Here is a 144,179-nt window from a genome sequence, read left to right as displayed (position 1 = left end):
GTAGTTTTCTTCGTTAATTTCATCTATAAATATTCATAAATAGTTAAAACAGTTTGTATTTACCACTAAAAAATGAACTCAAAAAGTTGTTATAGTAATTTCTTATATCATTGTTTTAAATTCGAATAATTGTATAAGGTTAAAATTTTGAATAATAATCCAAGTGGCTATATTTTATTATTAAATGTAGACTATTATCTATTAATCGTTTTATATTTGCTTCTTAATTTTCATACAAAAAAGTGATAAAAAAATTGCATTTTTATAAATAATTTTTAATAAAAATGCATACAATTACCCCATTAAATTTTACAAAATCAAATTTAATATGGTGCTGTGAACTGTGGTATTTTTAAAAATAATTTTTCGTTTGCATTTTTTTTTCAATTTTAATCGTAGTTTTCTTCGTTAATTTCATCTATAAATATTCATAAATAGTTAAAACAGTTTGTATTTACCACTAAAAAATGAACTCAAAAAGTTGTTATAGTAATTTCTTATATCATTGTTTTAAATTCGAATAATTGTATAAGGTTAAAATTTTGAATAATAATCCAAGTGGCTATATTTTATTATTAAATGTAGACTATTATCTATTAATCGTTTTATATTTGCTTCTTAATTTTCATACAAAAAAGTGATAAAAAATTGCATTTTTATAAATAATTTTTAATAAAAATGCATACAATTACCCCATTAAATTTTACAAAATCAAATTTAATATGGTGCTGTGAACTGTGGTATTTTTAAAAATAATTTTTCGTTTGCATTTTTTTTTTCAATTTTAATCGTAGTTTTCTTCGTTAATTTCATCTATAAATATTCATAAATAGTTAAAACAGTTTGTATTTACCACTAAAAAATGAACTCAAAAAGTTGTTATAGTAATTTCTTATATCATTGTTTTAAATTCGAATAATTGTATAAGGTTAAAATTTTGAATAATAATCCAAGTGGCTATATTTTATTATTAAATGTAGACTATTATCTATTAATCGTTTTATATTTGCTTCTTAATTTTCATACAAAAAAGTGATAAAAAATTGCATTTTTATAAATAATTTTTAATAAAAATGCATACAATTACCCCATTAAATTTTACAAAATCAAATTTAATATGGTGCTGTGAACTGTGGTATTTTTAAAAATAATTTTTCGTTTGCATTTTTTTTTTCAATTTTAATCGTAGTTTTCTTCGTTAATTTCATCTATAAATATTCATAAATAGTTAAAACAGTTTGTATTTACCACTAAAAAATGAACTCAAAAAGTTGTTATAGTAATTTCTTATATCATTGTTTTAAATTCGAATAATTGTATAAGGTTAAAATTTTGAATAATAATCCAAGTGGCTATATTTTATTATTAAATGTAGACTATTATCTATTAATCGTTTTATATTTGCTTCTTAATTTTCATACAAAAAAGTGATAAAAAATTGCATTTTTATAAATAATTTTTAATAAAAATGCATACAATTACCCCATTAAATTTTACAAAATCAAATTTAATATGGTGCTGTGAACTGTGGTATTTTTAAAAATAATTTTTCGTTTGCATTTTTTTTTTCAATTTTAATCGTAGTTTTCTTCGTTAATTTCATCTATAAATATTCATAAATAGTTAAAACAGTTTGTATTTACCACTAAAAAATGAACTCAAAAAGTTGTTATAGTAATTTCTTATATCATTGTTTTAAATTCGAATAATTGTATAAGGTTAAAATTTTGAATAATAATCCAAGTGGCTATATTTTATTATTAAATGTAGACTATTATCTATTAATCGTTTTATATTTGCTTCTTAATTTTCATACAAAAAAGTGATAAAAAATTGCATTTTTATAAATAATTTTTAATAAAAATGCATACAATTACCCCATTAAATTTTACAAAATCAAATTTAATATGGTGCTGTGAACTGTGGTATTTTTAAAAATAATTTTTCGTTTGCATTTTTTTTTCAATTTTAATCGTAGTTTTCTTCGTTAATTTCATCTATAAATATTCATAAATAGTTAAAACAGTTTGTATTTACCACTAAAAAATGAACTCAAAAAGTTGTTATAGTAATTTCTTATATCATTGTTTTAAATTCGAATAATTGTATAAGGTTAAAATTTTGAATAATAATCCAAGTGGCTATATTTTATTATTAAATGTAGACTATTATCTATTAATCGTTTTATATTTGCTTCTTAATTTTCATACAAAAAAGTGATAAAAGAATTGCATTTTTATAAATAATTTTTAATAAAAATGCATACAATTACCCCATTAAATTTTACAAAATCAAATTTAATATGGTGCTGTGAACTGTGGTATTTTTAAAAATAATTTTTCGTTTGCATTTTTTTTTTTTCAATTTTAATCGTAGTTTTCTTCGTTAATTTCATCTATAAATATTCATAAATAGTTAAAACAGTTTGTATTTACCACTAAAAAATGAACTCAAAAAGTTGTTACAGTAATTTCTTATATCATTGTTTTAAATTCGAATAATTGTATAAGGTTAAAATTTTGAATAATAATCCAAGTGGCTATATTTTATTATTAAATGTAGACTATTATCTATTAATCGTTTTATATTTGCTTCTTAATTTTCATACAAAAAAGTGATAAAAAATTGCATTTTTATAAATAATTTTTAATAAAAATGCATACAATTACCCCATTAAATTTTACAAAATCAAATTTAATATGGTGCTGTGAACTGTGGTATTTTTAAAAATAATTTTTCGTTTGCATTTTTTTTTTTTCAATTTTAATCGTAGTTTTCTTCGTTAATTTCATCTATAAATATTCATAAATAGTTAAAACAGTTTGTATTTACCACTAAAAAATGAACTCAAAAAGTTGTTATAGTAATTTCTTATATCATTGTTTTAAATTCGAATAATTGTATAAGGTTAAAATTTTGAATAATAATCCAAGTGGCTATATTTTATTATTAAATGTAGACTATTATCTATTAATCGTTTTATATTTGCTTCTTAATTTTCATACAAAAAAGTGATAAAAAATTGCATTTTTATAAATAATTTTTAATAAAAATGCATACAATTACCCCATTAAATTTTACAAAATCAAATTTAATATGGTGCTGTGAACTGTGGTATTTTTAAAAATAATTTTTCGTTTGCATTTTTTTTTTTCAATTTTAATCGTAGTTTTCTTCGTTAATTTCATCTATAAATATTCATAAATAGTTAAAACAGTTTGTATTTACCACTAAAAAATGAACTCAAAAAGTTGTTATAGTAATTTCTTATATCATAGTTTTAAATTCGAATAATTGTATAAGGTTAAAATTTTGAATAATAATCCAAGTGGCTATATTTTATTATTAAATGTAGACTATTATCTATTAATCGTTTTATATTTGCTTCTTAATTTTCATACAAAAAAGTGATAAAAAATTGCATTTTTATAAATAATTTTTAATAAAAATGCATACAATTACCCCATTAAATTTTACAAAATCAAATTTAATATGGTGCTGTGAACTGTGGTATTTTTAAAAATAATTTTTCGTTTGCATTTTTTTTTTCAATTTTAATCGTAGTTTTCTTCGTTAATTTCATCTATAAATATTCATAAATAGTTAAAACAGTTTGTATTTACCACTAAAAAATGAACTCAAAAAGTTGTTATAGTAATTTCTTATATCATTGTTTTAAATTCGAATAATTGTATAAGGTTAAAATTTTGAATAATAATCCAAGTGGCTATATTTTATTATTAAATGTAGATTATTATCTATTAATCGTTTTATGTTTGCTTCTTAATTTTCGTACAAAAAAGTGATAAAAGAATTGCATTTTTATAAATAATTTTTAATAAAAATGCATACAATTACCCCATTAAATTTTACAAACTCGAATTTAATATGGTGCAAAAATTTTAAAAAATTTTCACGTTTAGTTTTGAAAAAATGTATTTTCATATTTTTTTAAATTCAGATAGAGTAATATTTGTTCTAATATCTTTTCTTTTAAATAAATTATGTTTATTTATCTTATTTTTAGTTTACTGCATATGAATACAGTACATAGTTAATGCCTAGTTAATGTACACAGATAGGATTATTTCTATTAACGTGGTTATTTCAGATAGCTTTTGGAAATACATTCATTACAGCTAGGTTTTTTTATTTATTTTTTTTTTAAATATCTATGCATTTTTTAACAAATTTAGATATTAATTTTGTTTTTAATATATCGCATAGTAAAATAAATGGGGTAAATAACTTGATTAAAGAGGCATGTCGAGATATTTTTAAAATCTAATTATGTCACAAAATACATCATTATTCAACATAATTTTTGTGTATAATAGATACTTTGAATAGTGAAGAATAAATTTTAAAAGCAAGAAAATGTGCATACTAAAAATTTTGAGATTCCGCGCTATATAAGTACTTTAACAATGACTCAATGTTAAGTTGGCGAGAAAAAGTTACTTTTTGTTATATTTTGGTTCTAAACCAATCATAAATTAGTTACTCTACTTATCTATCTTTGTTATATGCCGGGGCTCTAATCTAAATTATATGAATCATATTTTCCAGATTGTTGTTATTTTTTATTTTGAGCATCAAAAATCCGAATCCGTCGGCTAAAAAAAAATTATGTTTATTGAAAAAAATTTATGTTTCTGATTTCATAACTTTAAATTTTATCCTCACAAATTTATTAAAATATTTTATATTATAACCGTCGTTGAACAGTCGACCCGATTTTGGGCTTACGACTACTAATGTTCAACTCCGCAGCCTTGTAATTTTAAACCCAATCCAGAAGACAAGAGAACTCTTGGATCAAGTATCGGGAGAAATTTGCCTTCGTGAAGGACGTTTTGATGGAACTAACCATCATTTGCGTTACATGAAGAGGAAAATCACGAAAACCTCCCATGGTTAGCCTCACGGCAATGGGACTCTAACCCATGATCCGTCTACCACTGAGGATATTTTATTTCAGCACTGTAGTCGACGTTAGTCAGGTGCGGAATTCGTATCGATCAGCCATTGCTGAGATTTGAACCCGGTTCAAATCATGGGAAGGCGAACGCTTTGTCCCTTGAACCGACACGGCTTTTTATTAAAATATTAAAGGTTCTAGAACTATTAGGATCGCCGTAAATACGTGAAAATCCACTCAGTAGATCAAAAGTTATTCAGGTGTTATTTCTTTCGTGCTCTGTAGAGAGATATTATTTATGCGCTTAAAAAATGTTTAAATGCATTAATGTTGATAAATTTCTAGAAAAATATAAAAAAATTTAATAAGAAAACTGTTGTAAGTTTTAAAAATATTGCTCTTTAAAGATCGTTGAAAGTTAAGTTTTGCCTTGAATTTAACATATTTTTGTGTAAAAAAAATGTTCCAATTGTTGACAAGACCTTCAATATAAACGAAACAATATTAGTTGCTTGGAATTAAATCTAACTTTTCATTGTAAGTCGCAATATTCAATGATTTAAAAAAAAAAAAAGAAAAAAGATTTTGCTTCAGTCTGCTGCATATAGCACAATATATACCCCTTTTCTTTGTTAGTTAATACTGATTGAAAAAACACCATGAGTCACCATTATTAGTACATTTAACATAAGTTATTGGGTTGTTGTTTTTCTATTTTCTTTTCCATCTATTTTAACATTACGTGTGTTGGTATTTACAAATAAATTCGGAGAAAAAACTAAAATTATTTCCTTCTCGCTACCGATTGCAACTGCAGTTTAACAGGTGCATTGTCTATAATGAAAAATGTCTTTAAACAAAACAAAAGCCTGAAAAACTAGTTACGATATCAAAGAGGAAAATGAACAACGTTCGTATTTCACTGACCGCCAAGGTCAGAAAGCGTCACCAAATGATCGTCCCCGGTCTTTTTTATCATCATTCACTACTAATCATCAATAAAAAAGACTTAAAGACTATATGGTGAAAAAGAAGACTAAACTTGATCTTGGTGTCAGTAGTGCATAAATAGGAGAAACGCTATTCCAACAACTTTCATATTACCTGCCGGTGGCCGCCAGGGTCAAGACCAGTTCTTGTTTTGTTCTTATCTTACTGAAATTTTATTCGAATAACTTCGGATGAACTTGAATGTCCAGACGGAGCTCTTGAAAGCAGCTAATAGATTTTAAGAGTCTTCGTTTTAAGCCAGTTTTGAAAAGTGCTTTGGATTAATTTTAAAGAGTTGCCAAACGATTTTTATTTTGATTTGTTTCATTGAATCAGTTATTTTTATTACCAACGGCAAAATGCGATACTTCTTATTGCTCGTTATTGTGATTCTGTGCTTGGCAGTAAATTCTCGTGCGCAAAGCGACGAAGATGATAAAGATTCTCCCCCCAAAGAGTCCTGGTGGTCTGGCTTCTCCAAACGCGTGAAAAATGTTCTATCCAAATGGCGAGAAGATATCAAATTGCTCTGGGACGAAGTTTTGGCCAAAACAGATGACATGAAAGGATGGACTGTCGAAGTGTTTGATAGTTTGAAGAAGAAATTGAAGGAGTGGGTGGAAACTCGTCCTGAGGTGCCTGATGTTGAAAAGAATGAGATTGAAAACTTCATTCAGAAGCTGAAAATTCCCACCGAAAAACCTGCAGATAAACCCAAACAGATTGATCCATAGACCTGATCTCGAGAATTGCCATAATGATCCGTAGATTTGAAGATCCAGCTAGGTTCTCGAGCTGCTAGACCTTTGTGACTCCAATACGATATCTTGAAATTTGTGTTAATTTATGGTTTTTTGGTATTAGCCTATATTGCCTATATTCCCAGCAAGTTATGAAGTACCGGAATCTAATTTCTGAATCTTCAGTGAAAATAGTGGCTTACTACAAACTGTGGTATCTTTAAAAATAATTTTTCTTTTGCCTCTTTTTTTCTCAGTTTTAATCGTATTTTTCTTTGTTAATTTCAGCGTTTATCATCTGTAAATATCCATAAGTAGTTAAAAACATTTTGTATTTACCACAAAAAGAAAATTGAATTAAAAAAGTTGTTACAGTAATTTCTTACATCATTGTTTAAAAATCGAATTATTGTATAAGTTTTAAAATTTTGAATAATATAATCCGAGTAACTTATTTTATTATTAAATGTACATTATTATTTATTCAGCACTTTATATTTGCTTCTTAATTTTCATACAAAAAAAATAGATTATAAAAACATTGCATTCATGTTTGAAAATAATTTTTTTACAAAAATGCATACAATTACCCCATTAACTATGCGATTAACTGTTTTTATAATATTTTTTGTATAAATGTTTTAGATTTTCTTTTTCAAATTTCAGAACTAGTTAATATTTCTGTTGCAAATCTATTATAGTGATTACTAAATAATAATCATTTAAATAGATTTTACTCACAATTTCGCGATTTGCATAAATTTTCATAAATTTTTATCTGTGAATAGTCTGCAACGTTTCTCTTTTTATAGCAGAATAGAAAAAAATAATCATTGTGTATTTCATAAAATATTGTTTCCATACTCAAACATACTCAGTCTTATTTTCTTTAAATATATATTTAAAGCGTAAAATATTTTATGTATTGCAATATTTATACACAATTTTTTTTTAATAAATTATGAATGTTTTGATATTGATTTGTTTATTTGTCGCACTTTTAGAGCATTTTATAAATGCCTATTTATTTTTTTCTTATAAACAGATAGAAGTAAACAAGAAAACTTATGATAAAAATATTTTTAAGAAAACATTACACAATGGTATTTAAAAATAAAATATATAATAACTAGGAGAAAATACAGTAATAATAATTGACAGTAAGCAACAGTGTACAGTAACTAAGATCGAAATAGAAATAATTCAGAAGTATTTTTTAAAATATATATATATATATATTTACTTATAAACCTTATATTAATATTGGTGTTCATTTAATCTGATTTGTTTATTTATCTCGTTTTAGAACATTTTATAAATGCCTATTTATTTTTTGTTATAAAACAGATAAAAGTAAACAAGTGAAGATTATGATAAAAATATTTAAAAAAAACATTATGCAATGATATTTAAGAATAAAAAATTTAATGACTAGGAGAAAATACAGTAATAATAATTGACAGTAAACAACAGTGTGTAGTAACTAAGACAGAAATAGAAATAATTCAAAAGTATTTTTTTTAAAAAAAATGTACTTTCTTATGAACATTATATTAATATTGGTGTTTATTTAATCTGATTTGTTTATTTATCTCATTTTAGAACATTTTATAAATACCTATTTATTTTTTTCTTATTAACTGATAAAAGTAAACAAGTAAAAATTATAATAAAAATATCAACGAAACATTATTCAATGATATTGAGGAATAAAAAATATAATAACTGGGAGAAATGCAATAATAATTGATAGTAAACAACAGTACGCAATAACTGAGAAAGAAATAGAAATAATTCAAAAGTGTTTTTAAAAAAACATGTATTTACTTATGAACATTATATTGATATTAATTCTTATTGTTTTTTATCAATAGCTAACATAATCCATTAATGCAAATCTGTATATAATGATATTATATACAGATTTGCATTATGATATATACATATGATGAGATATATCCGTATATAATGATATTTTAAAATTATTTCACTGTAGAATAATTAAATATAAAAGTTGTGTTTGTTTTACTTATACAACATGTAAGTTCATATTGTCGTTAAATAGAAACAACAAACGCGTGTTAGAAATAAAAGATAATAATTAAATAATTTCAAAATGAAAAAAATTTCAAAATTGAAACTAAGCAATTTTAAAAAATTTTATGTATTTAATTCGAAAAAAATATTTAATCATTTTAACATAAAATAAGTAAAATCTTCGTTGATAAAAAATTTAAAACAACATTATGGTTTATATTTGTAAATAAAAACATCATTTGTGTAATACTTAAATCTGAAAAACGTAGATATGTGTAGAGCGCTCGAGCACAGCGCTCATTCTCCAAACGACAACTTGTGAATGATGAAAACAGAACATGTTGGAATATTTCCTTTTTATATCAAATTGCTCTTATAAGTATTTATATTTCAGCTATATTTAACAGAAAATAATGTTTGATAATGACTGAAAAAAGGTAAGAACTGTTTTATTTCACCATAGTTGATGGAAAGTATTTCAGCAATATTTAAGAGATATTTCAGCAATATTTAGGAGAAAATAATGTTTGATAATGGTTGAAAAACTGTAAAAATTGTTTATTTCACCATAGTTGATGGAAAATATTTCAGCAATATTTAAGAGATATTTAAGAAATATTTCAGCAATATTTAAGAGTAAATAATGTTTGATTATGACTGAAAAAAGGTAAAAACTATTTTATTTCACCACAGTTGATGAAAAAAATTTAAACTAGCATTACATTAATAGAAATAGGATAATATTCATAGGTAATAAATATATACTACGATAGGATAATATTCACAAATACTTTTCACAATACTTAAATGACAAAAACGTGAAAATTTTTCTGTGTTCAATATTTTTATCTGCATTGTTCTTATTTTTTCTTATTAATGTTCTCAAAAATTTTCCTTCCAGACAGTTTCATGAAGAATTATTTGAGAAATGTCAAAACATTTAATTTCCTGCAACAACAATAGCAATAATTTTGTTCTCATTGTAAAAATCAAACAACGTTAGTAGGTAATTTAAACTAGTATTCTTAGTGTTACAAAGCAATTATTTTTAATATGTTTTGCCATATTTTGTTGAAAATAGTAATTAGAAAGAAAATTCAGGAGGTGAAAAAAGTTCTTTAATATTAACAAGTGTAGCAACATTATAACTTTTTTACCTCTATAACATTTACATATCATTCCTATATACTTTCATATCAGCAATATTCAAATCAATATTTAGTAGGATCTGAAGAAAAATGTCTTTATACAATTATACAGCGAGGCCAGGATTGCCTGGTTGGTAGGACGTTGGGCCCATGTCCAAGAGGTGAGAGTTCGATCCCTACCGGCCGTGTAGTAAATAGTGACTGTTGCTGCACATTAAATCTGTCTGGTCACAAAGTCCTCAATGTTCCCATAACAAATTATACCTCTAGGGGTATTGAATTGGAGATTGATCGTTCACTGGTACAGGTCAACTGGTTCACTGGATTGATCGTTCACTGGTACTATCTGTGGATGAATGAATGGATCCGCCCTGTTAAAGGGCTGTGTCTCTTGACTGTGACTGGAGTCGTATTCTTGATGACATAGATTGCGCCACTGAAAAACAAGAAACGCGCCATCTGCCTCACTTTCGCTTCGTTTCACCAAGCAAGTTTGCTGATATTGGCAATTGGCATTAGAAACAACAACACAATTACATAGCAACGTTAAGAATCTTTTCTCGTTATTAGTAATAAGCAATGTTTATAACTTATTAACATTTCAAAGAAATTTATAATAAATTGAGATAAAATGTTAAAATTTTCTATTTCATTACAGAGCAACTATGTTAATATTAATATTATTTTCACTCTTTAATATTCCGCAATGTTCGTAAACATTATTTTAAGAATATTTAAACTTAAAACAAGTAAAAAAAAATTTTATTTTACGAAACAGATCACGCAAAGATACAATTTCTCCTTTTTTCCCCTTCATTAGCATAACTATTTCTACAAAAAGTACTGTTTTAATTTCAAAATTTTTTAAACATATTTAACAATATTTAAAAATGCGAAATAAAATTTTTTATGTTATTAATAGTTATAGCAATATTAGAGTTCTTTTTCTTTAATAGTCTTTAGTAGAATTTGTAACATTTCCACAGTATTTAAGTAATTTCGATAATCTTAGAAAAAATTCGCTTTTTATGATACTTAACAGCCATGGCAGTGGGAAGATTCATTAAAAAATATCAAACTTTTCTTCATAATAATGAACAATTTTGACATTAAGATTTTTCAGAAAAGTGTTACATTTTATGACACTAAACAGTTACGGCAAAAGTTCTTCGTGTTTCTAAATAGTTATGGCAATCTTAATATTTTTCTTCTTCTCATTAATTCTAAGTATAAGTAAAATAAAAATACGCAAGTATTTTAATTTTAACATTATTTAAAGTAATGCTTGAAAAATTATTTCACTAAGCAGATTTGGCTGAAATATACTACGTTTTTTCTCACATCATTGTAACCACTTACTTTTTTTTAATGTATAAATGAAAATAATCCGAGAAAAGTTAGTCATTTTCAATATCAAACTAAAAAGTTATCGAAATATCATAGTATTTATTTTTTATAACATTATTAACCCTTAAGCTACTTGTTTTTGTGAAAAACAAAAAATAAATAAATGAAAATAAAAATTAACTTATCAGAGATTAGAAATTAATATCTTGAGAGAAAAAAATAACCCCTTTTCCAAACTCTGACCAACCATCCCTAAGTTTGGTCACGGGAATAGAGGAGGGATTAAAATCATCGAAAAATAGTTCACTTGTAAAGTGAGACTGTAATGCATTTGCCTTTCTTTAGTAACTGTGTTATTTTTCATTAAAAAGTTTTCTTTTCTAATAAAATGTTTCTCTTTATAATTTCAATCATTGCCTTGCATCAACATCATTGATTGATTGATCAGAATTTGGTATTTATTAATTGAATATTTATTTTTCGCAAGCAATTGGCATTGTTTTTTTCTGACTACCTTTTTTTGCAAGAATTCTTTACGAAACGACCTATATATCTTCATGGCAATAACAATAGAAAAAATCGTAATTAAGAATAAAAAGATTTTGCAGCCCTTTTTCAATAGGTTTAACTTCTTCTTTCCGATTAACTAGCCTCACGCTGCGCAAACTTAAAATAATCACTTGGATATTGCGCAGTGATGAGCGATTAAAGCGAAACGTAGAAGTTTACCGGACTGAAGGGTTGCAAAATCTCTCTAATTTTCATTTCCCTCCATGATGACCATCCCTAATAACTTTTCTAAGAATCGGTGTTAAAAATGATGTCAAAAACTATACACAGTAGGAGTTGCAAATTAAAGTGTCGATTTCTAAATAATTCGTAAGCTTAAATAATTCACCACTTTATAGTACTTATGTCATGCCATACCTTTTAAAAAGCAAGCAAAAATAGTCAAATATTTGCAAAATTTACTTTGTAGTTATTTACCGTTTTTTTTAATTATCTTGGCGTGTCCGGAGCAGTTGGCATCTCTGAATATAGCCTTTTTCCATGGAACAAAAGCGCAGTATATCAAAATTGTCTACCAAAATAAAAAAAAATTTTCTAAAGTGTGTTTTTTTACGTATAAAAAAAAAAGATTTTTTTTTGGCCGGTTTTCTTCAAAAAATCTGTGCGTTAAGGGATTAAACTGAACATCACTTATGTTTGTCAATTGAAAGTTACAAATCTCCTTTTACTTCTTTGAGTAATTAGCCAATGAAAATACATAACGCTTCTTTTTTACCCCAAAAAAAACTTTTTTTAGAAACATCCTATTAGATCTAATTCCTCTGTGACAACAATGGTTCACATAGCTATGTTTTATGCTTATTCATGTGTTTTAATTCAAAGTTAACTTTTCTTACTGTGCAGAATGCGTGTTTCTTTTTTTTTTAATTCTTTTTTTTAAAGCATCGCTTTGTTAAAATTGGTCAAGTCTTTTTTTCTTTCTTTTAGCTGCGAGTTAACATTTATTTACTGTACTTTAGTGCAGTTAGGACCTCACATAAAAACGTTAGTTTTCGCCCGGATCGCGTAAGTCGTTATATCGAGCGTCGAGTATGTTTACAGTTTCGAAACCATTACTTATATTACAATCGCAATACACGAAATTAAAGAAAAATATACCAATTTTTTTTCCGTTGCAAACGTCCAATGTAATTCTTCTGTTACAAGACAAACACCACGGACTGTTCATCACATCCTATACAAATGCGCTCTTTAATTTCTTGCGGTGTTTTCGCTTTTAAAAGCTCATAAACTGAATCTTTAACCCAATAACGGAGGTAGTATTGACCATGACATTATGAGTAAATCAGTATCACGCGCAATATACTGTTTATGAGTCCCCGATGCCAAAAACACTACAAGAAAGTACTTGTGCAGAACTAGGAACCAATGACAATGAGAAACTACAAAACGTGTAAAGTACACTCGATTACAGATTGTCGAGTACCTAAAATATGTAATGCATCTAACATTTACAATTGAATAAAATCTTGGTATACTTTTCTTTAATTTCGTGAATCACTTATTGTAATATGAGTAATAGTTTTGGAATTAAAAATACGGACATTCATTTGTGCTAAACCTGTTTACCTAAGGCCCTGGATACTTAGATAATCTAAGAGTCTTAGATAATACTAGGTAATCCAGGGCTTTATGTACACCCGGTAACAGAATTAACGAAATAAATCTGTACTGTTGTTGTTTTTTTAGTACTGTTGTTGACGTATGCCTGTTTAGGCAGAGGAGGTGCGATTGTTCTTGTTTTCTAGTGGCGCCATCTATGATCAAGAATTCGACTTCTGCCACAGCATACATTTGTAGGAAGGACTCATTCATTCAAACACAGATCGTAATTTTGATCTAAAGCAGGGAACGATCGATCTCCAATCCAGTACCCCCCAGAGGTATTGGTTTCTTATGGAAACATGGAGGACTTTTGCGACTCGACATATTGTTACAATTGTCCCCAAGACGCCACTTCAGCTTCATTTGTTAAAAACAATGCTAGTTAATTAGCAAAACTAATCTTTTTTTTATTGAAATGTTAATTAAGGTGTCCACTTACATATTCGGTTACTAATTTTTATTTGTTTAAACAAAATTACTTTGTTACGATATAATATTCTGATACCAAAAAAGTACTTGCGTGGCGTGAAAATATCTTTTGTGATGTAACTCTTTCAAAAGTACATAAAAATGGTTGCCATCAGGGGTGTGCATGTAGATTTATTAAATACACCTTGTGCGTCACCTAGGAACCAAATCTAGAACCCGACACTCGAAATTTTTGCTCTGTTACAATCGTACCCTGTTACAATTGACCCCACTCTCCCCTACTATTAAGATCTATTAGTGAACATAAACCATTTATCTAAGTAAACATTTTTTTAAAAATAACATTTAAAATTAAAAAGTATATTGTTATAATAAATCACACAACTGTAATTGAATTATTTTTGCTCACCAAACGGACGGATGTATTTTAAATAAAGTTTTTGCATTTATCACTTTGTGCATGAAGCTGAAAGTTAAGTTCTCAATAATTAAACGAATTTCTTAAACCGCAATTCATAATTATAATTTAATGCAATTTGCACCAAACATGATAATTGTAAAACGGTTAATAAAATCCGACAATTTAAATAACTTAATTTTAAAATGTAACGTAGAATTATGTTAAGATTATAATAATAAAAATACAAAACAATCCTACTTTTCGGGCCAAAAAAAAATGGAAGACTGCGACTCCATCATATGATAATAAAAATTAAGCTTAATCTAACATACACGCGGCAAAATATGCAAATATTAAGTTCTTAAAAATTATACACGAAAACTTAATTATGTTTAAATTAAAGTTTAAACAATGCTAGTAAAAAAATAGAATAAATCCATGTGCAATTAAGCCTCTGATTTAACAGAAAAAATGTCCTTATTTTTTTGTTCATTGCTATCTTCTTTCAATTCATCTTTTTAGGCTTTTTTTTAAGGAACGAGTTAAGAGACGTTTTAAAAAAAAAAAAAGAGTCCCAGCAATTTCCTTAATTTCTTTGTTTACTCTTTAAAAATATAACTTTGATGCAAAATAATCTGAAGATGTTGTAATAAACAGCAGCGGTCGCTGCCGTGCTAGAAGCTAAAAAAGTAATTTAACTTCTTAAACATGTTTCATCTGCGTAACATTATTTTTTATACTAAAAAACATTACATTTCAAGTTAATCGGTTGAATAATTCCTAGCGTTTAACAAAGTAAAGAAAAAAATATATATGTATAATAATTATAATAAAAAGTCGAATTTTTTTTTTAATTTTTTGTTTTTGCGAATTATTTAAACAGTTTACTTCAAAAGTTTTGTTATAGTATAAAAAAAACCCGTAGAAAAAAAAATGGTTAAAAATTTCCTTTTTTTTTTCTTTTATCGAAGAAAATTTTTTTTAAAACAAATGAAGGAAAAAGAAATGCTTAGTCCGGTATTTATTTATATCTGATTTGACAGAAGCCCCTGGTCCAACAGATGTCTTTTTTATATTAACGATTCCTATCTTGAGTTGCAATCAAGTTAAACCATTTTATATAGTTCAACAACCTGCAAAATTTCTAGCATTGTAAGTCCGTTTCATCTTAATTCTTTATAAAATTATGAAATCATGAGTGCCTGCAGCTACAAACAATCCTCGATTTGATTTTCACTTCATTATTTATAATAAGAAGCCGTTCCAAAATATCACATTTTTTTCTCTCAATATTTTTGACCTGAGCCGCGATGGCTCAGGGGATCCTTCCAATGAGGCGAACCGGGCTCGAATCCCAGTCGATACGAATTCCGCATCCGGCTTGAACCGACCACAGTGCTGGCGTGAAATATCCCCAGTGGTAGACGGATCATGGGTTAGAGTCCCCTTGCCGTCAGGCTAACCGTGGGAGGTTCTCGTGGTCTTCCTCTCCATGTAACGCAAATGCGGGTTAGCTCCATCAAAAAGTCCTCCACGAAGGCAAATTTCTCCCAATACTCGATCGAGGAGTTCCGATTTCTGGATTGGGTTCAAAATTACAAGGCTACGGAGTTGAACATCAGTAGTCGTAAACCCATGAAATTGGGTCGGCTGTTCAACGACGGTTATAAAATAAAATAAAATAAAATATTTTTGACCCCTCTTCCCCCTGTCACTAAGTTTCACCTATCTTGTCACATGTGGCATGTCACACTACATTACATGCTTGCAGTCCAGAAACTATGCACTACTGGCCAATTATGAGAAATGTCAATTAAGTGCATAGCAATAATAATGATTACATGTGTACTTTTTTGATGAAAAGATATAGAAACTCATAATATAAAAATAATTGATCAGGATGCGTAGCCAGATTTTTCTACAAAAAATAAGCACCTTTTAAACACTTTTAAAGCACTCAAAAACTATTTTCAAGCACTTTCCAAAGAAAATCATAATTAGGATCTGTGCAGGAATAAAAATTATTTTTTTTCTATCGTTTAAAGTTCTTAATTTATAAACATAAAATCAATAAATTCGAAAACATTTTCAAAAACTTCACATAGTCATGATAAAAATAACTACTTTCTGATAAATATTGCAGAGAAAATTGCAAAAATCATGAGTTTTTTCTAATTTAGAACGACAATCAATCCGTCAAAAAAAATCTCTTTTTTAAAAGATAAAAACTTAAGCACTTTTTACAAACCCCGAATAAAAAAAAAGCACCTTTAAGGGCTTTTAAAAAACGTAAATCAAAAATAAGCATCTTTAAGCAATTTTAAAAACGCTACGCACCCTGTAAATCTGTAAAATTTTAATGTTTGTATTTTAACCAAATGTGTGTTGTCATCATCATTTGTGAACGGTCCCTAAATTAACACTGAAAGCATTTAATTTACTGAAAATTTGTTAATAAATAAATAATAACAATAAGCTTTACAAAAGCATTTCCGTTTCTGTTATGAAAGCAAACCACATGATATAGAGAAAAAAAATCTCACTAACTCTCCCTTTTAGAACTATTTTTTTTATTACGTGAAATGGAAAACAATAGATCCAAAACAAGCGTATAAGATTCGCATTCCCTATCGCCCATCTGTGCTGCGAAGCGAAAATGTTCTTTTCAATGACTGAGAAAAAGGATAACAAATCACACAGAATTGTTTTTCACACCCCAAGTTCGAACAATTGGTTTTTTTCGTAGAACAGTAGCAATTTCCTGCAATTGAAAACAAATGAGCCACCTGTTTCTGAATGCAAATTAACTCAAAGAAACATCCGCTGTTCTTGTGTGTCATTTTGATGTCAGATGATATTCGTTGAAGCTCTTTTTGTTACATTTTAGCCTTCAGTAATGGTTCAAGGTTAATACCTAGTTCTGATTTTTTTTTTTTTTATCAAAATGAAAAAGTATTTCATAGATAATTGCCGAGTATATAAAGAAAATTCGTATGTAAATTATAAATCTTGTTATAAAAATTATGAAATAAAATTACTTATTCTTTTTGAAGTGGGATTTTCAATGAAGTTGTTATCAAATATTATAAAAATTTAAACAAATCAGAATGTAAACGACTGAAAATTAGTTTCCAATTTTTTTCTCCATTTTTTCTTATCACAATAAACTTGAATCGTTGTGGAAATACAAATTAAGGGTAATTTGCACGGTTAAAGATGAATTAATAGATAATTGCTAAAAATATTTTTCTTCTAAAGTTAAGAAGCAATTTATTTAGCTATGTCCATTGTCAAGCTGTATCTATTTTCGTAAATGCGTATTTTGAGATATGTCCAATTTTCGAAAAAACACGATTATTAAACTTAACATTTTCTTAAATACGCATTTTTAACTATGTCCATTTTTCTAAAAAATACGCTTGTTAAGCTGTATCTATTTTTTTAAATACGCATTTTTAACTATGTCCATTTTTCTAAAAAATGCGCTTGTTAAGCTGTATCTATTTTCTTAAATACGCATTTTTAACTATATCCATTTTTCTAAAAAATACTTTTGTTAAGCTGTATCTACTTTTTTTAAATACACATTTTTAGCTATGTCCATTTTTCTAAAACATGCGCTTGTTAAGCTGTATCTAAGCTTATATTTTCTTAAATACGTATTTTTAACTATGTCCATTTTTCTAAAAAATACGCTTGTTAAACTGTATCTATTTTCTTAAATACGCATTTTAACTCAGTCCATTTTTCTAAAAAATACGCTTGTTAAGCTGTATCTATTTTCTTAAATACGCATTTTTAACTATGTCCATTTTTCTAAAAAATACGCTTGTTAAGCTGTATCTATTCTCTTAAATACGCATTTTTAACTATGTCCATTTTTCTAAAAAATACGCTTGTTAAGCTGTACTTATTTTCTTAAATACGTATTTTGAGCTATGTTCATTTTTACATGCACATTTTGGGCTATGTTCATTTTCCTAAATTCATATTTCTAGCTATGCCATTTTTTTTAAACACGCATTTTGAGATTTGTTCAAAATATAATATGCTCACTGACTAATTTATGCAATTTGTTCTTTATTTCCGCTAATTTTATTTCTAAAATTTTTTTTTCTCGTATTTCGCATTAACGCGTTATTCTTTTTTGAGTAAAACGTGACCTTCATTTCTCATCCAATTAATGGAACATAATTTCCTCCTATTTACATGGAACCATTTGAGGAAATTACTCCTAAAAAGTAAATTTCCATTTCTTTACAATCAACTTCCTCCGCTTGAATAAATCTAACAACAATTTACCTCTCAGTAAACAGCAATTAAAAGTTTTGTTCGGCGATTGCAACATATTCATGAAATTTCATGTTATTAGAACGAACAATATGACTCTTTCTTTTTAAGTTTAAGAGGAATTGTAATTGTGTCATAAAAAAAAATAATAGTTTCACCATGTAAATTTATTGGTGGTGTAAAGACTTTTAAACTTTCTCAGAAAAGACTAGTAGCTTGCATCTTAAATTATTTATTCACAAGTTAGAGATGCACAAAACAGACATAAAAACGACACATAACGGACAAAATTTAACCAAGACATTTATCAAAATACCGCCATCATCTTTTTTTTTCTCGACTCCACTCTCTTTGGAAACAAACAGCAACCTAAAAGAAAGTTAGTGTGCCATCTAGTGGCCAGTCTCTTACAGTCTTCCTCCCCTCATGAAAAAACTTTTCTCGAAGGGAAAAGTTTATATTTTTCCTAAGATAAGTTCTTTGCTGGCTTTCGATTAAAAAAATAAACAAATATAGTATAGAAAAATAAGCAAATATAGTATTGAAAAATAAACAATTATAGCATTGAAAAAATAAACAAATACAGTACCAGTTCTATCTGAAAAATTAGCACCTTAAAATTTTTGCAAAGCACTGTACCTATCCCTACTATTCTAGATCAGGAAAGAATTTAAACACACATAATATACAAAATATTGAAACATTTATACAAATACTGGAAATTTAAGAACGACAAAGAAAAAAAAAATTTTTTTTTTTTTTTCATTAAATCTGAGATATTTTATGATGGTATATGATGGTAATGATTTTAAGGGATTCGACTCAAACTATCAGCATTCTGATGTTGTTTTCCCTTACGATGTACAATCTCATAACTAAATGATTGCAGAATTAACGCCCATCTTAAAAGTCTAGGATTTGTTCCAGTGTTTTTTTCCAGCCACACTAAGGGATTATGATCAGTTTGTATAAGAAATTTTTTGTGTCCATCAAGATAACATTTCAATTTTTGCGCAGCAAAAATAATGGCGGCACATTCCCTCTCTGTAGTGCTGTATATTTGTTCTGTGGGTGAAAATTTTTTACTGAGGTACAGGATAGGATGTTCTTCATTTTCTATCATTTGCGAAAGCACAATCCCCAGATTTGAAGCATCGCACTGAATGATGAAAGACTTTGTATAGTCCGGGCTATACAAAACGGGATTGTCACAAAGTCTTTCTTTAAGCTCCTCTAATGCCTTTTGGCAAGAACTATTCCAGTCAATATTTGATTTACGATTTCGGCCCTTGAGTAAATTTGTAAGTGGAGCTGCAATTACAAAAAAGTTTTGAATGTATTTTCTGTAATAGCCAGCTAATCCCAAAAAAGCTCTGACTTGAGACTTGGTAGTGGGTATTGGGAATTCTTTTATGGCTTGGACCTTCAGTTCACCAGGTGTTCTTAGGCCTTGTCCAACTAAATGACCAAGGTACTTTACATAAGCTTGGCCAAATTGGCATTTTGACGGTTTTATGTGCAACTTAGCAGCACTCAACTTGTGGAAAATGTCTTCAAGGTGTTTTAAATGTTCGTCCCAGTTTTGGGAGAATATGGCCACATCATCCAAATAAGGCACTGCATACTCTTCACACCCTTTTAATATACTTGCCATAAGTCGACTAAAATCATATGGTGCGTTTTTCAAACCAAAAGGTAAACGCAATGGCCTGAAAGTTCCGAAATTCGTCACGAATGCAGCATACCTTTGGGCATTTTTACTTAATGGAATTTGCCAGTAACCTCTGGTTAAGTCCAGGACTGAAATATATGTAGCAGCAGATACTTTCTCTATCAGCTCTTCTATATTAGGCAACGGGAAAAATTTTGTGCGGGTGACTTTATTTAATCGCCGATAATCAATGCAAGGTCTTGCTTCTTTGCCATGGGCTTCCACTAATATCAAAGGAGAAGTAAAATCTGACTCTCCTGGTTCAATAACTTTTAGCTTTAGCATCTTTTCTACTTCAGATTTCAAAATTTCAGATTGTCGGGGTGAGAATCTATAGGGTTTGGCACAAATAGATTTGTCACACTCTAGTTCAATGTCGTGTTCAGTCAACGTTGTACATCCAGGCTCATTTGAAAAAATGCTGGAATATTTTCTAATTAATAAACAAAGTTCATCTATCTGATTTTCAGACAATCTAGTATTCGATTGAATATTTTGCCAAATTTCTAATAATTCATTGTCTTTAGATTCTAATTCGAGATGAGGAATTTCCTCGTCTTCTTTGGTTAAGTTGCTTTCAACACACAACAAGTTCACATTTTCTTCTCTCTGAAAGTACGGCTTCAGCATATTTGCATGATACACATGAGTTTTATCATTGTCTGGGTAACGAATGATATAATTGGTTTCCGAGAGTTGTTTAATAATTACGCCTGGTCCAATCCAATTAACAGACAGTTTATTTGGTTTGGATGGAGCGATGATAAGAACTAGATCACCTTCCTTAAACTCTCGCTTTTCCGCATTAATGTCGTACCACAGTTTTTGTTTCTCTTTAACTGCTTGCATATTCTGTATAGCAAGTTCTTGGCAACATTTCATTCTATTCAGAAGTTCAAAAACATACGAGATCACATTGTTTTCTTCGTCACCTTGTTCTGTTAAGTTTTCATAGAGCAATCTCATTGGAGTTCTCAAATTTCGACCATGTACTAGTTCCGATGGACTAAATCCAGTACTATCATGAATAACTGTCCTCAACGCAAATAGAGCATGAGGTAAGACTTTCTCCCAATCTGTTCCAGATTCTAAACAAAGCACTCTAAGAATTCGTTTCAAAGTTCTATGCATCCTTTCAACTGGATTGCTTTGAGGATGTCTTACCGAACTTTTTACAACTCGAACTCCGAATTTGTCCAAAAACTCAGTTGTAAGAACACTCATGAATGATGTTCCCTGATCAGTTTGTAATTCCTTAGGAAAACCAAAACGACTGAAAATTTGTAGTAACGCATCTACAATTGTTGTAGAACACAAATTTGGAGTAGGTATTGCATCAGGATACTTAGATGACATGCATATTACCGTTATGATATATCTGTTCCCCGAAGTACTGATTGGCAAAGGTCCACAAGCGTCAACGTTCAACTTGGTGAATATTTCTGAAATTACAGGGACAATTTTCAACGGCGCTTTTTTCTTATCTCGAGGTTTTCCAACTCGTTGGCAATGGTCACAAGTTTTAACAAACTTTTCTACATCACTAAAACAGTTCGGCCAATAAAAAGTCTTAAATAAAGCATCTTTAGTTTTATTTGCACCTAAATGTGCAACTGTACCTTCATGACAAAACGTTTTTAGTTGTTCACGAAACTTTTCAGGAACGACTAATAGTTTTCTTTCCATTCCGTTTTTGTCTCTTTTCTTATAAAACAGCATGTTTCTCTCTAATACGTATTTGTTTGGTTTGGAAATCGTCTTTTTCGCTTCATCAATGAGAGGTTTCAATTCTTTACTATTATATTGTTCTTTGATAAACGCTTTTGGAGAAGTTTTTATGAGATCTTGCAATGACACTTCCTTAACTACTGGTAGGACTTCTTCAATTTTCTCGTTATCTTCAGATGTGTTCTCATTCAGCTCTTTGTTAAGTTTATCGTCACACTGGATTTGGCTATCATTTTCAACATTTAAAAGTTTTTTCTGAGCTCTAGTTTGTATGGCATTTAACATATGTACTTGTAAATCTTCTTTAACTTTGCACTCTTCAAACAGCATAGCAGTTTTGTTTCCAAGCAGATATCTACCTTGATCTAAGGAATCTCTTAAGACTGCAGCTTTAGTGATTATGTGTCCCATCTCACACTCCAACTCAACTTCTACAAGAGGCAAACATGTCAAATTTTCTTCCAAAGGTGTTCTTAACCAAACCTTTTCATTTGTATACATATGTGGTTTCACATACTTGTTGCAAATTAGATCTAGAGTTGCACCAGTATCTCTCAAAATTTTCATCTCAACTCCATTTACTTTACCTACACTAATGTAACGTGACATCAGTTCATCAATACTTTTGTCAGCTACAACATGCGAAATAGATTCTTGAGTTTTCTTTAACTTATCACATTGAGGTCTAAGATGATTGCTAGAGCCACATTCATAGCAACGAAGGGGTTTTCTCTTTTCAAATTCTCTATCTCTTAGTTTTTCTTGAGATATTTCCGATTTTGTCAACAATTTCGGCTTGAATTCTTTTTTATTCTCGTTAAACTTAGAGTTCCAATTTTGGTTTCTAATATTAGAAAAATTCCTTTTGGGAAAATCTTTCTTTTTAAAACTCTCTCGAATACTTTCAAAGTTGTCCAACTTTTCAGCTAATTCAAATGGAGTGATAAATTTCAGCCAATCTTCTAAGTAATGTTCTCTTATCTCCACAGGTACTCGAAATTTCAATTGCTCAGTTATTATCAGATCTTTAAGCTGCTGCAGGTTCTCAATCTTCAATTCAGTAATCCACTGGGTAAAATAGCTAGACAGTTCTTGTGCATAATTTCGCCAAGATTTGTCCTGGGATTTTTGATGTCTATAAAAACATTGCTTTAATTTTTCACTATTCAGTTTATATCTTTTCAAGATAAGATCTTTTACAAAGTCATAGTTAATAGCATCGTCAGGTTTTTCTCTTGCCAGCATGTTAGATAATTCCCCAGGTAAAACCGCTAACAGATAAGCAACCCAATCCTTCTTTGGTACCTGAGCCATCTCTGCTCTTCTCTCAAAATTTATAAGGTAGAGTCCCATTTCATCGTGCTTTTCATCAAATTTGGGAGTAATCTGAGTAAGAGGAATTCGATGAGAATATTCAACTTTATTTTCTGAATCACTATTTTGAACAGGATCCTTATTCACCAGTCCTAATTTTTTTACTTCCAGTTCATGTAATTGGGCTTCACGCGCCAATCTATCTTCTCTCTCTTCTTGTCTAATTCTTTCTTGTCTATCTATCTCATCTTGTCGAGTTTTCTCTTCTTGTTTTCTGTCCTCAATAATTCTATCTAGAATAATCTTTACTTCATCTTCCTTATAAGCCGGGTTGTTCAAAATTAAATTCTTAATTTCCACTACTTTACTAGAAGAGTCAGCATCCACACCAATTTCTTCACACACTTCTAATAAGTCAATTTTTTTAGCTTTTGCTAAGTAAGCCATGACTTAAGGATTAACAAAATCAGAATGCTTTTAATTTATTTTCTCTTTCTTTCTTTGTATTTTAGATTTAAGAAAATTATGTTATTTATTATTTTAATAAAATAACAATAAGAAAACTAAAACACCGTTCACAACCGAAAGAAAACTTTAAAATGCATTACGAATAACAATTCTAAGATCTATTATTTCAAAAATATAACATGTATTACGCAATAGTAACCAACTAAACATTTTTACGCTAATTTTTCTACCATAAACAATGCAAAATAGTTTCAAAAACACTTTTTACATATTCAACAAATTGCATAAAATTTCACCCTACTTTCGAATTAAAATCGATACGAATCAGTGAATAAACTCTATAATTACATATATAAAGCTTCAATCAATAATAAATTCTCATGTTCACTTAAAAGCTTCAAATATAACCTCATATATATTTTTTTTTACAAAAAAATACAATCTATTTCAAATTTATTTCACTATAAATTGAACTTGGTTTTCAATACTACCAAATAAACAAATGCAATAAACTTTGTGCATAAGTCAACAAAAAATTATATTCCTGTATCATAGAATACTCAAGGATAATTATAGAAATATTAAATACAACATTTAATTATTCTTTTCTTTAACTTACTAAGCAATAATCCTAGCTAAAACCACAATGAACAAAAACAAAATTAAATGTTCTTTTCAAAAAGTAATAAATCTTTCTTTTTTAAACAGATATCCTTACTCAAATCTCATAAATTATTCATGAACTGAAACTTAACTCATGTTGATCTGGAATAAAAATATTACACATACATCTACATTGACGAATAAGTTTACTTTCACTTTCAATATAATTAAACACTATGCTCAACTTCAGTTTTCAAACAAGTTTTAAATCAGAATACACTGAATAAAACAATTTTGTATTTCTTTAAAGCAAACACTTTGTAATTTTTGCTTTTTAAATTAATATTTCATCAAAATTTATGTGTAATAAATGTTTTAGTAGGGATAAGCATGTGCGTTCAAATCAGAATCCAACGTTTAATACAAAATGTGAATTTAGATTTATATGACAGTATTTAAATTACCCAGATTTTAATACAAAAATTGAGTTTTAAAATACTAAGGCACTTTTCAGATAGAAAAAGTACTTACCCCTAAATTGTTTCATTAAGAAGGCACTGACTATTTGTTCGTGCCGAACGCTGCCACCAATTTATTTTTAGTCTGTAAAGACTTTTAAACTTTCTCAGAAAAGACTAGTAGCTTGCATCTTAAATTATTTATTCACAAGTTAGAGATGCACAAAACAGACATAAAAACGACACATAACGGACAAAATTTAACCAAGACATTTATCAAAATACCGCCATCATCTTTTTTTTTCTCGACTCCACTCTCTTTGGAAACAAACAGCAACCTAAAAGAAAGTTAGTGTGCCATCTAGTGGCCAGTCTCTTACAGTGGCATTGACAGGTAATTAATATTTACGTTTCTATTTTCCAGCTTTCATGTGCGTGAGGGTGGTATCTTACAATTAAAATTTCAATCTCTTTACGACTAGCTAAAGCGCTCAGATCTCACCTGAAGATTTGACGCTCGTGATGACGCAAGTTTTAGTTGCCTTTTGACCGCTACAAACAGAATTTCTTTCGATATTCTCTCCAAAAGTAATTTATCGCCTATCAAAGTTTAAATCAGTAATCTTTATTAAATAGATAAAGAACTTAAATTTTATGAATTTATTAAATTTTATAAATTTTATAAATTCATTTAATGCCATAGAAATAACAAAAACTATTCACGCACACCATAAAATATGATTCAATAGAGGATACGACACCAACCAACCAACTTAAATTTTAATTGCAGCTCTGAGTTGGAAGAAAATACAAGTTACAATTGTTTTCTATCCAGTGGATGCGCTATTGTTGTTGGTTTACGACGCACTAGAGCTACACAATGGGCTATTGGCGACGGTCTGGGAAATATCCCTGAGGATGATCCGAAGACATGCCATCACAATTTTGATCCTCAGCAGAGGGAATGGCACCCTTGCTTCGGTAGCTCGACGACCTGCGCGTGAAGTTGAGCACTTTACGGTAGAACAGTTTAACTAGGACTGATGCCGCACACCCTCGGTCCCTTTGCAGGATGATCAAGGTGGTTACCCACCCGCACACTGACTGCATCCAGTGAAGCTTGACTTCGGTGTTCTACTGGGAACCCGTAACTTAACGATAAGACCACTGCAGGACTCCACTGTATGCAAAATCGTCAATAACAGTTCCGTCCACTTTCTGAATAGGTAAAACATTTCAACATTAAGACGAGAATATATTGGTCACGAAAATAGTTGCTCCCCCCTTTCGTCCTGGCCCACAGCGGGCTGTTGTGAGAATGCTTTATTAATATTACTATGCTGAATGACAATACAAGGTGTAGTTGTTTCTCACAGCTATTCAAACAGAATTTGTATCATCATTGCATTGCCTAAAAGAATTTATCATCAATCATAATTTCTATAACTTCCCGAGCAGCTAGAATGTCCAAATTTCAACTGGAACTCTGTTCAATATTCAGTTTTACCCTGAGTGCTACAGGCAGAATTTACACCAACTAGGTTTTGTCGTAAATACAGGGTATCTGCTACATTTTAGATATTCAAATTCATGACTTTTCATGACTAATTCCAAGAATTTTCCATGACTTAACGAAGTTACTATTTTCTCCGACAAAAACGCAACAATAAATTAAAAAAAAGCGTTATAATTAACATTAATTGAATGAAATGATAGGTATAACCAAAACTGCTATACTCTGCATCTTCTTATTTGTAGATTTAAAAAACAGAGTAAAGAAAGAGTTGAAACAATAAAATAGCTGGAAAAAAATACGAAAGCAAATAATTTTTTTCTGCAGAATTATATTCCAACGATACTTTTCTTGTTCATCGGAAAGGAAAGAAATACTCCTGATTTTTCTGTTCTCATTTCGGAATTTAAAAAAATTCGCCAATGACGATTTTGTTTCAACTGGAATTTTAAATTGATAAAATTTTAAAAAAATAAATAATAGAAATTCTTGAATCACAGAAGAGTTTAAAAGATAATTCGCTCTAGAAATGATGTGTTTTCTTTCATTTTTGGAAAGAACACAATGATTTTTAAAGAACATGATAAAATTATTTTATATTCCAATAAAATATGCCTGATTAATGATTTTGTTAGAAATTCAAATCTTTGGAACAGGATGAAATTGGGGGGGGGAGGGATTCCATTTTAAAAATTGGATTTTTCGGAGACACAAATCCATGACTTTTCATGATTTTTTTTTTAAAAATAGTAAAAATCATGGCAATTTATGTCAAATTTTGTTCAATACTGAAATTCATGACTTTCCAGGTGCGAGGATTCCCTGTAAATACAAATTTCGACCATTTTTTGTCATAAAAAACTCAATCACAAAATTTAAACAAAGGAAATAAGAGAACAAAAATTTTAAAAACTTCGTTTATCAAGTAGATTAAAATGAGAAAATTATTTTATTTCAATCCGCACCTGAAGTGGAAAACGTTGGGCGTATCGCTTTCATAATAATTTTAATCGCCACCGAAAATTCCATCCTGATCTTCCGAAAAGTGATGCGCTTAACGTTTTTCGTGTGATCTAAAATAAAATTTCCCCTCGGTCCACTTGAAAAACATATATATATATATTTCTCTTACACGGCGACAAAAAAGAGCCTTATTACAACTCCCCGAATGGCAACGCTAGAAAATCGACCAATGATTGCGGCTGAAAATGTCACATGCCAAATCTAGCTGAGGTGGCTCAACATATAGCTCTTTTAAAAACTGGAAACTAAAATAACCAGAGAGAGCATTCTCACCAAATGTGATCTCTTCCGAAATTCACCCTATCAGCTGCGGCAATCTCATACTATTAAGATAGGCAGAAGTGAGTAGTCTATGTCGATAGATCTCTATTTTAGTATTTTGTCGAAAGCGCTTTTTTTCGCGAATTTATATATTACGAATTTATTTGACGATTTTTGATTTATATCACGAATTTATTTGTTTTATTGTTGTTGTTAGTTATTCATTGAAAAGTGAGTCTCAGTCGTGCTGTTACGCTTTAAGATTTTATACTATAGCACATTTCTAATAGGTTTAACGAATTACATGTCATTTATTTGAATTCAAATTTATTATAATGACTTATTATTTACTAAAAAGATGTAATTTTTAATAAAATAAAAAAAGTTGTTATATGGATTTGAATGGTTGTTTTGAATTCTCAGAATTTTGTGCATTTGCAATGTACCTGAGCTAGTAGCGAGAGAAGCGAGCTTGGTTTGCGAAGCAAACCATATAAGATTGCGTAGCAATTTTCGAGGGTTGGCGAGCAGAGTGAACAGCCCATTAGTAGTTTTTAAATTTGTAATTTTATTTAATTATCCTATATTTTTCTACACATATAGAAATTTGTATTGATAAAAGCAGAGTCAATTACTATTCCAATACTAATTGTTGTGTTTTATCTTCTTCTAGCTTGAAGTATGATCATTCTACCCCCAACTCACTTTATTAAACATGCTGTCTAATCTGGAAATGTTTTTGATTTTCCCTTTACTTTTGGAGAGTAAAGAATTGATATTTCTGTCGACGTATTCGACAGTTACGGTACGAGAACCGCAATGGCTCAGGGGATAGGACTTTCGCCTTCCAATGAGGTGAACTGGGTTCGAATCCCAGGATGGCTGGTTGATATGAATCCGCATCCGGCTTGCACCGACCACAGTGCTGACGTGAAGTACCCTCAGTGTTAGACGGATCATGGATTAGAGTCCCTTTGCCATCGGGCTAACCGTGGGAGGTTCTCGTGGTCTTCCTCTCCATGTAACGCAAAAGGCGGCTTAGTTCCATCAAAAAAGTCCTCCGCGAAGGCAACTTTCTCCCTATACTTGATCCAGGAGTTCTTTGTCTTCTGAATTGGGTTCAAAATTACAAGGCTACGGAGTTGAACATTAGTAGTCGTAAACCCAAAAATTGAGTCGGATGTTCAACGACGGTTATAAAATGAAATAAAAAGTTACGGTACGAGAAAAATCTTAACACAAATGCAAACAATTTTTCCCCCAACAATAATTGAAGGGACACATTCAGTTTTTGACACTTCTTAAAATTTCTCAAGAAATATTTGAGAAATGTCCCATCTCATACTTATCAATGGGATACCTGCAAGTGACGTAGTGTGAGTATATCGATCCTGATTGGTTGCTGAAACGTGGCATTTGTTTACGTTAGCAACTGTTCTTTCCAATCTATTACGAGTAAGTCAGGCCCGTCAAGTATCAATTATTTCAAGTGATACATTCTATAATCCATGACAAAGATTCTTTCTCAACGATTTCAATTCTTTCACTAGATATTTCTTACTTAACACAAAGGCAGGCATCATGAAACCATGCCTGCCTTATATTATTAGTTTGTTTATTACATAAACAAACTAATTATGCATCGAAGTTGCCAGGTACATAAATCAACGATGTATCACTGTTACAATATAATGCCTAAACAAATAATAAATTTGAGAAAGAATTATATTTCAACAAATTCAATGTATGATACGGCGCTATATTTAATTAACTCCACATTAATTAGCATTCTAATTTATGTGTGGAAACTTAACTCAACTTTAACCCTCCATTTTGCTTAATAACGATCAGCTAAAAATGACGTCACATGTGTGGGTATCTGTGAACTTCTTCTCGAAGGGCTGGTACCCCATTAAGTTTAAAGTTTTTAGAAGTTTGAGGAACCAGCATTAGATTACAAGCGAAGAGAAGCGTTTTTTGATCATCCTATGCCAGGAAATATTGAGATAAGCTCAGTAGCTTATATCGATTACTGGTTATTACATGAGTGGTTGGAAAAACTACATTATTTTTGTAGTTTTCTGCAAATATTACTACTATGTTAAAAGTGTAGTTAACTAACTACTGCTACTACTTTTTTTTAAATGTAGTGACTACAAACTACTTTAGAATTTAGTAACTACTTCACTACTTTAAGTAACCGAACTTTGCTGCAGAAATAAATTTACACTTGTATAATTTACACTGCTGGAGATATTAATTTACGTATTATGATCAAATGATTTTGAATAAAAAAAATTACTTATATTAAAACATGAAGAATTATTTGGAAATATTTATTCATGATCTTTGGAATATGTTAATTTACTTTTCAAGTTTTTATGACCTTCTTGACAGCGAATATTTAATTTAAGAGATGCTAGGAAATTATCAAATACTTGCAATTTCGTTGTAATTGTTCAATGCTCTTTTATTTCCTCTATACATCGAAAATATCTTCCCTTCCTTTGAAATATCATCAATGTTATACGATCCTACAGTCCCTGGCCAAATTACTAACCGCACTATAAGATTCTATGTAAAATCTTAATTATCAGGTGATTTATTGTTTTTATGCGACTGAAACTGGCTTGCACTTGCCTTCGTTCGTGTAATGGGTTAACATTGTAATGCAATACGTTAAAAATAAATACAAATAGGAAGTATATAAAAAATCTCCTTAATAAAAACCCATTACATGGATGTTTAAATATAAAAGTATTGCAGATAAACTCTTGCAAAACATGTAATTATTAAAACACTATAGCGTTTCTAATAATTTGGTCTAATTATTATAATATGCTAATGTAATAACTTATATAATAGCTATTCTATATTTATATAATATATCGTGTAATTTATCCAATTGTCGAATTTATATTATATATCCTCTAATTTAACCAATTGATACACTAAAGTAAACAAGTGCAAACTGGTTTCAGTCAAGTGAAAACAGAAAAGCTGTATAGTACCACTCGATAATTAAGATTTTACATAGAATCATAGTAGCACACTACGCTACAAATTACGAAAAAAAAAAGTTCCACTACTTGTAGTGTGCTACTTAATTATAAAAAATTCTTATTCTCATTTAATCGCTTGATTACTGAATAGTAACTTTTTTGTTATTTTTTACTTTCATATTTTATTCCTGTTAAATATAAGGTTATAATAACAAGTTATTGTCTTTTCTCTCTTTGTGCTGAAAGCTTCCAATAGTCTTAAAGAGTTTAAATAAAAGCATAAATCAAATCCAGATGAGACGTCGAAAAAATTTTAAATAAAAACATTGCGCTATACATTTTCGGAAAATTTTCTTCTCATTATATTTGTAAGTTGGCAAAGTTTTTACATAAAATGAAAATTCTTAGTTTTAAATTAATATATCACATATTTTAAATAATGAAATTTTAACAAAAATATTCAATTGTATTCTTTTCTACAGTATATATTTTTTATTTGAAATATTTACACAAATGAGAAAATTCAGGCATTAGTATAATAGCTTTAGGAGAAACTACAAATTATTACAAATTATACTTTACTAATAACTGAAATTGCAAATTAAAATGATTATTAAAATTTTAAAAAGTTAATTGCATTATTTACATGTAACAGCTTAAAATCGAGCAATAACATTTTTTATAATAATAAAAACATTGATGCTTTAAACTTTAATTATTAGTCCTATATCGTTCTAGAATTTCTTACCAAGAATACTTAGTTCATGATGAGGAATTATATAGTTCATAGTCACTTATTGTTTGTAATTTTTCGGGAGTACTCCTTTGTTTTAAACATTACTTCTAATTTTTCCAATATTCATTCCTTTTCCCCAGATTTTTCTTCTTTCCCAAATTTTTCTTCTTCATACCTTTCAATCATGTTCCTCATGTCTTCTTTTTCGGAAGAGGAAGCGCGCATTTGGTCGATGAATTCGAACATTCTAGATTTTGCTGCATCGAACATCTCCCTGGTTACGTCTTGAATGTTTCCCATTTGGCTTTTGAACTCACTCATCATTTGGTTCCACGAATCCTTAATGGAACTCAGCACATTTTTCAGAACACTTTTGATTCTGTCAATCAATCTTTCTTCATCTTCGCAATTCACTGACGAAACACACAGAATCACCAACGACGTCACTAATATGAATTTCATATTTTAGAATTTCTGAATTCCAATTTGCAAACGATAAAAAAAATTAAGAATAACTCAGTTGCGAAAAAGCAGACTATCTTCTGCAAAAATAAAAGTGCAAATATTTAAAAAAAAGCAGACAATATCTTTCTCTAAATTAAACTAGAATCTAAGAGACTTGAAGCACAGAAATGATCAAAATATACCGATCGCGGTGCTATTTTATCGCAAAAAATACTATTTATCAAGTTCTGATTCAAAATAACATATTTTGCATATAAATTGATACACGCAAAATACGTCAGATACTAAAAAGACTTTAAAGTAAACTTTTATTGGGTGGTATTTATGATAACGGTTTTATTAAGAATGGTTGTTGTTTAGGCTAACAAATGATTTTCCTCTTGGCTTTTATTTCACCCAGACATTGAAAAGAATGCTTGTCAAGTTGTCTTTATTCAATGTCTATAGAAGTAAAGTTAGTGCTATCAGCGCACAACATAAAGGTATTCTCTCAGATAGCGTGCGAATGCTTTGTGCAGTTTTTGATTATTGCGCAAAATAGCCCAGCTCTAGGAAACTTTGTCAAGGTCATAGAGTGTGGTATTGAAAATGCACGCACTTACTATTGTTAATCTCGTTTTCCTCTACTATTATTAACTTCTTTCTAAGAATCATAAAAAACTATGAATAATAAGAGCATAAATAATTATAAATTCTATAATCATTATCTAGAGCAGAATGACTTTTCAGCTTCAATTTTGTTTACTCAGCTGATAATTTTTCCAAGAAATTTATGATTGAACACAAAGTTTTTCATTACACTAAATCGTCAATAACACGTTATTTCGAAAAATTTAAACAAAGCTAAAATTGATTAATGGTGCAGTTTTAAAAATTCGAGCTATTGAAAAATTCAAGGGTTTTAACATTGTGCAATTTTTGTTTTATTTAATTTATATTGTCAAATAAATAAAAGAAATTGTTTTATTAAATTAATAAATATTGTTAAATAATTAATATTTAAATAAAAATGTAGCAAAATCCACATATTTCCATCTAAAATTTTTTTATTCAAGACTCTTTTAGCATATGGAAATTTTGTAAACTGAAATTAGTAATCAATTTGACCAAAATAAAAAATTTAAAAAAATTAGTAATTAGTTTAAGTAAAATTAATTTCTTTCACAGCCAATCTTATTATGTCTTCTCTTTCCTGGTTAACACAGTTATGGAATGTCATAAACAATATTTACATCTGAAAATAGCTTTAAAGCAAATTAATATAAAAACTTTAAAAACTGGTTTATAGTTCATAAAATATTAATGAATTATTGTATTTAAAATGATGGAAACATTTAAAATGTTTTTAATAGTTTGAAAGGAAGTCTTTTCTGTGATTTCATTTAGTGGTACAGTGGGCTTTTAAAATGTTCTTATTTATTTATATGCCACAAAACTTGTGTTAGCTATGCATATACAAGATACTTCAGTTTTAAAAGAAAACACAATGAAAAAATGTGGCGATATTTATTAAGGAAAATTTAAGAAAAAAAGTGTTATCCGTAAGGTAATTACAAATTTTTAAAAATAATTTACATTTTTTATAAATTGATCATAAATAAGGCTTATAACAAAAGTTACTTGAAATTATTTCAAAAATATATGTTTACATAGTTAAAAAAATAGTAAAAACTTAGACAAATTCATAACATTTTGTGAAATAGGAGTACTTATTTAAAAAGTTTTGCATTTTAAATTATAAAGTTTGAAACATTTCACTGAAATTTCAATCTATTTTATTTATGAAAAGATGCATTTGAGTAAAAAAATATACATATTGCATATGTAAGTACCTTGAATATGTATAGTTTACACAAAATTAAAATGGATTTCAGAATTGATTGATAGTAAAATATTAAAAACAAAATAGTTCATTTTTGAGATTTTGGAAGTAAACTTCAACAATTTATTAAACTCAACTTTTAATTTGAATGTTAATTTTAACTGTCATGAAATCAACAGAAAAATTACTAAAAAATTCTCACTTATGATTTTTTTTTTTTTAAAAAAAGTCCAAATATTTGTAACATTTTTGGACGCAATTGCAAAATACACTTTTAGAAAAAAAAATCAAAATATAAAATTATGAGATTTCAAAAAAAAAAAAAAAAGAATACTTACAATTGCATTCAAAAATATTTGCTGAATAAATGTCGCATTTTTCTTCTGGATTTTGATAAAATGTACTTTCAAATTGATATTGAAAATAGTATAGGTTACAATTACATAATAAATTGTCAGTATATTATGTTATCGTAAAAACTGTTAGTTTATTACGATAAAATTTAGATATCTTTAATAAAATTTTGATTAAACAAATATTTTAACTAATTTATGTCCCATGAAAATGAATAACTAGTATGTATATGATGTAATTACCTACTCAAAAAATTTTTTTTGTTGTTTAGAAATAAATAAATAAATAAAAATTCTCAGAAATATGTAATTTTTCTTAGTTTTACTTTGATGAATGCCTAAGCAAAATAACTTAATTCCCTTTCCGATGTATAAGTAGCTTATTTTGTAATTTTTTTAAATATGTAAGTGCTTAGTGTTATGGATCTGTCACAAAAGAAAGCAAAAATAAACACAAAATCGTAAGGTGACAAAATTTATTCACAATGACAGACATTTTTATTTGAACATGATTTAAAATGAAATGGAAATTCTTTATTGTATGCAATGCAACATGTCATAAGATTTTTTTTTCTGTACAAGTATGTTTGATCGCAATAAATGAAACTTACTTAAATACTGATTTTTATGTAATTTAAAAAAAAAAAAAAAAATATGAAATATTTATTTACATACAAATCTTAAATAATTGAAAATGAATAACTTATGGGATTGTTACTATATTATTTTGGAGCAATTAGTTAGAAATTGTTAATATTCGGTAATTAGTTATAGATAACTGGCAGTTTGTTATAAGGGCATAGATATAATTAAGAAATATAAAGAAAATACCTTCCCTGACATTAAACTTAAAAGAAAAAAAAAAAACAAGCAAAAATTATATAGCAAATAATTATTCTCTAGCATTTAACAATATAAGTATTACTAATATAGATTCAAAAAACAACTTCATCAAATTATATTTGCTACAAGTATAGACTTTATCTTTTTTACATTATAGTAATATCAACAGAGTTTATGAGTTCTGCTGCATCAATATATTTTTTCTTTTAAAGCTTTCAGTACTGAGCCAGATATATATAATACATAATTATAACACTGACTTAACCCTTGGATGAAAAAGTAAATAAATTTGCTTTTTATATGATACTGCAATTTATATTTGAATTTGTTGAAGAAAATACCAAATTTAGGCCACAAGTTTTTCATTAAAAGAATTAAACATAAGTAGAATTAAAATAAATAACCACAACTGGATTCAACAGACATAAAAAACTGTTAAATAGTATGAAAAAAAGGTTGAACTACACTGAATTTAGCCACAAATAATCTAAGTTTACTACACATTTTGTAACTTCTTGCTCAATTTTAAAATTTTTCAATGGAAAATTTTAAAAAGTAAAAAATTTGTTGCTTAAAAGCACTTGATCAGCACTTAAATAACTGTCATTTCTTATCTTGCCTTTTTATTTTTCACAAAGTAAAAAACAATCGCTCAGGACATTTTTTAAATTAATATGTCTAGAATTAATACCGCAGAAGTTACTATTTTTTAATTTTTACTGTATATTCTATTCATAACATTCAAATCAATAAATTGGAAACTAAAACACATAAAGTATTACAAAATGAACTAGAAATAATACTAGCAAACTTAAATTTATCAGATCTTATAAATGCAAAAGTAGTAATCTTTTGAAGAATATATATTTTTTTAATTTAAATCTCCCATTAGATCAAATTTTAAAATTACAAACTGACTTCAATTTTTTTCACACCCTTACAGAAGGATTATAAAATAATCGAGAATGTACTTCTGTACTTATTTAAGCAAATTTATTTATTAGTTTTTGTACCTAAAATGAAATTAAAAAGCCATTGTTGGAAATAAATAACATTAAAATAAATTTAGTGAATTTATAACTCGATGAACATGAAAGCAGCACAAATCAAAATTTACAGGATAAACAATGTGAATTTTCACAATAAAGTTAGCAATCTCAAATATTCTTTCATATATACAAACACTAATACAGGGTTAAGTCAGCAATATTTCATCGACTCAATCTTGCGCAATCAAGAGATCGTAAATGCATAAATTATGAAAGTTTTTTTTCTCTAAAAACTTTTTTTTTTATCACTTTTATACAAAAGAATAATGTCATATACAGAATATAATATAAACAAATTTCTGCTGACAAACTAACACAGCTCTAGCAGCTATGCCAGCTACAGAACACAATCACAAAAGTCATAAAGCTAAAGACGAAACTAAAGAGCATTTCCCGCTATCTCCATCATGTTTCAAGTATCCATGAAAGATAATTAAATATAAAATACACCGCAGTCAAAAGGCACAAACTTTGTTGTTTTTTGCTCTTTGAGTGGATGTTGATAGCATAAATGTGTCAACTTTGAAGTAAATGTCGCCCAGAATTCTAATGAATAGGGAAAGTATGCAGAATCTAGATTAAGGTATACCAAAAATACAATTTCAATTTGAAATTTAGGGTTATACCCTATAACTGAATATACTCCATGTAAAACAGATAATGCAGTCGACAGAGCTATTAAACTTTTAGAAAACAGGGGAATCGAAAATATTACCTATAATTTTATTTTGGTTGCCAAATAACAAAAAAAAATTACTTTCCAAAATTCTAATTCTGATAGCTTCTTCCTAGTCTGCTGTCATTTTTATAATTTTTAGACGTTTTGTTAATATTTATTTTGGCAGCATTTTAAGGCATCAGAAAGTCTAGATAGTTATTTAAAAAAAACCTGCCTAATTCAATTATATTTTTAAATTTTAGAATCGGCACAAATTACATTGAGTTGGCAATTTTTTTAGCATTGAGTATGCCCGAATCTGTCATCAAAATTTTGGTAAGTATAATAAATTACTTAAGGCATTGTGATCTGCCAATACCTTTTACATAGAGTATAGTTAGCTACTTAAACACAATATTAGGTTTAAAAATGTAAAAGCCAACATCACTCACAGAATATAACCAATAAGTGAAACAAGAAGGGGGTGGTGGATCAGGTGAGATTATGATGACCTCTGCAGTACACATGATTTTGTATGCAATACTTTCTAACATATTTAAATGGCATTATGAATGACCTAAGGGTGCTCTTGGTTGCAAGACTTTAATAAAGAACCACATTTGCAAAGTTGCTTATGCGGAGAAAACCACAACTCTTTCATAAATAAAACTCCATACAGACATTAATATTCTTCAGACCTCTGAGGCGTATTCTCAACATTAGACATTCTCCTTTCTGCGGCAAACGAGTTCTTAGCAAATCCTGCTAAAACAGACACGGCCACTTCGGATGCTTTATCGATATCCAACAATTTGGGGTTGTCGGTTGGGGTACAGTTACCGGTGGGAGGCGTCACAGGCATTGGTGAAATGTCACTTTCGCTCATTGGATTAGAGTCCCCTGATAAATCGTAAAGAGGGATGTCCTCTCTACTGGATTTGAATCTATGACCTCTTCCACCACCTCTGCTCACACAGTTAGGACAAATATAATCTTCACTTTCACTGATTTCATGCACGTCAAGTCCTACACATAAAAGATGAAACCACTGTTCACAACCACCATCACACTGAACCCAATTGACAGCCTCACCTGCACAAAAATTGAACTAAATTACAGAAAGAACACACAAAGCATACATCATTATAAAGAAATATAATATGAAACATCCAAGACCAGGTTTTTTCCCTTTTATACGAGTATGGTAAAACTTTATAAGAAAATGAACATTAACATGTGTAAGGCTACGCGCAAACAACTTTCTTGTTCCTCAATGAAATAGATACCCTACAAGAACAAATTAAAAGAAATGTTATATTCCTCAAGAACAAATTGTTAAGATAAAGCTTCTGCATTCTAATTCCTCATAAATCTATCAATCCTTAACACCCCCTCTGCTGACCCTATGGATGGTGATCTTGAAGTCCTATCTCCCATCCCGTTACGTCCACCATGTAAAAGGGGGCAACGGCAAACGATTTGTAGCTAACAAATTTTCTGGTGGGGTTAAATTTCTTTCAATTTGTTTTTGTGGGGTATCGATTTCATTGAGGAACGAAAAAAGCTGCTTGCACGTAGCCTAAATTATTTTACAAACATTTACACGAAATAAGGCAAACATGTAAAATATTTTCTCGTCTAAAAGAACAGTAACCAACCAATTCATTTATGTATGAGATATTAAATACCAATTGAAAAATATTCAAACAATTAAAACAAAGTATAGAGAAAAATAAAAGGTGGGAATGTAAAAGAATATTTTGTTCCTGAATGTAAATATTCTATAGAAAAAGAAAAAAAATCAGATTTGATTAAATATTGTCAAAAAATTATTTTTCTCTATGGCATTATACATCCAACTAATGTTAATTGGAATTCCTACGTCGAAGAGTTTCTTCTCCAAACCTTGTTATGTTAAATTCTTTTTGCAATAGAAAATTAATTTTTTTGGAAACATCATATTGTAAGCCAACTTTTTTCTATTTAATGCATAATTATTTCTGTCTTACTTTGAAAATGAAAATTATCATTGTTGTATTTCAACTTATAGTCATCTATCATCATACATTATTCTTATGTTTCATAACTCTACTTTCCAGAATAACATTTTAGAATGTATTTTTCTACTTTTTAGAACATATTTAGTTCTGAACTTGTTATCTCAAATTCTTTTTAGCATCCTCAACTATCATTACATACACATTTATTAGTAGTTATTCTTATGTTTCATAACTCTACTTTCCAGAATAACATTTTAGAATGTATTTTTCTACTTTTTAGAACATATTTAGTTCTGAACTTGTTATCTCAAATTCTTTTTAGCATCCTCAACTATCATTACATACACATTTATTAGTAGTTATTCTTATGTTTCATAACTCTACTTTCTGGAATCATATTTTAGAATATATTTTTATACTTTTTAGAACATATTTAATTCTGAACTTGTTATCTCGAATTTTTTTTTTTTAGCATCCCAACTTTGAGATATCGAGAGTATACTGTATATCTAAACAAGACTCTTAGTAGTGTTTTTGAAAATCAGCTGGTTTTAAAATTAAACATCTGAAATAATGGGTACCTTCAAATTAATAAACACATTTTAAATCTACAAGCTCTAAATACTCACCGATTGGTCGTAGACAACTACCAGCAGAACACAAATCATCGGGTTCATTTTCTCTTGGATCTCCTTTACCAGATGGCATTTTTCTTTCCATTCTACCTTTGGGTCTTTTAAGTTTCTTCTGCTTGTCTATACTTTTTCTTACTTTAGATATTTTTGCACTACTACCATCCTTCATTTCCCTTTTCATCTGCATGAGAGCTTCTTTCTTGGCATCCTTCATCTCACTCTTCGATTTGAATTTCTTGTGTTTCAAACCAGATCCTTCACCAGTTGCCATGGCAGCAGCCAGACTCTGTGGCAGAGAGCTGGCAAACAACTTTCCACCCAAACGCAATTTTTTCTTTTTCTGCTTATTATCCTTTAGAGACATTTTGAGTTTGTTTTTACTTTTCACAATCTAAAATTAAAGGAAAAATAGTGAGTTACAAAAATAAGGTTTACAGATGATATAAATATTTATGTATAAATACAGTGTCGTATCATTAAAGCAGCCTAATTTAAATCAGATTACCAAATAATGAGAGCTAATTAATGATTTCTGACATTTTCTACATAAAAGTCATTAATAAGTTACGAGCAACACTTCATGCATATTTTTATGCTTATATTAATGAGGATATTTTTTTTTTTTGTATTTTTGCATACTTCCTAAATCATAGCTGTCTCAGAAGATTAAATATTTTTTAAGTGAATTAAACTTTTTCTCTAAGTTCTTAACTCTTTCCTTTTTTTTTGGAAGAGGAGAGAAAATAAAAATCAATATTCTGAAACACGTGCCTTTTTAAGTGAGTGCTTTACAAATATTTGACTGTAATTACAATAAAAAGCATACCACAAAGATGACAAATTAATAAAGATATTTATAAATAAGTACTCTTCATAAATGCACAATTCTGAGATATCTAAAAGATTCATTTTTATCAGCAATCAAAGTACAGTATGTCACTTATAACATGTTATGAAAAGAATAAAGCTCCATAGTTTTTTCATTTTTTTTTACAGCTGGAATCTGCATTTTCCTTTTCTCAGTTGAGAAATAAAATCAATTCTTTATTATACTAATCACTAAAAAAATTTTTTTTTGCTGAAGCGGATAAGGAATAACCTGCAAAGCATAAAGAAAAAGCAAATAACACATATGGAAAAGAAAATAAGCAAATGACCTGTGTAGCAAAGAGAATGAGCAAATAATATACACAGTAAAAAGAAAAAGCAAATAACATAGCAAAGAGAATGATCAAATAATCAGCATAGCAAAGAGAATGAGCAAATAACATATATAGCAAAGAGCAAGTGCAAATATCCCAGCATCCTACATGCCAAAGAGAATGAGCAAATAACATACATAGCAAAAAGAAAAAGCAAATAACATAGCAAGAGAATGAGCAAATAAGCAGCATAGCAAACTGAATGAGCAAATAAATTGCAGCCCCTCACATTCTAAATAATCATTAAGCAGTAATAAGGTCACCACTCTCCAGACTAGCTTAAATCGGCATATTTTTAAGAGTAATTTATAAACTTATGGTCAGTTAGACACATTAAGAATTGACATATGCAAATAAAGAAACCTTTTCCTGTGGTTAAAATTTTTAACTATTTCATACAAACAAACATCTTCGTTTTAATGAATTCATTATGGATTTAAAAAAAATGCTCTAGACATTAATTATGAATGATTCAAAAAAGTTTATATTCTTAATACTTTAAGATATTCAGTTTAAATAAGATAAATGCCCGTTTAATAACGAGTGGATTTAGTGTTATTTTAATGAACAATTAATAAAAATTATTTATTGAAATAGCACTTTGAGCAAGAATAATAAATGTTGGCGCCAATGAATAAAATTGTATAAGATAAGATAGGTTAGGCAAAACATTTTTAATACTGAAAAATACATTAAGACACACTCACAAGAACATAATAATCAAAGTTTGTGTGATCACTATACTCTTAGAGCATTATAATGCTATTGCTGAAAGAATTATCAGATTTGACACTAAAATTCTCAGAGAAATCAGGGTTTTCAAGTCTTATTTCCAGTTAGCGTGGACATTCTCAATATAAATTATAAAGACAAAGAAAGAAATACTTAAAAATAACAGTGGTACTACCTTGTTGGAGGGAACCTTTCCATACTAAATTTCAAAATCATGGAAACACGAAATTGTTTTTTCTTAAACTAAACTTTGACACTAATTTAGAAGAATAAATTGCTATTAAATAACAAAAAATTATAAGAAGAATCAAAAGTGTAGATCATTTATTAATCTTATCATTGTAGGTAATCTATTATTCTAAAGTTTAGAGATAATAAAATATTTTAGTTAGATATTCATAAAAACAGAAGTTTCTCTAATTAGATACCTTTGACTTTAGAAGATTTCCTTTTCCATCATCAAGTTTTCTTTTTTTAACTTTCTTTTTCTCATGCTTCATACTACCTCCATCCTAAATTTGGAGAGAAATATATTTGTTTTGAATATTTAGCCATAACGAAATAAAGAATTTCTAAATTTCCAAGCATAATAGAAATGCTTTTAAAATTTATAATTTAACCATTTAGAAATATGAATAATCATATTTATTATTACTTCATTTATAGAGTTAAATTTAAAAATAAGGACATTGAAAAAATATAGATAAAAACTGTTAGCTATATTAAAAAAGAACTTTGAGGAACACAATAGTTCAATTTACCATTTTATTAACAAATGAAAAATATTAAAATTATCTTGAAATTTAACGTTGGTAACAAAGATTAAATTCATTCAGATTATACTAGCACATTAAAATAAAACTAATGGTTTGTAAACAATAATGACTCAGATACAAAAACTGACAATAATTTGAATGATAATATAACATAATTTGAAAATTAATCAGTGAACGATTCCCTAAATAAGCCACATAGAAAAATCTAATTTGCTTGCACAGAAACCCAGTTTTTATCAGTCTACTGATTTAAAGCTATATTTGATTAGTTTTTATTTATTTAGAAAAGCTTAATCAGGGTGCGTAGCCAAATCTCTCAACAATAAAATAAGCACCTTTTAAGAACTTTTTAAGCACTCAAAAAATATTTTTAAGCACTATACACATAAATAAAATGCAAAATAACTTTCAAAGACTTTACATGATCATGATAAAATAAATAGTTTCTGACAAAGAACTATTTTCTTGATTATATTTAGCCATTATAAAATGATCAAGAGATTTTTCGGTTCGATATCAGAGGATGGAAAACGAAGCCAGAAATTGAGAGTATCTTGCAAAATGCTACAGAGTTGCACATAACAGTGCAATAATCTCACCGAACTCTGTTCAGTAGACGCACATGCAGATCATCAGACAAGTAATATTCTTAGTTTTTTCAACGGTACGCCAAAATAGTTTGCTGTTGAATGAATTGCGAAAACGTTGAATAGAATAATGTGAAAAGCATAATACGGGGCGAAAATCGATATGGTAAAAAAAAAAAAAAAAACATTCTTATTTTCGAGAAGGGAAAATTAAGCACTTATTAAAAAGATCCAATGAAAAAATACCTTTAAGGGCTCTTAAAAAAAGAAAATTGAAAATAAGTACCTTTAAGCACTTTTTAAAAATGCTACGCACCATGTTAATATAGAAAATTTACCACGCCGTGGTTTTTTACCATGTCATTAAAAATATAACATTTAATAGATAAATGAATGAAAAAAAATTAGATATGCAAGCAATAAAAAAGAAGAAATTCACAAATCCAAGGAAGAATCAATCCCCATTTATTCACTTTTAGCATTTATGATTATTCTCCGCAATAATAATTTAGATCCCTTCCTTTTTCAAAAGAAAAAAATTTCTACAAAGCATTTTTAAGCCAAAAAAAATATTTTTTTCCCCCCAAATTACTTTTTTTTAAAAACTTTTTTCTTAGAATTCTACTTAACGAAAGCTATTATTCGGTTTTTAAGAGGGGTTTGAAACAAAGAAAATACCTCTAGATCAGAGAAGGGAGACATTGAGAAAGTGTCTCGTCCCAGCTTTGTGGCCTGTAAAATTTTCCAGATGTCATGCGTCTCATCCAAGGTCATTTCCAAAAGATCACCTTCCATCATCAATTGCTCCAGTTGAGCTTTAGTTGATTCTGAAAGTTGTAAAACTGGAGATTCCATTTGCCTTGTTACCAAGGGGGATTTTCTTGCATGCTTACGGGGTGGGGTAGCTGAAACAAAATAGAATTCATCAGTCAGCAGAAATTTCAAAAAATTTTCTTTTTATTATTTGATTTTGATTTTATAGCAGTTAAAAAAAAATTTAAACTGACCTAGGTTGTTGAGAAGAAAACACTTAACTTACAATAAATTACAAGAAAATAAAAATTGTATTTCGTTAAAAGAATCTTTTATTATGAATTTTTAATGCGTTTTTACAACGATCTTTTTTATAAATTTCTAACACGAGAGGGATATGTGAAGGATAATAATAATTTCAAAAAAAAAAAAAAAAAAAAAAACATCTTTAAGAACTATACGTAAAAAACAACTTATTTATTAAGTATTTAACGATTTATGTACCATAAATATGATACATTAGTCGAACTATTCCAAGCAACGACTTAGAGAAACATGTGTTATTAATGCAAAATTAGAATGCAAGGTATTTTGTAAAAAAACCTTCTACATAAATTATGACAAGACTTTTAAGAACAATTGAATGATTGTATACAGAAAAACTTACAGTCCTAACTAATTTTTGAAAAAGTTAAAAAAGAAACTATCACCTGCCTCTTTTAAAAGCAAACAACAACAACAACAAAAAACTGAAACAAATTTATTTATAGTACAGTGCTTAAACAATCAACATAATGTTTTTCAGATTTCTTGGGCTGGAAGGACAGATAAAAAATAGTTTTTCTTTTAGGTGTTTCAAAAAGTAGTTAGGAGTAAAGCCGCCTTTTCTGCCCACAATAATTCAAAATCACCAAACTAAAAATTTTTTTAAAAAATACCAACCACACTTCATAAACTTTTCTTCGAGTAATAAACACAGCACTTAAATAATAAATTTACATACATAAAATTGAAGCTTCATTTAACTAGCAAATTGTTCAAGTAATATTTCACATACGGAAATCACATCACACTTTTCAAAATAAAACAATAGTGACGCACAAAATAATAAGAATCAAATAATAAGAATAATAATAAGAATAATAATAAGAATATAAATAATAAGAAAATAATTTGGATTTAAAAACTTTAAATTTATAGCAGTGAGTGTTTGTTAGACAGAAGGAAAGTTATGAGTGTATTTACTTGCAACAGAGAATTTAGAAGAAGAGGAAGATGAGTATGCATGCTCCATTTTATAACTGACAGAAGAAGCATCAGTATCTGATGCATTACTTCCATCACATATGGGATGGAAAGACTCACCAGTCAGGTCAATAGAACCATCAGCTTCCGCTGCTATGGAACCATCATTCTAGAAAATTAAGAAAGAGACAATTAAAACTTTTAAAGCATATTCCCACATAATTTTTAACTGCATAGTAATCTTTTCCCCACTTTTTTTATAAATCATCACTTTCTTTTAAATTGCCTTTGAGTACCAAACATTGAACACATTCCTGGTAGGTAAGTACTTTATGTTTGTCGCACTAGAGCGGCACAATGGGCTATTGACGATGGTCTGTTAAACACACCTGAGGATCATCTAAAGAAAATGCCATCACAAATTTGATCCTCTGCAGAGGGGATGGCTCCTCTGCTTTGACCTCTGAGCGAAGTCGAGTACTTCACAGTAGAACAGTTTAACGAGGACCGATACCGCCCAACTCGGTCCCTACACAGGCTGATCACCCACCTGCTTAATGACCGCAGTCAGTAATGCTGGACTAGGAACAGTGCTGAACACATTTCCTAACTGGACTCCATGACTTACAATATTTTAAATGCTGTTATTCAAGGAGAAAGTTTTGTTCTACAAGAATCTAAGTCTTCTTTTCTTTTTCAAGTTAATTAAATTGCTAATTTTTACATCATAAAATGGAATATCAAGTTGAGATAAATGAGTAGTTCAGAAACCTCATTTTTGCTTTTAAATGAGGTTCTAAGGCTTCAAAAGCTAGTCATGACATTTTTTACTGTGTAAATAGAGGGTGTCATAGCTGAGGAAAAAACGCTAGTGCTAGGATCATAGATGCACCTCATTCTGGCTACATAGGCGAGTTTGATAAAATATGATCAAGCCATCTTTTGGATGAAAATCCACACCGAACAAAAAGAGAATGGACAAAGAAATTGTAATGCTTCCACACTTTTAAAAAAACAGCAGGAATGTAGTTGCCAACCCAATATTCTAATAATAATTTGTTTATCTTATCACATTTGGTATTCTTTATATATTTAATGCAAACATTCTTAAATAAACATTAAAAATAGCATTATAGTTGATAACAAAAAAAAATGAATTTATTAAAAAAACATACTGATAAAATTTCTTGATTTGCAGCAATTCCTGGTACAGCTTCTTCACTCTGATTAGATGAATGCATGAAATCAGGATGTTGCTGTCTCCCTAAAACAAATATTTACATTAGATCAAAAATAAAGACAATATTTTGTTCACAATACAACCAGGGATCTGTCCAGGGCAATTTACTACAATTTGGTTTTCCACTTTACGTGAAACGGTAGTTTCTCAAAATACTTTTAAAAAAGCAAGTTTTAAGATTCTCCTCGTTGCCTCTCAAAATTTTGTTTTTGTATACCCCTAAAAAAACGATAAATATCGGGTTAATTATGCAATTCGATTTGCAATGGAGTCCTCTCACAGATTGTTACTATGATGTAATAGAAGAATTCACTTGGTTTTGGTCAGATTATGCAGTGTGGTAAGCCTACTCGGTCGCTCATGCCATATTATAGCGAGCATTTTTTTCCCCACAAAGTTTTTTTAAAATGAAACGATGAGGCTCTCTCTCTCTCTGTAAACTTTGCAGGAAGTCGAAATTCGAACTATTATCTCAAACATTATTCTACATTTATTCTATCATATATTCAGTAAATCTTTTAGTGCTAGTACTGTTAAATGCATGATGTTATTAAATTCAGGTTGAAATTTAACTATCAACAGTGATTTTTATGGATTTTTAAATTCGGATAGAATTTTAAGCCCAAAATTTCACAATAGCAAAATAGTTTAAATATATGGGGGGAAATATATAAACCTTTACCAGTCATAAATGGTTTTTAATTGCAGTGACAATTTTCTAAAATATTTTCTTACTTTACCATATTTTGTGTGAAGTTTTTAATATAATTTTTAATTTTCACAAATTATGTCTATATTTTAACAAAATAGGTACCTCTTAAAAAAACCCTAGACAGACCCCTGACAACAGAATTAGTCAAATAATAAATGTGTAATGTTTCATCAAAGAGTATTAAATGTTTTTTCAAAAGAATAGTACTTTATTTTTGATTCACTCAAATTGTAAACTTAATTACTTTTATTACTTGGGATGTCATGTCTAAGCAAAGAACACAATTTCAATTAAAATTTAATTTATTTCCCAGAAAACTTCTAAAAAATTTCATCAATGCTATATGATATTCACCATACATCTTCAAAGAATAAAACATAATTCAAATCTCTGACTAAATTGGACATTAAATAATGCTCAATTTTCAACACTTACATTTTCTAATATCATCCATTTTTAAGTCTTTTAACTGGCCGAATGGCCCTTGAGCCATACTTTGCAGTTGTGGTTGCAGGTCTGGATTGTTTGCTGCTTTTCGTATTTCGTCATTTATTATATTTTCAGATCTAGCTTTCTTCTCTTGTTCTGAAATATGTTGTGAAATTTTTGACAATGCATCATAAGCAGCAGCCACCTCATCAATTTTCAGTATCTGTTTTGCTCGATCCTGCAAATTAAAGAAAAATAAATAAGGTGAGAGGGTTTAGGAAACAAACTACATTTTAACACAAATTAATCAAATTTATTTCAAAAAATAATTTTAATTTTGTAATATTACCGAGCTTAACAACAATATTCTTTAAAAAAAAATTCTTTCCAATATTAACTATCTAACTTATAAATTTTAGCATCAATCTTTACATTTTATACAACCAAGTGACAAATCAAATGAAAAAAAAAAAATTACATTCTAACTTTTTTTTTTATCAAATACCATTGTTTTATTGGCATTTTAAAATTTAAAGCATAGAGAAAAGTAAATTCAAGTAAATTTAGTGTAAGCCATTTAGTTTCAAGTGCAGAAAATGTTTTTAAATGTCCCAGGATGGAGTCCTATTGTCTGGGAAGTAAAGCCAAATGGTACACCATCATGCAGTAGGTCACAAAATTCTGGAGTCTTTAACTCAACGGCTCCTTTGGCCAACAACTGGCTGTTTTCAAGAATACTTTACTAATTTAAGCCAAATGTAGACACAAAAGGGAGTTATTCTACCACTGTCAAATGTAAATAGCAAAATTATATAAATCTTTAATTTAAAATGGCACACAGTGTAAGATTTACAAGAGAACGAAATTGTCAAGCAAAATCTTTTTTCTTAATTAATTATAATTAAAACCATTGATAAAACTTAATTAAAATCATCGGTAGTTAAAATTTAAATAAAAAATAATACTGAAAAATGGGCATAGGATTATTTTATTTCCTTCAAACATATCAATTGTTGAGGATCGTTTTCCATATGCATTTTTCTGTTAAATTAAACACCTGATTACAGCCCACCAGTTGTTTTGGGCAATATGAATACAAAGCCAGGGATAAAGTCTATATTCACATGACCACATTTTGAATTTCTTATCTTCATTCATTGAAAACAAAAATTCCAGTCTGTTTAGTAATAAAATTCTTTCCAAATAGAAAAAATATTAATTTTTCCACTTACTGTCTTCTACTACGAAGGGGAAAAAACTGTTTTAAAAGCAAAAAATTTGACATTTTTAAATAAAATATTTTGGCTCCACTTAAATTTATTTTTATATATAGAATTAAGTGGTACACACCATTAAGTGTTAATGACTTTATAGTAATATATCATTTACACAACAACAATATACTGATAGCTGTATTGAAATCCTAATATGACAAAAATGAAGTTAATTTTCACTACAACTAAATATTTAAGACTGAAGTGTTGAATAAAAAATAATCAATGGTAAAAGCAAAACAATGCAAATAACGCATAAATAATGACACAAAATGCATTTTTCACATTGTTTAGCTTGATTCATGGTCAAAGTAAGATATAAACATAAAGTATCTGAGCACACAATCCAAAAGTATCTGCAAGCTCATAATATTTTTAACAATAGAATAATTTTATTAAACGTATGAAATCAGTTAACTATTTAATATTTCTATTTATTCATGACAAAAAAATATCTACATGTTAATAGTTATGCATAAATAGGAAATTTAAGAATTACATTCATATAAAGTAATTATCATATCAAGTAATAATAGTAATTTCGATCAAAACAAAATTTCAATAAAAGATTTCCTACTACTTTTTCATTGTAAAACGATAGATGAGATGAGTTGAGTTGCAAAAACTAGCTGATTGCTAACAAAGTAACAGTTATATCTTTTCTCTTTGGGAGCAGTGTGCAGTGCATACAACTAAACACTGACTTTCTTCTACTTTGCCTGCATCATGATTACATCGTCTGCTTAGTATTTTCGCCCCCTCCCACTGCAAACTTTTATTCTTTGCATGTATGGATGCTTTTTTTAATATTACAATAAATATTTAAAAAAGTATCTGCAAAATTTAAGAATCACCACCAATGTATCCTTGCAATGTATCATGGCGTGCATCGATATTATCTAACTATGTTCATGGGTAGTACAAAGTGCACACTATCTTTTAATTTAGATAATCAATGTGTGTGTCTATATTATCTAACTATGTTCATGGGTAGTACAAAGTGTACACTATCTTTTAATTTGGATAATCAATGTGTGCATCTATATTATCTAATTATGTTCATGGGTAGTACAGAGTATATACTATCTTTTAATTTGGATAATCAATGATGTTTACCTGCCAAGACATTCCTCTTTCAGTGAGACACTGCAGAGCTTCACCTTCAGGTAATCTCACAGACAATTTTTGTAAAGACATCAATAATGGTATTATAATTTCTAAGCGTGGTCTGCGAGATCTCACACACAAAGGACACAAAAACTTGACATCTTTCGGCCCTTGATGAAATGGTGTTGATAACAGTCCACTTTGGTTCAGCTTCCTTCCAATTCCAGATTTAGGTAAAGTAACACAATTTGCTGGTAAGATAAAAAGATGGACTTAAAGTTTGACAATTCCGCAAAACATACTAACAATAACTGCTGATTAAACTTAATTTTGATAGCTATAATCAACTTAAAATTAGATACATTGACAAATAAATACTATAGGAATTAGAGAGGCAAGATATTAGGTATTTATGTAAACAATTTAAATAAAAATTTAGAAATCAAAAACGAAATTCTAAAGCTATGTATTTTAGCAATAACAGCACTTCATCAAGGGACACACGGTCTGCTAACATACAGGAGCCTTTCTGTATGTGTCCCCTGATGAAGTGCTGTTTTTGCTTACATACATATCTTTAGAATTTCGTTTTTGGTTTCTAAATTTTTATTTAAATAAATGGTTTACATGAGACAAATTTGGGTTTAGCACTTTTCCATTTTGACTTATTATTTTAAAGTTTTTTCTTAATACAATTTCATACCTTGATTGTACTTGAATGATTATAGATTTACATTTAATAATGAATCTATTTATTGAAATTTATGAGAAATAGCAGACATTTCAATCAAGGAGAGATTGATAATGTTTAAAATTATTAATAAGTAACATTGATATATACCAGAACATTCTTCTGTATAAATTGATACTCTTTTTTAAAAACTAAGTTTTAAAATGGATGTCTTTCTATTTATTGGGTATATAACTGGACCCATTACAAACATGTTTTTATTTATAGGAATGTATAAAGATTTTGGCAAGTATTAAAATCGAAATTTAGAAATATTTGCAATCTTGTTTCTAAAAAGGAGTTAATATGTATTCAGCTTTTCTAGAAGACAAATCATTTAAGAAACAGTGTGATAAAAGAGAATGTCGAACAATTGCATTAGTGTTAAAAGGGTTAGGAAACTGATAAATAATACAAACATTCATTTGATAAATATCACGAAGTAAAGAACTCATGGCCAATAAGATTAACAGACCTCATATTGCTTTACATAAATAGTATAGTGAGACAGTAATATAGATTTAATTTTAACCATTTAACAGTCAAGTTGGGCAAATTTTTGCATATTCCTGTTTCTCAGTTTAATATAGCAAAACCTTTGAACACTGGTCTAACGTGACCAGTGTCGAGATGTGATCACTATTTGGAGTTGTTCAAAAAATAAATAAATAAAAACAAATTACACACAGTAGAATAAACACACTAAAATACTACTTGAACAATTATTCCTTTATATTTTAAATGTTATTTATCGTATTCTTCCACTGTCATATAGGGTAGTTATTTTTTGTAAGATTATTCCATTTTTATCAACCTCAATAACTTTGTTTCCATGTTTCAATGTAGGGAATTTTCGCTAAGGATAATTTAAATTATTTATTTAAGACGTAGCATTTCATCGTAAATTCTGTTTCACCTACATTGGTATTTAGAAAATTTAAAGTTAAGAGAAAAGTCCATCTGGGTTAGACCCGTGAACTTTTAATTGCTTAAAAATATTCTCAAAACATTGAAGTGCAAACAAATTATGGTAAAATAACTTCACTGTGAAATATTAAGCAATCCTCGATAATTTGTAGGCCTTTTGATATTTTTAAATTTATTTTTTTTTGCATTTGAAACTTTATGGTTCTTTCTAGGTTTACCTGAACTCACTTGTATATTTTAAATTCATAATTTACTTATGATATAATTTAGGTAAAAGAGAATTTGCCATGAAGAGTTTCTTCGTCCAGTATAGTGTCTTTTTAAATTTACCTTCAGGCATCTCTACCAAGTTATTTCTTTCACCTTTCCATGAGTAATTAATTCTTTGCATTACATCTGAATTGTATAAAATACAAGTTTACAATGACAATTCAAGAATTGTCACGCATTGTGAATGCTGGAGTAAAATTCATGCCCACTGCCCACTATTAGACAAAATTGAACTATCAAATTGTAATTAGGATTGGCTTCTGCAAAAAACACTTATAAATTGCTCTTTTACATTTATTTGAATGTGATGACTATTGAAGAAAAATGTGCTTAATAATAATCAATTAAAAATTTATTGCAAGTTAGGGATGAAAAAGTATACTCTAATTAATTAGTATTAAAAGTATACCCTAAAACAAAATTGATATTAGCAACATAACCGATGTTCAGAAATCCCTATATTGTCATGTAAATTCCATGGAAGATTTTCAGTTCTATGAAGATATGATCTTTCCTTGGGGGTCTCCATTGTTTAGACATGAGTCATGGTTAAAATATTTGATTTTAACTGTTTTTTGTTTTAAGGGAAAACATTCAAATTAATAAACTAACTAATTACAAGATGAAGTGAAACGACTAATTAAAGTAAAATGATTTGTGTAACTAAAGAAAATTTAAAATAAATGTTTATACAAACATAGTAAGTCTACTAGCCTAGTGCAGAATAAACAGAAAAAAAAATTAAATTTCTAAGCATTTAAATATGAGAAGACACTTTAAAGAGATGAAGTACACCACTTGAAAAAAAAGAGAAGACCGTTTAATAATTTACCATGAAACCAGTCTTTGCATAATTCACATTGAATCATACTGGCAGAGGAGGATTTATTACAAATACAATAACGTGAGTCGGGACCATCTTCGGTGTGTTTTCTAATATTCTTTGCACGCAACATCAAGATTGATTCTAATTCCTTTCTTTCAGCTTCCTTGAAATTAGCAACCTATAAAGGAGGAGAAAACTACTAAATACTAGGAGGGAAAACTTTTCAGTGACATCTAATTTATATTGTCCTCAAATTTTATTAGACTTTAAAAATAGCAATAATTACGGAATTTAATTAAACTGAACTCTATTTAGAAAGCATTGAACAAATGTCAATATTTCAAAATGAAAAATTAGGAAGAATTTTTGATTGATAAATTATGTGATTAAAATGAAGTGGTACTTAAACTAGAAAATTTCACATAAAATTAAATATATAGAAATATTAATTATAATGTAGGTTGCCCATCTTCATGAGGTATATTTCTATGAATATATTTATTTTAAAATTCATATAAAAAATACAAGTAAAAATTTGCAAATACTACATATATATATATATATATATATATATATATATATATATATATATATATATATATATATATATATATATATATATATCTTTAAAAGCATATTTATTTTTTTAATAGTAATAATATCAAAATTATAAATGATTTAAACACATGTAGTAGTATATTCTAATCTACATTTTTCTCTTTGCAATTTAAAAAAAAATTGCTTTTATTAATTTCATTTTTTAGTTAATTTTCAATATTTTGAAAAACTTAAAAGATACTTAAATTTTCCAGTGGTTAACAAGATAAAGCAAAAATTAGGAAGTCTGAAAATGAGAATAACACAAAAATAACAACATAGGCAAAGCAAATAAATAAAATAATAAACATAAACAATTATTTAAATACTCATACTCCATATTTATTACAGTACTAAAATTTTGAAAGTTATATCTCTTTCAATTGATTAAAAATCGTATCATAACATTAGATAATAAAGATTAGAAAAAAATTTAAATGCTTTTTAAATGAGCAAAATCTATAGCTGTACTTACAAATGCTGATGTATCTCTGGATTCTTCTAACCTTATATCCAAACTCACAGAATCTTCACATATACTATCTTCATTTTCTTTAGCTCTTTTCTTTTTACCTTTTGATGTGAGAGGGGTACCAATATCTTTTCTTGGAGAAAGCACCTAAAAGCAAATTTATTGAAAAATGTACTATTGTTTAGGGTTGCTTTGAAACCATTTTGTTACTTTAAAGATTTCTTTTGGAAAATTAAGTGCAAAAAATCTATTTTTTTCTAATATTAGTTGAACTACATGTGTTTTAAAATCAATTATTTTAGCTTTGTTACTATTCATAATAATCATAACTAATGAATGCAATTATGTGTGACATCGATTTAAATGATCCAATCAAAAATTGTTGGATTTTTTTTAAAAAATTGCTAAGTTTAAAATTATTTTCTTTCATATACATTTAAAATAAACATTTTTAATTTCAGATAAAATTATGAGACACACTGCTTAACACTCTCATCCAAAACAGAAACATATAAACAATGTCGGATTTATGATTTGGATTCTACATTTTTTTAAATAATTAGTATTTTTTAGTTTACAGGGATGAGAGTAGTCAGAGAGTAAAAAAGAGGAAATCCAAGAATATATATAGATATATATATATAAAAATAGCACTTTTTTGTCAAATTTTTGTTTAAACTTGTAATACATATAAATCCCGAATGAGGCTTTTAAATCACGTGAATATGAAACTCTACATCGAACTTAAAAAATGCGAACTTAAAAATTTTAGATCAAGATGCATAATTTTAAAATCGCGCGATATTGCAACCGCAAAAACGAATCACGACATTGGATTTTAAGCTCGCGTAGCTACATAGGGTTTTAAAAGCTCGTAAATACAAATCGCGATATTGGTTTTTTAAATCTTGTAAATAAGAATCGCAATGTACAATATTTAAATGGCCTGAATAAGAATCGCAACGCTCAACTTTTAAATCAGGTAAATACGAAAATCGATGTTTGATAATAAAATCGCGATTTTAAAAATGCAAAAATACAAAACACGATATTAGATTTTTAAATCTCGTAAATCTCGTACGAGTCATAATGTGCGATATTTAAAAAGCGTAAATAAGAATTGCAATGCACAACTTTTAAATCAGGTAAATACGAAAATCGATGATTGATATTAAAATAGCATGAATAAAAATCGAGATATTTGCAGAGTCTGGACTTGGGATTTCTAAAAGGCTTGTTTGAATTGCTTTTTGTTTACACAATAAATAAACATTTACAAGATTAATTGAATGAGCAAATAAATATTTTCACCACAAATCCACCTCTATTTTTTTTTTCGCCTTTTTTGTTTGCTTTCTCTCCAGAGTACAAGAAGCAGCGACGTCTAAATTACGAAAATACGAGCTATCCCGCCGACGGATAAAAAATACGGAAAATCTTATTTTCTGTGCGTGAAATCGGAGAAAATAGCTGAAATAAGTAAACATGCGGAAGGATTAGCAGCTAGGACGTAGTTTGAATTTTCTGTTTTTCTTTGAAAATCGTAAATAAATATAATAATTTGACTTCAAGGACTGAATTTTTTTTAAAAAAAACGGGATATTTATAAATAAATAAAAAATAAAAAAACAAAACTTTTAAAGAATCTGAGTTTTTGATAAAAAGGCTGAAATTCGAGAGACAAAAGCGAAAAAAATCTCATCCCTGTATAAAGATCAACCAGTTTTATCCCAAGGAAATGATTTTTAGAGAAACTTCAGAGGGAGAAATGAGGACTTAAATAACTTCGCTCCGCGGAAAATTTAATTCCTCATAAAATATTTTAACTTGAGCAACAAAAAAAATTTCAGCGGAAATTAGCGGGAAAAATGGAAAAATCTGAGAAAAAGCGGAAATCCGCGAATCCGCGGAAGAATCTCATCCCTGAGTTTACAATAATTTATATTCTTAACTCAGGGATAAAACTTTCTTGTAAAAATATAAAAGCATTTTATCAGTCTAAAATTACTTCACTTCTGTATGTAAACATCATTTAAGTCTGTAAAATTAATGATGCAAAATTATAAATAAACTGATTAATGATGTAAAATTAAGTATAATAAACTGATAAAAGGAGTCACTCCAACGTGAATTTTTATTTATTATTTTTTTACAGTAATAATTTTAAAACTAATTTACATTACACAAAAAAGAATATTATTTGCATATTTAAATTATTTTTTTTTAAAGAAAAAAATCACAGGACGATTTGACATGTTTTTCTTAAAAGCATTCTCCATCTTCCTTTTGCTAAATAACTAGATTTTGTATCAATTTAACTTTGCAGTGTTGTAGAAATTAGAGTGCAATAGAAAATAAATTCAAAGAAGAAAAATTTGATAAAAAAAAGTGATTTTTTTTAAAATTTTTTTATTAATGACTTAAGAATTTCATATAGCTATTTTTTAAAATTATATCACTCCATTTTAAGTATTACATTATAATTGATGACAAGTTTCAAAAAGCTGGTTAATTTTAGCTACACTTAAAGACAAAATGAAACAATTAAAGTTTAAGATAACAATATTTCGGTGATGAAATTCACTTAGGATGAAAATAAAAAGATTGTGTTTTATTTAAAAAAAAAAAAATCCTGATATTTAATTTTATACAATGATTTGAAATAAAATGGGTAAACTACCATCAATACCTATGCTACCATCAATAAAAGATATTCATTTTTTATATTTTGGTCAAAGAAAAAGGTAATTGATAGCAAAATAAACATTCAATCGATGAAGACAAAAATTATAATATGCATGCCTGTTTTTGTGTTTCATATTCACTGATAAAGGACATTTTAATTTTAGTTTATGAAAATATATTTTATTGGTCCCCAGTAAAAAAAAAACAGGTTTAATTTTTCCAGGATTTCACCATGTTAGGCTGAGATAAAGTAACAGTGAACTTATCTTAATACTCAAAAAACTAATTTAAAATATTATTTAATAAACAACATTTTTATCATTATGGTTAAAAAAGATAAAAATTTAATAAAAAATACCTCCACGAGAGAATACTGTGAGTTTTTCTTCATGAATGTTTTAGCCGTTTTCTCCCTCCATGCTTTGGCAGCTTCCACGTGGTTCTCCATTTGATTCAGCTGTTCAAGTCTTACTGGTATAGGTCTACCTTTCGAAACTAAATACTCTAAGACTTCAATATAAGGATAATGCTCTCCACTCTAAAAAATTACATAAATTTATTATAATAAAGTAAACTAATCTAACTTAAAGCAGTCACAATGAAAAAAATTAATTCATAAATTTTTAAGTTTGTAAATTTTCTACTAATAATCTAACTAAAGTAGTAAATGAATAACATAAATTCAGTTTGCACTATTCACATTTTTAGGTGATAATATCCTTCTTATGATAAAATTACAAATTTGTTTTTTTGTAATATATATATTAATATATATATATATATATATATATATATATATATATATATATATATATATATATATATATATATATATATATATATATATATATATATATATAAAGCATTATAGTATTATTAATTTATATTATAATGCTTTTCGAACAAAAAAAATAACAAAAGGTCATAATTAATAATACAGTCGAATCCCACTAAAGTGAACCTGGTTCATTGTGAACATTTTTAGTGGTCCCGTCTCTCCTTAAACTAACCCCCCGAATGAAGAAACAAACCTCTCTATTTTAAGAATCATCTTTTAGCCACTTGTAACCTGATTCTTGTGGAATCCACTTACTCTACAAACCTCTTTTCATTACAAATCACCTTTTGAAATTTTAAAAAAAAAAAGCAGTCAAAGAATTTCACTAGTTTCATAGTTGTTTTCTTAATGTTCTTTTATATCAATATGAGATAAGCAGACTTTTTTTACTCAAAAGCAGTAAAAATTGTGAATTCTGTAGAAAGGAAGGCATTTCCGATTGAGTTAAAATTATCATAAGTTTTAATCTTATTAATAATTATCTTCTTTTGTAACAAAAGTACAATACTGAAGAAAGAAAAAAGACTTTAAAAAAAATGAAGGAAAAAGTGAAATTTTGCAGGTAAATTCAACAGTGAATATATTAGGTTTTTTTTTTCTGCTACAGAAAATGTAGATAAGAAAATTCTGGATTTACTGATTATTAACACAGAAATTAATGGACTCTACTTAAAATTGAATTGCATTCAAGTATTCAACCAGAAATCATTCATTTCTTTCATAGAGTGAGAAATTAAAATCAATTTTTAGTTAAGTAAATATTTTAATTTTTAATTTTTTTATTTAATTAATAAAAAATTTATCAGCAAATTATGTCATACCACAATCATTATTTCCAAGAATATAACTGTCCTATGTTACAAAAATATTTTTCAAAGAATTTGGATATAATGAACCATAGTATATATATACATATGTAGTCAGACCTCGATATAAGGTCATCCGCATATAAGGTCACTTTTCCGAAGTCCTGGCTCACTGAATAGGAATTCTTTGTTACAGGTTATCGGATATATGGTCAAGTTTTAAAAACTGTTATTGCTTATAATGTCATTTTTATCTGAGACAAGTGGAGCTCTTTTCTAACAAAAGCCTATTTAACTTCTTTACAAGGCAATTACTAACTCTCGAGTTCTATGAAAATGTTGCAACCAACGAACAAGCTACAATTTCTGAAATTGTTTCATATTCACAGTGAGGACAATGACAGTGATCCTGAGACTGTAGCTGTAACCCAAGCGGAAGCCTTCAATGCAATAAATGGCATACGAAATTTTTTACAAACTATGAGGGAGCTGAGAAATATTTTGAGAAGTTACAAAATCTAGAAAACATTGTTCGAAAAATGAAACCAAAAATGAGACAGACCTGCATAAATGATTTATTTTAAATAAGGTAAGATGTAATGTATGTATGTACACTTTGAGGAAATTTGTAAACAGCTTTATTTTAAATTAAAATTTTTTAAAAAATCTAACTTTCTTTAATTCTTTACAAATTCTGTTAAAATTTATTGACTTAAATATTTAATTTATGGCCAATTTTCGTTTGTATTACCATTTCTTAAAAATCATAATGTGTACTATTTACGTGCTTAGTTGCGAACTGCTAATAAATCGGTTAAAAGGTCACCCCGCTTATAAGCTCACTTTTGCGATGTCGCTTAGGGTGACCTTATATCGAGGTCTAACTGTGTGAGTACATATATATATATGGAGAAATGTAAGATAAAGAAAAAACCTTAACTTCACTTAAACATCATAAGTTTGTTTACCTGTAAGGCTTGTACCCTTGCAATCCAGTCCTTTGCTTTTCTGACAGCATCAGCCAATTGCATGACATTAGGAAGATGAACTGATATATTTCCTGCTTCCTTAACAACTTGTTCCAGAACTTGTAAGGAGTGTTTAGGCCTAAAAGTAATTTAAATAAAATCATCAATAAAATAAATAAGAATGTCTGCAACACAAATAATAAATTTCATAAAGAAATTCTAATATGAAGAGATTCAAAATAATGTATTAAATAGAACTTCACATAACAATCTTCACATTAACAGGCATTTTATACATGGACGTACACAATGTAATCTCGATATTGCAAGCATTTACTTAATAATGAATAAATGTTAAAACTCTCAAAATGGCTCATTAATGAGATATCCCATAATGGCTTATTAACGACAGTATGTAGTTACATCACAATTATGTAACTGCATACTGTCAATATATCACAATTATGATATTTCTTTTATCAATCAAGTTATATTTCAATAATTTAAGTTAAACTCTTTGGAATTTAACTGCCATATTCATAGCATACTAAAGATTTGCCTGTTTAAGGTTGTTTTTTTCTTCTCCTAAATTGTAAGAATGGTAGTGCTAAAAATATAATTTATTTGAAAAGTTTTAACCAAACAACTAATTATTAAATTACACTCTCAAAATTCAAATTGAGCTAGTAAAATTTGTAAAGAAAAAATATTGTTAAGTTTTTGTCTAAAATCAAAAATATAGCATGCCTTTCACCTATTCTGATTGGTTGAAAGAATGAATTATATTATTCAAATAATATAGTTAAATGGAGAATACAATAATCCTTAATTCATTATTATTAAATTAAGTCTGATTAAATTAAAATCTGTAATTCAAAGGGAAAAAATTTCATCTCGGGCTGTATTTTATTATTGGCACAGAATTAAGACAACTAATATACTTTAGCATGACCTTACCAAAGTGTCTGAAACAAATATGTGATGAAATAAACATGTTTCATAATTATTAATAACTCTAAATGCCATATGATGTAACTTGAATGTTTCCAGAAATGGAAATACAAATTCAGTGCATAATACCATTAAATTAATATCAGACACAAACAATTTTCTAATTGAAAAGCTCAGTGGATGAGGCTTTTAACCCTTTCGCGACGCAAAGCGCGAAAGCGCGCTTACCGCTGAGGCCGGCAGTCTCTCTAGCGTGTGCCTCCCCAGGGCCGGAGAGTTTTTTGATGTTAAGCCTAATTCCATGAAATTGCCGAAATATCAGCGCGTTGTTTAATATTGTTCTGTAGAGTATTTAAGTGACATATGCTTTATATATATTTCTATGGATACTTTATTTACTTAAGTTATTTCTTGTTTAAATGTAATATAAATATTAATAAGTTTAAGTATTTTGCATAATTTCCTCTATTTTCAGCTCAGTTAAAAATTTTCGACGCTTCGACATTCTAACGGTAAAAAGAAAAAAAATTCAAGCCTACAAGATCTAATTATCCACTAAAAACTAATCCGAAAATCGAAAGTAGCGAGAGATAAAAAAAACTCCCTTACTTACTGTAAATAAATATCACGTGCTAATTTAAAGAGCCCTCATAAAACATTCCCCCCCTCCTCTCCATCCCCTAAAAACCACGTGACTGTACTTTCATCTTGAGTAGAAGGTCAAATCTACATGTATCTGAAACCATATGGACATACAATGCCATCTTTTGGAAGAAATTTCATTTTTTAAAACGTTCCGAAACGCTGGCACAAATAAGTGACGGTCGGGGGTGAACGAGAAAACTCTCTGACACGCGGGTGTGTCGGCCGGGAAGTGAGCGCGTTTCTTGCTGTCACATATATGTGACAGTCGGCTCGAAAGGGTTAAGTGACATTTTACTGAATTCAGGTAAATAAGCTTGAAAAAAGGCTAATATGCTTTCAAATAAGCTGATGCTTAAATAAAATATGCCGACAAAAGGAAATAAAGATCTTGCATTGCCTTTATTACTTATCTGCAAGCTCTCCATTGGAAAAAAAAATCTATAAATCTGTAGCCTGATTTTAAATGTTTTAATTGTAGCGTTCACATTTTTGGGTCTAATTTTCTGCCAAAATATAATAATAAATGAATGTTGTAGTTGTAGAATGAGACGCAAAAAATCTTTCTTTTTTAATAAATATAACATAGAACTTATTTTTCACAAAAAATAAACACCTTTTAAGCACTCAATAAATATTTTTAAGCACTATATACATTAACAAAATGCTAATAATTCTTAAAGAATTTACAAGAGCATGATAAAACTAGTTTCTGACAAATAACTCTTTTTCTTGATTATATCAGTCACCATAAAAAGATCGAGAGATTTTTCGGTTCGGTTTCAGAGGGTGGAAAATGAAGCCTGAAATTGAGCAGAGAATTCAGCCTGAAAATGCAGCAGAGTTGCACAAGTGAGAGCTAGAATCTCACCGAACTCAGCTCAGTAGATGCACATGCAGACTCGCAAGTATTTCATCAAACATGTAAAATGATTGGAGTTTTCATAAGCTAGGGACAAACGGTAGGCTGAAACGAATTGTGAAAACTTTGAATAGAACAATGTGAAGAGCACGCTTTTGCATAATATGTGGCAAAAATCAAAATCGTGGAGAAAAACACTCATTTTTTCAAAAAAAGCACCTTTAAGGGCTTTTAAAAAAAAAAGAAAATAAAAATAAGCACCCTTAAGCACTTTTTAAAAACGCTGCGCACTATGATCTAGATATGTAAAAAATAATAAAATGTAAGATGCCTACTTGGCTTGTAGGCACATTTTTGCTTTTTCTTCCCACTTTTCTCCAAAAGTCAGGAGTTCTTGAAGTTCAGCCATTACTTTTTCTACGGTATGGTCAGGAGGTATATTGATTCCCTTATCAAGAAGTTTGCGCAACATATCTAGCGTAACCATCTCTGGGTGTATCAGGGAACCATTTACTTCTTCTAACCACCTCTTCTGGTAAAGCCTCTGCAAAATCAATCAAATTTCAATCATTCAATCAATTCAACCAATCAAATCAAAATTTTAAAAACTCAAAGTTTGCAACAAATCTTGACTATTACAAATTTACAAAACATGCAATGAAAGTAAAACTTAATGAAATAAAAGAACTGTACTAACAGCTTACTAAAGGTTAATATTTATTAGGAGCATGAATGCAGAAAGTTTAAGCTTTAGTGTCTTATGCATGAAAATAAAAATGTGCTAGCTTTCCTAATATAGAATAGAAAACTAGTTTTTCTAGCTTTCAGAATTATGACAAAATTCTTTTTTACAATTTACAATAATTTTTACATTAAAAATGCACACAATAGTTAAAAAGTTAAATTAAGCTCAAAAAGAAAATTTATGGAGTTCTTCAAAACTAAATTCTAAGATATTTTCTCCCTGCTATGATTTAGCTCAGAAATGAAAATTGATTTTATGTTAAGCAGAAATTTTAACTTAAAAGAAAAAAGCTGAAATATAATTATAAAATTTCACACGAAGAAAAAAACACAGAAAGGCCAGCTGCAAATCATTTTATTCTTAAGAAATAATAAAAAAATTTAGGAAAAGGAAGGGACCACTTGCTTGTTTTAGTTGCGGGATCTCGGGAATATCAATATCCAAATTAAGTCCAGCTTCCAAAAACTTTTCTACTTTTTTAGAATCTGTCTTATCATCATTGAGAATTTCTTTTGCTTCAGCTTCAAATGCCACGGCTCTGTCCAGCAGATCCTATTAAAAAATAACAATTATACAATTGATTAATTTTGTAATGTTTCTTCATTATGAGTAATATTCTTAAATTTTCTAACCTAATTAACTTGATAAGCATTCAATATTTTATTGAAACAAACATTTAGCTAAGATAATTGTGTTTGTAAAATATATGGGTCCAGACAATTACAGGGGTTTTTCTGAGAGGTAAATATTTTGTGAAAATTTAAGACATAATTTGTGAAAAATTTTAAATTACATTTAAAAATCAACACAAAAATATGAATTTATCGTTTCTTAAGGGATACAAAAATAAAATTTTAAGAAAAAGTATTTTGTTAAATAACCCTTTTTTCCTAAAGTTGAATTTGTGAAACTACCGTTTGACCTAAAATTGAATTTGGGAAGGTACTGCTAAACGGTAGTAAATTCAGCAAAGACAGACCCCTGAATTAGAACAAAAGATTTTAAATCTAGTCGACATATTGTACAGTTTTCAACTAGGTTGCATGCATAAAAAAGATTTAGCAACAAAAGAAAATGAATAAATCTTAGTAATGTGTATAACAATTTTCTTGGATTGTATAACATCAAAATTATTCATATGTAACATTATTCACTTTCGGAAAAAAATATATATATATATATATATACACACACACACACAAATATTCAAAACAGGATTACATTCAGAACAAGGATAAGCTGTTAACGAATGATTTAAACAACTTAAAATCCTAAACTCTTTCTTAAAACATACTTTTTAAAATTAATTTAAAGTTACAGATATTATGCAAAAAAAATTATTCTACATAATTTTTATTTTATTCAGTTTTTTTTTTATTACAATCACTAAAACTAAAAAAAATTTTATCTTCAATTTGTTATTAATTAAGTATCATAGACAAGGACTGAAAACATGCTTCAGTATCATGAAAAATGCATTACTTTATAAATCACAATTTCCTTGATTAATGAAGATAAATGAATAGGGGGAAAATATACCTTGACCAGATATGCTTCTTTTATTTCACATGCTAAAGTTGAAAGTTGATGATGGAATAACTGTAAATCTTCTAATGTAAGACGAGAGTTAGATTTTGTTTCTCCAACTTGCCTCATTCTATAAAATTCAAAATTATATTAAATTTAATTACTAAAAATACAAAAAAAAGTAAAAGTAAAACAGTAGAAATAAATGTTAAATACAATATTTCAAGTCAAAATTCGTAGAAAGTATTCAGTGTCTCAACAATAAAAGATGGACACATGAAGCATGTAGGTTATATGGGGAACATAATAAAAATTTCATTTGTGATTTTTGTTCTTAAATCTGATCAACTAATTCAATTTACGATAAATTCTAAATATATTTCTTACACACATTGATTTTAAAACCCCTGTATGTATCTCAGTTTAAAAGGGTCATATTATGAATTGTTGCTAAAAATAAATATTTCAGAAATAAAAAAATTTTCCACCATATTCATCTATACACACCAGGTCATAAAAAAACAGCTTTAGCATACTTTCAAAATTGAATTAAATTACTTTCTCAAATATAGTTATTTTTACATAATTAATTTATAGGGTGCGTAGCCAAATCTCTCAACACAAAAATAAGCACCTTTTAGGTACTTTTTAAGCACTCAAAAAATATTTTTAAGCACTATATACATTTACAAAATGCAAAATAATTTTTAAAGACTTTACATGATCATGATAAAACACCTAGTTTTAGACAAAGAACTCTTTTCTTGATTATATTAGCCACCATAAAAAGATTGAGAGATTTTTCGGTTTGATATCTGAGGGTGGAAAATGAAACGAGAAATTGAGAATATCTTGCAAAATGCAACAGAGTTGCCCATGAGAGTGCAATTACACCAAACCCTGCCCTGTAGATGCACGTGCAGATTCGCAAGTATATTAAACGTTTAAATTATTAGCGCTTTCATACGGTATGGATCAAATGTATGCCGAAATAGATTGTGGTTGAATGAATTGTGAAAACATTTAATAGAACAATGCGAAAAGCACGCTTTTGCATAATACATGGCGAAAATCAACACGGTAAAGAAAGAAATTTCAATTTCAAAAAGGAAAATTAAGCAGTTTTTAAAAACACCCAATGAAAAAAAGCAGGGCTTTAACAAAACAAAATTCAAAAATAAGCACCTTTGAGAAGTTTTTGAAAATGCTATGCACCATGATTTATATTGTGGAAGCTAAAGGGCTAATTTGTCAGAAAAATACAAATTTAAGGACGAGGCTTTGTCCAACTTACCTTGAATGAATTCAAAAAGTTTTGCTAGAGTGTGTGCTGCTTTAAACTTTAACATTTAGTATTTAAATTTCAAAGTTTAATGTAACTTAATAAAGTATATGAACTTAATAAGCTAAATAAAGTATTTGAAGTCTTCAAAAAGATTAAATCATACCTCGTTCGCACTTTTCGACTCAAAAGTTGTTGAGCGAGAGCTGCACATTTCTCACCCTCCTCAACCGCAGCTGAAAGATTTTGTAAGAGCTCAGACTGAGGAAATCTCTTCTCGTCTGCTTCCTGAAGCAACTCTTTGAAGTCTGATATACCTATATAAAAATAAAATTTTACCATTTAATTATCGGAAGTAAAATAAAGTTAGAAAAATTGAAAACAAAAACATAAATTACCCAATTTTGAGCTTTCAGTGGCATTCAAGGCAGTTTTTACTTTGATGGACCAACAATCAAATGATTCAGCTCTAGTTTTCAAGCGTTGTAGCATACCAGGAAGTTCATCCAATGTGTAACGGTACCTGCAACATTAAATGCATATTTAAAGAAAACATTTTTATTTTAGGGTGCATAGCCAGATTTTTTCAACAAAAAATAAGCACCTTTTAAGTACTTTTTAAGCACTCAAAAAATATTTTTAATCACTATCCAAAACATAAAATCAATACAATACAAAACCATTTTCAAAAACTTTACGTAATCATGATAAAAATAACTAGTTCCTGATAAATATTGCAGAGAAAATTGTGAAAATCATGCATTTTTTATAATTTCGAACGACAATCGTCACGGCAAAGAAAAAATGTCTTTTTAAAAGATAGAAAATTAAGCACTTTTTACAAATCCCCAATTCAAAAAGCTACCCCAACTCAAACCTCTAAGAGCTTTTAAAAAACTTAAATAAAAAATAAGCACCTTAAAGCACTTTTTTAAAACGCTATGCACCCTGTGATTTGTTGCCAAAAAACTAAATGTTTTTAGACTAGGGAGCTCCACGTCCTGCACACTAAAGCTCGCCAAGCCTCAGAAACACTTACATACTTTCTAGTTTTTTAAATTAACTGAAACTCCCTTGTTTGCTCATATCACCTTGGTCCTATTAAATAATAAGATTCTTTTTCTAATATCCTTTAAAATTTATTTACTAAATTGTTAAACGGTTAATCTTAAAAATTTAAAATAAGTAATAAAAAAATACTTTTATTAAATTTCAAAAAACATAATACTTACATTAAACTATGTTTTTCTGGAGGGCAAAAACATAACTTGTCTCTATGAGGAATACAGACCAACTTGTCTAAAAAAAATTATAATAATGAATATTATAAGACATAAATTTTATTTTAACTATAAACTAACTAAATATATTTTAACTCATACAGCAATATAGAGAGATTACAATGAAGATGTAGACACAATTGTCCAGACAAATTGAAAATTAAATCATTGTACTTATTAAACACAATTTGATAAAAGGTTATCACAAAAAAATAAAAGCTTCAATATACAGAATATTTGAAAATTTACTACTTTTTACCAATAAAAATTAAATTCTCTTTCTCTGTGATTGCACCTTAGCTGTGGTTTGACAAACAGCACACATGACACGAAATACAGTATCCCAGTCCAACTTTAATAAAATGAAAAACTTTCGCTACCACAAAAATCTCAATTAAAAGACTTTCTGCAAAGCAATTATAACTATTTCTTAAACATCACAATATTAATTAACTCTTGGATTTTATTTCAACCCCTTTATAGTCCGACCAATTTTGGTAAAATTTGTTTGAAAATCACCTATTTTTTAAAAAATCTTTAACTTTTATATTATTCATTCCAGCATGCCTCAAATTAAAAGTCAAATGCAATGACAAAATTGCGGGAAAAGTACAACTCCACAAAGGTGAGAAAGAAATTATTATATTAATCTCTGTAATATTAATATACTGGTTAGAATTGGGAAATTTCCATTTTTCAACTTAGCAAGAGCCCTGGTGGCTCATGGGATAGAGTGTTTGCCTTCCAATGCGGCGAACCGGGTTCGAATCCCAACAGTGGCTGGTAGATACGAATTCCGCATCTACACCGTCCACAATGCTGACTTAAAATATCGTCAGTGGTCATGGATTAGACTCCCTCTGCCGTCAGGCTAACCGCGGAAGGTTTTCATGGTTTTCCTCTCCGTGTAAAGGAGATACGAATTAGTTCCATCAAAAAGCCCTCCACGAACACAAATTTCTCCCCAATACTTGATCCCTAATCTTCTGGATTGGGTTCAAAATTACAAGGCTACGAAATTGAACAATAGTAATCGTAAACTCAGGTCAACCGCTCAACAACGATAATAAAATAAAAACAACTAAATAAAAATTTCAACACAATATTAAAAAATACTGACTGTTTTTTGTTTACAATGAGTGACATTAAAAAATGTTCCACAACGGTGAAAAATTTTCAGCAATTCACATGTTCATGCATAATATACATATCTGATCTTAACACTTAATGATTCCATATAGGTTTACTCTTTGTTTTTGAAGTGGTTTAATTGTTTCCTCCCCATAACTGTCCCATTTTATTCTTTCAAACATTTGGTCTAGAACAAACACATAGACAAAAGAAATAGTAGACATATAATCTATTCAAATATTTGTAAAGCAACACCATTCGTTATTCATTACAATTGTTAATTTATGGCAAAATATAAGTGGAACTTTACTTTGTTCATCTTTATTGTTTATAGACATTAAATTTTTAAGAAGTTTTAAGTTTTTAAATCCTTAAAAAGGAAATGAAATTTCCGCGAACCAGTCAAATACTTACAACTTTTTTAAACTGATTTCAAAGAAGTTTAGGAAAAATTCCTCTTTAAACCAGAGTAATGTTTGTAACAAAATTTTGAATAGTCAATTGAAGATAACATCAATCATGTTTAAAAAATGAGCTTTTTTAAATCAAGCTTCGTAATAAATGAGGTCAAATTTTTCTATTCACTAAATATAGTTCAAGCGACTGATATGAGACAAAATTATTTTACTTTTTAGAAGATTACTAAAATATGAATATACTGCAAAAGCAGCAGAGAATTTAATATTAAAGGGCCAACTTGAGAACACTTTTATAATCATATTTTCTAGACTATGGCTACCCCAAACCCTATTCCAAAATCCCTCGAAAAAACAACAAATTAAATTTTTCAATTAAATTTCATAACTTAAAATATCCTCAGCGCAAACTAATTAGCATATTTAAAATCAGCTTCTAGAACTATAAAAATTGAACACAAGTATGTAAAAAATCTGATCTACAGATTAAAAGTTTGAGAGGTATTCTTTTTTTTATTTTTATTTTGTGCACTGTATATAAATAATACTGTTTTATATTTCATTTGCAACTGGAGGGGAAAAAAACACACTGTTTAAACTTGTATTAACAAAAGAATCAGTGAAATAAAACTTTTATCTAATGTCATAAAAGACAATGAATAGCATAAGTGGAAAAGCTTACTCTTACTGTTATTGCAAGAACAAGTAACAGCAGATAGGAAACAAGTGGTTTTGCAGTAATCACACTGCCGCTCATCATCTGGCAACAATTCAAACACTTCTTTATTAGCTTGTGTTACACCCTGAAATATAAATGATGGTTACTATATAAAGATTATAGCAAGATAAAAGCATAAAGTATCTGCACACACAATCCAAAAGCATCTGCAAGCTCATAATATTTTTGATAATACAATATTTTACTAAATATATGAAATCAGTAAACTATTTAATATTTTAATTTATTCTTGAAAAAATTATATATACATGCAACTTTAATATTAATAGTTATCAGGAGTCTGTCTAGGTTTTGCTGAGAGGTACCTATTTTGTGAAAATTTAGACATAATTTGTGAAAAATTAAAAGTTATATTGAAAAATCAACACAAAAATATGGTAAAAATATGAATTTATCGTTTTTTAAGGGATACAAAAATAAAATTTTAAGAAAAAGTATTTTGTGAAATTTTGTAAAGTTGAATTTGTGAAGGTACCTCTAAACGGTAGTAAATTAGGCCTGGGCAGACCCCTGGTTGGTTATACATAGAACTGCATTCATATAAAGTAATTATCATATTAAGTAAGATTAGTAATTTCGCTCCAAACGAAAGTACATTAAAAGATTTCTTACTGTCACTGGAATCGTCTATTTTCATTGCAAAGCGATAGTTGAGTTGTAAAAAACCAGCTGGTTGTAGGCTCGGCCGCTAACAATGGGATCGCAAAATTTTGGACTAAAGTAGCAGTTGTCTCTTTTCTCTTTGGGAGCAGCATGCATACAACTAAGCGCTGACTTTCTTCTACCTCACATAAATCATGAGTACACCGGCTGCTTCATATCCCCCCCCCCTCCACCAAACGTTTTTTGCACGGGGATACTTTTTGTTCATATTACAATAAATATTTTTAAAAAAGTATCTGCAGAATTGGAGAATAACCCCCAATGTATCCGCGCACAACGTTCGCGCGTGCATTTATATTATCTGACTATGAAGATCATATTTATTTTGCAACTCATTTAAATTGTAAGTTTCAAAGTGTGGTACAATAGTGAGAATTAAACAAATTTAAAATATGAATACTAACCCAATCAAAAAGTGTCTTCCTCAACTCTTTCTCAGACATAACCATTTTCAGCATATCTTGATAAGTAGAAGCAGCTATACTAATATCTAGTTTATCTGGATCTTGTGCCATCTTGCACACAAGTTCATCGTGTGAGAACACACAAAAGCGATGTAGCATTCCATAATGAGATACACACACTCGTCCAATAGGAAGCTGCATGTTAAAAGGAACAGTAAAAATTTTAGAACATTAAGGATTAAAAATCATTGGAATAGAGATACATAAATAAATAATTATTGGAGATATAAATAGTAGTACAGGCAAGTTAGAGCAAATAAAATTTGTAAGAAATCGCAGAAATTTTTACTAGAGTACAATAAAAAATACGCTTCATACCTGCCAACATTGTAAAAATAATATAATGGAGATTATACTAGTGACATTTTTTAGGGTACGAGTAAAGTGTTTTAATACATCATGCATAATCATTAAGTCCAAAAAAAGAAATTCAAAATTGGAAATAATATAAGCACTTACATTTTACGAAGTAAAAAATATGTATATAAATCTTAATCTAAAGAATTTTTTAAACTATTATTTATAATTACTTAAATTATTAACAATTAACATCAGTACTGGCAATAGCACAATCTGTTGAGGATTAAGAAGTATTTTAGCCATCAGTGAATATTTTATTGCCATTTTTTTAAAAATTTCTTCAACAAATACGGAAAAATTTGAGAATATACGGGTAAACAGGAGATAGTCGTAAAATACAGGAGACTTTTTTAAAAAACAGGAGACCAGGTATGCTGCTTTAAAAAATAATAAATTTCAAATGATCTTTCTTGAGAGTTCCAATTTAGCAAATAAACTATTATCTTAAATTGTAAAATTTAAAGTTCAGCGGAAATTTTGTAATTTATTACTCAATACAATAAATTTGTTACGTAAATTCTCTTAATTTAATATTTTCTGTCTTAGGGGCTTTTCATCAGCCGTAAGGATAGAGTTTGGTGATGTGGTGAAGAAAAATGTTGTAGTCTTCTAATAATTTATTAATTAATAATTGTATTGAAATACACAAACTTAATTTTACAAGTGATTTGCTAACCTGAAAAAACTACATTTAAAAATATTTATCCTTACTCGAGAGAGATACATCAGGTAAGTTTTTTTTTGTCAGTATTATATAATCTCAGAAATGTATGTGTGTGTAACTGAAATTTATAATTTTAAAACAAATTATGTTTAGTTTCATTCTAGAATTAATTGATAAAAACTCATTTAAAGAGACTTACCCAATCTGCTGGTGCAAAATTCACTGCTTCAGCAAAGTTGTAACCTTGATTAAACCCTGCATGGTAAGATCTTGGGAATGTAACAACAAATTCCCCTGCCAGTTGATTAGTCCGACAAATCTAAAAGAAGAAGGAAATTAGTAACAAGTTAATTACTATAGTAGGGTTGCCACATAAAAAAATGAACATAATAGTTGCTTTTAGTATCTTAAAGCATGAAAATAGTTGCTGAAAATTACGAAAATAGTTGCCTTATTAAGAACAAAAATTCACTAAAAATATTCACTAAAATTTTATTAAATGACTTAATTGTCATATACCATGATTCCTTTAGTCAAGTTAGTGACACATATAATAATTTTTATACAAACGCTGTTTATATAAAAAAATTTATATTAAAAAAATTAGTATATTTGTAAAAAATTAAATGCTTTAATTGCTATAATTCATTCAAAAAAATAACCTTTTTATTATAAAAAACATACTCCTTTTAAAAAATTTTCCTTTCACCAATAAATGATTTAGCAAATATAAATATGCATACATATATTGTAAAAAGTGATTACTCAAATTCAAGCTTCACGCATCGTAATATCATATTAAAGACTGGGTTTTTTAAAATGCAGAATTTCGTAGCAATAACTGTTGAAAAGGCGATTGTGAAACAAAATAGACTTATGTAATCTGTGCAAATTGAGCTCATTAAAGGAGAGAAATATACTTAGATAAGGAGAGAAATATACTTACAGGCACTCCTTGGGAAATCAAGAGATTGGGATTCATAATTGTCACCAGTTGATGTAATAAATCTGGTTGTGCATTAAATAATTCAGGAGCAACAGATCTCATTGCTTCTTCAAAGGATTCAGCTTTCCCGCCCGGAACACCATACCAAGTTTTCGGTTCTCCCCTAATAATAAAATAAATGTAAGTGGTATAAATTTTCACCAAAAGTTGCATGCCTTTAAACAATAAAATATCATTAATGACAGCATAAAACAAAAAATTAAACTTTAATCTTAGCATATTTTTTTAAATTTCAAACCTTTCTTCAAAAATCGGTCTTATTTTTTAAGAAATTGTAAACTATTATCAGGGTAAAGACACTTGCTACTCATGGCAGATAATCGAAATTGCATACTATCAAAACAAAAAAGAATATTTCTTTTTAATTTTCGTTTACTTAAAACTTTGCTAAGCATTAACTATTTAACAACATAGTAAAAAAGTATAATACCCTTTCATATATTTCATACAATAAAATAAAACAAGATTAAAAATTAATGAGCCACACAAATGGTACCTAAATGTAAACAGGGTTCCCCCTCCATTTCAGAAAGAAAAAAAAAACTCAATTTCAATGAAATTCCATTCCATATTTTATCTATACTATGCAATTTTTTATCAAAAAACTTGGATTATTTTTATTTTATTTGTAATGTCAAATATTAGATTATGTGCGCAAAAACATATAATAGATTGAAAATGGAAACATGGAAAAGTTTCACTAAAAAGTATAATTTTATAAAATAATTCTAATAGATGTTAGTATTATTTAATTTGAATCTAAATAACTGTTTACAGTTACTGACATTTCTAAGGCTGGTCATTTTCCAGTAAGATATAGGAATTTTCCAGGTTTTTTGTAAAAAATTGAGATTTTCCCTGACTATTCCAGGTTTTTCCTGACCCCTGGTAAACCCAAGGGAAGAAGTTGCTATAAATCTTTTCAGCACACATGACAAACGGTATAACTCCGATAACTAAAATCTCTGAGAATAAACAAAAAATGAAAAATAAAGAGTTTGAGTGATAAAGTTGATTTGATTCAAATTTGGAAAAACAATTTTCAATATTTACCTTTAACATTAACATTAGATGCATTGTGCTATTTAAGATATGAATAATATTTATATCAATACATAATTGCATTTCTTAATTTAGGTTCTGGATGTGACGGTTTTATCCACGTTCAAAACTGTCAAAATTTGACACAGATAAAAAATTTCCCAACCAATAGATAAAAATTTTCCCAAATGAAAGATTATTGAAGACAAATGTTGATAAAATTTTACCAGTGAAGATAGTTTATAGAATAGCTCCAATGATCTTCATTATGCCAACAGAAGGTGGCAAAGCACATTCCAACATATGTCCAAGGTATCTAGAATATAAAGATATGAGCATGTAAGACTACAAAGTAAGAACATAAAAACAAGTGTAAATTACAATTATTATCATTAACAATATGAATAAACTAATTATCAATGTTTAATTTGATAACTATTCCTCAGACTTCAAAATTGAAGCCCTTTTTGTTCGCTTACTGAAAAAATATTTTTATAGTTCAATTCTGTAGGCACATTGAGTAAAAGAAATATATATATATCTCACACTGAATAACTTTTAACTTTTGTTCTTGGATTTTCACGAACTAAGTGAGAACCTTAATGGTTCCTGGGGGTGACCTGAAATGTGTATTTATTGCTAATCATTAAATAAGTTAAGAAATCGGACTCAAAAACACACTTTCTCTGAATAAACATTTTTTTTTTTTTACATATTTAGATTCTTAACCTTCAAAATATAGAAGGCAATCTGGAAATTGTTACCCTAGTAGTTAAATCAGAAGAAAGGATGAAAATTTGGTCCCCCTAATATTAGAAGTAGCAAAATTTGCTTTAACTGCGATTTCCATGGGGGTGCATAGGACTTTATCTTGAGCTTTTGAAACCTTGCCTTTTCGAAGTTTATCATACTAAACTTAATTTCTAATAAATGCTTTGATTGTATTTTGCATAATTTTTTTGTATATAAGTTTTACCATTGTAATTCATAAAATAGATCATAATTTAACCAAGATAAATTATCAAAATTTTGCTTTTTTATTATTTTTCATTAGTTTCCATTTTCCGACAACCTTCTTTATGACCATATTGTATATTAAAATGGAAAAAAAAACTCTTTCAAAATTTTTTTTTGATTATTTTAACTCTAAAACATATGTAATAAAAATATGCAATTTTTGAACCAATTTTGATTTATAAGAAATTATAATAACGTAGCGAGAGGGTTAACAATCTTTTTACAGAAATTATGAGTATAACTTCATTATTTCTATTTCGTCATAAGGGGATAAGAATGTTCAAAGAAATCTTCTTAATAATTTCCACAATCCCAGAATTGAAATCTGATTGAACAAAACACTTCATCGCTTGAAAGCTAAAATGAGAAACAATTTAACTATTACAATTTACTTAAGCTTATCTCGCTAATTTTTTAATAGCCATCAAAGATAAGGATAGGGCATTTGAAGCCCCGTTTACTATGCTTGATTAATTTTAAGCAAATAATAAATAAATAAAATAAAGGGTGTAAAAATAAAGTCGATCAAAGTACGCCTATAATATATCTTAAAATAAATTGAAAACAAATTTTAAAATCAACAATAAAAAAATAATTTTTCAAAATTTTTTTTATAGGGCGGAGATATTAACTTTTTTGAAATAAATATCCTTGAAACAGGCCAGGGGCCATTCCATTTTCCAATTCAACTTTTGGAATTTGAATAGTAAACAGAATTTTTCGACAGTCTTAAAAAATTGTTTTTAAGTCTAGGTATCAAAAAAAAAATTACTGCAGCGATTTGTTAGAAAGTTGTGACTAATTATTAGTTGAATAAAAAAACTTAAACTTTTTTACTCTCTAAACAAAAGAATTCTAAAATCCACATTTGTATTAGTAGAAAATTGTTTGTTTTGAACACAAATAAAAGTCAGAAATATCAGGACAAATAGTAAAAAATCAAGACAATTACTTTAACATTGGGAGATGTACTTCAATAATACTTTAACATTAAAAAATAAGTACTACAACTAATACAAATGTAGAAAATGGATTATTATTATAGAAAAGTGCATATTTCTTACTTTCATTCCAGATATATCTGCATTTATGTGCTTCAAAACTGATCCCTCCAAAACGGGGAGATTATTCAGATTCCAACCAGATGTCACATATTCCTGTTATAAAATACATAGATCATTAAAAGAAATGTGGAGAAAAAGTAAAAAGAAGAAAAAAAGAAAATGAATTATCATACATCATCTCCCGGTAATAAGCTTTTGGTTTTTCTGTTAGGAAAGCCAGAACCATGATCAATAGTATGAAGATCAGCACCATATTCAACTGTCACATCCTCATCTACTGCATTGACAATCCTCCAGAATTCTTTTTCCACAAGAGAAAATGGTACCCTCTGAAATAAAATAAATCTGTTCTACAATTTGAACAAACAATGATTGGCAGATACAAATTATCCCACTAAGAGTTGGGCCTCTAGACAATATTGTACTGAAATTTCCTTGGAATAAAATGGGAGGGTATTGATATTTTAATACAGGAAAGCCTGCAGCTTAGTGATCAGAAAAAGCTGGGACTATCCATCGATTCTGCTAGATAAATTATCCCACCAAGAGTTGAGCCCCTAGATAAAATTGTACTGAAATTTCCTTGGAATAAAATGGGAGGACCAATATTTTAATACAGGAAAGCCTGCAGCTTGGAGTTTGGAAAAAGGTGGGACTATCCAGTGATTCTGCGAAACTTTGGAAACTACCGGTCCTTAGGAACCAGGAAAGCCGGTCTCAATTTAGAATGAAACAAATCTCTTCACTAAAGATAACCAGAAAAAAATTAATTTTTCATGTTTAGGAATAAAAATGCAATTAATTGATTCAGTTATAATAATTCAACAAAAAATTAAAATCAAAATTTCTATATAATCAAAATTTTTACATATTTGACACATTACAACTTGTATAAACAAAACTACCGGGACGGTTAAGGAATTATTAACTCTTTTATCAAAAAACCATAACAATTGCTTGTGATTTCAGATTAGAAGGAAAAAAAACATTCTGTTAGTTTCAAGATATTATTTATTTCTTCATTCCCATCAACTGAAAGGTGGTCTACATAATAATCTTACAACAATCAAAGTTTAACTTTACAAAGTTACAATTTTAAGCCCAACTAGAAGACGATGGATTTAAGTAAAAACAAGCTGACCATTGTTTTTTAACTTTTGAAGTTAAACTAAAAAAAAAAATTACATTACAAGGATGGTTTACAAATTCCAATGTTTACAATCAAAAGGCATAATTTAAACCTAACAATATGACAAGGGTACTAAGAAAAATACCTAGGCAAACTTAATTTCCCAAAGAAAATTACGAGCGAAATCAACAAACATTAGAATTATAAACATTACATTAATAACTTTTTTCAGAATATTATTTGAAAAGAAGACTTGCGGGGGGAGAAAAAGCATATTTTTAAGAACACTCTTTCAGGCAGCAAAGACTAAGAAGAAGTGGAAGCACTACTTGTACATCAAAGGTAAAATAAAGCACATCTGAAGATGAAGATTTTTATGAAATAGATTGACATTTTAAATATAGGAATCAGCCACAATTGCAGAAATTCATTGGCAAAAGTTTAATTAAGAGAAACGGCTAAAGTTTCAGTCTCTAAAAGTTCTTTTTGTTTCGTGCACAATTTATCTATTATATAAATGAATAATTGAGAATTAGAAAATTTTCCCACCCAAACATAAAATTTGTTTTTACAAAGAAAACTTTATGGAACTCATTTCATATCTTGAAAATCTTAAAGAAAATAAACATATATGGGTATAGAAATGTTTTACTCTGATAAGTTAAAAAATACTTACATGAACTGGCATGTTGAAATAAGTAGTTTTAAATTCGTCAGCTTTCATCCCAAACTCCTGTAGTGTATATTCTCGCTGAGCTTGCTCAAAGCCAAATGCTTCTTGAGGTTTATTCACTTCCTAAAAGTAACAATAAGTAAAACTAAATTAAGTCATTTGTCTCAAATTACCTGTTCATAGATGTTAATTATTATAGATGTATAGGTGTTTGCTTAATTACCTAACTTATATGCTTTAAAATTAGCTGTTGAAAAATTCAGTTATTTTATTTCTCTTTTCTTAAAAATAGTTTCAACATATTTATAATAGGCAAACATATTTATTAAAGTTCAAAATTATAAACTGGACTTTTCAATATAAAGAAGTATTATAGATATTTTTTTCTCTCAATTGGATTCCCAATTAATTAGACGTGCAAATACTTTTTAAAACTTGTGACTACAGAATAGATGCGATTTTAAGCTATAATGCGTAAATCAAATTTTATTATTGAAAAATTACAAAATAATTGCATACCCATTGAGAGTAAGAAATTAATTGTAAAGACTTTTATGCTATCATTAAAAAAAAATTTTGTTGAAAAAAGGAACTAAAAAAGTCTTTGCTTTTTATTCAAAAGCAAATCAAAACACGGAGTTCCCACTCAATTTCAGAAAAAAAAATTCCCTGACTTTTCCAAGTATACCAGGTAAATTTCAATGAAAAATGAAACCATATTTTCAGCAGAAAACTTTGATTCTTTTATTTGTAATGTGAAATATTAGATTTTATGCGTAAAAAATATTATTAAATGAGGAAGGGAACATTTCAGTTTGACTAAAATGTGAAATTTTTACAACAAATAATTGTAATAGATGTTAGAATTATTTAACTTGAATCTCAATAACTGATTCCTGTTACTGACAATTTTAAGACTGGTTATTTTTCAGGTATGATATACGAATATTCTAAGTTTTTGCAAAAAAAAAATTTCAACTCTCCCTGACTATTTCCTGAGTAAAAATAAAATTGCCGGTTTTCCCTGTTCTCCTTGACCTGTAGAAACCCTGAAAACATTATTAATTTGAGATGGCTACTTTAACTTAAAAAATGTAGCATTCAGTTAAAATAAAATAAAAAAACTATAAACAAAATACTGAAAGTAATATATTGTTACCTTGGCAACACAGCAAGGACATCTCCAGTCACCTTTTGGTATTTCGGCAAGAGGTGGTATTAAACAAAATGTATGATAACTGTCATCACAACCATCACAAAGCAGTATACTGGCTTCTTCATCACCTCTGCCACACATATTGCACACAATTTGATCAATCTGAAAACAAATATAAACATTAGTATTTACATTAGTACAAAATATGTAATAAATATGCAGTGACTAAAACATCAGGCATTCGTCCAAATTTTTTTAAGAGGTACCTATTTTGAGAAAATTGTTACTATAAATTAAAATCATATTTTGTATTTGTATTTTGTTTGACTAGTAAATTTCTAAATATTTTTCCCCAGATATTCAAAAACAATTCTGCTATCGTGAAATTTTGGGCTAAAAATTTCATCTAAATTTCAAAATCCACAAAATTTATAGTCCATATTAAATTTCAACTTGAATTTAATAAAAACATGCATTTAACAACACTTTAAGAGTTATTTTAATTATGAAAACATTTTCAACTGGGTCATAGAGAAAAAAGTTTCACAGAGAAAAGAATTGTTCATAAAAAAATAAAGGCCTGTTAGAATAAATTTACAATAGTGTTTAAGAAAATGTTTGAATTTCGACTTTTTGTAAAGTTTAAAGAGGGAGAGCCTTGTCATTTCATTTTTAAAAAACTCTACAAAAAAACAAAAAAAAAAAGAAGCTCGCTTTGATATTGCACTATCTGACCAAACACGTGCTACCTTTTCGTAAAAGGCAGCTGGCAGAAAAGCTCCTCTTTCCATAGATTGCAACAAGAATGGAGTTTGCTTGAAAACTTGTTTTTTCTAAAAGTATTTTGTGAAACTACCGTTTTTCCTGAAGTTGAATTTGTAAAGGTACCACTAAATGGTACAAAATTTACCCTGGACAGAACCATGAACATTTAGACAAAGTGACATTTTGAAGAAATACGAATTTTCAAGTAATAATGGTTTCAATGTTTTCATACATTAAACATAAATTCATTCTATTTAGTCTTCAAAATGTTTTGTTAACAGATTTCTAATGTTTGAGGATGGTTAACCACAAAAGGCTAAGCACAAATAATGTCAGCAGCAGGAAAACAAAAAACAATGAGGTTTTACTTTTATGGCAAAGATTATAGTTTAGATAGTAAGATGCATCTTTAACAAACTTTTTTTTCATTTTATTATCCTAACATTTAAATTGACATGAAGAAAAAATAAAATAATCTCTTAAAGAATAAAAAAATGTTCAAACAAATAAATAGCCAAAATGGGCTATAACACTCAAAAGATAGCCTCTAATTCATTTCATTTATTGATTATGGTATGGTTCATTTATTGTTATGGTATGTACTAATATGTTTAGAACATTGCAAACATTTGAAAACAGAAACAAAATAGCAAGAAGTTTGAATAATTACAGGAGTTTTTCCTTTCGGTCTATCTTTTCTTTTTAAAATGCTTCCCAGTTTAGCAGCCTCCACAGCTCCCATGGTTCTTGTTTCTTTCAGAAAATTTCCTGATAATTTGTTACCAAATCCCATCTTTAAATCTTTAGCACCAAGACCCATTTTAATATCTTTAAAGCATTCTATATGGTTTTCTTTCAAAAATGCTTTAGATTCTTCTTCATTTTCAGAATTACCACCTGTCAAAAAAAGAAAAATTATTAAAAACAAACATATACATATTTCAACTATATGACAATAAATAAAATAAAATAAAGCAAAATAAAATAAAAAATTACAATAAAAGGAAATATATTTCAAGGGGAAAAAATCACTTTTTTAAGAGCAAATTTTAAATTTTTTAAATTTTATAGTTAAAAAATTTTTTTAAACAATCATTTGGAGAAAAAAATTAAAGAAATAGGAATGCCTATCTCTAATGAATGAGTTATTAATAATTATCCCCATTCTTTCAGGAAACCCCTCATTACTGACTTAGATTGTTCCAGAATCTAAACATCAACAATTACAAGAATTGCACCGATATCCAACTTACCCTGGATCACATTCTCGAGTACCCAGCCCTTACCCCATATGTTTTACAACTGGGTATGGTTCCACTGGCTTCAGAACTTGGTGAGATCCTCTACAGTTATGATGTATTGGAACTTGCGGATGCAGTATTTGAAGGCACACGAGGCCATTTAATTGTCCATGGACACGATAAAAAATTATTAATTATGAATTTCAGAAATTATAATAATTATAAATTTCAAATATACATTGAAGAGCTTTTCGAAAAGTATAGGGTACATCAAAATGTCAGACAATATTTAAATTTACAAAATGAATATATCCAAAAAATCAAAGGTTATCCACTGCCTCATTTTAAGACACTTATTTAAACTGTTGGTACAATTTACAGCATTCTTATAGTCCAGGGGTTGCTATTAAAAAATAAATCCATTTCAAATATTTATGATGAGCAGATAAATTTTAAACTGCTACAATTAAATAAACTCACAATGAAAGAAGCAAAAATACACGATTCCCAACAGAGGAACAAAAGAATGAGATAAATTAAGGTTAAGCTAGTTGATATATATGACATTGTTGATAGAATGGTAGATACACATTTGTTGCCAACTTTACAAAACTGCATAAAACTAATCTTGCATAAATATTATAAAATTCTGTAAAAAAAAATTATTAAAAAAATTCGAAGAAATTTCTCTGACATGAAGAATTCCAAAACATTTCAAAAAAATTTATTCGCTTAACCATACCTGCCAACATTGGAGAAATAAAATAACGAAGATTTTACTAGCAGCATTTTTTTGCGCTATAAGTAAAGTTTTGATACATCATGCATAGTTATGTAATTCAAAAAGAGAAATTCAAAATTGGAAATATAAGCACTTACATTTAGCGAAGTAAAAAATGTGTATATATGTGTATATCATAATATATCATATGTGTATATCAAAAATGTGTATATCATAATTATGATTGTAATTATAATGATTACTTATAATTAATCAAACTATAAACACTCAACATGCTGCAGCACCGGCATCAGTTGAGGAATAAGAGAAGTATTTTTGCCATTAGCGGATATTTTATAGCCAATTTCTTTTCTTTTTTTTCTTTAATTTCTTCAACAAATTTGGAGAAATTTGAGAATATACAGGTTAACAGGAGATAGTTGTAAAATACAGGAGTCTTCATCAAAAAACAGGAGTCTTGGCAGACTTGATTTATGATAAATAAAGGTTTTTAAGATTCAGATATTATACTTATGATATTGATATAAATTTAAATACACATTACAGGGGTTTAGCGGTTTCAATTATAATTATAAAATAACAGAAAAAAAATAATATACAATGTTCATAATTAATATGTCAAAAGTTCTCTAACTAGCAGTGAAAAAAGGCAGCATTCTGTAAAACTAGCAGTGAAAAAAGGTAAACAAGCACCAAGAAACACATTTATCTTTAATTTCAAAAAAAAAAAAAAAAATCAGATGTTTCATTAAATACCTTGAGCGTGAAAACCCGGCATTTTGGGACCAGCTCCATAAAACTGCAATTTCTTTAGCTCACTATTTGTTGAGTAATCAATCCCATCCTATAAATAAGAGAAAAATTATGTATTTGAAAGCAAAGATCAAAAATTTAAAAATTGAAACTACCAAACATACACAACTAGACATAAAATATAAACTACCAAAAAAAAACCTATTTGCTCAAAATAAATACAATGATTAAAGCATATCAAAATGCTTTTTTTTTTTAATTTTAAATAATGAACTATACTATAATTCATGACTATAACATATAATTCATAATGATTCATGAATTATATAATCCATGAATTATATTCATGTCGATAAAAATAATTCATAATTATATTCATGGACGTGAATATAATTCATGACCATGACTATAATTCCTTTACTAATACAAAATCACGTCTCAATTTGAAAAAATTAGATATTCCTTATTAAAAATATTTTAATATTTCGGACATTAGTAATATTTAATTAATCCTTTTCGAACATTCTTGTCTTAGACTAACTTTTCTGAAGCCTATACTTAAAACAAGATTCGTACAAGAATGTCAAAATTGCCAATTTATATAAATAGTACAGAAAATGCATAAACAGCAAAAACTAAGCAACATTTAAAGCAAAAATATACTATTCAAACAAGGGATAAAATAAAAAGATACATCACATTTAAAAATTAATTTTTTTAAATTATTATTTTGTTCCTAACTTATGCTTTATTACAATTAGAGATTATATTTTCCTCAAGATGGGCTACTAGGATACTTCAGAGCTACTCAATATGAAGAAAAATAATATAACCACAAATTTAAAAATGCCATCAAATAATTAATGAATTTGAAATATTAATAACAAACTCAAAATTTAAAGTTCCAATATTTAGATACTTTGTGATTATCCTGACGACCATTTTCGCCAAACCCGATATTATCGCCAAAACGTACCTTCTGCGGCAATGACCACAAATTTTATATTTACTGTGTAATTCTTGACTACATGAGTTAGCTTTCTTTAGGGTATTTAAACTAATTTATGTGGCAGCAACTGCACAAAGATAATTATGTGTTTGTGCTTTAAAAGCTATCAAGGATTTTTGGCTGCTGAAATGATTTATAATAATATATATGGTTAGATTCAAGAATAATTAAATGCGTAATTATAAAAATAGAGATCTTTACTTTGTTTTTATTTTTTTTTTACACTTTTTGATCATGTACTTTTACACTTTTATTTGTTATTATTATTATTTGATAAATGTAATGAGTTTGGAATTTTTATTCTCAAAATTGCTTTGTATTATGATGGCGCCAAAGGATTCGAGCATTTCGACGGATAATCCCAAAGTACTAATATTTAAAATAAAAGCTTGAAGGATAGAAGAAATAGCTGAAATCATGTGATTCCTTTTAAAGCGTCAAACTACAGGAATGATTTGCAGTTTATATAACAATTTATTATCCAATTTTTTAGTCAATTAATTACAACCTCATAAATTACCAAGCAATTAAATAGAGATCAGAATCTAATATATTTAATAATACAGAATGCTATAAGCAAATATTTTAAAATTGCAAAACAAGTCGTAACAAATGTTTTTAAATTTTTAAAATAACATTGCACTCTTGTTGTTAAAGATAAAAAAAAAAAATTTAAATTGTGTGCAACCGTGCAACTTAGATAGAGCTTTAATTATCATACAGAACTAATTCATCATATAAATCTGCAAACTTATATGTCTACTAAACTCTAACCAATGCTAAGTATGATAAGTATTTTACTTCTTCATCTCAAACTATATGTTCGTAAACTCTACTTGAGACAGCAACCTGTAACCACTAAAGCCCTAGCCAATACAAACAATACTTAAACTGAACTCTGAATTGAAAACAGATTTTAAAAATAAAGCTTAAGATGTCTGTCCACCACAAATTCTGTACAGTACTGTCAGTAGATACAGATATTTTGTATATCAATGGTGAAAGAATAGCTGTAAAAACATTTAAGTACTGTAACATTTACACAATTATGTCTGAAAATTCAGTTTCGCGGTTATGTTGGTGTAGCTCATAAATTCTTCCATTTTAGGACCAGATGTTATCACTGATATTATGAACAAGTGAGAGAAAACCTATTTCAATACATCTTTATCTTGGATTTTTTCTTATAATTCTGATGGCTTTAAACTTGACAGAATCTAACAAATAAAAACAAAACAAAAATCTAAAAAATCATTGTCTCCTTCGATTTTCCACTACATCGTACCGATATTGTTTGCTCACCGTACCTGACGGTGTTTTATTTCACCGTACATGATATAAAACACTGTCCCATATTCCGCTGAAATGTTTTATATACTCTGAAAAAATAACACGAAACTTTTGAAACATACAACGCCAAAACTTTTAACAATCACAAAATTTTAAGAAGTAAAATATTTTTCCCATTTAAAAAAAAAAATTATAAGTGACCTAAAAACACAGAAATTTGTCTAAAAAATTCACAAGATGCCGTTTAAAGAAACTGTTAAAATACTTTGAAGGAGAAAAGTTAAATACATGCAAAAACTTAACAAACTGGGTCTGATCCTTTTTTTTCTTTTTAAATTTTCTAACAAAACCTTTAAAAAAATTACTTTTAAGCTTTTCTTGAAACGATAAAATAATTACAATTAAGCGCTAATCAACAACTACATTAACTGTAGAAAAAAGTAGAAGCATGCTCACAAGATTCTCTTCCTCCTTCCGCCTTTTTGAGCGGCGAGCATAGCGATCCTCGGGTGGTTTTATCGCTTGCCGAGAGGGTATACCATGAGGAATGTAATCTTTATCTTGGTCCGAGCAGTCTGAATCCTCATTTAGATTCTGATTCTGAAATTATCAAATTTTAACTATCAATATTCTAGCAGACCCAAAGTACTAAAATATTAATAGCACCACCCCCTCTAATGAAAGTTCTTTTTTCTTTTTTCAAACAACAAATTTTTGTATATCTCATATGGTTTAATGATTTTTTTTTAAACATACATTAATGATATCCATGAATTGTGAGATGAATTTTTAAACTTAGTGAATTATATAACTTACATTTGTCGATAAAAAAAAAGATGATGATGAGCAAAAGAAAAAAAAAGGTGAAAAGTCAAGCAAACTATTTCAATAATTTTTCAAAATAAATTTTGATAGAGCGAAGCATCATAAATGAATGTAGCAGTTGTAAAATGTGTCTCATTCATATTAAATAATTTAAAGCTAAATGGGACGAGACATTGTTTATGATAATAAAATCAATTTCAGCTCCAAAAAACAAAAAAACTTTACAGCTTTCAAAATTGAGTATTGAATGAATTTCTCATTAAAACGCAAGGACAAACAATATGCAGGAAATTATGAACTAAACACAAAAATATAAATGAATGTAACAGTTCCAAAATGTATCTCATTCATATGAAATAATTTGTAGCTAAAATGGTACGAGACATTGTTTATAATAAAATCAATTTCAACTCCAAAAAAGAATTTTACATCTTTCTAAATCGAGAATTTAATCAATTTCTCAATAATAATGGAATGTCAAACACTATGCAGGAAATTATGAATCAAACACAAAATCTGGATCATTCAAAAATACTTTAAAATGTCATCAATTAGATTACAAAAACAGTTTACAATGTATGATTAAAATTTGACTCTTAATTCAAATTTACCCAAAAATATTATAATATAGATATTAAAAATTTCACAGAAGAAAATATTACAAAATCAATAATATATGCAACCAGATAAAAAGTTACATTAAAAATACAGATGTAACTAAGTTTGCATTTTGGTAATTCTTTCAAGAAATGCATAGCAAAAAGACAAATGTATTGTCCAATGAAAAAAGCATGGAGACAGAATTCTTTTCTTTTTTCTAAACAGGTTGAGGAGAATTATAAAAGCAACTTAAAAGTTAGCATCATAAAAATTGCAAAAGTTGCAAAGAGATAAAAATATTCAAACAAAATACAAATTTCATAAAAACGAAACTGGATATAAGATGCCTAAAAATGAAATAATATTTTAGATAAAAATTAAAAACATTTGTTAACACACTTTAAACAATGTACAAAAATAATTAAAAAGCAAATAAATAGCTGGTTAATCGAAATACCATGCACTCTATAAAATATTAATTTAAAACAAAAATAAAGAAGAAGAATCAGATTACCATTCAAAAAATAAAGTATTTGAAGTTTTCAAAAGCAAAAAAATTAAATATACTTTAAGTTTTGTTATATTTTTAGACAAGACACAGTTCACTATTCTACACTGAGTTAAAAAGCTACACTTTCATGTATGTTCAAAGTATGTTTTTATGTAAGTTCAAAAACCTCATCACCTCATCTACTTTAAACTCACTATAATATAAAAGCAAATATAAATCCTTAATTAGTGATAAACTCTAGTGTATAACTGTGAAAATATGAAGTAAAAATATCATTAAAAAAAAGAGAATAAAAAGCAGTTAAGACGCAAGGGAATTGAATGTTAGTTTTTGTTACAAAAAAAAAGGAACATTGTAAAAATAACTTAAAATGTTAATTTAAAAACAAAATAAAATGATTATCTTAAAAGTGTATTCAATTTGTTTGCTGGCATATTTTTAACAGAATACAATAATGTTTTCGTTAAAGAAAAACACATGAAATATTTTTCAAATCAAAAAAGAAATTTTAAAAATAATCAATACATTTTTTTCCTTTAAAAAATTTACATTCAATATATGCATTAAGCACAATAATTAGACATCAAAAATGCTTCAGAATTTAATTATAAAAAAGGTTAATGTTTAAATTTTAAGGTAACTATGTTATATTAAGATATATTTTTTTTCTCACATTATTTCAGTAAATTACTTTATTTGCTCTCATATTTTAAGTTAAATAACAATAATCAAAAATTAAGTTTTAATTATTATTTTTGACTTTTTGGGATTTACAGGGCTGATTGTGAACCCAACTCAAAAATCCTGAAAATTTCTCTAATAAAATCATTAATTACATATTGTAAAAATTCAAAACATGAAATTCTAAATAAATTATATGCAGCATAATTTAAATTAATAATTATGCATAAGTTTACTTTTATCTCTAATCACATATATTATTCTACTAGAAAAAATATTTACAAATGAAAGAGTTGCCAAGTATAAATTCGAGTTCTAATATTTCTAAATAAAACATAAAAAAATTTTTAATACTTAAATGTGATCAATAATTTTTTGAAATTCTTGGACCTCGGATTTCCGGAAACTTCCGGATTGCGTTTACCGAACAATCTGGAAATCCGGATTTTTTCCGGAGCACAATCATCTCATTTAAGAAATCAAAATTAAGAATTCGGAAAAAGAAATTTAAAAAATAATCAATAATTTATTTTTTTTTAAAAATTAACATTTAATATATGCATTAAGCACAATAATTAGACATTAAAAATTTTTCAGAACTTAATTATTAAAATGTTAATGTTTAAATTTTAAGTTAACTATGTTCTATTGACGTATTCTTCACTCACATAATTTCATTAAATTACTTTATTTGCTCTCATACTTTAAGTTAAATAACAATAATCAAAAATTCAGTTTTAGTAATCATTTCTGAATTTTTTGAATTTAAGAATAATTTTATAAAAAAACTAAATAAAACTTACAAAAAAAAAATTTCAAGAATATGCTTACTAAAGCAAGAATTTTATCTAAATAAAAGCTAACAACATTTAAGTCATGCAATAAAGAGAATGATGAAGCAATAGTGTAAAGCAATAAATGAAAAAGCACAAACAGAAGAGGTTTAGAAATATCCAATAATTGATTTTCAAGCAATAGAATGCATAGTAAAAAAAATTATATAAAGAAGGAATAAATTGCAAATAGATTAAAAAAATTTAAATTGATGAAAATGACAGTATGGAATTTTACCAAATCCCCAAGTGTGGCTCCTTCTTGAAATACATGATAAGGATATAAGATACGTTCATAGTGTTGACGTAATAGGGAGCCCACACCCCTGCCGGGTGGGTAACCCATTCGTGTCGCTATTCGAGACCATCTTCTTTCTCTTGAAACAATATCAGAGCCACCTTCCTCTAAGACAACCTACAAAATAATTTTAAAAATAAAAAATACAAGGAATACACAGTAAACCATTAATCATAAAACACAGTAAACACCTTATATTTAATTTTTAAGATTGACATGCAAATTTAAACGATAAAAAAAACTTTACATTTATGTTGTAACAAAAGCTTTCACATTTTCAACATAAAATACCTAATGTGGAATAATTCATAACCCAAGAAATTCTTAATGTTAATCTTGTTCTACAAAAAAACAAAATCATAAAATTAAAAGTTAAGAGAAAAAATATCTTAACTTTGCAGTTAACAATGCTTTTTTAAACCACTTAAAAGTTAAAATATTGAGGAATCAAAAATCATATATTGAAGCACTTTTAAGGTTAAATGCTATTCAACAAAATAATCTGAAAGTAGTCAAAAACTCTAATACTAATTTTGCAATATTTCCCAAAGAATCAGAAATGCTAGATCTTGTTTTAGAGGTCTGCACAATTCTTGGAGAGCCTCAAATATAAAATTAAAAACAAAAATAAATGTCTATAAGGCTACCGTGCTTTCCATTTGACTGCACAGTGCCGAATGTTGGAGTCCCCAGAAATCAGAAAATGAAAAACTTGAAACTTCTTTAAATGGATGCTTAAATATTATACTAAAAATCTTCTGGCCGAATAGTATAACAAATAAAGACTTTTTTTTAACAAAAGCTAATATCTTATCAGTTTATGAAGAAATTTTAAAACGAAGATGAAGATGGCTCGGCTATATACTAAGAATGGATAGAAACAATACTGCAAATATTGCAAACTCACGGGTGCCTGACGGAAAGAGAAAAAGAGGGAGACTAACATGACAAAGATGTGTTAAGGAAGATCTTAGTAGAGCAGGATTAACTGGATAGTAAAAAGAGCAATGCCTGGTCAGAGACAGGAGTGTGTGAAGAAAAAGACTCGAGGCCTTATGTGCCAGTTCAGCAATAAGTAAAATAAAATGCAGAATTTCTAAAATTTAATATTACGATATTATAATCTTAAAGCTGTTTTTTATGCAAGTAGCAGCTAAGAAGAATATTTTTTTCCTAGGAGGGATTATTTTCTTCTTACTTTTTTTTTTTATAGAAAAAGCAGGTAAAAATTGCTAAGACTTTATTTTTTTAGAAATACATGTTATTTTCTAATGATCTTGCAAAAATTAAATATAGACCTGTAAGACTTACACATTAACTTCAGTAAAAGATTCATAAAGTCTATACAAGCATTAAATTAAATTAATAAGGCCGTATGTAAAAGTTACAAAAGTTCATAAAAAAATAACATTTGCAATATAATACAAAAATGACAAAACAAAAACTCACAGTAAACTGGTCAAACAGCAATTTTCTGAAACAAACTCAATGTAAAAGAAACACTTGAAATTAAAAAAAACAACACTCTCTAAACAACGCCTATGCGCAGTAGAAGATAAAAAAAAGGATAGGGAAGGGAAGGATTGCGTAACAGATTAATATAATATTTAACTGGGGCTGCTCAGTTAAGACTTTAATTTCGCCCCGTTAAAAGAAATAATAAACTAATATTCCTCAATCATTTCTCTCAATAGAAAAGGTTTTCCTCTATGGCTTCCAGAGCTGGTACCCCCTGAAGATGTCCGCTTTGGTGGCCATATTTTTATTTCCATTGTTTTTCTTTTTTCTTTATTGCTTCAATTATTCTTTTTTTTGAAAATTTCAGCTAATTTGCAAGTTTCTGTCAAAGAAACTTCTGTTATTATAGATTTGAATATTTAGTATTCTTTTATTTATAGGTTTAATTCTGATTATGAATATGAATATTTACTTCGTTAGGATTTTATCCAGCTGGTTAAATTTTTAAAAGTTTCTCTTTTTTTTAGGGAGTGATGTATATTATTGAATTTTTTAAGTGATTTTAAATTATTTTTTAAATAAATACATTTTTAAAAAATTTCACATTTAAATGTTAATTTTTTCATAACTTCAGTTTAAAATATCAAAAAAGCTTTCAAGATGTTTATTAATTAATCTTTTTTTTTTAGTTCACTTTTTAAAAAAAAATTTATGCTCAAAGATTGTCTTTTAGTATGCTTTGAATTATTTTTTACGAACTACAAATTTTTCTCTTGTTTTGATAATGTGTGAAAATTACTTTTTGAAATGATTGCATTAAATAGCGTAAGAGGATAATTTAAAAATTTTTGAGAGTATCAAATTCAGTTATTGGACAATTGATAATATTACACAATTTGATAAATTTTCACGGTCTTAAATAAATGTCCTCTTAAAAATTCAAAGTGCCCTTTTTCTGTCTTATGGCCACTTTTTTATTCCTAGGGAGAACTCTGCTTATAGTTAAACATTCTTTTATAACTGACTACAACTAAAACAGATAATAAAACTAAACTCACCCTATACAGTGTGAAAAGATCAAGTGCCTTTCTTTCAACATTGGGAATTTTCAACGAAGAACCCTACAAAAATATATGTAAGAACTAAATATTTATCGCATAAAAAATCAATAAAACACAAATCTTGTCATAAAAAAATATATATATTTTTAGAGAAATAGGTAATAAAACAGAAAAAAAATAATTAAACAAAAACTTACTTGCAACTCCCAAAACTTAGCTATTTGATCTAAGAAGTTTAACTTTACTCTTGTTGTAGCCTGTAAAGAAACAAAAAATTTAAATTTGATTAAAAACAATAATGAAAATAAAATATACAAAATATAGAGCTGCCCAAATAAGTCATAATATTATTTATGGACTCCCCCTGTGGCAGAATTGTTGCGACACAGCAACAAAGTCGCAGAGCGCTACAGAGTTCTTGCAGAAAGATTTTTCCTTTGGGAAGTAAAAAATTTCAGTTTTTTCTTCTGCGGAAATTTCTGAAAGATATTATCTTTTCTTCAGAATTATATTCAAAAGATGTCTTTCTCGCGCATCCGATGAAAAAAATATGCTTGGGGTTTTTTAATTCTCATTTGAGATTAAAGAAAACTAAACAATAATAAAGTAAAAAATTTCTTTTTTGCAGAAATTTTCGTTCCATTTTTTTTTACGCAGTTATTACAATTAATTTCCACACTTATAACAACTGAACCTCGAAATGAAAACAGGCATTTAGCAACCCCTTTTTGATTCCGATTCACATGATTTTGCCGTCGATCTTTTCCCCCTGGTAGTTATGGCTAAGGATTTCATGTTTTTTTTTTTTTTAATCTTTTTAGAATGTGATAATGACTTACAAAATGTGAAAAAGGAAAAAAATTACTGTGTTTTCCCCCTACAAAATACAAGAATATCGCTCATAATATTAGAATTAAAAGAAAGAGACCATTTTTTTTACGCAGTTATTACAATTAATTTCCACATAGCTTTTAAAATCCGATATTTTTAATATGCTATTGTTTATTACAACTGAATCTCGAAATGAAAACAGGCGTTTAGCAACCCCTTTCTGATACCGATTTACATGATTTCGCTGTCGATCTTTTCCCCCTGGTAGTTATGGCTACGGATTTAATGTTTTTTTTTTTTTTTTAATCTTTTTAGAATGTGATAATGACTTACAAAATGTGAAAAAGGAAAAAAATTACTGTGTTTTCCCCCTACAAAATACAAGAATAACGGTCATAATATTAGAATTAAAAAAAATATTACATATTCAATTGAAAAAATTATTTTATTTAATTCAAATTCTTTGTTTTTCCGAAAAAATTCTGTCACATGGTGGAGACCTTTATATCATTAAACGATCCTCGCTTTTTTAATAAATAGTGTAGAAATTACTCATACATAAACAAAATACTACTTTGCTCTCATGCTCCCAACTAACCTCTAATGAAATCTCTCTAATCTTTTAAAAATTAATATAACATACAGAAACAACTACATTTAAGTTAACAAAATTCTTATTCAGGGTGCGTAGCCAAATCATTCAACAAAAAATAAGCAACTTTTAAGTACTTTAAGCACTCAAAAAATATTTTTAAGCACTATATACATTAACAAAATGCAAAATAATTTTAAAAGACTTTACATGATCATGATATAAGTTTTTTTCATAGTTTTTGACAAAGAGCTTTTTCTTGATCATATTAGCCATCAAAAAATAATCAAGAGATTTTGCGGCTGGATTTCAGAGGGTGGAAAATGAAGCTTGAAATTGAGAATATCTTGCAAAATGCAGCAGAGTTGCACTTGAAAGTGCAATAATCTCACTGAACCCAGCTCACTTTGCGGACTTGCAAGTACGCTAATATAGATTGTGGTTGAAAGAATTGTGATAACGTTGAATAGAACAATGTGAAAAACACATTTTTGCGTAATACTTGGCGGGAATTGACATGGTAAAGAAAAAATCTAATTTTAGAAAAGGGAAAATTAAGCACTTTTTAAAAACACCAAACAAAAAAAGCACCTTTCAGGGCTTTTAAAAAACGAAAATCGAAAATAAGCACCTTTAAGCACTTTTTAAAAACGCTACGCACCATTTTATTAAGTCAAAATTGCAGGTTTTCGATAACTCAAAAACAAAGTTTAATATAATTGCTTTTAAAATTTATGTGTCATGCAACCATTTTTATATACATAAATATGTATAAATAAAATTTCTGAAAATTAAGGAATTCTCAATTACACGTATGAGTTCACAATTACACTGACACTACTACACTATGGTGATCAGGGGTCTGTCTAGGTTTTTTTAGGTCTGTCTAGGTTTAGAGGTACCTATTCTGTGAAAATCTAGACATATATTGTGAATATGTGATAACTCAAAAACAAAGTTTAATTGCTTTAAAAATTTATGTATCATGCAACCATTTTTATATACATAAATATGTATAAATAAAATTTCTGAAAATTATGGAATTCTCAATTACACGTATGAGTTCACAATTACACTGACACTACTACACTATAGTGATCAGGGGTCTGTCTAGGTTTTTTTAGGTCTGTCTAGGTTTAGAGGTACCTATTCTGTGAAAATCTAGACATATATTGTGAATATGTGATAACTCAAAAACAAAGTTTAATATAATTGCTTTAAAAATTTATGTATCATGCAACCATTTTTATATACATAAATATGTATAAATAAAATTTCTGAAAATTATGGAATTCTCAATTACACGTATGAGTTCACAATTACACTGACACTACTACACTATAGTGATCAGGGGTCTGTCTAGGTTTTTTTAGGTCTGTCTAGGTTTAGAGGTACCTATTCTGTGAAAATCTAGACATATATTGTGAATATGTGATAACTCAAAAACAAAGTTTAATATAATTGCTTTAAAAATTTATGTATCATGCAACCATTTTTATATACATAAATATGTATAAATAAAATTTCTGAAAATTATGGAATTCTCAATTACACGTATGAGTTCACAATTACACTGACACTACTACACTATAGTGATCAGGGGTCTGTCTAGGTTTTTTTAGGTCTGTCTAGGTTTAGAGGTACCTATTCTGTGAAAATCTAGACATATATTGTGAATATGTGATAACTCAAAAACAAAGTTTAATATAATTGCTTTAAAAATTTATGTATCATGCAACCATTTTTATATACATAAATATGTATAAATAAAATTTCTGAAAATTATGGAATTCTCAATTACACGTATGAGTTCACAATTACACTGACACTACTACACTATAGTGATCAGGGGTCTGTCTAGGTTTTTTTAGGTCTGTCTAGGTTTAGAGGTACCTATTCTGTGAAAATCTAGACATATATTGTGAATATGTGATAACTCAAAAACAAAGTTTAATATAATTGCTTTAAAAATTTATGTATCATGCAACCATTTTTATATACATAAATATGTATAAATAAAATTTCTGAAAATTATGGAATTCTCAATTACACGTATGAGTTCACAATTACACTGACACTACTACACTATAGTGATCAGGGGTCTGTCTAGGTTTTTTTAGGTCTGTCTAGGTTTAGAGGTACCTATTCTGTGAAAATCTAGACATATATTGTGAATATGTGATAACTCAAAAACAAAGTTTAATATAATTGCTTTAAAAATTTATGTATCATGCAACCATTTTTATATACATAAATATGTATAAATAAAATTTCTGAAAATTATGGAATTCTCAATTACACGTATGAGTTCACAATTACACTGACACTACTACACTATAGTGATCAGGGGTCTGTCTAGGTTTTTTAGGTCTGTCTAGGTTTAGAGGTACCTATTCTGTGAAAATCTAGACATATATTGTGAAAACTAAAATTTATATCAAAAAATCAACACAAAAATGTGGTAAAGTATGAAAATATTTTCAAAAATTTTCACTACAAATAAAAATCATTTATGACTGTTAAATTTTTATATATTTTTCATCATACATTCAAAAATAATTTTGGCCTTAAAATTGCATCCAAATTTAAAAATCCTTAAAAATCACTGTCCATAGTTAAATTTCAACTTGAATTTAATAAAAACATTTTTAACAGTACTAGCACTAAAAGTTATTTTCCTTATGAGAACATTTTCGACTAGGTCATAATAAAAAAAATTTCAAAGAGAAAAAAAATGTTTCATAAAAAAATAAAGGTCTGTCAGAATAAATTGTCAAAAGTGTTTAAGATAATGTTCCAATGTTTAGAATAATGTTTGAATTTCGACTTCCCGTACAGTTTATAGCGGGAGAGTCTAGTTGTTTCATTTTAAAAAACTCAACGAAAAAAAGCATGCTTTGATATGGCGTAAGCGACTTGTTAGGCTTACCACCTAGCACTATCCGACCAAACACATGCTACTTTTTCTTAAAAAACAGCTTGCGGAAAAGCTCCTCTTTTCCATAGATTGTAACAAGAATGGGGTTTGCATGAGAACTTACTTTTTTTAAAGTATTTTGTGAAACTACAGTTTTTCCTAAAAGTTGAATTTGTGAAGGTACCGCTAAACGGTAGTAAATTTAGCCTGGACAGACCCCTGATGATTGTATTTTAAATTATAGGTTATAACATGCACAATCTAACATGATTATTAACAAAAATTAAATTTTTAGACCAATTTTGTTAAATAATTATTTTTGTAACACCACCAAGTTTGTTAAATAATAATAATAAAAGAATAAGTCTTTCATTTGTTAAGGGACAAGGGAGAGAAACTATTATATTTTTTCAATTGAAAATCTGTGCAAATTTTGTAGAATTTAAACCAATTTAAAAAAAAAAAAAAAAAAAAAGCTTACATGGCATGTTAACTGAAGTTATACACATGTGAATTGCTATTATGACGCAGAAGAATTAGCTTCGCAGATGGTATGTATGAAAAGGGCTTTTTCTTCCCATGCCTGGCTGAGAGCATGGTGGGATCCCGAAAAATCCCGCTGGGTGAAAAGGAGCGTCAGTTACCTTAATTGAAGTGGAAGAAAAAGCGCCAATACCATACAAATCCCGTTCTCGTTGCAATCTATGGAAAAAAAAGGGAGCTCCTCTACAAATCGGTAGCATGTGCTTGGTCAGTTAGTGTGGTGTGGTAAGCCTAACCCGCCGCTTATGCCATAAAGCAACCTTTTCTTTAAAAATGAAATGACAAGGCCTGTCAAGTTTACAGGACGTCAAAATTTGAACTATTGTTTTAAACATTATTCTAAATTTATTCTAATAGACCTTTATTTTTTTTAATGAAACTTTTCTTTTCTCTGAACTTTTAGTGCTACTACTGTTAAATGTATGTTTTTATTAAATTCAAGTTGAAATTTAACTATGGACAATGATTTTACAATAGCAAAAATTATTTTTGAACATATGGGAAAAATAAATACAGAAATTTACCAGTCATAAATGATTTTTATTTGTAGTGACGATTTTCGAAAATATTTTCTTATTTTGCCATATTTTGTGTTGAATTTTTTATATAATTTTTAATTTGCACAAATTATGTCTAAATTTTCACAAAATAGGTACCTCTTAAAAAAAAACCGAGACAGACCCCTGACACGTCATAGAAGACAAAGGAGGGAGAAGAAATGTGAAGACTACATAATTCACTAAAAATAAAATTACAAAACAGTAAATTCTACAAGAAACTTACTTCAAGCTCATTTAATCTCTGCATACGAGGAGTAAACCGGAAATTGTCCACGTCTACAGCAAATGGTGGCTGCCATTCCTGAAAAAAATTTAGGATTTTAGAACTAATCAAATAAACCTACAATTAAATTTTAAAGATACTTATTAAATGTAAATTGTTATCCAAGTATAAAACTATTAATAAATGATGTAAAAATTAGACATTTAAATTAAAGCATTTCTTGTTAGAACTATTTTCTAGCAATAAGCTTCAGTTTAAAACAAAGAGCAAATCAATGAAATATGTATTACTGTTAATTTAAAGGTGTCTAAAAGCTAATTTCTGCTTTCAAATATCACTGCTTTTAAGAAATTTTGTTTGTTAAACTAGACCTATTTACCTTCAGATAGGGGTGTGCAACCTTTCTGAGTGAAGCACAGCAGGTAGAATAACAAAGGGCCGCACAGATATTTAGATACGATAATAGCAAATAATCAAATTTTTATATAAACTTAAGAACTAATTTCTTTTTTATCGGTTAACCTGGAATTTATCAATAATATTTTCATAAAATTAAAAACTTTTAATTATAAAAATTCATTCCAAAATAAAAAGACAGATATTAAAAAAAAAATTTCCCTTTTATCAAAAAATTTATGTATTCAAAAAAATATAAAAATAGGATAAAAGAAATGGGATTTTTTTTTTTTTTTTGTCATATCATTTAGTACAAAAGTCATTTTAAAATAAATTCAAACTTAAAAAAAGAAAAATGTCATCTTCACAGAATGAAAGTATAAAAAATAAATCATTATATACATATTTTAATGAGTAATATTAAGTCAAATTATTTATAGAGCTTAAATAAAAACCAAAAATTAAAATAAAATTATAGTACAAAATAAGAGTCAATATTTATCTGGTAATACTTCAGATAGTATTTATATTTCCATTATTATTAGAGATTTCATGAATTTTAAGTGGGAAATGTCTTCTTTTTCATGAAAAAAATCAGGTAAGTTACAATTTTTTTTTTTTTTAAATTATAAACATTGAGCAGCTTAAAAATTCATGTTTTCCTACACCTCTCCAATTCTTCATGTCATGTTCCATGCCTCGAATTCTTCATAAAGATATTTTCTCACAGAAAATTCACTAAAATTTTTCGCAATAAAATTTCACTAATTTTTTTGCAAAAATGGGTATTAAGTTAAAAATCCAGGATTAGCCACAGATCTTAAAAATTGCAATACAATAAAAAATTAATAATTAAAATGTATTTTCAGATTATAATTAGTAAAACATTTAGTTAGATGCCTAGTTATATTTTAAATGCATTAATGCATACAGCAGTGGCGTAAGCAGAATTTTTTCAAGGGGGGTGTTCATAATTTTTTGAAGCTACTAAAAGAAATTCGAGTATGTAATAAAGCACTATTATTTCCCTAATTTAGATAGCTAGAGAGTTTTGACTTTTTATTTAGACAACATTGTTTAGTTAAATTTTGATTTGATTTTTTAAGTTTAAGAACATAATGTAATATCTTCTCGCATGTAATATCTTCTGAAAAAAGTCCAATGTCATATGGGTGGGAAGTAACACTTTGAGGGCCACTTTCACATTCATCAGATTTTGTTATGCTAGAAACGTTTTCTTCAATGGAAGTATCACATATCTGTACAACAGAAAAACTTACATTGTACTCCGTTCTCCCTTTTATATAATTTTTCACCGCATCTCCAAAATTCTTGAATTGTCACAAAGACGACAGAACGTCTAAGATTCCAGAATCATTGCGTAAAGACCTCGCGAATGACAGCCAGTCTCGAAAACTATCGCGACTGGCAGAATAGAAAGGAGCTTTTCAGTATTCTGAGAAATACAGTGAGATAAAAAGGTAGGCATAAGGCAAATAAAAATATATAGTCTTAAAAAATAATACCCGCATAATTTCTACTAAAATGTTTATTTTTGCCATTTTGTCTGAGCTCAAGGGGGGTGCTCAAACCCCTCCCTTGCGTACGCCACTGGCATACAGATTTAAAACATTCAGAGTAGGAATGCCAAACTTTTTGAGAGAAGGGCCTCTTGTATAACAAGCTAACCAATAAAAAGTAACAAAGCCAAATACATATTAGCTGTAATTATTTTCTTTAAGCATTACAAGTACAAGCCCTAAAGCCTGTCCATCTGCCAACTCAATAATATAAATAAACATAAAATTAATTATGCTTCTAAAAATAAGGAAGGAAAAACTATAATGCTCTGATTTAATTACTCCTTAGTTAAAAATCATAATTTATTATTTCACTTTTAGAAAATGCATAATTTTTTAAAAATACTTTAAGGATTCTTCAATTTTAGCAACAAAAAAAATTAATATATCTAGAATGCAGCCGCATACTACACATTCAAAACTACGATCTTTCATCAAAAATTCTTCAGATGGAGCTGCAAGCTACCTACCAGAGGATGACAGATCTTATTTGGGTTCAAAAAAACCCTTTTTCGAGTAGCTACTTTTTAAAAAAAATGATTCTGTACAGTTTTTTATACCTTCATATAAATTAAGACTGTAAAAGATAACCAATTCCATATTTTCTGTCTCAGTGATTCTGCTAAACTTCGCAAAATACAGATACTTACGACCCAGAATTTACAATTTTCAGGGTCCTTTTTTATTAATAATGTGTCCCTTTGTAAAATATAAATATAAAATAATATAAATCTATATTTTAAAACCATATACAGGGGTGATTGTGAGCCCAAGTCAAAATTCCGCAAAATTTCTTGAGTAAAAAAAAAAGTTTACATCGAAAAATTAGAGAAAAAATTAAACAAGGATTTTTTTTCTTCCTTTTCTCAATATTTCTTAGTTTACTTAAAATACATTTAAAATTTTAGATACACCTATACCATTTGCACATACCTATGATGACCTGGAGAAGTAATTGAAATTTACAAATATGCCTTTTTTTCTTGAGTTTATGATTATAATAACTATTTACTGATAAAAAAATATTAATCTTGAATATAAGCTTATAAAGCATTTGGCTCTCCTTTACAAACAAGTAAAATAAACTGTGTTTTTAAGTTCCACCTTTGAAAATTTGATTTCAGGAAACTTTTGTGATCAATGATTTTTTAAAACGTCTGAACCTTCAATCTCCGGAAACTTCCGGATCACAGTTAGCGAAAAATCGGGAAATCCGGATTTTTTCCGGAGCACAATCAGCCCTGCATACATAAAAAGTATTGAAGGAAAAATTATGTGATTAGTAATTTAGTCAGTTATTTACCAAACAATTCACAACAAAATTTCTTTATCAATTCAACTAAAAATTACTTTAATTTTCTCCTTCTGTTATTAATACAGAAAAAATAGTAACTTTTGTTTTTCTAAATTTTGTTTAATCTTCCTCACATAAATCTTCGAAATCAATTTATTTTAATATAGGAGAATTACCCATACCCAGTACGTAATATAACATATCTTCAGAATCCTTTATGATTTTTGGCATATGTGCCATAACGAATAAGAGAAATCACTGCTGTCTATAACAGTTACACACTCCAAGAGGTCAAAAACTAAGTCAGGTCATAATATGCATAAAATTATGAAGAAAAAAAAACTATTATATTTTAAAAAAGTATGATTTATACAGGGTTCCCACTCAATTTCAGAAAAAAAATTCTCTGATTTTTCCAGGTATACCAGGTAAAGTTCAATGAAAACTGAGACCGTATTTTCATCAGAAAATTTTGATTATTTTATTTGTAATGTGAAACATTAGATTTCCTGTGTATAAAAATAACATTAAATGAGGATGGAAACACATTAGCTTGACTAAAATGTGAAATTTTTACAAAAAATAATTGTAATAGATGTTAGAATTATTTAACTCAACTTTCAATAACTGATTACTAATACTGACAATTTTAAGGTTTCCAGGTTTTTTTAAAATATTGCAACTTTCCCTGACTATTCCCAGATTTTCCCTGACCCGTAGGAACCCTGTTTATAGAGGTCCAGGATAAAGGAGAATATAAAATATTTAGAGATAACAATGAAATGGGGATATTTCCGTATCGTGATCTGTTGCACCAATGTAAATCGCCAAGGTGCCAAATAGATTTCAAACTAGGAAATTTTTTTTAAAAAAAACATGTAGATGTAGAATGGCTACGAAATACACCTATCAAGTTTGTCCCTTTGTGTGATGTTTTTTTTTTTTTTTTTTAAGTTTGCCTCCTGCCGCTGCCCAGAAGTTGCCAGAACTTGGCGATAATTCTGCCACAGATCATGATAAGGAAACCTCCCCAATAAAATCACATATTTTTTAAACAGGATTTCTACTTACTTAAATTATGAAAAATAACTTAAAGGTAAAAAGAATGCAAAATCTCTGTTCCTTGCAATATTAAAACTTTTTACAAGTAGAAAACAATAAGTAACATACATTCAAAATGATATTTAAGGGCAGAAATACCTTAACTTAGTTGGGCTCTAAAAATTTTAAAACTAAGATTAATATTTTTGCTAGACATATTCCAATTATCTTGTTATTCTTGTAAATTTTTCATAGAGTATAATATTATTCTCATAAACCCCATAATTTTTTCAAAGGATAATTAAATAAAAAATTTAAAATATTCCACGAGAAGAATACTCCCGAATTCAAAATCTTTTAACATAATTAAAAACATAACAACATAATTAGGACAACAGAGACATTAAAAATAGTTGGTATGAAATAACGAAAGATAAAATAAGAGAGTTTCATCTGCGAATAGAAATCCGCTTTTGTAGCACTTCTTCGAATTAATGGCGATCATATGCTGAATGACTAAAAGACAATTAGTCAATTTACTCCAAATAAATTGACATTCATAAAGAATAAATTTTAAAAATATCATTCACAGATGAATTTAGCATACCGGGGGAGGTTTTATTTTGCATATACCAGTCTGTTCAGCAATAGGTCTGATTTTTGCAATGTAGGCTAGAGGATCTTTAAACTCTTCAGCTGTTGGTTCAAAAACAGGGGCCTCGGGAGGAGGTTTAAACTCAAAATCTACAGCATTCATTTCACTGCTTCAAATTCTAAATAGCCAGAAAAATTAAAAGTACACATATTGGCTATTAATAATGATACTTAAAATTTTTTCGGTGACATAATGTCCATATCACAATCTAAAATCAACAATCACAAACTTCATTTCCCAAACATAGCAAACAAAAAATACTTTACACGAAATGACTCGGAGAACATAATCAAATCACAAATCTCTATTTACATAGAAGGAAAAATAACAATTTTTTTTCTATTTTAACCGCTGGAAGCGCTGCAAAGTGTGAACATAAGAGCTCCATAAAAATAAAAATTCAGTACTATTTAAATTCTTTCATTGATTTAAATGATTATTTAAATAATTTTAAAATAAAGGCAAATTTTTTCTCCGACATTTTTTCAAAATTAGAATCAAGCTATAAGCTATAACTCAGAGCTAATTTAATAAAATTAACTGTTCCCGTAATCGTAGTCCATTTTTCAATATTTACGTGAAAAAAATTTTCTCATAGCGAATTCGTCATCAAATTCAAAAATTATAACTATCAGACTGTAAGTCTTATTTAGTTGAATAGATGTTTTTTTATTCCAAAACTATTGCTTGTTTTTCACTTTAAAATCTTTTGAAATTCGCTTGTTTACTATGATATACTTGTTTATTGTGATCTGGCTTACAGCATGTTTGTTAACCCAATATATTCACTATTTCATAAAGAAAGATTCATTATAATATTTATGCTTATTTTAATACCTAATACTTGTTTGTGAATTCATGTAATCGATTAAAATTTATGCTTAACTTGCGCTAAATTATTATCGTAAACATTCAAATCGTGCCGAAATATCGAATATTTTTAATTTATCATGCTCATTCTTATTTTAATCTGGTAGTATTACTTTCTTAAAAAAGAATTTCATCCTCCAGAAGAAGGAACCGGTTCATTACCAGAGAAACAAAAATTAATTACGGAAAATACATGAGCTACTGTATAGATAATGGTAGCGTAACTACCACTGCAATTATTAAACATCAATTCACTTGTATGTAATCGACATGCTAACTCGATTCTATCTTGATGTACCTTTTGATCGATGAAGGTTAGCATGGTCGATTACTCTCCCCACTATATCTATTAATTTATCCTGCTTAAAAAAAGTGTATGCTGATTAATTGAGTCACTGACAAGATGATCTTTAAAACATTTGTTTTATAAGTCTATGGACGTAAGTTAATTAATAACTGTGAAACTGTTCATAAATAATGTGGTAAAACTTTTTTTAAAATCTTGTATTTGGATATTTCCATATGGATACTTCTTCACACAAACTCAGCCGTCAAATATTAAAAAATGAAAACATTAGAGGTTTTGTTTCTTGAAACTTTCATTGAACAACTAATCCATTTTTGGATTTACAATTAGTATTGATATTCAACTAGTAGCCTAGTAATTTTGAACCGAACTTAAGAGACAAGGGATTTCCTAGATCAAGCATCAGGACAAACTTATCTTTGCAGAGCAATTAACTCATGCATGTAAATTATAATCAAAAAATTTTTCTTATAACAAAAACAAGTTTTGGGTTTTTTAACATATATCTTTTTCCCCATTATCTATATAAATATTTTTAGTATGATTACAATCAAATGAGAAAAAAAGGAATTTCCTCAAAAGATTTCACTGTTATAAGTTCAATTTCTAACGTGAATGTTTTTTGCCTCAAGCAAATTAATTTTTAATTCTTTATATATCATTACATTCCTTTAATGCAGTTATCCTTCCACTTATGTAGTTATCACCATGCTATATTTTTAAATATCTGTATGACAAAATTTAAATTAAATTATTAAAATTGAGGGGGGAAATGTTTTGCTTGTTCTTATCTAATAAAAAATTTAATGAAGTTGTATAAAATTTTTATTTCTTTCTTAGTTTTTTAAAATTTCAATGTTTGACAGATCTTCGATCCAGTATTAACGATGCCAGTATTATGGATTTATATATTGTATATTTATCCCTTTAGCCTAAGAAAACCACACCAAATTAAACTCGAAAAAGCTATTTTTTTAAAGACATTAAAAAAAAAGGCTAGTGTATCAATTATTTGTTTGTTGTCTACTCTAGTTATTTATATGCCTGTTTTTATAGTGTTTTAATGTGGTTCGAGCAACTACCCATGTAGAAATATCCCTTAAATACCTATATAATCATATTTCAATATAATATCTTTATCAGGGTTGCAAAAAACCTGTGTTTTTCTAGAAAAACCCAACCCAGGTGGGTTTTTTATGTTTTAATGGAATTTTTTTCTGAAGAGAGTGCAGGGATAAGTACCTTATTTTAAAACAGCCTATTTTAATATTAATAAATTTTAATTTTATAAATTGACTTAACATATAGGTAATTAATAATTAATACAAATAAATTGATGCAAAATTCTAAAAAAAGTTTCCTCTGAAATCACTATACAAAATGTTATATGTATTCACACACATCCCACATTTGAAACTTATTTTAACGCAGGATTACTTTTTATTTATATTTTAGTCTTAAAAAATATTTGAGGAAAATATTTTATTTGCATAGAAAGCGAATCAAAGGCACTGACTAATCAATGGCCATACAGTCAAATCTAGCCAGCAAGGTGACTCACGCGTCTCCAACATATTTAGTTTTTTCACCATAGGTTAGTTTTTTTAGGCTAGACTAGCTCTTCAATATAACAAGGGATAAAAAAGAAATCAATCTTAGAAAAACCCAGTAAAACCCACATTAGGGTGGGTTTTTCAGAGTAGGTTTTACCCAGCAAAACCTGGGTGGGTTTTACTGGGTAGGTGGGTTTTTTGCAACCCTGATCTTTATTGACAATGAAGCTACTGTATATTTACAAGGATTTTTAGATTCTTGTATTAGCAGCTGTGTATTCATGGGATTCAATTTTTTTCTTTGTTTTTCACCTGATTAAAGTGAAATCTCCAGGAAAGACCCTTTTTATGTTGCGTAGCGTCCACTTAGGAAGCAGGGAATTTTTTCCATACCATTTGTGTTGGAGAAAACCTTTAGGAAAGACCGTCAAAACCTCCTCCAGGCGACCGTGCAAACTTCTGCACCAAATTTGAAAAAGATCAAATAAGAAAACACGCAGAAAAAAAATTCAAAGCAAAAAATAATAACAAATCAAATAAGTTGATTAAAATCTATCCGAAATATTCATGTGAGTCTCTTATTTAGAAAGCTATTTCATTTTGGCCATCGCTGAAAGAGATCTACAACCTTATGTTGCAGACAAAGTGTGCCAAAGATGATGCTATCAACGGTTTATTTTAAGAGTTGAAAGCTAAATTGGGGGAAAAAAGTTATTTTAGTAAAAATTTAGCATCTCAAAGAAACCTCTTTACATTTTTTAAAGCTAACCAATTTTTTAGATGTAAATTTAAATACAAACTTAAACAAAAAACATGACTGTTCATTTATTTGAAATAGTACTATTCATAATTGGTAAGTTTGTTAAATCAATAGAGGTAACCCCCTAAGAACGAACAACCCCTATAATGACCATTTTACTGCGGAACAGAGAGGGGTCGCTCCTGAGAGTTTTCACTGTACTGCGACTGTAACCTATTTACTACTGAAGTTTTTCATACTAATCTAACATAAATTTACGTGCCTATTTCGATAGATACTGAATTTTTTCTTGTTTTTTGGTCCATTCTAGGGAATTGAAAATTTGAAACCTCTATCTATCGAGCATTATCTTCCGCAAAAAACTATTTTGATGTACTAATTTTAATGAATTATTTTTGAGATACTTCTTGTTTTCAGTTCAAAAAGTTCTATATTGTAATGAAATGATAATGTTTTACTTAAAAAGAAAAAAATAAGGTTTATAAAGAATAGAAATAGCATGTGTCATTCCTTTTTTTTTTTTTTTTTTTTTAATCTTAAAAAAAAAAAATTTTTTTTAGATAACATTAGTTGGCATGCTTAATTGTATCCACTTTTTACCATAGTTTAAATTACTATAATTGCATTTTTTATTCATTATTTTTTTTTACAGTATCAGTCGTCAAAATAAATTTCTTTTTTTGTTTTCAACACTGAAATGCCTTTTATTAATATAGCATATTATTAATATTATTTTAATAGATAATATTAGGTGAATGTCAACATATTTTTTTATGGAATTATTTATTTTTAAATTTATGTGTGTGTAATAATTTGTCTTTGACTTTTAAATATAGATATTAAATCAAGATGAGTAGTAGATTTTTTGCAACTGGGTCTGAGTCTGAAAGTGAATCTTCATCTTCAGAAGAAGAGCAGATTCCACAAAAACAACAGGGAATAACATCGTAAGTATTTGTATTATTATCAACAACAACAAAAAAAATTATTCTCTGGAAAAATTTTTTTAATGACAAGTTTGGTAAAAATAAATTTAAAAAAAGGCACATTTATTTGTATACTTAGTAAAAGAATTTGTTTGGTAAAATTTTTTAAATACTCATTTTCTATATTTAGGAACATGTTATACATTACAATATTAATTTTGTCGACCAAATCTTTAAATAAGGCAGTCTTCAGTTAAAAAAGGTATTTTGTAATTTCTTTCCCATGTTAATATTTCTTGAATGTCATGTAACTTGTTCTTTCATTAGGCTCTATAATCATTTTTAATATTTCTCTATAACTGTATTAAATAACATTAAATATTTCATACACATAGGGTGTGTAGAGAGTAAGTTATTTGTCTAAATACCTAAGAAAATTCCAATAGTGTTCAAATAAATATGTACAAAATTCAGTACTTGAACATTAATTTATTGTTCTTTCAATGATTTATTTTTATGAATATTCCTTCTTGAAAACTCCTTCGAGTATACAAAGTTATCTACCAAAATTGTGATCTGTCCAAGGGTGCACGGTGTCAGTCCTCGTTAAACTGTAAGTGGTCAATTTTGCAAGCAAGTCGCCAGGCTACCAAAGGGGGTGAGCCATCCCTTCTGCAGAGACTCTAAAGTGAGATGGCATGTTTTAGGATCATCCTCAGGGAAGTTTCCCTGACCGACTCCAAAAAATCCAGTTTGCAGCTTCAGTGCGACTATTTATATCAAATTACTACTACTCAAATCATACTTAATTTTTATATAAATAATAATGAAAAATTATAAATAAGAAATCATTATAAAAAAAAATTTGTAGAATTCTAAAATAAAACTTAATCAATGATTTGCAATAAAAAGCCTACAGTTTTCTAAATTTTTCCCGTTCAAGCCTTGACTATGTAATAATAAGTTATTAATAATAGCGATAATACTAAACTGCTTAATAAAATATTACTAAATTGCTATATTATATTGGTTTTAAATTTTTTACTGGGGCTCTTAAAATGTCATGTAAATATGTTATAAATAAATTTATCTTATCAATGAAATAAATCATTATTACAATAAATGTCATATAAAGATTATTAAAATGCAAATGGTATTTTTCTTTTTTTGTTATTAAAATTTCAAAAGTACTTTGAGAGCTTTCTTCCATTTTTTTAAAATCTAATTTTATATGTTTTATCTATTATAATGTTTAATTTGTTTTTTTAGGACTTTCACTTTCAGTGATGAAGAAGAAGAACAAAAACGTGTTGTGCGCAGCGAGCGAGAGAAAAGGTATCTACATGGTTTTTCACACTCAATAATTTCAAATTATTTTAAAATAATTTGATTCTGTTATTTTATGTATAATTTTTTTTCTTCATATTATCATTATGACTGTTTATAGTCTTTTCTTCTTCTTTTTTTCCTTTTCATTATATAAAATTGTAAATTATTGACCTGCAATATACATAATCATAATATACCTCGTGAAGAAAAACCTTTAAGTGGCCCTGTTTAGGCTGTTTTACTGCAGCTTACAATTTTCTTTTATGCTATCAATGCTTAAATTATATGTAATGCCAGATTTCAATTTTTTTTATTCCTTCTAAAACTGATCATAAGCTTTGATAATGAGTATTATCTTTATTTAATTTTTAAAAAAAAGCTAATTTATGTAAAGATTATTTTCTTAAGTGTCTTGTTTCCTTTTTTTTTTTCTCAAGATTTTGCAGTGTAAAATTTACTGTCTTTGCCTTTCAATCACTAATTAAATCTTCTCAAGAAGTGTATAGTTTATATTTTTGAAAAAATTATGTACATTATAATTATTTTGTTAATCTTTATTTAAAATTTTTAATTATTGAAAGAAGTCCTAAGAAATATCATCTGATACTGCCTACTTTTTCCTACATTTAACTTAGTTATGGTTTGAAGTATTGATGCTTTTTTTCTTCCCACAAAATGCTTTTTTTTTTTTTTTTTTCCTGTTTTAAAGAATACAGTAAATTTTTGATTAAAAAGCTGATGAGTTCTAGAACTTATTATTTGTGTGTTTAGTATAGCCATTTTCTTGTAATTGCTAAAAGAATTATATGTATAAAATTGTAATAGACAAATAAAAATAAATTTTCTGTGCTGTTTTGTTTGAAATTATAGTCATTAAATATGTAAAAAAAAAAAACATACAGCCTTGTGTTTGATTACTACACAATATCTTCTGTTATTTAGTACAGTAGGGAACCGATTATCCGGAACGATCGGGACCATCGCTATTCCGGATAACTGATTTTTCCGGTTTTCTGAATCGCTACAAAAAGACGTTTTTTTTTTATTGTTAAACCCAACTAAAAAAAAATATTTGGTAATAATCTTAAAAAGAAGAAAAAACGTTGAAGTAATACACTAATGATTATTTCCAAAATGATTGTAAGGTAAACATCTTTCAAAAAAAGAAAGAAAAATCCTAAAATTTTATGAGGAAAAAAAATTTTTTTTTAAATGGCCGGAAAATGTATCGAATTTCGTTCCGGTTTTTTGGTTTTCCGGTTTTCTGAATTCCGGATAACGGGTTCTGTACTGTATTAAAATAAGTCTAGGCAGTATGCACCTAAAGAAATGCCATACGTCATAAGATTTTTATTACATAAAGATTTTATCTATGTTTAAGAAAGTTATATTTAAGCTTCTCTGTTACATATGTTATAAAATACGATAATAACATAAGTTTACTTTTTTTTTATTAACTATGTTTTGATTCAAAAGAGTTAAGCCATTATCTGAGCAAGTTAGCCCAATGTTTCTGTATAAAATATTTATAATTTCTTTTTCAAAAAAAATTCTATTATACTTGATACATTTTTTTAGATATGAAGACCTGATTGAAATTATAAAGTTGATTAGGAATCATAAGAAAATCAAGGATATGAGTAAACTCTTAACAAGTAAGTTTATTAATTCTTTCATTGTACTTCTGTCTATTTTATTGTTAACCTTTTTTTCTATAAAGAAGTCCATTAATTCCATTTAGTTTTTCAGAGTTAATTGAATTATTTAAAAGTTTCAATGGTTTTTTTTTGTGTGCATATTTACTGCAATATTTTGTCTGTTTAAGCACTAATAATTTGTTAGCTAATTCTTTATTATTATATACTATTCATTATGTATACATGAGAATTTGCAAATTCTGAATTGTCGAGTGCTGAAAATTGGCTGAAGCAAAGTAATGACAATAAGTTAAAACTTGTGAAACTACAAAATTTAATGTATTATTTATAAATCAAATTGTTTTTTAATAACTCCAAAAAATTGTAAGATGGAATATTAATTTAAAAAAAAAAAAAAGAAAAGTTAAATGCAATGTAGAAGAATTAAGTACTTAATCTAATCTCATCAATGGGAAAGTTGGTGATATTTGTTAACTTCCCCCCCCCCCCTCCGTTCTAAATGTTGATGCTGGTGATAGATCAATCTAACACAGTGTTCTCCCTAAGCATTTTTAGATGTACGGCTTGCCCTGCCAACCCTTCAATGCACCCTTTTTTATTAAAAAAAATAACTGTCATTGCTTAAAGATACTGCCTTTTTATTAATATTCCATTTAAAAAATTAATTCCCTGTTTAAATAATAAGTAAACACTGGTATAAAATTATCTGTTTATGGGTTCAATTCTTATTGCTATTACAAATATTTATTTTCTTAGTATTATTCATAACTGGTTAAATTGGTATAAGTTTCTCTCTCTCTCTTTTTTTTTAGGGACGGTATATTAATTTAAGTAATTTTAAAATTATTTTTTAAATACCTTTAAATGTTCATTGTCTCATAATTTGCAGTTTAAAGTATAGAAAAAAGCTTTCAAGTTGTTTATCAATTAATTCTTTTTTTAGTTTACTTTTTTTGAAAAAAATTGTGCACAGTGATTGTCTTTTAGGATTTCTTTAACTGTAAAAGTTCAGTTATTATGTAATTTTTCTATTTTTAAGGTATTGATTTAGTGAGTGCCCTTTCAAAACTCAGAGTGCCCTTTTTTATGAGAGAGTGTCCTTTTTTTTATTCTTGGGGAGAGCTCTGTCTAAAGTTAAACCATATTTGTCACATCATTCAGTAGAGCATTTTTGGTTAATAAAGAAAAAACCAACATTACCATTTAAACAATAAAACTGTTTTATCCTATTTTGCCATATAGTAGTTGTTAAATGCTTGCAAAAGATGTCACCCCTGAAGAAAAAAAAAAGTGACTTATCACTATTTTACCCAGAGCCTGTCATTTGAAATATAATAATACTAAATTTTATTGAATATATTGGCTAATGTTTATCATCTTTAATGAAAATGTTGTTTGTGTATTTGAATTAACAAATCTCGATGTTTTATGCTTACAGGTTTTGAAAATTTAACTCGAGCATATATCAAGGCTCGTCCTGTTATTGAAAAAGAGGAGCGAGGAAACGTTCCCAAATTCTACACTAAGTGTCTAGTTGAACTAGAAGATTTTGTGGTTGAAGTGAGTTTTAAAAAATAACATTTCATTTTGATTATGATTATTGAAAGTAAATATGCACCAATTAAAATTAGTATTAAAAAGTAAAGTTGAAATGATTTATATCAAAGTATGTAACTGATTTCAATGATAGTGTCCTTTATCTATTTTCATTGACTCTTCTCTGAAATGATATTTTGTATAATATTTTTTCTATTTGTGTATTTTTTCACATTTAAAAATTCTCATTTCAATCCTATTCCATTTCAACCTTTGCAATCCTATTTCAATTTACTATAGAATTCATTATGGTTTTTTGATTTAGTGTCTTTGGGATTAATATTAAATCGCATATAAATTATCTGTATTGAGTAAGCTTTCTATTTCTTACTTTTCAAGTTAAAGACATAATTTTTTAGGTAGAAACAAGCAAAATGTCAAAGTTATGGTAACTCATTTGAGTTTGTGTTTTTTTTTTAATGAATCTTATAAATAGTCCTGCTTATTAAATAAAGACTATTTTTCACCCTTGATCTTATTTAAATTTTAAAATCTCGTAATTAAAGTGAAAAGAAGCCAAAAATACATAAGCGGACTGAAGATTTAAAAGTTTTGAAGTTAATTCTATAGTCATCAAAACTGTTAAGATTTTCCAATAATTAAATATTGCTTTTGATTTTGTTACTGCCTAATCAGTTTTTTGGTTTAACAATCATTTTTCTTTTTGCATACTGAAATATATATATATATTTCCATGAGCTCATACTATTTTCTAAGATGAACCACATTTTCTTATCTGTAATTTAGTGTTGGGCAGATACTGAGTCAAGAAAAAAACTCTCAAAAAGCAATTCCTCCTCACTTGCAAAGCTACGACAACAACTTAGAAAGTATAATAAAGATTTTGAAAATGAAATTGCTGCCTACCGAGAAAAACCTGATGCCGAAGATGAAGATAGAGAGGATGATGAGGAACTTGGTAATTTGTTAAAATATAATTAAATAGTCAAACAAAATTGCTTTATGATTTATTCTTAACCGAGGGTGAGGTATACATACTATTTTTTGCTGGAATAAAAATGCTTATTTATTATAATTAATATTAATTAGTTTATAATTTAGTTACTAACAAAAATGGCAACTTACTGATATCAAATTATTACAATATTGTATCAAATTATTATTATTAGAGTCTGATATGTCTGATGATGATGACGAAAAAGCTACTGATTTCTTTAAGAAGCCGACAAAAGCAGAAAAAGAAGATGTTAAGTCTAAGCCTGTAAGAGGATCTGATGATGACGTAAGTTCCTTTGAATCTTTAATAAATGTGTGTTGTAACACTCATAAAATTGCTGGTTATTAAAACTTAGTGTTTAGTGTTTTTACAGTTCAATGTAAAGAAAAAATAACTATTTTTATTGATATCTGTCATATTTACTAATTTTATTGAATATCCTCCATTTAATGTTCTTGATTATTATATATCTTATTAATTCTTTGAAGATTCTAGTAGTTAAATATTCAATAGCTTCATTCAAGTTTATCAGATTTTGACTAAGTGTTTGAAAAGTTTGTATAATCTGTAAATTTTAATATGTTGATTTAAAATTAATTTTTTACTTCTAAATCCTATTTTTACTTACAAAAGACTTCAAACTTGTATTGATATTTTATTTGCATAATTTTAGATTTTTGGGGAGATTACTGTTTTAAAGTAAATTTTGTCTTTCATTTAAATAAAACTCAGGAAAATAAATAACACAGTGTAATAAATGTAACATGGAATCAACTTCAAGCCAGCCTAACAATTGATTACGTACTTTTGTCATTACACTTTAAATGTTTTTATTACAACAATGTAATTATGTCTTTCTTTTTTAAAGGATTCAGATGATGATTCGATTGACTGGGGATCATCTTCAGATGAAGAAAGCTCACTCTCTACAGATGATGAAAAATACGGTGGAAATCTAGCAACAAAATTTTTAAAAAAGTATTGTTATTTTAAGTTTGAACAGTTTTGAACACTTGCCCCTCTTTTTTTTTTTCTTCTTGTTAGTCAAAAATCTTTGTTAATGATAAAATTTAAAGTGTTGTATAAAAAGTAAGATGGTATCCATAAAATATTAATTAAATATGTGAAATCGCTTTAACCTTAACTTTGTATCTCACTTTCAAAACATTTTGAAACACTTTTAAACTAATTTAAATGAATATCTTTTTATTAAACCTTAAATATACTTGAAAGTAAATCTGTAGTTTCCTTAATTTTTTTTTTTTCATTATACAAGTACAATTAAACCTATTTTTGTTTTTACGTTGTAACGCTAATAACAATAAGGATTTAATATATTTTTAATGCAACAATTGAGTGTGTGAAGGGGGAGCAAGTAACTTAGCATACAACGGCAGAGGTGGGTTATTAATTTTGAAAAGTATTCAGCTGTAAGGCATGCATTTTTTAGCATGAAAGAAAACTTTCAGTTTTGTAATTTTATTTTGAAATAATAAGACTAATAACTTTCAATGCCTTTTTTTGCTTCTAGCACATCCTTTTAATGCTAACTCTGCTATATTTTTCCCCCCAGTTTCTCCTGGTTTAACCAAAATATGTTCCTCATTTTTTGTTGTAATTTAAAAAAAACAATTTTTGATAGGAATGTTTTACTGCTGTTTAAATTAACTTTACATCTATTATTCAAAATTATAGATCAAATGAGAATAAAATATAAAGATGTTTTATGTTTGTCACAAGTGCAGAGTTAATTTAATATCTTTGTATTATATTTCTCTCTATTGATTTAAAAATCCCTGAATATAGATAGATTGTTATATATCTCTATTATAGATTGTTCAATAATATTATGCAATAGTTATCTTAAGGTTTCCTTTGTATTGTGAAATCTGATTAGTGTTGATGGTTGTGACTGACTGTAAGATTTGATTTTGATTAAGTGATGCAGAAAAGGAAGGAAAAAAGAAAAACATTTTGCTAAATCAAATAAATAGACACACCCTTCAGGCTCTAAAGTTTTCTTCATCTGTAGCACCTTTTTTCCTCCCCAAATCATTTTGTTTTTTATTCTTAGTTTCTAATCTGGAGGGATTTTATCATACTTGGGTTTTGTTATTAAACTATCCCACTGTTTTTCTTTTTTTAATTTGGTGCATTTCAATGACAATTTTTACGATTAAAACGAAAATAACTAGGTTAAAGTCACAAAAAAGGGCCACAAGCTGTTCCAGCCCTCTTATTTTTTAGTTATTTAATCTAATATCAAGGCCAATGAGAATTACAGTAATATTTCTTAGCATCACTCGTTAAAATTGCCTATGCTATACATTGTGTATGATATATGTTTTTAAAAAGGCCACTTTTATACTTTCATGTCAGGGTGACAGGACAGAGAATTTTATCATCTAGAAAAGTCAGGAAAATGTAAAGATATAATAACTAAAATGCCCTAACTGTCAAAAGAAGATTTTGAGTTTGAGGTACCTGAAAGTCTAATATTTTTCACACAAAAAATTTTTGTAATTTTTTTAAAACAGATTTTTTATTAACTCTAATAGCAAAAAAAATAAGGCATGAAAAAATACTTAATATTAAAATTTGTTGCAAAAATCATGAAGATTATTTTTTCTGTGTATTTATGACCACCCTGTATTAAACGTAAAGGATTGTCAATATTTTTTGTTTCTTTTTAAGGCCTGGTGAAAAAGATGATACAAAGGAAGTGACTAAGCGTGAGAAAAAACGAGACAAGGAACGTAAAGAAAGGAAAAAAGGCGATGATGATGATGAAGGCTGGGAAGAAGTTAAAGGAGGTGCCCCCATCATTATGGTACTATATTTGTTTTCATTTTTAAGTACTTTCGTAAATTTCAAATGATATCATAAATTGTGATTTATCATTGTTTTCCTTGTAGTATTGTCGCTAAACATACCTACCTGTCAATTCTCCTGTCTTTTAATGAAGACTCCCGTATGCCAATCTCCTGTTTACCTGTATATTCTCAATTTTCTCCGATGTTGAAGATATTTTTAAAAAATCTGGCTATAAAACAGCTAATGGCAAAAATACTTTTATTCCTCAACAGATGGTGTTATTGCCCGTACTGCAGTATGTTGAGTGCTTATAGTTTAAGTAATTATAAATAATAGTTTAAAAAAATCTTCTTTGCATTAAGATTTACATACATATTTTTTACTTCGCTAAATGTAAGTGCTTATGTTATTCCCAATTTTGAATTTCTCTTTTTGACTTACATGATTATGCATGATGTAACAAAACTTGACTCGTTACCGGAAAAATGTCGCGAGTAAAACTCCGTTTTTTTATTTCTCCAATGTTGGCAGGTATGGCTGAATTTAATCGCGTAAAAGTCTACCAAAATCTAAATGTGCTGATATGTTTTGTCTAATCAAAAAAAAAATTCTCCTGCCACTGAGTTTGAGACTGTGTACTTCTGTAAAAGATAATCTGTAGAAACATATTTCAAAAGGAGGAGCCCTTGAACATTTATTGCACACCCCTTTTTGAAATAATTTAATCTTACAACCATAATCACTGACAGTGCTCTTGACAACTTGCGAGAAAGTTCTTCAATTAAGGAGATGGTGCTTCGACTTTGTGGATTGTCTTTTTTTCCCCTACAATTTTTATAACCTTATAGGAATTCCATCACAAAATCATTATATGCCGTCAATATATATATATTTATTAAATATGAATGTGTTTTATGTTAATTGCAATAATTTTTCTATAGAAAATTAAATGTATTATATGATGTTTTAGGAAAAACCAAAAATGTTTGCTAAAGATGCTGAAATTAACCATCAAGTAGTGCTGAAAAAGTTTAATGAAATCTTAGCCGCAAGAGGTAAAAAGGGGACTGACCGCAGTGAACAAATTGAGCTGCTTACTGAACTCATGAGTGTCTGTGAGGCCCATAATTTAGGCTCTGGGATCCTATTAAAAATTATGTTCGCCATCATTGCTGCTATTTATGACTACAATCCAAATATAGCAACTTGCATGAAAGGTGATATGTGGCAAAAGTAAGTATCTATTGTAGCATTAAAGATTACTTAGAAAAATGTACTTGTTTTTACTATCCTTTTTTGTAGATTATTTTTAATTAATAGTGATTTTTAACAGGTTATTTTAGAGGTAAAACCGGGTTTCTGCACACCTGGAAAAATATAAATTTCGGTATTGAAAGAAATTAGTCATGAAATGTCATTAAAGATTTTTTTTTTTTTAAATCATGGAAAGTCATGGATTTTGTTTGCCAAGGTCTAATTTTTAAAATGGATTCCACCCCCCAATTTCATGATGTTCCGAATATCTAAATTTCTAACAAAATCCACACTCACAGTCATATTTTATTAAAATATAAAATGTTTTTATAATGTTCCTTAAAAATTATGGTGTTCTTTCAAAAAATGAAAGAAGAAACAATTATCTTTTTAAACTTCTGTGATTTAAAATTCTAGCTGAAGCAAGGCAGTCATTGGAGAAATTTTTTATTCCCAAATGAGAACAGAAAAATCAGGAGTATAGAATGTAATTCTGCAGAAAAAAAGACGATTTTTTTTTTTTTTTTTTACTTTTGTATTTTTTTAGCTATTTTATTGCTTCAACTTTTTCTTTACTCTGTTTTTTTAATTAAACGTCTATAAATATGAAAATGCAGAGTGTAACAGTTTTAGTTATACCTATCATTTCAATTAATATTATTGTAAAGCTTTTTTTAATTTATTATTGGGTTTTTAGAGCAGAAAATAGTAACTTAAGTCATGAAAAATTCTTGTAATTAGTCATGGATTTGAAAATCTAAAATGTAGCAGATTTCCTGAAAAAATGTCTTTTATAAGCTTTTTAAACATAATATTTCTAAGTTTCCATTAAAAAATAAACTATAATTTTCATTTAATTACTTAGATGCCTGGATTATATAAACATGCTACTGGATATATTAATAGAAAATCCAAACATAGTTGTTGGGGAGCACATTTCTGAAGAATCTGAACAACTAGCTGTACAGCCATACAGGGTAAAAGGCTGTTGTTTGACTGTTGTTGAACGAATGGATGAAGAGTTTACTAAAATGTTACAGGTAATGCTAAGTTAAAAAGCAATTGTTTCATTAATTTTTAATACTATGTTTTGATTTATCTTTATAGCATCAGTTAAATTTCTTTTTTGACCCTGTCGTATCAATGTCGAAAGTCATGTTTTTGCCTGGCTCGAAATGCCTGTGCTGAAGCATTGCGCGTAGCGTTTTTAAAAAGTTCTTAAAGGTGCTTATTTTCGTTTGTTTTTTTTTAAACCTTTAAGGGAGCTTTTTCCTGGGGTGTTTTTAAAAAGTGCTTTATTTTCCCTTTTTGAAAATAAGATTTTTTTCCTTCACCATGTCGATTTTCTCTGTATATTATGCAGGTGCGTGGTTTTCACATTGTTCTATTCTACTTTTTCACAATTAATTTGGGCGTACTGTCGGTCCGTAACGTATGATAGCACCAATCATTTTAAATGTTTGGTGAAATACCTGGGAGTGACTGCTGAGCTGGGTTTGGTGAGATTCTTGCACTCTCATGTGCAACTCTGCCGCATTTTGCAATGTTTTCTCAATTTCAGGCTATATTCCCCACCCTCTGAAATCGAACCGAAAAATCTTTCGATATTTTATGGTGGCTAATATAATCAAGAAAAGAGTTCTTTGTCAGAAACTAGTTATTTTATCATGATCATGTAAAGTGTTTTAAAATTATTTTGCATTTTGTTAATGTATATTGTGCTTAAAAATATTTTTTGAGTGCTTAAAAAGTACTTTAAAGGTGCCTATTTTTTGTTGAGATATTTGGCTACGCACCCTGTAAAGCTTGGATGTCTGGTTGAATTGCACTTTTCTCTTGTTAAGTCTTACTTATATGGAATCCACTCTAATGTACCATTCCTAATATTTTGAAATTAGTATTGATGCAAAATTGTGTTAAAATTTTAGGAGCTAAATGTCTTTATTTGTGCATCATTATGCTGCTCTTTAGTTAAGTGTGTTTTTACTTAAAAGTAAACCTATATTTCAACTTAAAAGTATGATTTTTTTTAGAGTATGTAGAAATTTAATTTGTGAAACTACTTGTACAATTCATATTATGTTCTAGTTGTTTCCAAATTTAATTTTTTTTTTCATCAAGATTTCAAATTTTTTTTCCTTCCCCAAATAGGGTTGCGATGCTCATTCTCCTGAATATGTTGAAAGATTAAAAGATGAAACTGCTGTTTGTGCTATCATTGAAAGACTCCAAGGTTATCTTGAAGGCAGGGGTACACCATCCGAACTCTGTCGCATTTACTTAAGACGTGTTGAGCATTATTATTATAAGGTAAGTTGCTAACATTTTTTTAAAAACTTTTACAGAAAAAATTTAAATGCATAAATTTTCATTGTTTTTGTTTTTTCATGTAATCTAAATAATTATAAAAACTTTTTGTGTTAGCTTTAAAATAAAATATTGTAATTTCTAAATAAGTAACATTAGCTGATCATAGCTAGGCTTTGTTCACTGTTTCTAGACAGGTTTTTGATGATTTTAAACATAGTAACATAGCTGCTGCATAGCTCTACTTGATTTTTCAGTAGACTACTGGATTTTGCCAGTTTCTCTTGGTCTACTGGTTAAATTAAAATTCTCCTGGTTTTTGCACATTTTATAAAATTCTTTAAAGTTGAGTAAATTTTCTAAAAAAAAATACCTATTAAATATAATTTTTATTGCTTGAATATTTAAATTAGTATCACTAATGCATAATGAAACAAACCTCATTTTTAGATCTTGGTTAAAAACTGTTTTGAACAAACTCTCTTTTTAAACTTATTAAAAAAATCTTTTAACTCTCTTTGATGAATTAAATGCCCATTAATATTCGAAATTATGAGTAAACATAATACATAACATTTCAAGTATGTTAAATGTCAATCATAATTGGAAAATATTGAGTAAATTTTCTATAAAAAAAAAATACCTATTAAAATAGAATTTTTGTACGTATTATTGCTTGAATATTTAAATTAGTATCACTAATGCATAATGAAACAAACCTCATTTTTAGATCTTGGTTAAAAACTGTTTTGAATAAACTCTCTTTTTAAACTTATTAAAAAAAATCTTTTAACTCTCTTTGATGAATTAAATGCCCATTAATATTCGAAATTATGAGTAAACATAATACATAACATTTCAAGTATGTTAAATGTCAATCATAATTGGAAAATATTGAGTAAATTTTCTATAAAAAAAAATACCTATTAAAATAGAATTTTTGTACATATTATTGCTTGAATATTTAAATTAGTATCACTAATGCATAATGAAACAAACCTCATTTTTAGATCTTGGTTAAAAACTGTTTTGAACAAACTCTCTTTTTAAACTTATTAAAAAAAACTTTTAACTCTCTTTGATGAATTAAATGCCCATTAATATTCGAAATTATGAGTAAACATAATACATAACATTTCAAGTATGTTAAATGTCAATCATAATTGGAAAATATTGCAATTTTTCTATTTTGATAACTATAAAAATCCCTAAAATTCCCTATGTGTAAAATATTTAGCACTTTATGCAACAATTATCATAAAATTAATATTATTTCGTAAAATCTACTGGATTTTTTCCCTATCCATAATCTATGTATTAAATACTCATGTCAATAATACTTTGTCTGAAACCCCACATATATTACATTTTTGCAAGAATCGGCAGATTATTCACAACTTAAGATTCTGCTGCAAAATATTTCATATTAATAAGTTATGTGTAATATAAAATTTTAATGTTACCTAGTGAAACACTCTTTTTAACAAATTGCATCATTTGGCGTATTATTTATTTGAAATGTTGTGTGTATTGAAAATGCAATCTAGAATGTTGGTGACATAAACATTTTCCTGAAAAAGTCAGAGGAATTTATTTCTGAAATTGAGTAAAAAAGTGTAAGAGCTTGAATAGCAAAAATCCAAACTAAATTTTTAACTTCCTTATTTCATTCCACCTAATTTGCTTAAAATAAATAAATAAATACGTACATGTTTTTTATACACATCGACTGGAATGTATTTTTATTGATAAGCTTTTTATTAAGGCTTACAATTAGTATTATTTTTGACCCGTTGGCAAAATGGGTGTTGTTTTGGGTTTTATGGCATGCGTACCTTATTTGGACGTCATCACACTTCAAGAGTTCTTTGTTCAAGAGTAATAGTAAACAGTGCACATGCATTGCTTTGGCGACCGCTGCTGTTTTTATTTTTATTTTCACCAGCAAGCATTTTTAATGTATTTACATAATAATTTAAAGCATTTTTATATTATTTTTATTATTAACTTATAATTACTTGCTTGACGGTTATTTCAATATAAATATAAATACTGAAGAAGGAAAAATATTTTATGGCGTCTTGAAACACGTACATAGGCAGGATTTGATAACCAATCCGATTCATCAATTGAGACAGTTTTTGCGACCCATGATTTGAACTATTGTGGCGTTTATCGGAGTCAGTCCAGGAAAAAGAATCATTTGACCTATGTGTAACCAGTGATCATAATAAAGCGATCACAATTTTTTTAGTTCTTCTCATATGTTGGTCCTCGACAATCACTTGGACAATCATTATTTGGAACTATTACTATTAGTTTTCTTATAATTAAGGAAGATAGTTTTTTTTATCCATTGACTAATGGGTTCAGGTAACTCTTATTTATTTATATCATATATTTCTCTTGTTGCGAAGAAAATATCTAAAAATAGGGTTTTCTTCCACTGCTTATTCTTACAATTAACTTTTCTTTTTTTTTTTTTTACATTTTATCTTAATATTCTTCAGCAAACTTCTTTTTTTCACTAATGCCATTCAAACAGTCTAATGTTTTTGATCAAAAACCAAATTTATTTTATTGTGGAATGCATATTTTGATCATTGCTGACCTTGTCTTATTATCTGGGAAGATGTATTTTCTGAACTTGTTAAACTCATGGCAGTTGTACGGTATTTGCTTTATCAACATGTGTTAGTTTTTTTATTTATTTATTTTTTTTTAATGTTCTTTTCCTCCCTCCCCCCCAAATTTCCCTCAACGTCTTATTTTAACAGGTAGTTGCTACATATATTCAAAAAGTAAACTTCTGAATTAAAATTCATTTTGGAATGTTTCTACTTACATTTCATTTGTTTAAAAATGAAATTTTGAAATGAACATCAACCTTTTATATAATACCTTACTTTTTATTCTAGTTTGATCCAAGAGTTTTTCAAAAGAAAGAGCGCATGAAAAATAAAGAGCCTTTCAAAGCCGCTTTTGGTGATCTGCTGAATGGCACTGAGCCATCTGCACCTGAAGAAGCCAAAGAAGAAGAAGAAAAAGAAGAGGAGGAAGAAGAAGAAACAAGTTCAGATATAATTAAGAAATTGTGCAAATTCATTTGTGCTAAGGACACAACTGATAGGATAAGAACTCAAGCTACATTGTTCCACATTTACCATCTTGCTTTGCATGATGAATGGTTCCAAGCAAGAGATCTGTTGCTTATGTCTCATCTTCAAAATACGATTGAACATTCCGATGTTTCAACAATGGTGAGTTTAGTGCATTTTTGACGATGTTATAAAAGTACTGCTCATAAGGTCCTATACAAAGGAATCTTAGTTAGAATACTTAGAATACTATGAATCTTAGTTTTTTATTTAGATTTGTAATTAAAAATAACTGTTGCAAAATTAAGCTTTAGATAGAATATTAAATGTTTGAGTTTTCCTAATAACTGCTTAATATTTACAGTAACTATTCATTTGAATTTGCAGTCGGACCTCTATTAAACGAAGTAGCTAAATCCCTATAAAAAGTTCTTGATATGGAAAATTCTTTAAATAGAAAATCACCATTTGAAATACTTATACGACACAAAGTAGGTTTTAAATGCATAAGCAATAGACATAATTAAAATAGCGATTGATACACCTTAATCTTGTAAATTATTATCTAGTATCAAATGATTTTAACATTTCATCATATGAAGGTTTGGTGATTTCTTCATTATTTTCGATTGCATATTCTTCCTCACAATTGTTTCCTGTATTGTTTTTTTTTTTTTTTTTTTCCACATTGTCCAAAATATCTGATTCAGTGAATGTTTCTGTAGCTTCTGAATCAATAAAAAGAAATTCATTATTCAGTGCATCATAATTAATTTTGTGGTTCACTCTTAGCGGTACTCACATTATTTTAAGTTCTGCTGAAGGAATATCATCTTCGTCCTCCCCACATTCCAAATACTCTGCGCTGATTAACAATCCAGCTTAAGCAATACTATTATGAATAGTATGGTCTTTAGCATCATATTTCTATGCTTTAGAAGTTTCTGTCATGCTTTATCGTAAATTGATTTTTGGAATTAATGAATGAATGTGTTAGCAAGTTCGAAATGTTCAGAAATATTTTAGGAAAGTGAATCTCAAAGAAATGTTTATTAAATGGAAAATTCACTTTGCTATTTGGAAGTTATTTTACGAAGAAATTTCTAGAATGTTCTTGGTTCCTCAAAAAAAAAAATTTGAAATTTGTAAAATAAAAGTCGGACTGTAATTTAAAATACTAAATCATATTCAACAATGCCAACTACAATATACTCAAGAAATGTTTTATTTTTGACATAAGTGCAACCTGATATAAAAAGAGAAATACTAAAAACTAAACTTAATGTATTTATTTGCTGAACTTTGTTTCACCTATAACGCTTTTTTATTAATCATGATTTAGGTTTTGGGTACAATAGACCTCTGGTTGATGTGCCCTCCTGCCCTTTGGAGTTGCCCAACCTCTAAGTCTAATGTATTTGTGCATTAAGTTTAGTCAAAAAATAATTGTAAGATGGGCATTCTCTTTGCTTTTAGGTAAAACTGTTTAGATAAAGCAATTTTTATTTATTTTCCGTTTTGTTTTAAAAATAAAGTTTATGACTATGAGTATTTAATTAATGAATGTTTTAGTAATTTTAATGAAAAATAAATAGTTTCTACTATCCAAACAGTTGTGTCATGTATTGGGTATAGTACTCAGTACTGAGTTAAGTATTATTATTATTTTGCCATCTAGAATTTTTTGAAGAAAAAAAAAGTCTCAGATGTTATCAATAGTCATCAATTCTGGTGCTTCCAGTTTATTATAAAATTTCCGAAAATGGCAATAAATCTAGTCTTAAAATATTGTGGTGAAAGTTGAACACTTGAAAATGTGTTTTAGTGTGATCTTAGTGTAAAAAAGTTTTTGCAGTAGAATACTATTTTATATTATCATAAAAAAATATCATTGCTTTATTGTGAATCTGGCTTGCATTAAAATTACGTTTCTTGAGCAATTAAGTTCTATGATTAGATGTCTGGGTTAGAAATCGAAATCAAGCCACTGTGTTTGTATCAGTAAGTATTATGTTGGATTATTCATGGTTAAAGTATCTGCACACTTGTTTCTTTTGATGTTCAAGGTATTCATTGCTGCACATGAGGATTTAATAGACTTGTTATGCTCTGCAATTAAGTTTCTTTATTGATAATTTTTTCTTTATTCTAGATAATTTACAATAGAGCTCTTGTTCAACTTGGTTTGTGTGCATTTAGACATGGTTACATTAAAGATTCTCATGCAGCTCTTCTTGACATTCAAAGTGGTGGACGTGCTAAAGAATTGCTAGCTCAGGTAATTCTTTATTATTGGTTAAGTCGGCACTCTTTTTTTTTCTCTCAATTTACAAACTAAATATTGGTAGAAGTTAAGAAAATATAGTCATTGGGCCAAAGGACCAGTAATTAAAAGATAATACTAGTCCCTACACATTTTCATTGGTCCATTTACAAATTTTTATTTTATTTTTAAAAAAATCAAAATCAATTAAGTAAAGTTAAATAAAAAATTACAATACAGAGAATGATAATGTTTACAATTATTATAAAATAATTTGTTTTGTGATTAAAGTACGAGCCAAAATATCCAAACTGCATATCATCCCTGTTGTCCAAAGGACACGTATAATTTATTTTTTGGTCCCAGGCCAATGGATAGCCTTTAATTTTTAATGGTTGAGTTTCCAAACAAATACTTGTCATGGATACACAAAAAAAAGAACTAAACTTGGGAACCCCTTTCTTTTGTTTTAATGCCCCCTTATTAATAAAATATAATATCTTAAAATACTAAACCCATTATTAAAATGATATAAAATTAAATAGTTTAAATAAGTATGTTAGCATTATTTAAAATAAATAATAACAACCTAATTTTTACATGAAATTATTATTGTTAACTTTTTTCAGTTTTGGAACTTAAAATTTAAGTTTTACTCTCTCTACGCTACTGTATTTAAGAGAGAAATGATAGGATAAAATAAGCAATGAACATTCATAAATCAGGAAGAAATTTCAAGAATTCCACTAAAACCTTAAACATAGTTTTTTTTTATAGGGATTAATGACTGATAAATTTTTTTCATGAACATATTTGCTTTTGAGCAGTAGCATTTTACTTTTTAGTGCATTGTCTTAAGTTATTTAAGGGCTTTGTCAATTACAATCTTGATTACAGAAAGAAATTAGGTCACTTAATCAAAGGTTTAGGAATTGAAGCCAATAAAACATTTTGAAATAATTGGTTCGTGTATGGGGAATTTTTTTAACTAATTTATTATTTTATTTTTTATTATTATTATTTTTTAATTAGTCCACTTACCTGTCTTAAATTATTATATTGTGTATAAGCAATTAATGTATACTTTTTTCCAGATTTAAGTTTCAGTTCTGATTCTAACTAACCACTTTCACTCATGATTTTTAATTTTCATTTGATTGCTGTCAATCAAATTTATGTCCTCAAAAAAAAATAAGTAAAAAAGACTCCAGACTAGTTCTAAAGATTAAAACTAAGTACATATAAGAAAATAAACAATGATTATAAAAAAAAATATATATTAACCTTTTGGTGTATTCATATTTGTTAAATACAGGGATGAGATTTTTCCGTTTTTTAGCGGATTTCCGCTTTTTTCACTTTTATCTCTTAAATTTCAGCTTTTTTATCAAAAATTCAGATTTTCTAAAAATTTCATCTTTTTAAATTAGTATTCTGCTTTTTCAGAAAATTCATCGATTTTCAAAAAGGAACAGAAAATTCAAACTACATAGCTACCAATCCTTTCTCATTTTTACTTATTTTACCTATTTTCTCCCCTTTACACGCAGCAGATAAGATTTTCCGAATTTTTTACCCGCCCTCCAGATGGATCCGATTTTCGTAGTTCAAACGACGCTGCTTCTGACAAGCCTTTCAGAGGTCCCAAGCCTGGAATCTGCTAATATCTCGATTCTTATTCACACGATTTTAATATCAAACATATCTTTTCATATTTGCGTGTTGCGATTTATTTACGAGATTTAAAAATCCAGATTGTTGTATTAGATTGGCCATTGTTGCTGTTTAAGATTTTAAGTCATTAGCGTATGTATATTTGACCGAAGCGCCACCTTTAATTTTCTTTAGATTTATTTGTTTTAATATTTCACTTTAGGTTGCGTGGCAACCTGAGATAGTTTTTGTTGTTGTTCTTTTTTTGTTGTAATTTAGAATTATAATTTTTAGAATCCGTTTTTGATGCTAAATTATTTGTTATTAAAAGATTAAAGTTTTATAATTGTTGTCATTCATCTGTAGAACTTGTAGTTCATTTGATTGATTTTATTTAAAAGGCGTCCGCATTATTTATTTTCATTTATTAACGACATTTTGTGGCGTCCGCGACAGGACGGTTGATACGCTACTTCTGATTTGAAAAATGTTTTTAGCATCAAAAGGATTTAAAAAGGAAGATCTTATTATTGTTGCCCAAGAAATTGGTGAAGTATTACCTCAAAAAGCTACTGTAGCGGATCTGAAAACGATCATTTTGAAAAGTAAAGAATATTTAGCTGATCCAGATTTTGTAACAAGTGTATTGGTAGCTACTGTCAATGATCGACGACAAAAGGAGGAATATGAAGAAAAATTGAGACAAAGAGAATATGAAGAGAAACAAAGAGAATATGAAGAGAAACAAAGAGAATATGAAGAGAAACAAAGAGAATATGAAGAGAAACAAAGAGAATATGAAGAGAGAGAAAGTATAAGAAAACATGAACTGGAGTTGGCGAGAATTCAAGCTACATCGCAAAGAACCGGTGAGTCTCCGCCAAATATTATTAGTGCCAGTGCCAGAAAGCAGTTTAATTTGCCAAAATTAGAACTTAGGCAATTTAGTGGAGATTTAAAAGATTGGCTACCATTTTGGGGACAATTTGAACAAATTAATAACGATACAGATATTGCCCCTGAAAACAAATTTCAATACCTGATTCAGGCTACAACTGTTGGATCTCGAGCTAGAGAAGTTGTAGAAAGCTTTCCTCCAACAGCTGCAAACTATACCAAAGCAGTAGATAGCCTCAAAGCCCGATTTGGCAAGGATGACCTTTTGGTCGAAGTTTATGTTAGGGAATTGTTGAAGCTCATAGTTTCCGTTCAAAAGCATGAAAAGATATCTATGACGTCCCTTTATGACAAACTAGAGTCATATCTTAGAGCTTTAGAAACGTTAGGTGTTACGACCGAGAAATGCGCTTCAATACTATTCCCTATGGTAGAATCTTGTTTCCAAGAAGAGTTTCTAAAAGCCTGGAACCGAAGTTCTTCCCGCGTTGCTTCAGTTGACGCCAAAGAGCGATTAACGAACATCATGGCTTTTCTGAAGGCAGAAACGGAAGGTGAAGAAAGAATTAATTTGGCCATGTCAGGTTTTGGCTTGGGATCTGATGAAAAACGCCTACCCTTTAAAAAGAAAGCAAGAGATTTGCCAACAAAAAGATTTTCAACATCGGCAAATCTATTGACTACAGATGTAAAAGATTTGAAGAAAGTGTGTGTGTTTTGTTCAGGGAAACATAAAAGTTCAGATTGCTTTTCCGCTCGAAATATGACTTTAGCTGAAAGAGAGAACATAGTAAAAGAAAGTCAATGTTGTTTTGCCTGTTTAATGCAAGGACATCCAGTTCGTAAGTGCAAAGCTTTTATAAAATGTGTCATATGCGGTAAAAGACATGTGGTACTAATGTGTGAATCTTTAGCTGCAAAAAATCGTGAACCCGATAAATCTGGGCAGAAAAGTGAAAGTTCCGAAATAAACATGTCCAACATCACGTCCGGTTCGAAAGTGTTCCTTCAAACTATGAAACTAAAGCTGATATCTGATAGAAAAGAAATTGTGGTGAGAGCAGTTTTAGATTCTGGATCACAAAGAACATATATTTTAAAAAATTTGGCTGAAAAGATGGAATATGTTCCCTTGAGAAAAGAAACTCTCATACACTCTCTGTTTGGTGGTCATAAATCAGATAAATTTGAACACACGTGTTATAGAATTAGATTAAGGAATCCAGAGAATAACTTGACTTGTAACATGGAAGCTTTAGATCAAGCATCTATTTGTGATACTATAACACCTGTTAGCTTTGGACCCTGGTTAAAAGAGCTTGAAGAAATTAATATAAAGTTGTCAGACGTCGGAAATGAGTCACAACCAGTTCAAATTCTGCTTGGAGCTGACGTAATAGGAAAACTTATGACAGGAAAACGAAGAGTTTTGGCAAGTGGATTAGTAGCAATAGAGACACTATTGGGATGGACTTTAACAGGGAAAGCACCTGAAAATGATTTACCGTCAAGCAACGCAATGTTGGTTACTTCACTTTTAGTAAAAGAAATGGATATTTCTGAGCTGTGGAGATTAGATTCTTTAGGAATAAAAGATCCTTCAGAACAAAAATCTAGAGAGGAACTGCAGGAAGCCTCAATGGAACATTTCTTAAATACAGTGAAAGTTGAAGGAGATGGCCGTTTTATAGTTAGTCTGCCATGGCTTGATGGGCATTTGCCTTTGCCAGATAATTATGATTTGGCGTTAAAGAGATTGCAAATGACAACACGCAAGTTGAAAACCGACAAATTGTATGATGCCTATGGAGAAGTGTTCAAGGACTGGGAGAAAGAGGAAATAATTGAAGAGGTTCCAAAAGAAGACATGGGGATACCTTGTCACTACTTACCTCATCGACCTGTGATAAAGGAGAGCAGCACAACTAAAATCAGGCCCGTGTTCAATGCTTCTTCTAAGAGAAAAGGAGTTCCTAGTTTAAATGATTGTGTAGAAAAAGGGTTAAATTTGATAGAAGTAATTCCCTCAATGATAAATAAATTTCGAAGATATCAATTTGGCGTAACAGCTGATATACGTAAGGCTTTTTTGCAAATAAGTCTTTATGAAAATGATAGAAATTTCTTACGATTCTTATGGTATGGAGAAGATGGACAGATGAAACATTTTCGTCATCGAAGAGTTGTGTTTGGCGTTTCCTGTAGTCCGTTTTTGCTAGGAGCCACTATTCAATACCATTTGAATAATAAACTAGAAGAAGCAATGGGAGGGAATGAAAAATACCCTAAAGAGATTATACAGGAACTAATATGCAGTTTTTATGTAGATAATTGCCTCACAAGCGTGAAAACTGAATCAGAGCTGAAACAATTTATAGAAGTTGCTACTAATATTATGGCTGAAAGACAATTTGATTTACGAGGGTGGGAGTCTACTAACCCATCAGAGCCTAATTCTAGTGAGACCAATATTCTGGGAATGAAGTGGAATAGACAAAGTGATACTCTGTTAATTAATATTCCTGATATGAAAGACACAAAACATGAAAAAATCACCAAAAGAAGCATTTTAGCTGCCTCACACAGAGTTTTTGATCCTATGGGGATAACTAGCCCGGTATCGCTACGACCAAAATTATGGTTACAAAATTTGTGGAAAGCTAAAATTGGTTGGGACGATGAAGTTGACACAAAAACACGAGAAGATTTTACAAAGTGGCTAAGTCAGCTTGAATATCTGAAGCACATAGAAATCCCAAGGTGGTTACATTGTGACAAAGGTTACGAACGCATTTCATTACATTTCTTTTGTGATGCCAGTAAATTTGCGTATTCCACAGTAGTTTTCCTGAGAATAGAAGATGAAAGCAATGTTCAAGTTCACCTGATACAGAGTAAAGCAAGAATCGCACCTAGCGGGAAAAAGGAAACAACGATTGCTCGACTTGAACTTCTTGGTGCCACAATTGCAGCTCGTCTATCTATTGAAATAGTAAAACAGTTTCAGACGGACAAAGTTCATTTCTGGACAGACTCAACAACTGTATTAGCTTGGCTTAAAAGAGAAGACACATGGGGTGTATTTGTGGAAAATCGAGTTCAAGAAATCAGGAAATTGACTCCAGTAAAAGCATGGAGGCATTTGCCCGGATCTATGAATCCCGCAGACTTACCAAGTAGAGGTTGCTCTGCTCAACAACTTGGCAATTCGAAGTGGTGGGAGGGCCCCAGCTGGCTATATCTTTCCCACACACAATGGCCTGCAGCAGCTGACGAAATTTCCGTTAATGAAGAGGAGGTAAATTTGGAAAAAAGAAAACAAGTAGTTATTTCCATGGTAAATATTGAAGTAACGGAAATATGGTGTAATTACTTTTCAACATATAGCAGAAATGTAAGAGTAGTCGCTTGGATCTTACGTTTTGTCCACAACGTTTCACATCAGGATAAGTTGAAGGGAAATTTAATCTGTGAGGAGTTGACAAAGGCAGAAAGTGTGATTTTTAAGTCAATGCAAACAACGCATTTCCAAGATGATAAATTTCTCGCCAAAATGCAAGCTTTTCGAGATAAAAGTGGTATTCTGAGAGTCAAGACCAAACTGGTACATAGTGATGAGAATGAGAATTTCAGATGTCCAATCCTTTTACCTGCTAACAGTGTTGTGTTAGAATTAATCCGTGAAGAGCATATAAAAGCGATGCATGCAGGTCGTTCCATCTTACTCTCAAGACTCAGAGAGCGATACTGGATTCTTAAAGCTAAAAAGTTAGTAAATAAAGCTATTTCCAAGTGTGTGATTTGTAAGCGTCATCAAGCTAAACCAGTAGAAGTTCCGTTTGCGCCCCTTCCAAGAGAAAGAGTTACTCAGACAAAAGTTTTCCAAGTGTCTGGTGTGGACTATGCCGGTCCTCTGTATCTAAAATCGAATGAAAAAGCTTGGATCGTTTTGTTTACCTGTGCTGTGTACCGAGCAGTTCACTTTGAATTAGTACGATCTCTCACTACAGATGCTTTCATTCAAGCATTCAGACGATTTATCGCAAGAAGAGGTAGAATATCGGTCATTTACTCGGATAATGGAAAGAATTTTGTAGGAGCAAACAATTATTTAAAGAATTTAGATTGGGACAAGATTGCTGGGTACTCAAACGCTCGGAAAATAATTTGGAAATTTATTCCACCCACAGCAGCATGGTGGGGTGGATGGTGGGAGCGGATAGTTGGAATGCTTAAGACTCTTCTGCGTCGTGTGTTAGGTAAATCTGTTGTGGATTATGAAGGACTAACTACAATTTTATGTGACTGTGAATCGGTTATAAATAGCAGACCATTGACATACATTCACGATAATCCATCTGAATTAGTACCTTTAACTCCGGCAACGTTTATATACGGGGAAGGTAGCAACAGCAACGAAACTCCCGATTTAGACCTTGTGAATCGAAACTCTATGTTGAAACGCGTAAAATTTTTGCAAAAATTACGTGAAGATCTCAAACAAAGATTTAGAAATGAATATCTTGCTCAGCTAGTGCACAAGGGAATAAGAAGGAATGATGTAATAAACATCGGTGATATTGTTTTAATAGGACAAGATAATGCTCGACGCATAGATTGGCCTCTTGGAATTGTCTTGGAGCTTTACCCTGGAAAGGACAGTATTCCTAGAGTAGCCAGATTAAGAACCTCTCAAGGAGAAAGGATCCGACCTTTCCAAAGACTTTATCCTTTAGAGCTATCAGCAAAGAACGATATGGATGTTCTGGAAAAGTCTTCGAAGAAAATTAACTTGGAAGTTGATAATATTCCCAAGTCCGTTGATGTGCCTGATAATTTGGAAGTGAATTCTCCTATCAAAGGCAGATTGGGAAGAATCATAAAAATTCCACAACGTTTAGATTTATGAACTTTTTGTTATTTATATAATGACTGAATATTTTTTTAATTAGTTTCATATAAAGATGACCAATATACATGAGTTAGTTTGTATTTTAAAGAAATGCTAACTATTTGTTCCAAAGTGCTATTTATAATATCACTTTGCAAGGTGGGAGTATGTTTAAGATTTTAAGTCATTAGCGTATGTATATTTGACCGAAGCGCCACCTTTAATTTTCTTTAGATTTATTTGTTTTAATATTTCACTTTAGGTTGCGTGGCAACCTGAGATAGTTTTTGTTGTTGTTCTTTTTTTGTTGTAATTTAGAATTATAATTTTTAGAATCCGTTTTTGATGCTAAATTATTTGTTATTAAAAGATTAAAGTTTTATAATTGTTGTCATTCATCTGTAGAACTTGTAGTTCATTTGATTGATTTTATTTAAAAGGCGTCCGCATTATTTATTTTCATTTATTAACGACAGTTGCTCCCACAGTAAGGGCAGCTAGTTAATGTATATTCTCAGTAGTTTTAATTTGCTAAACCAGGTAGTTTTTCAAGTAATAATTGTCTCTTATGTGAACTGAGGAAAAATATAATTTCCAGCTTTATTTTTTCAATTGATATTTTTTTTCTTCACAAAATGTTAAGTATCAATGTAATCGTTTTTATAATAATAGATTAGTATAATAGATTATATAATAGATTAGTATAATAGATTATATTTAATTATTGTACACAATAATAATTGTAAAACAGTTATTAAGATTAGACACCTCTTTTTGCATAATAAAATTTAAAAAAACAATTCCATTCCTGATGACAACCCAAAAATAATTTTATGCTGATGACAACCCAAACTTATTAATTTTATGCTAATGACAACCCAAACTTATTAATATTATGCTGATGACAACCCAGACTTATTAATATTATGCTGATGACAACCCAAACTTATTAATTTTATGCTGATGACAACCCAAAAAAACTTTTTTAAGCTGATGACAGCCCAAACTTAATTTTATGCTGATGACAACCCAAACTTTTAGTATTATGCTGATGACAACCCAAAAATAATTTTATGCTGATGACAACCCAAACTTATTAATTTTATGCTGATGACAGCCCAAACTTATTAATATTATGCTGATGACAACCCAAACTTAATTTTATGCTGATGACAACCCAAACTTATTAATTTTATGCTGATGACAACCCAAACTTATTAATATTATGCTGATGACAACCCAAACTTTTAATATTATGCTAATGACAACCCAAAAAAAATTTTATGCTGATGACAACCCAGACTTATTAATATTATGCTGATGACAACCCAAACTTATTAATTTTATGCTGATGACAACCCAAACTTATTAATTTTATGCTGATGACAACCCAGACTTATTAATATTACGCTGATGACAACCCAAACTTATTAATATTATGCTGACGACAACCCAAACTTTTATCATTATGCTGATGACTATTTTTTTGTTCATATACAGCTATAAGTTAGAAATTATCACTGATGTTATCTTTAAAATATGTTATTTTTGATTAAATAATTACAATTCACAATCATATAAAACTAAAATTATTAAATTTATTTAATGAATTAATATTTGAAAATTGAATTAATATTTGAATACAATATTGTGATTCGTATTTACGTCTTTTTAAAAACCTATGTAGCGATTCTCGCAAGTTTAAAATTCAATGTCTTGATTTGCTCATGCGGTTTATAATATCAAACATTGATTTTCGTATTTATACGTGATTTTAAAATAAGGCATTGAGATTTGCATTCACGCATTCTAAAAGCTATGCATCATAATTCTTATTTATGCAATCTAAAAATTACGCATCATGATTCGTATTTACGCAATCTAAAAATTATGAATCGTGATTTGTATTTACGCGTTTTAAAAATTCTATATCCCAGTTTGTATTTTCTCATTTTCAAAATCGTATATCTAGTTTCATATTCATGTGATTTCAAAATCCATAATTGTTATTCATATTCACGCAATTTTAAGATCAACTATCGCGATTCTTGTAAGAAGTAAATTTTTTTTTAATTAGTTACTATAAAGGTGACTGTTTTTCTAAGGACGATTATTAGTATATGTAAGTGTTACAACATCAGAGAAACTGGAAGGGAATATATTCAAAATTTACATTCTGTGCTTGCAAAGAAGAAAAAATAGGATTTGTCACAAGATGTTTGAAGATGGACTAACGACTAAATGTAGAAAACATAAAAGATATAGCGAACTGATAATGATAACTTAAAAAGAGATTTAATTTAATTTGTTTTTGGGGAAAAAGATTACTGATTATTACTGATATATTTGCTATAAATCACATTACAGTATTTATTAAAAGAAATGAAATATTAATGTATATTCTCAGTAGTTTTAATTTGCTAAACCAGGTAGTTTTTCAAGTAATAATTGTCTCTTATGTGAACTGGGGAAAAATATAATTTCCAGATTTATTTTTTCAGGTGGTAATTTTTATTTTCACTAAAAAATGTTAAGTATCAATGTAATCATTTATATAATGATAGATTAGTACACAATTGTATGTCAACACATTATTTATTACCTTAAACTGTTATTATTAAAGGGTTGCGCTTGCGTAAAATTTACTATCGTGGAAATTCAGCTTTTTTGCTTTTTGGCTAATCTCATCCCTGTAAATATGAAATGGGTTTTATACTTTATCAATAACTATAAACTATTTCTGCTAAAAAAATGAGTTCTAAATGTTATTACTTCTAGTTCTTTTAATTATTGCATTGGTAATGTAATTTAATGTATAATAATTTTTGTTATTCCTATTTATGGAACATAAATCTTCACTTGTTAATTTCTTTTCTTTTTAATGTAGGGTTTATTGCCACAACGTCAGCATGAACGTACTCCAGACCAAGAGAAAATTGAAAAACGTCGTCAAATTCCTTTCCATAAACATATTAATTTGGAATTGTTGGAATGTGTTTACTTAGTGTCTGCTATGTTGCTAGAAATCCCGTATATGGCTGGTAAGTTTTATTGGAAAAATATAATTAAACTCTTTCGTATTGTAATCTAAATCACAACTTTTCCAAAAATACAGTATAAAAATTATAATGTAGATTGTCACCGACCACAGTGCTGACATGAAATATTCCCAGTGGTAGATGGATTGTGGGTTAGAGTCATCTTGTCGTCAGGCTAACCGTGGGAGGTTCTCGTGGTCTTCCTCTGTATGTAATGCAAATGCGAGTTAGCTCCATCAAAAAAATTCCTCCAGAAAGGCAACTTTCTCCCCATACTTGATCCAGGAGTTTCCTTGTCTTCTGGATTGGGTTCAAAATTACAAGGCTACAGAGTTGAACATTGGTCTTCATAAACCTAAAGTTAGGTCAGCTGTTCAATCACAGTTATAAAATTATCCTACTCACTCGTTTAGCCATCACTCTTCTTGAGCTGTATTTGAATGAGTCTTAAGAATCATATATCTGTTTGCTTCTGTAGTTTTAACTTTTTTGACATATTTTGAGGGTTTTGATACATAAATCAAGAAGTATCATCAAAAACTAAAATTTTAGATCATAAAGTTTTGCAAATTCGGCAAATAATGTGAATCATAATTTAGTGTTATAAAAGTGAACCTCAAAAATATGGTCGCTTTAATTTCTTTAGTATAATCTTCGTTAAGTCGCTTTATTGTCAACTGATGCCCTATGATGAAAGATTATCTACTGTAAATTTTTATTTTTAATAATTTCATTCATATTTCCTAGTTAGTATACTTGAAAAATAGTATAAGTGTAAAAAAGGTATACTTTTTCAACAAATATTATTTTTTTAACTTACAAGATAGTCAAGGGGTGTTAAAGAATAAAATTTATATTTAACTGTCTGTATAAATTTTTTCAGCTTTTAATTATTTTCTGTTAAATGAAATGAAATTTTTGAAATGCAATCAACCTTTGTGCACTGGAGATATATTGTTAAAAATTCTCAACGCTCACTTTTTTTAAATTTCTACATTCTATTTTAAATGCATTTTAATTTTTATTCAGTATATTAATCAGAAGTAGTTAGTCAATTCACCCCAATATGCAGGAGGTATTATTATCACCTTAGTTTCATAATTCCTTAATGTATGCATTTGGACTCCTTAGCAATAATGAAGTGAAAACGGAATACACATACTAAGGGTGGCCGATTAATATTTTAGAGAGAAATACAATATTTTTCAAACCTATTTGATTGCTGATGGGGTAGTAAAAAGCAATTACGCACCTGCGATCAAACTGACTTACTGACTAAGTCCACATTGCTTAGTGGTGATTCATTGGGTTTTGATTACAATTTGGTTTTTTTGTAGTTTAAATATTAATTTGTTGTCCCTGAGTAAAATATGACAAGGGATCTAACTATATATTAAGAACAATGTTTGTGAAGAAAAAAAATTTAAAATAGTGGGGTCATTAGTGTTTACTTTTAAATTGAAAGTTATAACTAGTGATGTATATATATTTTTTAATAATTTCATAGTTTGTGACGAGAAATGTTGTCTTAATTTTTGTATAATACCTTAACATTTAAATTTTTGACTTTATTAATTTCAGCTCATGAATTGGAAGGGAGGAGGAGAATGATTAGCAAATCATTTCACCATCAGTTAAGAAATAGTGAACGTCAAGCTTTAGTTGGTTAGTATATATGTGAATTCTCTATATATTGGGAGATATGTGTTGCATGTCTTAAATTCTATGTCGGTGAGGTTGAGTTTGTCTAAAATAACAGGGCTCCCACAGTTGAGGGGGAGAACAAGGAAAACCTAGAATTGTCAGAGAAAGTTGCAATTTTTCTGGAAAATTCCTATATACCTGGAAAAAAATCAGTCTTATAATTGTCAATACCAAACATCTGTTACAACTATTTTATAAAATTCCACCTCTAAGTGAAACTTTTCCATTTTCATTTTATAATATGTTTTTGTTCACAAAATCTAATATTTAATATTACAAATGTAAAAAAAATCAAGGTTTTCTGATGAAAAATAGCATGGTATAGATAAAATACTGTATGGATTTTCATTAAAATTTACCTGTTATACCACTTTAGCCCAATGATTAGCGGTCGAGCCTACAATCAGTTCACTTTTTACAACTTAGCTCTAAGTGACTGTCGCTTTTCGTCAGAAATAGACGATTGCGGTGACAGTAGGAAATTATTCAAAATTTCTAATATTACTTAGTTAGATAATTTATATGAATGCAGTTCCTGCCACATTACATGGCAGCACCGAGACTCTATTTGGATGCTAAAGTGCACCAGGAATTTAATTTTGCCGGAAATGCCAAGAGCCAATAAGGCACTCCAGGGATCTTTTACATGCCGCATAATCATACGACATGGCCGCTGAGGATTTTCTGCATCCCGAAAATCCGGTGTCTGGGCCGGGGATTGAACCCGCAAACTTGGGTTCAGAAGACCGCCGACAAACCAACTGCGCCACCCAGCCACTGAATAGTTAACTGTTTTGGTATATTTGATAAAATTATTCTATTATCAGAAATATTATAACAGATACTTTTGGATTGTGAATGCAGATACTTTATGTTTTAATCTTACTATGTAGGGGAGAGTCGGGTAGCCCCGCCCACTGTCAATTTCATATGTATAGAATATTTTTTCAAGTCAATGGGCCATCGGACATTGATTATTATATTAAAAAAAGATTATTTTCAAAGTTTCAAGTATTTATTAAGCTGTTAACATGGTAAACAATAGTTTTGAAAATGTGTTGAATACAGTCATGAAATTAAGAAAAATTGGTTGAACGTTTCGATTAAACTTCATTTTAATACTAAAAAAATAATTTTTTCTATACATACAGCATTAAATTATGTAGTCTTAAGTTTAATTTGCACAAAGAAAGAAGTTTATATGTGAAAAATTGTTCGAGTAATTACAAATTTACAAAACAATTGGATTTCGGGTAGCCCTACTCACATGATTGTCGGGTATCACCGCCCAATTTTATTACGTCGATAAATGTACGGTTGCAAATATTACTATTTTATTGCTTCAAATTTGAATGTTATATGCATTTTTAGCTACAAATATTATTGTTATTAAATGATAGAACTCACTAAAAGTATATAAATATGTAATAAATAAAATAATTTTGTGATAAAAATGATAAATGAGGTTTATCTATTGTCAATACATTGGTCATTTTCATTTACACCTGAAAAAACTATCAAAAAACATAATTTTTGTAACTGGGCGGGGCTACACGACACATTTTGAAAAGAGCTGAAAAACATTTTTTTTTAAATTTCTATTTTTTTAAGTTAAACTATTCTTTTTTTAGTTTATTCTTTTTGCATTATTTAATTAGATGATAAAATAGTAGAAACATACAAAAATATTGATTATTACTCAATATTATACAGAAATATAAGCAATACTCCTTAAGTGGGCGGGGCTACCCGACTCTCCCCTATTTGAGTTGGCAAAAAACATACTAAATTTTATTTTTCATAGGACCACCTGAAAGCATGAGAGAGCATGTTGTTGCTGCCTCCAAAGCTATGCGTGTTGGAAATTGGAGAGCTTGTAAGGATTACATCATCAATGAAAAAATGAACTCAAAGGTAAGGCTGCTGCTAATTTTTAAATATTTGTTGCATCCTATCCGATGTTTGTTTTGATAATTTTATCGGGGGACTGGCAAAAATTGTGAAAATTCAGGAATCAGGAAACCAGAATTGAATGTTCTTCTCAAATTATTGTGACTTTGTCCTATATGCTGTGAAATTAAAAAAACTAGCCTCTCATGGACAAGGTTGTTTATTAGTAATGTGGGTCCATCTTTTAGCTGATAGGAGTTAAAAATTTAATTTACAAGAATCAAACGCAATAAGCATTCTAAAGAAATAAAGATTTTATGCAGTAGTTTTATCCTTTTACTACCCAATTTTGCATACAGTCCCTGTTTTCTTTATTTTTCTTCTTTTGAAGGCGTTCATAAAAGAACTTCTTCAACACAGACAAATCGGTCTCATCAATTTTGCTGAAGTGGTGTTTATCTTTCAAGTGTCTAATGCGTCATTGCATATTGAGGTGGTATTCATTGTACGTGTATGTTACTCCATGACCCTATAGGATCTGAGACTGGTATTGCACTGACCAGTGAAGCAATTTCTTTTCTTCTTTCACCCCCGTCTGTTTCTCAATCGAACCCTGGAAGAAGGTCGTGGATATTAATTATAATTTTGAATTAAATTTTTTTACACAATTAAGTAAAGTAATTATTAATTTAAAAAATAGGATGAGCCACTCAATTCGGAATATTTTTAAAATTGTGTATAAATTATTTTTATGGTGGCTAATATAATAAAAAAAAAGAGTTTTTTGTCAGAAACTAGTTATTTTGTCATGATCTAGTAAAATCTTTGAAAATTATTTTGCATTTGGTTAATGAATATATGAAAAGCTTTCAACAATAAGAAGAAAGTGCATTTTTAAGTCTGTTTTCATAGCTTTATCATCTGCACAAATTAATTAGCATATTGAAGTCACCCCTTTGAACTACTAGATTGAGTTCTTAAACAAAAATATCCGATCCTTAGATCAAAAATTATTTAGGGTGGTCCGTTTTTTGTTTTTCGCACTGTACATTAACATTGCCTTTGAGTTTTAGCATTAAAGTACCATCTGCCAATTCAATATTCCAGCAAGAAAAGATAAATTATCAATTTCAAATTTTTTTCCTTTTGGCATATAAAAAATAATGAGTAGAAGAATGTATTGAAAAATTTAATTGACTTCCGGGGGGGAGTTTTCGGTGACCGGTATTTGCCCTTCCCTGTTTATATCAATTGTGTAATAAACTTTAGACTTATAGACTTAATTTCCTAAACTGTCAAGTTTTTTCACTTAGGTTTGGGATCTGTTCCATCAAGCAGAAAAGGTGAGAGAGATGATTTCTCAGAAAATTCAAGAAGAATCACTGAGAACTTATTTATTTACGTACAGTTCCAATTACGATTCCCTGTCTGTACCTCGACTAGCAGAAATGTTTGAATTGGAAAAGAGTGTTGTACACAGTATTCTCTGCAAAATGATTATAAATGAAGAATTAATGGTAAGCTGACACACATCAGTAGTTATGTAATTTTCATTTGCTTTTAATTAAAATGTTAAATTTGAAATGAAACAAATTAATCTCCATTGCATACTCCAAGCATCAATTCTTTGCTAGTCTGGGATCCTACAAAGAATTTTAATGGTTCTTTTTTTCTTATACAAAAAATATAAGAAGAAAAGCACTGTCCAAATTTTTGGAAAGCAGTATACTTTCATCTAACATATATTTTTAGGTAAAAGCGAAAGTTAAATTTTTAAATGTTCATTTTAGTTTTAAAAAAGTGTTAAAAATTTTATATCAATATTTAGCTAGGCCAAATTTAAAAATAATTTGTTATTAGCTTATTTTGTGAATATTGCTTGTTACATGAAGAACTGTTCATTAAAAAACATTTTTTTTTCCTTTTTCATTTATTTAAAAGGAAATAAACCTAAGTGAATATTATGCCTTGATAAGTAGGCATTATAATACAGGGAATAAAAATTTTGAAATTTTTTAATCACAATTTGGTTGACTACTTAATTTATAGTGCATGGCGTTTTTAAAAAGTGCTTGAAAGTGCTTATTTTCGTATTTTGAAAATGATTGTTTTTTTGTTTTTGTTTACCATGTCGATTTTCGCCATGTATTATGCAAAAGCGTGCTTTTCACATTATTCTATCCAACGTTTTCATAATTCATTCAACCACGATCTTTTACAGCATACTGTTGGTCTAAAACGTATGAAAACTCTAATCATTTGACATGTATGATGAAATACTTGTGAATCTGCATGTTCGTCGCTGAGCTGTGTTCGGTGAGATTCTTGTACTCTCATGTGCAACTCTGCTGCATTTTGCAAGATATTCTCAATTTCAGACTTAATTTTCCACCCTCTGATATTGAACCGAAAAATCTCTCGTAACTTTTTATGGTTACTAGTATAATCACGAAAAAAGTTCTTTCTCAGAAACTAGTTATTTTATCTTGTAAAGTCTTTAAAAATTATTTTGCATTTTGTTAATGTATATAGTGCTTAAAAATATTTTTTGAGTGCTTAAAAATTACTTTAAAGGTGCTTATTTTATGTTGAGAGATTTGGCTACGCACCATGTACTGGGAATAAAGATTTTGATATTATTAATCACAAATTAACTTAATTAATATTCCGGTATCTTTTCAATTTAAAATTTATTCTCAGTTTTTGTTATTGATTTTAAAGAGAAACTAATATTGTATGTTTGTAGTGTCTATTTGTTTACAAAGTCTGTGTTTTTTAGGCATCACTAGATGAGCCTACACAGTCTGTTATTATGCATAGAACAGAGCCATCTAGAATCCAAGCTTTGTCACTACAGCTAGCTGACAAATTAATATCTCTCACTGAAAATAACGAACGACTGATGGACATAAAAATGGGATCCACTTACTTCAATCGAAATATGGGTAAATATGACCTTTTTTTTTCTTTTTTTAGTTGTTCAAATTTGTCTGTGGAGCTTTTTTTTAAAATAATATTTTATAAAGAAAACATAAAAAATCTATGGTAAATGTATTTCTTTACCACACAAAATTTTCTACTTTCAGGGTATCCGCGCACCTGGAAAGTCATGAATTTCAGTATTGAACAAAATTTGTCATGATTTTAAAAAAAGTCATGGAAAGTCATGAATTTAGGTCGCCAAAAAATCTAATTATTAAACTGGAATTTACCCCTCCCCCCATTTTTTGATGTTCCGTATATCTGTAACAAACTCCCCACTCACAGTCATATTTTATTAAAATATAAAAAATTTTTATCATGTTCTTTAAAAATTGTGTTCTTTCAAATAATGAAGAAGAAAAGAAAAATCATTTCTAGAGCAAAACTATATTTTAAAATTCTAGCTGAAGCAAGCCAGTGATTGGCGAATTCCGAAATGAGAATAGAAAAATCAGAAGTATTTCTTTCCTTCCCCTTAAACAAGAAAAATATCTTAAGAATATAATTCTGCAGAAAAAAGAAAAAAAATTACTTTATTTTTTCAGCTATTTTATTGCTTCAAATCTTTATTTTCTCTGTTTTTTAAATTAAAAATCTATAATTATGAAGATGCAGAGTATAACAGGTATGGTTACACCTATAATTTCAATAAATGTTATTATGATGCTTTTTTAAATTTACTATTGTGTTTTTGTCAGAGAAAACATTAACTTCAAAAAGTCATGAAAAATTTTTGGAATTAGTCATGAAAAGTCATGAATTTGAAAATCTAAAATGTAGCAGATACCCTGTACTTTCATGTCATAATTTTTCTTGTTTGCAATTTCGTATGAGTATTCATTTATAGTTCTGTTAAACTTATAGCATTAAAATTTTGAAAAATATCGTTCAGCAGAAAAGATGTTAAATAAATTAAAAAAAGTCTGAGATTCTGTTGAATAGCTTGTTTCAATTGCTGTGCTTACAATTTAACGTTTCTCAACAACATTATTTGTAGAAAATGATTAACAATCGTTTTGGAGTTGCTTTGAAATGGAGTATGTGTGTTAATTATAAATTTATGTAATTATTTACATTTGATATTAAAAATTCACTGCTATTAATGCAGCATAAGATATTTTTGAAAATGTTGCACTTATACTATTGTTAAAAATTTAACTTTTAAGCATCTTTGGTCTGATTTTAAATTGCAAAGTGGCAGAATTCAAATAAATAAGTTTTTCTGTGCTTCTTAGTTGTGGATGTTGACAACTTTTTCAGCTCCTCTTAGTATATAGTGTCTTGAGCAATTATTAATTTTTAGTTTTCTATTAAATTATTATTTCTAACTTCTATGATGAGTAAATATTTTTTTTAGTTGTTTCTACTAGATAAAAATATGTTATTCAAGGGCTTTCATTGCTCCAAACATTTCTTCTCAGCTAAATTTGTAAAGATTGGAATTATCTAACATAAAGGCGAATTTTAAATTTTTGTTTATTCAAAATGTAGCCAATCATGTAAAAGAAATTTTCTCATATCATAGCCTGTACAAATAATACATTTAATTATTTTTCATTTTATTACATTTTACATTACATAAATTTTGTTCATTTCTGAAAAATGCTATTCTTATATGTACAGACAACTATTAACTTGTGTGACTTTTAGCAAGATTACATTTGTAAATATACTTTTAACATTGTTACATTCTTAACTTAATCATTTTTTAATGTAGGACAACAAACTGGTAATAGGGATAACAACTATCAAAAAGGAAACTACAATCAACAGGACAGAAATTGGAGTAAGTATTTTTGTAGTGTGTGTTTGTATATTGTTTAATAAAATCAATAGTGCAACTGCTGTACTGTACCTTACAAGAAAAATAATTACTATTTTCTTAATCGTATTAAAATTCTAAAATTTGAAATTTCGCATTTCTTTTATGCTGTGGCTGTGATCATTTCACAAACATTTCTTACCGAACCAGATCACGCTCTTAGAGTTCACTTGTTCTACATATTAAGAATTCAGATTTTTTCTTTTCTGGATTATACTTCACATATTTGAGCTCTTTTCTTTTTTATTGTAGATATCAATGAAATATTCCAATCACTTAGAAGCAAAATGTACAGGTGTGAATTACGTTTTGTTATGAAACCCTGGAATAATTAATGTTGCAGGAGGGATAAATTAAATTTAATTAATGCGAACTATATTATCTTTAAGTGAACTTTAAATATATATATATATTTTTCATATTTAATGAGATTAATAGAATAAAACTGAAAGAATCTTATGTTTTCAGTTAGACACTTTATCAAACAAGAAATTTTTTAACCCTGAAAACTAAAAAATTTGTGTTTTATGTGAAGTTTGTGTTCTGTTAAAAATTCTATTGAAATTGGTTGTATAGTTATTGTTCGTTTTCTATATACAGTCTAACTCGCTTCAAATAAACATAAACGAACCAAGTGTTTATTAAAACAGGTTTAGGAAAATTACAATTCATTCAAACTAACTAAATTATAAATATGGTACTTGATTTATTTTTTATTTTATTACAAAAAAAATAATTAGTTTTTTTAACTGTCTTGGCTGTGTTATTGTTCTTTGGATAAAACCCTTGGCCCTAAAACATATGCCATTTGCTACCCTATTTTTGAAAAAATTTCATGTGTTCACTGGATTTAAAACTCATCATTAACTTTCAGTTGTCTTGGAAATGTTAAATAAATTTAAACAAGAAGGGATACTCATTAAAAGCGAGTTGTGCTCTTATAGACTTGAAGTTGTACCAAAGTTTTTTTATTTTTTTTATTTCTTCATTAAATCTTGTGTAGAGCATTGTGAACCTTTAAAAAAAAAGTTATAAATGGTTTCAAAATCTTAAAAAATTTCCCCATTTTTACATGGAAATTCTGATAACTGTATGACTTTTTTAGATTTAACAACAAAAAAATTTCTTTCAAATAAATTTTGTTATTGTACTTATTATTATTATTATTTTCTTTAAACAGATCGAAGACCTGGACAGAGAGCCTACTAAATTGAAGAAGTATTACGTCTTTTCTGTTTTAAATTTTTGGAAGCCAAGAATTCCAGTGTTTGTGCTCAAGAGGTGGAGTGAAAAGTTGATTATACGAACTCTAATGTGAAGATCAAATTAAAATACTTTTTTTTCCACAGCTTGATAAAAAATGAATAAAAAAGTTTTGTTAAGAAAAATACATTCTGTTTTATTTAGAATTTTTATATAAGTGGAGGTTCACTCATTCGTATACTAGTATATATAATTTAATTGGATTCTGTAAAATTTTGTTAGTGCCTAATATCATCTCAATTATATAGTTTTTAGTCAAAAAATTTTCTAATGTAAATTGATGTATAGAAATTTTTTTTAATTTAATGTTCTAGTTCAGGTTTTTTAGCTTAAACAATCACAATATATTTCCCAAATTGTGGCCCTGAATTGCCAGATAAAAAAGATATTACTTTAATTAGGGTGGGAGGACAAACCAAGGTCTAAATGAGATGGTCTATAGTAACCTTCAGCTTTCTACTAAAAAAATAGTAGGAAATTTTAAAAACAAAAAGTGTAATTTATGTATTTTAATAATTAATTTCAAGAATTTTATTTTTAGGATTTATTTTAAAAACAAGTGTAATTTATGTATTTTCATGATTAATTTTTTTATGGAGAAATGTTTAAATAGATTGAAAGAAATGAGTAACAATAATTAATGAGAACAAGCAATGATGAATGATAAGCAACTGCAGAGGTTGGTGATAATTATATTAAATTAATTTACATAATTAAATAAAGTGATGTTTAAATTTAATTATAATAATTTATTTGGCATTAAACAATTTAAATTAGGTTGGGAGAACAACCCAGGGTCTATATGTAGCCTTCAGCTTTCTAGCCAAGAAATAGTTTAAAAATTTAATTATTTCAAACACAAAGAAACTAATCATGAAATTTTAAAAAAACGAGTTCAAGAATTTTATTTTAAGAACAAAAAGTGTAGTTTATGTATTTTCAAAAGTAATTTTTATGTAGAAAATAGATTGAAAGAAATGATGAATGAGAGCAAACAAAGGGGAATGATAAGCAACCAGGTTTGTGTCACAACCTCTATGGTTGGCAACCATAGAGGTTGATTTTAACTATGTTAAATTAATTAACAGAGTAACGTAAAGTGATATTTATATTTAGTTATAATAATTCATTTGGCATTAAAAAATTGTATAACAAGAGTAAATATTCAATAATTTTTTCTAATAGAAATAATTATTTAGATACTATAAAATTTGGTTATATACTTTAATGTTCTGGTTCAGGTTTTATTGCTTAAACAATCAAGATTTATTACCCTAATAGTGGACCTGAATTACTGGATAAAAAAGGTAATTAACAGAATAAAGTAAAGTGATGTTTAAATTTAGTTATAATAAATTTTTTTTTAAAAAAAATGAATGTATAACAAGAGTAAATATTCCATCATTTTTTTTAATAGAAATAGTAGTTAACCTATAAAACCCACAAAAATAAAACTGTTCTCAATTTAAAAAAAAAATAATAATATTTTAATTTTTAGATTGAACTGATGATAGATTTTAGAAAGGCTTTTTACAGTATAATAAGAAAATTATTAGAGTTAAAAAATAAATAAAGCTTAACTATATCTTTTGAAAAAAAACTTAAGCAATTTTTAATGTAAGATAATACAGAAATCGGCATTGCAAGTATTTACTATAATTTTCCGAAAATATTTTCGTTTTGAATGTTGAAATGAAGATTGGTTGTTAGTTATATTGGCATTCTAAAATGAGTATTTTCTCAGCTTACAAGTGAACTGTATGTATTGGTTCAATTTTTTGTCTCTTTCTTGAGCGCATGAAGGTTAATGTAATAGAACTTGGCGTTGTATGATGCTTAAAGACTTAGTATTGGTGGGACTGAAAAGCTGAGGAGGCAGAGTTTTGGCCTAAAGACGAGTTTGAGAGCCCTCTTATAAGCAGACAAGCATAGAAAGATTAAAGAAGATTTTTCTTGTCTAAATTGTTACATTCTTTAGTATTACAAAATTCATTAAGTTAAATTAACTTAATTTCTTTATTCTAAGTGCCCTACTCGCTAATGCTCACCAACCTCCAGAACAGTTTACACAGTTCATTTCATTTGGCTCTGTGACCAGTTTAATTTTTAATACATTATAAGCTACTTCCTGCTCCAACCAAATATTCTCGTTTCCCTCGGTAAATCCGAGTTCTCGTTATAAACGAGTTCGGATTTAACGAGTTGTACTTATCTTTACTGCTAAACTAAATTACGCAGTTAAATATATATATATACGAGGGTTGTAAATTAAATAGTGGCAACCTAACCTTGAAACTCACAGAAGGGCGGGCATGCTCAAATAGGATAAGGCTTAATGACGAGATGATTGAACTCATCGTGCTACTGTCCTATACGGTAAAGCATTTGCTCCACAGGTTTCCACTAATCCTCGAGAACATTCTGTTGCATTTTTGCCACGGGCAACCTCGATTTTAAGCCACGACCGCTGATTACCTTTTGAAAACATGCTTTAGATCGATGGAAACGAAACTCCTAACTTTAACGCCACACAACAAGAA

At 28.4% G+C, this 144,179-nt stretch overlaps 3 protein-coding genes across 10 annotated transcripts; 1 reads left to right on the top strand and 2 right to left on the bottom strand.

Annotated features, from left to right (window-relative positions):
• Nucleotides 1-19,285: 19,285 nt before the first annotated feature.
• Nucleotides 19,286-23,677, bottom strand: LOC122268811 (uncharacterized). The gene is made up of 2 exons (XM_087149661.1): nucleotides 22,836-23,677; nucleotides 19,286-22,760 (listed from the first exon to the last, which is right to left on the bottom strand). The coding sequence occupies exons 1-2, from the start codon at nucleotides 23,675-23,677 to the stop codon at nucleotides 19,286-19,288; spliced, it is 4,317 nt and encodes a 1,438-aa protein (XP_087005787.1).
• A 10,719-nt stretch (nucleotides 23,678-34,396) lies between these two features.
• Nucleotides 34,397-100,116, bottom strand: Kdm5 (Lysine demethylase 5). Of its 8 annotated transcripts, none has more exons than XM_087169312.1 (35): nucleotides 99,759-100,104; nucleotides 94,841-94,918; nucleotides 89,372-89,431; nucleotides 89,172-89,234; nucleotides 86,596-86,772; nucleotides 83,364-83,507; nucleotides 80,612-80,699; nucleotides 78,543-78,769; nucleotides 77,111-77,269; nucleotides 75,955-76,074; nucleotides 74,323-74,478; nucleotides 74,150-74,242; nucleotides 72,296-72,384; nucleotides 70,968-71,130; nucleotides 70,221-70,340; nucleotides 68,938-69,132; nucleotides 67,820-67,934; nucleotides 65,537-65,603; nucleotides 64,703-64,827; nucleotides 64,471-64,621; nucleotides 63,035-63,152; nucleotides 61,901-62,047; nucleotides 61,086-61,294; nucleotides 58,296-58,434; nucleotides 56,042-56,221; nucleotides 53,002-53,145; nucleotides 51,936-52,107; nucleotides 49,186-49,427; nucleotides 46,802-47,033; nucleotides 45,590-45,678; nucleotides 44,415-44,583; nucleotides 43,095-43,321; nucleotides 41,482-41,565; nucleotides 39,114-39,510; nucleotides 34,397-37,576 (listed from the first exon to the last, which is right to left on the bottom strand). In XM_087169312.1, the coding sequence occupies exons 1-35, from the start codon at nucleotides 99,906-99,908 to the stop codon at nucleotides 37,167-37,169; spliced, it is 5,499 nt and encodes a 1,832-aa protein (XP_087025438.1). In that variant the 5' UTR covers nucleotides 99,909-100,104; the 3' UTR covers nucleotides 34,397-37,166. The 8 variants fall into 8 exon arrangements, with proteins under 8 accessions (XP_087025438.1, XP_087025440.1, XP_087025437.1 ...); XM_087169314.1 differs by having other exon boundaries at nucleotides 44,535-44,583; XM_087169311.1 differs by having other exon boundaries at nucleotides 67,814-67,934; nucleotides 99,759-100,091.
• Nucleotides 100,117-100,156: 40 nt separating this feature from the next.
• eIF3c (eukaryotic translation initiation factor 3 subunit c) lies at nucleotides 100,157-141,764 on the top strand. Its single transcript, XM_043050366.3, has 21 exons — nucleotides 100,157-100,444; nucleotides 104,133-104,243; nucleotides 105,492-105,557; nucleotides 107,130-107,206; nucleotides 108,648-108,769; nucleotides 109,553-109,724; nucleotides 109,936-110,048; nucleotides 110,632-110,741; nucleotides 112,458-112,593; nucleotides 113,548-113,810; nucleotides 114,697-114,871; nucleotides 115,983-116,141; nucleotides 119,057-119,398; nucleotides 121,389-121,514; nucleotides 131,828-131,981; nucleotides 133,560-133,643; nucleotides 135,487-135,596; nucleotides 136,886-137,089; nucleotides 138,352-138,517; nucleotides 140,272-140,340; nucleotides 141,557-141,764. Exons 2-21 carry the CDS (start codon nucleotides 104,146-104,148, stop codon nucleotides 141,583-141,585), a joined length of 2,775 nt encoding a protein of 924 aa, XP_042906300.1. The 5' UTR covers nucleotides 100,157-100,444; nucleotides 104,133-104,145; the 3' UTR covers nucleotides 141,586-141,764.
• The last annotated feature ends 2,415 nt before the right edge of the window (nucleotides 141,765-144,179 follow it).

This window comes from Parasteatoda tepidariorum, chromosome 8 (genome assembly GCF_982258835.1).
Source record: "Parasteatoda tepidariorum strain Cologne lab strain chromosome 8, Ptep-v5.0, whole genome shotgun sequence".
Classification (NCBI taxonomy): Eukaryota; Metazoa; Arthropoda; class Arachnida; order Araneae; family Theridiidae; genus Parasteatoda; species Parasteatoda tepidariorum.
The sequence above is the reverse complement of the archived record's forward strand: the minus strand, read 5'-3'. Positions and strand labels throughout refer to the sequence as shown.

Bases quoted from the DNA above. Each gene is read 5' to 3' on its own strand.
- LOC122268811 (XM_087149661.1), bottom strand. From the start codon at position 23,677: ATGGCTTACTTAGCAAAAGCTAAAAAAATTGACTTATTAGAAGTGTGT. The intron at 22,761-22,835 runs GTTGGACAACTT...TTCTAATATTAG, and splicing joins CCATTTGAATTAGCTGAAAA to AAACCAAAATTGGAACTCTA.
- Kdm5 (XM_087169311.1), bottom strand. From the start codon at position 99,908: ATGAATGCTGTAGATTTTGAGTTTAAACCTCCTCCCGAGGCCCCTGTT. The intron at 86,773-89,171 runs GTGAGTTTAGTT...ATTATTTTGTAG, and splicing joins ATCTTTTCACACTGTATAGG to GTTGTCTTAGAGGAAGGTGG. The intron at 74,479-75,954 runs GTAAGTATTTTT...ATTTTATTTCAG, and splicing joins ATTTCAACATGCCAGTTCAT to AGGGTACCATTTTCTCTTGT.
- eIF3c (XM_043050366.3), top strand. From the start codon at position 104,146: ATGAGTAGTAGATTTTTTGCAACTGGGTCTGAGTCTGAAAGTGAATCT. The intron at 116,142-119,056 runs GTAAGTTGCTAA...TTTTTATTCTAG, and splicing joins TTGAGCATTATTATTATAAG to TTTGATCCAAGAGTTTTTCA. The intron at 135,597-136,885 runs GTAAGGCTGCTG...TTTTTCACTTAG, and splicing joins ATGAAAAAATGAACTCAAAG to GTTTGGGATCTGTTCCATCA.